Here is a 144,179-nt window from a genome sequence, read left to right as displayed (position 1 = left end):
CAACACGTTGTTTTTTTCACCAAAATCCAGCTTTTTAATATGAACAATTATAACATCTTTGGAAACTTGGATCGTCACCAGCGCTTTAGATAAAGTTCTTTATGTTTGAATAATGTCTGACTTTGTGACAAATGAACCCCGACCTGTGCTTATTAGATTTACTATTTGAATTTTGACAGCGTACTTCAGGTGTGTTTTGATCTGTACTGGGTTCAGTCTTCACATATTAAACATTGTTTGAAAGCTTGAAGTTTCCTGATTCAATCTGCATGAAGCCTTTTAGGATTCCTCAAATCACTGCAGCAGCTGTTGTCAGACTCGTGGCTCCAAAGTGTTTTCCACACAAAGGATCCTGCTGCAGGCCTTATATTCCCTTTTGAATGAAAAAAAATATTACTGACATTTCTACTGTGTTTGTTCCTCTGTAACGTGCCGTTTCTCTGATACTCATTCTGACTTTTTGGTGATTAAATTTAAAGCAGCATAATGTCCACTTACAGTGACTACAGCATTATGAGTTTACTCTGAGGATTACAAACAGGGAGCTGGAACCCCTGTGATCAGGACGCCGTGACCTTCAGCCCCGGGACGACGGCGAGGTCGGCGTTGGCAGGCGGTCGCCAGGAGAAGAACAACAACTGTGAAAACAGCGTGATTACACTGTACACCCACCCTGTCCTCCACCCTGACCCCGCCTTTCTATACAACAACTGAAAATGCAGTAAAGGAGACTGAAGATGAGACAATGGGATCAACTTTCAGAGGCATCACACACACACACACACTCCCAGGAGTCTGTGCTGCTGTCTGTCATCAGTCAAACTGAAACTCCACCTCACACAAGTGTTGTTCTTGTGACACAAATCACACTCACAAAATCCAACACACGCACTGTAACACTACGTTAACAGTGACATATTTCCACTCATGTTTTATCACATAAAGGACACATACACACTCTGTCACCTGTTGAACTCCCTCACACACACACACACACACACACACACACACCTCCCAGCCTCAGCCAGACAAACGCTGAGAGTGTGTCAGGCCACCGAGGGCCAGGCGCTGCTGAGGCAACAGGACGCAGAGTGAACGCTGCTGCTGCAACAAGTCAATATCCTGACATGACAGAACGCCAGCACTCTGTATTTGATCACCATACCTCCATCAACACATCCTGACATTTTACTGTGATGTATGACTGTGAGGTGAGGCACAACAACGCAGGGTCTTCTCTCATCTATCTGCACGACCATCATCATGGACCAGTTTGATGGGATTTTGTTTGTTTGTTTGTTTTGTTCTGTTTGTTTTAACCACTCCTAGCTCTAAAGACATTAATACATTCTAACTGCAGGACTTAAACCTCTGCAGGGTCAAGTTCTTCTTCTCATTCTTTCATTTTTGTGGGGAAGGAAAGTTCATTTGCAGTTTGGAGACGCGCTCCTCCTCCTGAACAGGTGGTGTTCATCAAGTTGAAACAATTTAGGATGAGAAAGAAGGATATTCTTGCATGTGGCCCATTGTCTAACTGTGGAACAGATACTACCTCAGAGCTAAAAAGCTGCTATGATCTAATCTCAAAATAATTACATGTATCAGTGGTGACAATAATCGGTTTTACAACAACAAAAAGCTCCACAAAGCCATCAGATGTTACAGCAGGTGTTAACCAGAAGCCACAGAGCCACAGGGTGTTTATGTCACCTAACTGTCCTCTTCATATCTATATGAAACAACCTTGTTGTGGCAGCAGGATATGAAGACTGTCAGTGTGAGAAATTTGTTTACACACACCCTAAAACATGATTACACATTACGTCTGAGCAGAAACACACACACACACACATCTTCTCTCCTGTCACTTCAAACTCTGCAAAAGCCATTTCCTTCCACAAACCTTCTTTTTCTGAGGAGATAATTACACGTCCCGTCAGATAAGACAGGCGAGGAATCAAAATAAACACTCTTCTTTTCTTCCCACCGTCAATCAAGCGAGCAGAGCCACTGGTTGGTGGCAGAGCCAGGGTGACGGCGATTATGCAACAAAAAGGAAACAAAGCCAAAACAACAGCGAGACGATGTAACGGATAGGCAGGAAGAGAGGGAGAGGAGGAGGAGGAGAGGAAGGAGGGATGAGACACGGATAGGAGGAGAGATGAGGAGATTAGAAATGAGGAGGTGACATGTGAGTAAGGAGGCGAGAGGAGAGAGATCGAGGTGATAAACACAAGAGGGAAAGACAGAGGGAAGAGAAAATGAGGGCAGGTAGATGAAAGAGAAGTGGAGGAGAAACAGAAACTAGAGAAAGAGAAACATAAAAGGAAGACAGAGGGTGAAGGGAAGAATAGATATTCAGAGAAAGGGGAAAAGAAAGACAGAGGAAAAAGGTAAAGAAAATGAGGAAGAGAAAACAGACTTGTTTCTTTGAGTTTGCATGAGACTGTGCCACCTCGAAAATGTTCAGGAGGAGAGAGACGAAGGAATGAAAAATACAAGGATGGAAAAAGAGGGATATAGGAGAGACAACGGAGGACAGAGGAGGAGGTGAGACATGAAGAGAGAGAGATGGAAAAAAGTCAGAGAGGAGTGTGGAGAGGAGAGAGTGTGATGAAGAGATATACGAAGAAGTGAGCAGCAGAAGAAAAAAGCGATGGATGAGGTAGAGAATGAGAAGTAAGAAAAGGTGGAGGAGGGAGGGAGGACAGCCATTGTCACCCCACCTGTCTGTGATGGCAGGATTTCCGGCGCTGGCGGTGTGGTTTTCTCCCCTTTATGTGGTTCACAGCCCCCAGGATACGGGGAAGTGTCAGGATATCTTTACACACTTCCTGTTCACCACAAAGCCGCCCGGTGTTACGCTGCAGATCACAAGATAAATTTCCAAACGCTCAGAGTGTGTGTTCAAGACAGACCCAGAAACACGAGACGATTCCTATCACGCCTTTTAACATGTCACAAACAACATCACTTTCAATCAAAGCTCCTTCACAGAGCTTTAGAGTGAGTTTCAGCTCATCGTTTATCTGTCCACAACTTCACCTTTTTGTTTCACTCTCGTGGCTCTCATATTGTCATTTTTGGCTACAACAGGCAGCTGTTACACTGCCTGCTCAGCAGCAAACAGCAGACAGACACAGTTAGAGAGCAGCTGGTGAATAAAGCAGAACATTTAGCTGTTGAAGAGCCTGATATTTCCCTCAGGAGCTGGTAGAGACCAAAAACAGAGCTAAAAGAGAGGGAATACTGGACTGGATTTTCCAGGCGGCCAGAGGCACGACAGATAAGAAAGTAAAAGGTGCAGAAGGGAAAAGAAGAAAACTATAAGAACTCATCCTACAACACACAGTCCTTTTAGATAAGTTTAGTAAAAACTAGCTGACCTTTAGTTCCTCTCCTCAGTGAGTGAGTAACTGTAACTAGTATAGAGATAAGAAGTCTTTCCACCAGCCCGACTCTCCACCCAATAACACAGCCAATTGTTCTTTTTTTTTTTTCTTCCTTTTTTTTGGAACACATTACCGAGCCAGGGGTCCTGCTACCAGGAACCAAACCCTTGGAAACAAACCCCAGGGACCAGCCCACTTTTTTTTACAATGAGATTTTCTTGAGACTTCCAAGAGCTTGATAAAGCAAAGGTCATGCTTCTTGAAATTACATTATAAAGTAGGTCCCAAGACCGCAGTGCAGCGGCCCAGCTGTCCGTGAGAAACTGTACCTTATTGAGAATGTTACGTAAAGTGCAGTTACAGCAACCTTTTCTCCATTTTGGTGATTTTAGTGGCCACCAGAGAGACATGCAATGATTACAACAGTCTAATTTGATTAAACATCTTGGTTGCCAACATTACAAGCAACCAGCATACAGGAATGTGAGGGTGAAAACCCTGAACACTCCCCATTCTTCTGATACAGACGTGTACGACAACACCCCGTGTCTACTGGCAGGAAACCTGCCTTGCGGGCCTCTTCAGCTACCACAGGAGAACATCACTTCACTCAACCTACAGAGATTTCTCAACCCACCACTGTCTAAGCCGACTGATGCATTTGTGGAGGTGAATAACGGCACTTGTTGGCAGCACAAAGGCAGCTGGTTGCTATTGTTGCCAAAAATGACAAGCAGAATCGCCTTACTCCGGCCCAGACAATGGAGGGCTGCGTTGATATGGTATTGTGTGTCAGCATTATCTGTGGCTGCGCTCTGTTTTTTTAGGTCTCTGTGAAGAGGTGCTCTGCCATCACACAAGATTTAATTTCTTGTGAAGCCCCCAAACAACAAAGAAGCTGAAAAAGCAGCTCTTTTCTGCTGGAAGTTGGGAGGATGAACGTGAACAAAGTGCTCGGGATCATAGAGTTACAGTTGTTTGTGAAGCCTTAAGAGGCTTTAAGGGAAAATCCAACTTAAAACACGAGTCACCTACGTTCCTCCTGTGATCTACAGCCATAATGATGATCTTCCTGCCTGTGATCTGGGAATTCTGAAACATGGAACAACTCCTTCAAAAAGCAGCAAACAACAGAGCGGGGACTGTCTCTGGTGACGTCATTCAGAGACAAATCCTGCAGCTGCTCCACTGAAAACAAACACACTGATTGTACTCACAGTAACCTTACACACTGCTGTACACTACAGTTTCCTCTTTTAACTACACTATGTGCAGTTTTTAGCTTCTGTAGAAATAAAGCATGTAAACTGAACTGAAGGCTTATATTCAACCAGTTAGAGAGTTTTGCTATAGACAAAGGAATAAAAACAGCATATGTAGTCTTGTGAAACAATAGTATTCTGCATGTTTTCTATGGATGGGTTTGGTGTGTCAGACTGGTACTTGCACTTTAACTGGGGCTAGCTGGTTAGCATGCTAACTTCAGTAGAAGAGAAAAGGTGACAGCTCTTGGCGAGTAAAGAAATGAAGTTAAAGGCAGCATTTCATCCACAAAAGCAAAAACATACACTTCCTCTAAGACTGTGTGATGCTCATTGTGTTTACTTTCTTGTATTTAATTGATGGAGTTGGGAGGCAATTTTAGTGTTAGGTTGATTGATGATGAAATATTAGAATAATAAAAATAAAATAATTTAATCTGTGGGTTTGTCACTACAAGCAAAACTTTTCACAGTGAACAGAGTCTTTTTTTTAGTGAGTGTGTTTCCACTCTCTTGTTTTTTTAAGTCATTTTTGGAGTGGAAATGCCAGAAATGTGAAAAAGCTGAATTATTACAAAGACGTTGCTATGCTTGGCTGAGGCGGAGGGGCTGGTGCACCAATAAAAACACACTGTGACTGGAAATGCTCATTAATTAGCATTTTCTTCTGCAGATATTCCAGAAATTTTGTTAAAATTTGAGTTACTTTTTGGAGGGAAGCATGACTCTTGTTAAATAACTGAACCGGTGCAGCTTTAAATTAATACTTTTCACTTATTTTTCTACTCTGCCTGCAGCCAGAAAAAACACCTTACATGTAAGACAGCGAAGCCACAGTCACTGAAACACACACACACACACACACACACACAGCAAATAGGGAGGGTCAGCTGATGTTGACCCATAAAGATAAACCCCTGACGAAGGTTTGATTTGCGTCACTGAGTCGTCTCTCACTCTTTCACACACTTACTTCTAGCTTTAAGTTTAAGTCTAATCTTAACCCTAAAAACTCAAAAAGCCATTTGAAGAAATCAGGAAAGAACCAAAAGTCTCCAGAAATGTCCTCAATTTAGAAGAACATACACACAGACCAACTGCAGACCTGTCTACAGCCGGCGACCCACACTCCAGGAGAAAATCAATAACATCTACAGTTCCCCAACACACACACACACACACACACACCTCTGCACCCACAGACCCCCCTCCCTGTGACCAAAGAACAGGTGATCAGCTGCAAATGGGCGAAGTGAGAGACGGAGGAAGGGAGGGGGGAGGGAGACAAGCCATTCATCACCCCAGGGTCCACACACACACACACACACACACACCACACACACACACTGAAGCAGACATCTCCATTTAAGAGAGCACTTGAGCGGCAGCTAAACAAACTCGGGCCCTCAGGTCGGCCACTCAGGGGCCACACAACTGGGTTTGAAGCTCGGCCGACACGTAACCTGGCCTCCTATTAGGGCGCGGTTCAAAGGAGATGCACACACACACACACACACACACATCTTCAATCACAGGCGACACAGCAGGGAGGGGTGAGGTGGGGTAGACAGATCAAACAGGACCAGTGTGCTGCTGAGCAAACAGGTCTGCACAGTCACTAGGTGGTAATTCATAACCAACAATCTGTGGTGTCAGATTTTTTTTTAGTTTACATCCAGACGTTTGTCCATTTCTGTTTATTGTAACATGTTGTTTACTTATTAATCAGTATTCCTAAACTATTTCTATTTATGTATATATGTATCATATATGACGTGCCAATTTATAGACGGAATAAAACCATAAATGATCCACGTTTTGTTATTAAATTTATTTTGTGAATATCTTCTCTCTGTTTGCCTCTGAACTCCAGATTCCAGTGTTTTCTTCCCATTTCACACTTTGTAAATCAGCTGGGAACAATAAGACGTGAACTGAGAGGTGAGACTGGCCGTCTGCCACTCGACGTCTCAGTCAGAGGCCAGTGACCTCCTGACCTCTGACCTCCATGTGAGACCACACTTACAGCTGCCCCCACAGTCAGTCCAGCTTCCTAACAAAGGTGTGACAACATAATCATTCCCACAGAAACAATCTAAAAACATGAAGAGAATAAAGGTAACAGTGACCTTTCTGCTTTTTATCAGGGATTCTTTATGAGAGTATGAACTTATTTTTCCACCTGGGGGCGCTACAGACAGCAACTTAATGGAGCTTGAAGCCTGGTGAACTTCAACTGTGCTGAGCTGATCTCTCTAATTACTGTACACTCGGGAAAATCTATACGGGGGCAAATCTGCGTCCAGGCTCAATCTCATAAGTGCAGGCTGGAGTAGCAGCAGGCTTAATGTCTGTTTATGCTTGTTCACGAGAGGTTATGATTACTGGTGACAGTGGCGTCACCGAGGGAAACGCAGTCAGCAGGTGCAGACAGAGAGCGGGTGACCAAAAACACATGTGTGGTAGATGTAACAAACATACAAATGTCCAGCTTTATCAAAAGAGATAAGCTCCACGGCTGCTGATAACAGTCATCTTTGATGCTGGTATCACCGCCCAGTTTAAACAAATTGTTTTGGACAGACTTTGAGACCGGTTATCAAACCTTTTAATCACAGCAGAAGCACCTCAAAATTGACGGATACACCTTTAAATTACTGTTATTGCCATTAACACCGGTCACCCCGCCTTGAAATCAGTCTGGCAGCAATTGCAACGTGCAGCTCTGTGTAGTTTGTACCTCCCATGTGACGTTTTCTTGTGAGGATTACCAAGATACTTAATTTTGGTAATCCCCAGTCAATCGAGCATTTTGTTTGCAACACTTGTAACCTGAGAGAGTGAAAGCAGGGCTGACAGGAGGCTGTAACACAGCGCTGAACGCTTGCTGTGCGGGCAGGCACAGGCAGTGCCAGTCGGTAAGCCCAAACTGCCCGGGGGCCACTTCAGCTGTGTGACACACCTCTGGAGCTCAGAGTTTTATGAAGCCGGGGCCTAAAACCTGGATTTACCAAACATCCCAGTCACAGCATGGTACTGTTGAGGGATTTCTACTGCTCTGTTCAGCCACTAATGTATTGATCCAACTTGGTTTACGTCCTGTGAAGCCCAGTGGGGAGGGCGATACCTCCACATTTGTAGGGTTAGGAAATATCGTACGTCTCTGATAAGAACTAAACACCAGGCTGGTTTTTTGGCCTGACTTTAAAATGGGGTATTACAGGATCCCCCATCGCCTCGTCACTGCTGGAGTGAAGCCAAATCATCTGAAAACTGATTGCTTCATGGAGCGTGGGATGAATGACCAAGATATGATGAAGCAGGTCCAAAGAAGTTGGTCTCTTAATATGAAATTCTGTGGGTAGTGTTTCCCCCCTGAGCTTCTGTAGAAAAAAAGTAACACAAGGAGGGAATGTGGCACTGAAATGATAGGACTGAAAAGCTGCAGCCTCATATTCACCTGATAAACTCGAAGTAAAGTAGCTGTGAGTACAGTTATCGCTGTATGTATGAAGAGAAACTGTGGTGGTAGTGAGCAGCACCATGGTATGAATCTGTGCGGTATGAGAATGAGGCAGGGTGTGCTAAAATATCTCCACTCAACAGGAGCATAAATTAGGCAGACCTGGTTGTCTGACTCATGCCAGACCAGCCATGAATGATGATCTAGAAATGGCCCAAGTGCAGCAGTTTTATTCCAGGTGTCGACATTGGCCAAAATCTAAAAATCCATCCAAACTGGCAGCGGTGTATTGGCCAAAGCGGCTCATATTTGAGTCGCCTGTGCCAAAACGCAGCCGACTGTGCCGACACTTTGCTGCAACGTCAGCCGCCGGGCAGAAAATTCACTTTGTGCATAAAAGGTGAAAACTGAAAAACAGATTTCACCATTTTGCTCTTTCTCCCCATCTTCTTCACTTCATACCTTTTTCCTCCTCTTTTTTCCTGCTCCTCCACTTACTTGCCTTATTTCTTCCCTTCCCTCTCGTATCCTTCCTTGCACCATTTCTATTTTCCCTCCTTCAATCCTTCCTTCCCTCTTTTCTTCTTTTCCTTCTTCAAATTATCTGGGAGAATAAAAATCTCCAGAACTGAAGCTACAAAGGTTCAAATAACTGATTATTAATGATTTATTTATTCAAATAAGTAAGATTTTAATTCATCTTCTTCTTACACTTCAGCTGTCAGTGATACAGATGTCATTCCCTGACCCTCCTATAGTCGAAGGCCACAGGGTCTACAGTGACTCTCCTGTGTGTCGTGCTGTACTGTAACACATCAGAGGGTGTGTGTGTGTGTGTGTGTGTGTGAGTGAGCGAGTCTGATGAAAAATGAAGACTTGATGTCACAGAAGCATCCGTGTAAACACGAAACATGCTAACATGATTTAAGGCGGCGTAACTTGACCCCACCTCTGCCTCCTCCTCCCTCCAGCCGTCCCTCTGTAAACCTACATGACGACTCACCGACAGTTATATAGCTGGACCTCTGCACAGTCTACCGCCACCACTGCTGCCGCCGTCACCGCCGCACTCCTCAACATGCGCATATGACTCACATTCCTCTGGATCCTTAGATCTGCAGCAGGGTCAGCGCACATGTCTGGGCATGTCCGCGGGCTACGTCCTACACGGTGGTGACTGCTGCACGGCCCATTGAGCACAGACCTGCTGTTACCACGACGCTTCTCACAAACTGGGTTTTATTTTTTCTCCTCTCATGGACTGACACAAAATTTGGTTCGCACACTCCTATTCATCGCCCTCAGGATGATTTGTAATAAATTTGACAATCCCCTGACTTTATACAGTCACCACATGCCTGCCTGTGATCTAACATCCACCTCTCACTCACCTTCACAACTATGACTCATGGAGTCTCACGGGAAAAAAAAAAAACAGAAAGGTGATAAAAATGATGTGAACAGCAGCCAGGTGAGTGCTATAAAGCACAGGACTGTGAGATACTGTTAGTGATGCAATAAAAATCAATAAAACATGGTTAGAAATGTCTAATGACACAATCTACACAACCCTGCGCTGTTCTGTGATCCTACCTTTCAGTTACAACAACAAAAAGAGATTCATAAATAATGACTGAAAGAACTATTCTCTGAAGTTTTAATCCACATGAAATAAATCTCCTGGATTTTATCACCTGTGACTCTTTCTCCAAAGTTTACTTTATCACAGAGAGAATGTCTGCAAGTGAAAGTAAAAACTCAAATCCCACTTTTTCTTTCTATTTTTAACCTACACTAAAGTTTGTGGATGGATGGAAATGGCCAACTTTGGTTGGTGCATCAGCAGCTACTGGACGTGCAATTAGCATTACATGCTAAACTAAGACGGTAAACACAGGAGAAAAAATCAAACCATAGCATCAGCTTACTGGACATGTTTTTCTTCTATTTTCTTCCTTTCCTCCCTCCTATATTCACTTTCTTTCTTTTCTTCAATCCCTGTTTGTTTTTTCTGTTCTGAAATGGAGGCAACGGATGAGACAAAGTGACTACAGCAGGTATTAGGAGGGATGAGAGTGACTGAACTTAAGAAAGAGAAAGAGAAAGGAGAAAAGCATCAGTCAAGCATGAACATTTAAACTAATCACAGTATCAGGTCGTGTCAAACCTCTCAACACTCTGATATGAAGATAAAAACATTAAGATCAGCTTAAGCATGTCTCTGATGTTCACTATGTAAATGTTTCCACTTTTGCTGGACGCAGGGAACGTCGCTCCAGAAATAATAAAAACACAGCACACGCCAACCCTCTGCTATTAATCACACAGGCTTTAACGGAGCAGCAAGTCAGAGAGGCCTTTATGTGGGTGGGATGGAAATAGGTTTTTCTCCTCCAATAATTAGCTTATCAGACCATTTACACGGCTAAGAATCATTAGCACCAGTTTAATGAGGTGGCTAAAAATAGAGGAAGCACATAAAGGATCAGAGGAACCTGCTGGAACCAGAACTTCACACTTCGACTGTGTGTGAGCATAAATTCACAACATTGCTGCTCATGTGTGGCTAAGCATTCGTCTCTGGCATCTGTGTATTCCTGAGTGTGTGTGTGTGTGTTGCCACATACATGTGGCTTGTTGTTTGTTGTCTGAGATGTACTTTTTGGACAATAAATTCATGTTTAAGTCAACAGTCAAGCAGCAGAAAAACATGGCCAGTCACAGGTTCTCAGAGCCCATAGTCTATGCATTGCTGGACAGATATTTCATCAATTGTCAGTATTGTTGTTTATCAGCTTTGTGTTGGCGACAAACTGTTTCCTGTCATCATCACCGTCTTCTTCTTAAAAGAGCTCATATCTTTATGGCTGTGCTTTAAATCTGTTCTTCACGTGTGTTTTATTGTTTCTAATTGTCATGTCTGTTGTGAAAATGCAGCTAAAACTTCTGTTGTTGTTTTTCTGTTTCTATCTTTAGTCCTAGTCGCTCGTTGCTGCTCTGTTTTTGCGCTCCCAAAGGCAACGCTCAAATGTAAATATTTGTTTGAAATAAACAGGATACATTTAGAAAAATGCAAGGATGGATTTTTCCTCAGGAAACAGCTGCTTCACACCAGGTTATTTAGAACAGAAACTACAAAAAGTTTTTAATTCAAAAAAACCTTCCATCGTAGCCACTCTCTGGATGCAGGCACCTGATCTTCCTCCAACAATTCAGTATCGTCAGTGTGTGTCTGTCTTAACAGAGTGAATCGTACTGATGGGGTTATCAAAGCTTTAAAAACATGTACACTCTTTTAGTTTAGTGTTTAAAAAGTATTAAATGTGTGTTTGTAGTAAAGTAGTAAAGAAAATGATACAGGGGGGCCAGAGTCATCTCTTGTGCACAAGGCTCCAGATTCCTAGTCACGGCCCTGATCCTGCCTCCTATTGAGAAAACTAGACTTCACCGTCATCCCATCTGTTCCTGCAGCCATTTTAACTCCACACAGACCACTGGAATTTGTACGTTTAGAAGAAAACCAGTGAGCCATTACCTGACGCAGGTACAGTAAATGTAATTAAGATGACAGGAAATAAACATTTAAACACCAGTTACTGCATAAAGCGAGCTTACAACATCTCCTGATACTTTTACATCTCCCAAAATACTTTGACTTTCTGCTGAGCTGAAAGAAAATCACCAAGTACAGATTAAAAACTGTGTGATAATGTCATGGGGTGGAGACATGCACAGATTCCACACCGGGTTCAAGGACAGCAGGACCTCACGAAGTCTGCAAAACGAGACGTCCAGACACTGGATACCTGGATTTATTTGCTAATATCATCTGATCAGCGAGTAGAGCTTTTACAGTCAGAGGAGTCTGGCTGCTCTCGCCTGCAGTGAAGTGACGTGAGCAACTGTTTGGGCTGAGGGGGTCAAGTAGGGTGTGTGTTTGTGTGTGTGTGTGTGTGGGCACGGACTGAGGGTAGAGTAAGTTACAGTCTGCAGCAGCTGGAGCAACACACACACACACACACACACACACACACTAAGCACTCACAGCCATACAGTATACAAACACACAGAGTCAAGCTTGTCAGCTTTGTGTACAAAACCGATCTGAATGATAAGAATAACTATTGACTATTAAAATACTGATCAATTGTTTCTGCTCTAAAATCAAATACTTCATCACAGTGAGCAGAGTAAGTGTGGGTGGTTGTGGGGGTAGAGGGGCAGTAAGATTACTCCTGCCAGCCTGTTGGTCTAATCCCCGTCCAGTTTGTAGCTGTTACTAAACTTCAAGCTGAATGTAGCAACTGCAGTCATAAGTCAGACTGACAGCAGCTCCTCTGTTACTCTGAGTGGCAGCCTCAGCCTTCAACACGACAAGAAACAACACAAACCTGGAGAATCTCACAAACTAACAAGCAAATCAAAATATTTTAACACCAGATTTGCTACTGCGTCTTCACAAACCAGAAACCCAGTCTGCATCCTGAGGTGTGGAGAAAACACTGCTCATTTAAAGTCTAATTTAATCACAACTGCAAGTAGAAACTGGTTGGAAACAGACTTTGTTCTCCAACCTATAGCAACATTAACTTGCCAAATTTCTTGATATTGATTATATTCTGAAAACAAAACTTCCACACTAGTTATGAGTAAAATGAAGGTAAATCGTCAACTCGTCCATGAAATTCAGTTTCAGCAAAAACTGAACATCATAAGTGTCGTGCAGTATGTTTTACTGCAGGACTGTACATGTTTAAGTTTGGTATATTGTTCCTAATAAACTGGAAACTGACTGTATACTTTTGTTTGATAACTTCTGCCATTTTACTGCATCTTTAGAATCCATTTACTTGAAGCCGTAACGACTCAATTTACCCATTTTATCCTGGGAGATTTGTGTTAATTGTAATATGCGAGGAAACAACCTCGTATTTCCTGGTGGAAGAAAAGGTGCTGATATTGTGTGTAAGTGGTGGTGATGATTTAGAGGAGCTGAGTGCTGGTGTGGGTGAGCTGTTAGCTGGGAGAGGCCGGGATGGGAAGTCTGGGAAAGTCTTAATGACAGACTAGTGGTGAGACGAGACACAGAGCCATAACCATGAATCACATAGTAATTAATGACCAGGTTCCCATGGTCGGGGCTTGTTTGATGGTAAAACAAAAGCTATCTGGACCACGCAAGCATTATTTACACACACATTAGACAGATTAAGATAGGGGGAGGCGGGGGAGAGACAGGGGGGCAAGGTTAAAGAGAGCCACTTACGTGGTGTTTGCGATAAGAGGAGGGCAGTAACATGACCAGCAGGTAGAGTGGAGCCGAGATGGACCGGAGCTAATGAGGGAGTGCGGGACCAGCTGGCTGCCTGACTGCAGAGTGAAGGGGAGGGCCAAAGGTCCTGCTAATGATAGTCCTCAGCCTCTCCAGAACTACACCGGGGTCACACAGAGGGGCAATAAAGCAGAGCCCGCCTGCATGAAGACGTTAGTGTCAAACGCACTGAAAATCATGCAGTCATGCACGCCTCATCTCTCACACACACCTTCACAACAATGAGTCATGCAGTCAGTTTCTCACAGGAAAAACGGGAGAGAAAGAGGTGATAAAAAAAATGACGACAGCAGCAACCAAAGTTCTGTGCAGTTAGTGTTGCAATAAAAAACAAACGAAGACACGGTTATGAATGTGTAATGACACAATCTGTTAAAAGCAGATTCTTTTCTGTCATGTCCTAATGTTATAGCACAGATAACAGTTTAAATGAAGTTAGAGGATGTTTAAATCCTCTTTTTAAGACTTTGAAGACTTCAGATCACTGCGAATCATTCTCCAGATCATATCACAGCTTCTACAAGTGAAAGCTTCTTTTCTCTGGTTTGAAATCTTTAGCAACACTAGCAGCAGTAATGTAATATTTTCTTTTTAATTATCAATACTTATTATCTTTGCACAATTTTCCAATTTTCTCATGTTTGACTTTTGACGATAAAAGAAGAGCACATGACATTTTGATGATGTTACAGTCTGATGTTACTGCAAGTATTTTTTATACTGGTGACATAGTGACTTTTTACAGAATTAAGATTTTCAAAGTGCGTTATGTGCAGAGCAAACCGTTTGATGAGATTATAGATTTACATGAACACTTATATAATATAAAAAGATTAGCTAGATAAATAATAGTTGTAATAATGTGTAGTTTTTACTGATTCAATTAAAGCAGGATTAAGTGCTGCATCACAAACTGAACACTTATCAAACATCAGAACTGACTGCACTCACAAACACGTCTGTAGTTAATTATACCTGCTACAGTGTCTTGGTTACCCACAGTCAAACTCTCCTTTGTTTTACTCACCACACTATATACAAACACATGCACCGCCTTTCACAACAAAAGCCACCGCCCAGACATACATAAAACACGCTTCAGAGGCTATAATGTAAAACAAGCTCTTGAAGACGCAGCCCAATTAAAGGGGTCGGTTCGATTAAAGGGGAGGAAGTGTACGTTGCAGTGACAGCGAGCGGGCGGCCTGTCAGCAACGCAGAGGGCGGGGCCGGCTGGGCGGGAACAGGAAGTCCTGACAGGCGTGAGAACAGGAAAATGAAAGGCTGAGGGGAGTTTGGATCATGGACGACGACACACACACACACACACACACACACACACACACAGACACTGAAGGACCATTCTCACGCTTTAGTATCAACGCTAGTAATACTGCTGCTAACTGCGACTGTTAAACTGAGTGGCGATGATGCACTGTGGTGTTCTGTGTTGTGCAGAGATGCTTCACACCCCCACAAGGTTTCATAATAGATGCATTCTGAAAATAAAAACACTCACAATCACAAGCTCATACATGATCACACACACACACACACACACACACACACACACACACAGAGCTGGAGCTGATAAAAAGGATAGTGAAGTTCACACCTTGTGTGTGTGTTTGGACTTCAGCATTTAACAGTGTGTGTAACTGCTGTTTCTTAAAGGGAAACTCCGCCCTAAATCATTACAATCATTGGTTAAAATGGTGAATGGGGATGACGTAGAATTGGCCAATCACAGTCAACCTGTTGTCACATGCATTTTCATCTGATGCCAGAAAATGTTTAAGTGAACTGAGACATCAACATTTAACATCAGGTCTTGGTGTCAGTTTCTTAAAATCCAAGACAAAATCAAGAATATTCTTAAAGTTGCAGTTTTAAACTATTTAATCTTCTAAATAATCTTCTTTTGCTAATAGATTTTAAAGCAATTAAACATTCAAGAAGAAGTATTTACAAGCTGCAAGTACTGTTTTCAATGCTTAGTTACAGAGCAGCTGTAACTTTACCCACGTACAGCAGCCTACAGCCGAGAGTGAGCTCCAAGTGAGTGAGCCTCAACACTTGATGATATCTAAGAGGATTAGTGGGTGGAATTTTCCTTTAAGAGAAGTTTCCACCCACGGCGGCGCTCTTGTCACATCCCACAGCCTCACGCTGTTTCTCTCCGGGCCACACAATCAGCTGTGAGAGCCCGGACACTTCACACACCGACGATGGAGCTATTTTCAGCCGGTGTCAGAGGGGAACTCTCTGGAAAATGTGTACAGTGTGTTAGGTGTGTGTGTGTGTGTGTCACAGTGTGTCTGCATGTGTACGTGCAGTATTTTTGCATACATAAACTCGTAAATGCAAGTGTGTGTGCTTTATGTGCACAGATGTGATTATGCTGTCAGTGTGCAGCAGCATAAACACTACTGTTTTTATACAGCAACAAAAAAGGTCTTTAAATTTGAGCCCTTTTTGTTGCTGTACAAAACACTTAGAAAGTGATGTATTGTGTGTTCAGCTATGCTCAATGATTTTACAACATGTGAGCTGTTTTCAGAGCCACAAACAAGAATTCATCGCACCATGTGAATAGCTTTTGGATGCGTTTGAAAATTGTTATATTGATTTATTATGTTTGAGGCAGCCACTGTTTTCCACTCACCTCACTATGGCACTGAAATCAACTTGTTAGAAACAGGCAAACCATAAATATGAAAGTACTGTCATCTTTAATTTGTTGTTACTAGAATGAGTTTAGTCTCAAACAGGGACAAATATCCTTACTGGTGCATTCAAGGACACCTGTGATTTTAGGCATCCGAACAGGAACCGTTTGTCTTCTGTGTGTGATTTTCCAACAACAAAATTTTTCAGTACAATGGTTTTGGGCAGCTGACAATCAGTTCTTGGATGACAGTGGGTCTTTGAAGGCATCGCCAAGGAAAGATCTGAAAGCAGTCCAAGCTCACTGCAGCACCACATCACAATAACAGTAGAAAACATAAAGAGAAAAACAGGCTGTCATGGCTCACCGATCCCAGGCACACTTCACCACTTTAAATTATATGGTATCAACCTGTGGAATACCAAAATGACTGGCAACAACGCAAAGTATTTACAGTTAATGTACTAAAACATGATGCCATCAGTGTGCTGCTTAAGGCTCTGGAAATGGGTCTGAAATTGTTCTATCTCATTTTCTAGTATTGACGAGTGACTCTTCCCTCTGAGTTTAACCTCGTATTTTTAGAGCAGTGAAGAGGTAAACATTTCCAATGGCACTATTTCACAGCAAAAAGCCAAAAGAGCAAAGTCAGAGGAGAAAATCAACTTACTTCTGTGTGAGAAATACACATTAATTATACTTTAATCAACTTGTGATCCCTCAAATTTACCAACACTGGCAGCTATTGTTGGATATTACTCGTTTCTTTTTAACCTCTGACACCACTGATTCGCTCATGTTTCAGCTATGAAAGAAAATACTGCGGGAAAAATGTGTTAAATAAATAAAAACCCCTGTACTCTTTCCAGGTTTGACTTGTTCCTGCTCCATTGTTGTACCCATATCTCTGCTGTCATAAAATAACATAGTGGCCATTGGTTCTGAGAAGTTATTTATATCTCAAGAGTTTGATTGTTAACCTCCACTTATGCGATTAAAAAAAACACACGGGTGAAAACTTTTTCAGGAAGGAAGAGGGAAAAAAATTATTCAGATGTGAGCTTTCTGCCATTGAGCCTGGATGAATAGCTAACATGTGAAGTCAGGTCAGCAAGTGCTAACATGCACACTGTAGCAGCTAACCTGCTAAAGGCCAGCCGAAACCAACCTGCCCTGCTATCATCAACAGCAGCCTGGAGGCCTGACAACCAGCGAGAAGGCAACAGAAGCAATGAACCGCGACCAAGAGAAACAGAGATGGTTACTATGACGCTGCCATACGTGCTATAAAAGTGTGTTTACGGGATGATGTGCCTCTGTGGCTGTATTTCCACCTGTGTACGTGGTTGTGTTCAGGTGTTGTTTAAAGGTTTGCCAGCATGCCGGGAATTGCTTGCATGCATGTGTGTACCTTTGTGTATTTGTGCATTACTTAGTGTTTAGCTCTGCACCGTCTGTAGCCAAACAAGCATTGAATCGCTGTCTTCATGCATTCAGTGGGGCGAAGGAACAAACATACATAAACAGCTGGTCCCACATGTCCTAATAAGAGAGTGGCTGACTGGCAGAACATCCTTTCCACCCAGCCACAGATTAGATTACACTCCTTCAAGGCTCCTGACTTTGCCTGGCATGGCCTCTTCGTCTGATTAGTCCGTCTGCCGCAGCAACTGCTGCTGTAAACTTCCTCAACAGTTAAGAGGAATAAACCCCTGTAAAATTTCACTAGTAAGAATCAAATCTGAAAATATTTGAAGAATTTGGACCGCAGCTTGCTCCTTTGTGGAGGCAGCAGCTGTTGTCAGCTTCACCAGTGCAATGGTCAAAACATAGAAACTTCTCAAATCACACCTACGGCATAATCCACTTCTCAGCCACTGTTACATACAGTATGTTCAGCATGTTCCAAACAACTGTCACTTTGCCAGTAAACTGCTAAATATACTACAGCTGGAAGATCTTCTGAACTATGAGGGACCGACAGCTTGACACTTCATTTTCCATTCATACTCTGATTTAAATGCTTGATTTGTAGCATTTGAAACGTTGGGAGGCAGATGCACCTTCATGCACAGTAGCATGGATATTAACTGCAGCTGCAACAATCAGTTGCTTTTACAGCATTAATTAATTAACTGAGAAAATAATCTGCAGATTAATCGATGATGAACACAGTTCTAATTCAAATATTCTAACCAGCATCCTGCATGGTCACTGATTTTACACTTTCATTTCTATTCTACTAGAAATACTAGAGAACATCTTGAGTAAACAAGTCTCTTTTAGAATGAAGTTTTATCATAGCATCTTATTATCTGAATAGTGCATTAACTGAACTCTGGAGAAACTATAGTGTTTGTACTGAACAAATGGATCAATGGGATTATGCTGCAGACGTGGTTTAAGGTTTCTGTGGACATGTTGATGTTCTTTTTGCCACGACTCTCGGCTGGAGACTATTGTACAAAATGACCCTACAGTTCGTCTGTACGAGCAGCTTATTATAACCCATAGATTTGTTTTATTGTTAGGTGACGTCTAGTAGCCGTAGTGATTACGAAGGAGAATGTAGAGTGAAAAGAACATGAGGAGGAGGTTGGGGTTTATGAAACACTTTCACACAGGAGAACACGGTTTGTTCTTCAGGTCCTCTATGCTTAACAAAGAACTTACTGTAACCCAAACCGCAATGTTTTTCTAGACCTAACCAAGTAGTTTGTGCTTAATCCACAAACCTTAAACATGTGTTTATTAATGTAACCATGACATTGTAGGATTTGTACACCTGTTGCTGGTTGTATTATCATTGTCATGACAAAACAGGCTCAGTATGGCGGCCACTGGTTTCTCCTATGGGTTGGATCCAGCCAATATGGTCATTCAGGTTGGAGGACTTGTTGCTGGCTTTTGTTTGTTGCTATTGGAATCCACTGCAACTGCTATGAATCCAAGCTGTACTCTTTCACAGTGAGGCAAGATACAAACTTTAGAGTAGTGTGAGTAAAGATTAAAGGAAAAACCTAACATAAAGCCTCTCAGTAAGGTTCTGGGCCACCATGAGCCACCAGAACAACTTCAATGCTCCACCAACACCATTTTTCCAAGAGATATTCACTCATTTGTCCAAAATTGAGTTGAGATCTGGCGACTGTAAAGGTCACAGCATGCGATTCACATAATTTTCCTACTCATCGAACCATTAAGCGACCCTTCCTTCTCCCTTCTTTAATCTTGTTTCTAGGAGAAACAGCTCTAAACAAATACTGAGGAGCCTTTAAAACAAGGCACTGAACCTTTAGAGACTGCCAGCAGCTGCCAGGTGTGAGTGGGCGTAATGGCACGTTCATACCAAACATGTCTGACACAGTTTCTATGAAGTCTGGGCTGTTAACTCCTGTAATTCAGCTGGACAGGTGAGAAAAGTGGAGTCAAAACAAGGAAGCACCAATCTATCTATCCACAACGTCTGAGGATCATCGGAGCCTAAATCCTCCTCCAAACTCGGTGACAATGGATGCTGACTGCACAGCAGCAGTGGACAGCTGTTTTCTCTTGTGTGCAATCTATTATGAAGTATTCCAATTACTTGGGAGATTTAAAATTAAGACAACACAGAGGACGGATGTTTATTTTTAAGACATTACTCACAGCAGTCATGTTCGTTCAGCAGGATATCTCTGTGGTTGGCTTCCAATGTTAATCCTCTTCTCATGCTCGTTTCTTTTTTGTGGGGTTCCCAAGGGTCTATTCTTGATCCCCTTTTTATTTACCCCTTCTGGCTCTAAGAACTAGTGTTAATAACAGTCTCTCTAGCCTGAGTGATTTATCTCTTAGTGTTAAAAAAGAGGTCCATAACCTTGGTGTCATTTTTGACTCTTCTTTTCATTCTTTTCATTTGCAGATGACCAGCAATCTAGTTATTATTATTACTTCTCAACTGTATTGGTTGCTGATTTCTCACTCTGCCTTTGCTTCTTCCAGACCACACCTGTTGCCTAAATTTAGATTTTCTGTCATCAGAACCTGACAAAAAAGCAATGGCGGCAAACCCACATTTCAGGGACAAATCGGTGACATTAAAAACACTACAACCACATTAATCTACTGTATGTTTCTGACACTATCCATATCATCCTGAGCCATAACTCCAGCAGCAAACACAACCTAAACTCTTGGCAGTTCAAAAGGGCAGGAAATGGAGATGATCTGAGCCAAGGTTTCATTTGTTCGTCTCCATGCTCACAGATTCCTAGAGTGATGGGCACAATGAAAGCATGAAGACAGATATCAGAGCAGATACACCTGACTTCCTAAGAATAACAGTGAATGATTCCTCAAATAAAAGAAGCCTGCATATTACAGATCAACATAAACATACAGAGAATTATTTATGTGTTAGTTATTACTGCTGCCAAGGAAACTGGGCAATCCCAGTACTTGTTTGAGATTTATTTTGTTGGTCTCAAGCGGCACTGAGGCAACTGTAAGGTCATAAATTAGCCTGTATTCCAGTATTTTGTTATTTTTCAATGTGTATTACTTTGTGCATACTGAGCTCATGAACATGGATATGTAAGCAGAGGACAATGTGTTGTTGAATGCACAATCTGAACAATACAGAGGACACCTGTTCGTTCATATGGTGTCTGGGGGGTTGTAAGGATCTAATGTTATTTATGTCATGTACTGTAAATCTGTCAGTCCCTGCTTTCAAATCTATTTATAACCGCCATGTTGTTGTGCCAGAGACAAAGTCCCATATGTTGTCAGTGTAATGGGCAATAAAGTTGTCAGGTTTGTAGAATGGATGAGTAAATGTTGGAGAAGATGGACGGGAGTTGGATTGGAGATCCAGTCAGTCACATGTGAGAGACATGAATCAGCTTCCAAAATACATTTTTTTTGAAAGAGAGGTTCTTCTTCTTGTTTGAGGTCAGACTAATGAATATGGGTTTAAAGTTATTTTATGTTACGATTCTGCAAAAGTGAAGGTTCAAGATCAGTTGTACAAAAGTAAGAAAGAAAATCAGCATGGGCACACAATAATTTACTAGCACAGAGTTTATAGCTTCTGCTAGTAACCAGAAAGCAGTCAGAAATCAATATTTGAAAATGCTAACTTTTCTTTTCTGCACCTCTATTTAAACATAGTGATAGTCAGTGATGGTAATGCTCAACAGTTCCCAACATAACAAAGTTAAAGAAGATACAAAACAAAGCTGAAAGTTAGAAAATCTGTTCTGTTGATGTCATTTTTAGCTGTGGTTGCATTTGCAAGGAGAACACAGTGATCTCATTCACATTTGCTGCCATTTTTCTGTCACTATGCACACAGCTGGGTAGCTAGTTATCCAGGTAAGATGACCACAACCCCATTCTTGATTGTGCCTACAACAAATCAGAGATATGGGCAGTGCGAGGTCTGGAACCAGGTTAGTTTACCACTTGAAACCCATCAGCTTTTTGTATGAGCATGTGGGTGTGGTTTGATTAGATCTGACTGACAGCTGCATCTTCCTGGCAACAGAAACAACAGCTTCTGTCATCAGGCTCCATCATAATGATTATTATTATTAAGTTATGTCTGCTCTATGGGAATACCTGAGATCCTGGCACTGCACATGGAGACAGCTTTACATACTGATCTGGCAAAGCCAACTGCTGAGTTGTGCCAAAAAGGCATCAAACCTTCAGCTACATTCCACCGCTGCTTCATTTAATCCTGAAACTGTGCATTCAAGTCTGATAGCATGACATAAACACAATTAGTCAACAGCTTTCAATTACTAAGGAGTCTGAATCACCTGTAATTAGCATCATTAAGGATCCAGTGTCTTCATGACAGACTTACAAAGGATTTAAATCATCAAAGATCTTATTAAAAAGCATGGGAAGAATCCAGCTAATGATAATCCTGAGTTAGAAAGTGTTTTAATGATTCTGGTCTCCACCCCTCCATAACCACAGACTCTTGCTCAAGAGCACTTCAGCAGAGTGGGAACATGTTGTACCCACTAGCATGGTGCAACAGCTACTACCCAGGTCTGGAGGACAGTGGATGTGTGTCACCTCTCTGGAGGGTGATTTTGGAAGGGTGGGGTTTGGGGGTTTGCTGATGTGCTGCTGACAGTGTGCTCAGGACAGAGGCAGCTGGGAATGCAGAGCCAGCGCTCCTCTGTGTCTCGCTAATCAGGCCTGTCCTGTTGTTAGCTGCTACCAGCCACAACCACTTCGCCTTTCTCACACAGCTGTAGTGTGGAGAAGAAACATAACATAAATCAAAGAAATAATGATCTTCTGCTTGAGAGCTTTTACATCTTTCAGTCTTAGCTGTAGGTTTCTTAGGTCTAACAGAGTTTTGCACTCTTGAATTTCTTCAAATTTAGTACGAACATTCACTTGGACTCAAGGTTCAACTAGATGAAGCAGATTTTGGTCAAAGGTCAACGTCTACATCAAGAATCTAACGACCATGATATATCAGGACAGCCCTGAGGAATATGTCCAGAAACTTAACTCTCTGTTTTTCTTTCAAGCTTGGTGACAATTCACGATTGTGCAATAAGACTGATACATGACTGAACTATAATTGACTTCAGGCATGCATGAGCAAAACAGCAGGAATGATGAAATAGTTGCAACATTAGCAAAACTGTCACTATTTGGCTGGCATATTCTAAAAATATGGGTTATCCTATTTCCCATACAAGTATGGACTGTCAGTACCAGCTACGAGCCCAGACAGGACAGAAACAGAAAGCCACCTCACAAATTCACTGCTTCTTGACAATATTCTAAACAAACCAGAAGCCACAAGCTGGTTACTTCACTCCCATGGCTTCACTTCCATAAACCATCGATGATCTCGCACCCAGAAACAAAAGTAGATGTAACCACTAGATTCACAGACCAATAGACAGAGTTACTGTGTCTGGTTTACAGGAATGTCGGGACTCAAAACAGCTAATGTAGCCAACTGTAGTTTATTATGTATAGTAAAGGTCTTAGATTTCTTACATACTAGATATTTACTAGATTGTTTTTCAGAAGTACCAAGGTATAAGGGATCAAACCAGCATGAAAAAGGTTTGTTGTTTATGATTTTTGCCAAAAGCTAAACATGCACCCCCCACAGGTTCAGTACAGTACAGATCAGCTCCTCCACTGGAGGTCTTTCATGGTCAATTAATCTGGCTTACAGAAGATCTTAGCTAATGTTTCAGGCAGACACTGCAGCGATTGTTGTACTGAAAAGGCACAACACAACACAGGTGAATAAACAGGGCTCAACCTCTCCAGAGCACCTTAAGTGCAAGGATTTTTTTTTTCGTTCTAAGCCGCCGTCAAACATGATCTCGGTGCTTGGAGACCAAACCAAACACAGCAGATTTAGAGAGGAGCTCTCACACACAGGTCCATTTGTCTTCATTAATGCATTATATAGTTTAAAGATTATTTAACTTGGCAGATTGAGAAACAAACATACTCTCACTTACAGAAATGTCCTCTAGGAGGAAACTTTATTGCTCCCTGTGGAGAAAAAGCAGGTCAATGCAGTGACCAAAAAATAAGAATAGATAAAATGCAGCAATAAAGAAAAATGTAATAAATATAAACAAATAAAGTGCATCTAGGAACAGTCGAGATATTTCTATATGGACCAAAGTAGTGGACTGACTGACTAACTAATATTGTCACTGACCTTGTAAACACAACCCTCCTGGTTCAGGTCTGTCCAAAGGCCTTAGTTGCACATTATTTTTCGTGTCTCAGCTACGATATAAAAAGACAACTCTGGTCAGTGAAACTGTATTATCATCGTTGTTTGAGGGTTTGAGTGATGGTGGGTCTCACGAACATGAACATTTCTGACACTCATTTTCTTTTCTGGTCTCATCGTTAGCAAAGAAAAAAACATTTGGTCACTGAAAATGTCCTTTGAAACGATTTCTTAAAAAGATGTGTGGGGAACAGAATGAAATATGGAGTTTAACAATAGTCTATGCATCAAAGCCACAATTGGAGTTAACAAGTACACACTTCAAGTTCGCCCACGTGTTGACATGGAACTGTGATTCAATAGAAAATAGAATAAGTGGCACTGGGAGGGAACCTCCTTCTGATGTGTATTTCCTGGTTTATATAAGGGTCCTCCATGTCTCATAAATCTATTAATACTCGGCTACCAATATGAATGCAATAGGGCCTTCAAATGCACCATTCTCCCCCGCGATGCAACACAACACAGCCCGTGGTGCACGTACACACACGAGGGCTTTGTGCGGTTGTTTGTTATCAGCAGGAACCCAGGTCTACATGAGGGAGGAAATGTTACTGGTTCCCACCATAACTCAGCACAGGCCTAATCAGTAATGGTAGCTTGATGAATGGAAGGCTACAGTACACACAGGCCCTTGTCGCGAGCCGTAAACAATGAGTCAGACTGGTATATCTGACAATTATAACCACCCTTCAAGGACTTCTTAACATATCCAAATGCGGTCTTAACCCCCCTCCCCTCTGCACACACATCCCCCTCCTCCTCCCCTTTTTAGCGCCAGTCATGTGGTTTTGTGAAATGACAGGCTCCACGTTCTCACACACAGTAAATCAGATACACACACAACAGTATATCACTGTTGGCGTTTACACTGTTTGACCTCCACCGGGCTGTTCGCAAATGTCAGAATATAGAAGGGAGCAACGCAAAAAAACTACCAAGCAGCAGTTTTATAAATGATAACCTCTGTGTTCTCACGCTTTGTAAGTCACACACAGAACATTAAACATCTGTCAGGCCTGTTTGACCTCCACAGTGTCGCAGTCAAATCTCACAGAGATACTGGAACCAGTGCAGGTCACAGACCTTATACAGATACAGCAGGCTTCAGCTGCTCAGGGAGGCAAACGCTGTCTCATCGGCTAATTAAGTTATTACATTTTAAGCTAATTAACTCACATTTAGCTTAGCTCACAAACAACTGTCCGAGAGCTCCAGCTCTCAGAACTTGCTAGCTAAGATGGTTAGTTAGCAAAAGGCTTGAACATTAAGGTCAGCAGGAGGAAGCGCTTTTAGCTGCACTAGTGGCTACAACAATCAGTCCAAGTTGAAGGAAATTAGTTGCTTCACATCATCTCCAATGTACTCCAATACAGCTCAGGGCCCAAATTTAGTAGTGTCATTATGTGCCTGAACACAATACAACTCTCCCAGGAAATCAGCCCTCAGGATGATGATTTTGATGAAAGAAATTCAGCTGTTTCATTGCCAATGGAAACTCAGTGGAAACCTCTGGGGTTTTAATAATTAGTAATTAGAACACACCTTAAATCAAATCATGTAAACAAAAGTCCTTTGACTTCAGCACAATGACAGCCCTGCCACAAATCAGACTCTGACATTTTCACATAAACTATGACTCCAGTGAAAAGTCTGGGCGTCGTTCTGCTGATCAAATGGAAATGTGTTTTAATCCCACTCACCATAAAATAAACCTTTTCATTGTAACATGTATGTACTTACAAAAAACAGATATTTTTAGCTCACAGTTGCTTTTCTTTCATGATGTACATGGAAGCATTTAACCAGTAGCACCTGTGCAGGAATCAAAACTGTTGAAAATATGCAAAATATGAAACTTCTAATTTCACAGCTGTGAAAGTGAGAATGTCTTGTTTGACTTCTCAGAAGATCCATCACCCTCTTAAATAACATAAGCAAGTTGTCCAGTATTATGACTGACAGTTTTGTATTAAGATATTTCTCCAAATTTTCATGTTACAATTTGATGAATCTATCCATCGATAGATCCAAATTATAGCAGACAGCCTGAATTTCATCAGGTGAAAAAGCTGTTTTTCATATAAAGCTGAGGTCCTGTTCCACATCTTATATTGGCGTCTGTTTCATAAGCTCCAGCCAGAAATGTTCCTCCTACAGTCTTATGAAAAAGCTGATAATTTTGTCCTTGATCCAAGTTAACCAAAATAAATCAATGATTATTTTCATAGCATTAAACAGCATCACCTCCAATGAAGTATTGATACTAAATGGACCCTTGGATTGCTTCATCAGCAACATTAATAAGGACTCCATCTATTAACAAATACAGCTTTGCATTAACATTATTACATAAATGTGATTGTGCAGCATTTTAATAGTTTTCTCCCTTTTTGACGTAGTGAGGCATCGAGATTTATCCCAGCATGCACTGGGCAAAACATCTTTGACATGTCAACAGTCCATTTAATGGCTGACTTGGGGACAACTACATAAAATGAGCTTTCCACTCTCTGGTTTAACAGTACTCTGAACATTAGCTCTCTTGATGTGTCCACTTTATTTCCATTAACTCTCAGAATCATCGTGCACATGTGCAGAGTGATGACGGAAAGTTTCAACCAAAATACTGAACTGCAAAATATCACTTTGGGTGTAATTTCTTTGTTTGGAAAGGAAGTGGGACTAAACTGAAACTCAAGTACATGAGCCTTAAACATTACTTACTGTAAGTGCACCACTTAAATCAGAATTATTTTCCTGGCAGGGCAGAGACAATAATATGGTTTGACTGTTGTGTGGATTTGGACACTGAACTCCCTCTTTTTTTTTAGTACTTTCTCTTTCAAATATTTGATTTAGATGATTTGGTGAGACACGTAGGGTTAGGTGTTGTTGTTTTGATAAAATAAGTCTGTTGCATGTCCTGCTAGTCCCTGTTATGCTGTTTAAGTGTTGAAGCTACAAAGATTTTAGGAGAACAAACAGAAATGAAAACTACAAACCACCAAAAAATGAAAAAGTACTGCAGCCACTGCATAAAAGTCAAAATGTAACTTATGATAATAACTTGCAGGGTGGAGTCAGTTAAGGGGTTAGACTCTGCTGAGGTCGGGACAGACAGAGCGGACGTACGTGGTAGTTATTGTATTAGGCTCAGATAGTAATGAGGGTGCTCTGCTTTGGTCTTCTTTTACCTGGAGTTTGGTGCCAGAGAGCATTGATAATGAGAGGGAGGAAAGGGTGCGTGTCAGTGGGCGCTCTAATGACAGTGAGGTGTGTGTATACATGTGTGTTTGTGTCTGCATGCGAGGCAGTGATGTAGTGTGGTGCAGACTGATACATGTGTCAGGGTTCATGTGTACATGTACACCTGTGTATACATAAGGTGTGTGTGGATGTGTGTGAGGAATGGGAATTTCAGGGTCTAGCATTAGGAGCCAGTCTTCAGTCTGCCACTCCCACAGACAGTCTGGAGCTGTTCAGCTCTCCAGTTCAGTTCTTGGCAGGCTGTAAAAAAAAATCATCTTACAAAGGGTGAACAGTTTTTTACAGGTTTTTACTGCCCCACAGTTTATCTGCAGGGCATAGCAGGAACGTTGTTCAAGTACTAATGACTTTGTTTTGGAATAAAACCTAACCGCCTTTTGGAATTTAAACACCACACCAAAGCTCCCCTCATACCTGTATTGATGTAGTGATGGAGTTTGGTGCTGCCAACAATGCAACCTGCATCACAAGACACAGCCTCACTGGTCCACAACACAGCACTGTGATAACTCAACTCGATAGTCTGGTCAGTTCTTTGTCATATGTACTCTAATGAGCTGTCTTGTGAGTGGCGGGGCTGCTGTGCCAACTGGGTGCTCACTTCAAAACCACAATTCATATTTCTATTCCATATATACTGTATGTATCAGCTGGTCAGCACGGTTTGTCTCAAGACTCCTTACAACGGTTTCCTTTTGTAGACCTACAGTAGTATCCTGACATCCACCCCATTTAATGTTGTCACCAGATATAGACTGAAACATCTACACACATTATGACAGAGAAATGAATATTAGAAGGATAAATTTATCATTACTGGTCAATTAGTTCCATTTTGTGTTGACATGACGTGTCACAACTTGTAACTCATGTATGTCTTTTAGTTTAGTCCCTTTTAGTTGATGTTCAACTTGTGTGTTTCTGACGCTCAGTTCAACTCTTCGACTCTCTATGAAGAAAGTTAATAAGCATTTCTGATTCAGGTCATTGAAAAGTACAAGTCAGGTGAAAGTTAGGTGAAAAGGCAGTGGTCTATAGTCTGAGGAGCCAAAGCAGATGAATAGTGTTGAGTGTTAAACAAGTTCAAATCCACATTTGGCAAATGACTGCACCGAGGCCGATGTTGCAATTTTCAATTACCCAAAACAGAAAAACCACAGAAGTGATTAACATAACAACTTAAAAGAGCTGTTTAATTCATCTCCATCTGACTAGGCCACAAACCTATCAATCTTATGTTGTTCACAGCTAATTTATAGGAAGTGACAGTAATTATTGGCTAATGCTGAGCTTTTACGTTTCCATTATGGCCTGTGAACAGTAACTTTAAGTGCAGTAACTATTTACAACTACTGAACACACACACTTATCGTAACTGTGTTTGTATGAATTTCTCCAGTTCACCTTGAGATTCCTCAAACACTCACACACTCACACTCAAACACTCTTGTACGTCAGTGCCATAATGGTAAGGACCCTCACTGACATAGTATGTTCCCCTAACCCCAAACCTTAACCTTAACCTAAACATAATTCTAACCTTAACTCAGTCTGAACCCTCAGACAGCCATTTGAAAAGAAGAGGACAAAATATCCCCACTCCAAAAATGTCTTCACTTTCCAGTGTCCATGAAAATGTCACTTTTACAAATTGTCTCTATTTTCCAAAAATGTCTTCACTTCCAAAAGAAATTTCCACATTTCTCAAAAATGTCACAATATTTTCATATTTTAAAAAATTATCCTCACTTCCCAAAATTATAGACGTTCCAGAATTATTTTCACTTTCTAAAATGTCTTCACTCTTCTTGGAATTGGTCCTCACAAAGACAGAAGAACAGGAACAAACACACTCATACACTGAGTCATTTAGGGCCTTTCCAAGCAGAGCTACTGTATAATAATCTGAATGACATAAAAACAACCTCTACTCTAACCTTTCCACACTTTTGCTGACATGCACATGCACGTGCACATACACACTGTGCACAAACATGTTAACACACAGACTCAGAGCTGCTGAAACATACTGTTCATATGGATAACAGAGCACACAGGACTGCTGACATGTTATGACACACACAGACCCACACACAAACGTCTTGCTTTCACTCGCTGTGGCTCTGCGCCCGCTCCCCATCTTGACTAGATTTGAAACTGACAGAGAGTTTGAACAAATGATGCAGTAAGTGGTTTTCAAACACGACGCTTAGCAAATCATCAGAAACTGAGAGGTGATGATTACCAAACCACCGGAAAAAGCAGACACGCTGCTTTCCACTTTATGTTGAAGGAAGTGCCCATTCATTTTCTGGGCCAAACCGAAGTTAACATGTGAGAACAAGAGTGGAAGAGGCCATTACGGAGCAGCCGAGCCAGAGCGAGGCCTGTGAATCCTGACAGCACAAAGGTGGGAACTTTTTCCACCGAACCACACGTCGGACTCAGAAACAATCCTCTTCCTCTGGGAACCTCAGCTTTGGACTGAATGACAAGGAGACCAGAGACAATAGTGGTACTGAAAGTGTGACATTTGGCATTTCAACAGCAATGCATCGCTACCAAATTTACTGTGAAAGTATAATTAAACTAACAAAACCCTTTCTAGCCTCTATACCACAGTTTAAACTCTATGGTTTTGGACTGGATCTTGTGGGAAATCTGCTCGATTGCTTGACTGCAGAAGCCCCAGAGAGAGGGCGCTGTTTTGTCAGCATGAACAGACAAACGATAAAAAAGCTTTTTTAAAATCTCTCTCACTGGCAGAATCAGAATCAGAATCAGAATCAGACTTTATTGCCAAGTAAGTTTGCACATACAAGGAATTTGTCTTGGTATATTGGTGCTAAAGGACAGTTATAATAAGTGTTGTGGTGTGCGCAGTGGTGGTAAAGACAATCTCAATTACTCAATCTCCAAAAAGGAGGCAACAACAGGGTTTGTAAGGAATGCATTCTTAATGCTGAGAAATCACTGAATACAACAGGTATGAGATAGAGGCTACTGGCCAGCTTCACTGTGGTTTTATTTATTTATGATAATTACACCAGGGTAATATAATTAGTTTGATTTATTGACAAGTCTGCACGTCCCACCTTTCACAAGTATCTGCAACACTCTATGATCATCTTAGGCTGGAATTTAATCTTTTATTTATGTGGCAGGGTCTGCCAGCTAAGAGAGAGCGTTAGATGCAGGGCCTCACTGTTGTTTTAGGAATTTTCTTATGACAAGAAGCATATAGCAGTTTTGCAGTTACAATGTCAGCGTCTCTTGTTTTCAATGTGTGAATTTTTGTTTGCAATTCTGACACAAACCACTGGCTGATGAGTTTTTAGGTGACAGTGCCGCAGAAGTTGTTCGTTCCTTGTTGCATCAAGAGTAAATTTCGACTTTGGCGAAGCAGCAGCACTGTGCATTCACTGCTATCTACTAACTTCACTGGATTCCTACAAGAACTGCAAGTACTGATTGAATATGTCACATACATACGTGTCGGCCAAAACCAAGACTTGCACTTGATGCACGGAGAAACATCTGGGGCACTGAGCTGTCTCAAAAACTCATTAGCCAATGGGGACGCGCCCCTGGTTTGTGTCAGAACAACAGCAACAGTCACAGTAAATGAAAAAGACGGGTCAACAGGAAATCATCTCCCTTTTTTCTGTCGCCTTTATCTTATCTCTACCATCATTTTATCTTGGGACTTTTCACACGACAACATCTTGAAAGGGGGAAAATGCCACTGGTTTCAATTGAACATCCTCAAATTCTATAGGCATCTGTAGAATTCTTTGACGTCCTTCATCATCTAGAGAGATAACATCTTCAGAATGAATTACAGGATTATATGACCTCGTATGCCTTTTATACAGCTCAAACTTATGTCAAGGCGAACGAAAGGTCAAAGCATTTAAAGCACTGTTCTTTTCTTCTCTTCCGTGGCGCTTCTATTCTTGCAGGATCTTTGCAGGAAGTTGCCAGCGAAGCCCTCAGATAGGGGTGTGCCGCCAGTAGCCTCTCCTTTGCATTAAAGACAGAGAGAAAAAGCCAAATCGCCCACTCATGCAGGTTCTCTTGTTGAGTCACTCAAACAGTGCATGGGCCCCCGCGGCTATGTGTAAAAGATGTTTATTCTGTGCCAGAGTATTTCACCCATCGCTGAAACACTCTCGGTCTGAATGCACTCGCCTGCTGTTTGCCCAGACAAGCACAGGTAGGCACAGTGAAGGCGGCGTGTTTAGGCAGGGAAGAGGGTTTAGCTCACTGACAGTAATGTTCAAAAGATGAACAAAGCAGCACACCTCAGAGTATTAATCACTCATAAGTCTCTGTCACACTGAGCCGTCCTTCTCTTTCATCGAGGATCAGCGACCAAGAGAAAAAGTGGTTTTGATTTGAGACAGTGCTGGAACCCATTGGATGCAGCGGTTTGCGTTGGCAGGTTTTCATGGGAGTAATCACCAGATTAATACAGACTCCATTGAAATATCAAAATATGCTGCATCTCCCACACGTGCTTCAGTTGTTGACATTCTGGTGTATGGACGCTGACAGAAAATATGTGGCTGGTAGATTTCCAAACTACTTATGGCCCACTGACAACTGTTTTTTCTCTCAAACTAGCACTTACTGTTCATTTTCTTTGCTTGGAATCACACTGAAAAAGTTGTCCTCATTGCATTTCTGTATTTAGTTTATTTAGCTTCAGTCACAATTCTTCTGACCAACAGCACATGCACCTACAAGTCTCTACATTTTTCAGTAGATTTGTTAACCTGTCTTCACATCAGGTTAGTCTGAATGCAATTATAATCCTTCCAACTATTGATAGTACAGTTAACATAATGTACTTAAAACACAAAAAGAAAGCGTGAGCATGAATATTAGCAAAGATTCATATAGTTCTGCTCTGTGTCATTGCTAGCTTTGATTAGCCTCACCGATACAAATGTTTTTTGATTTATACTTGCCGTGCTTTCATTTGATTTACATGGACTTCATGTTTATACCTGACTGAATTGAAATGAATGAAGTACGCCACGTAGACATTTCAAATGAACTTCAGTTTGAGCTAATATGGAGAGCAGAGGGTCCTTCTGGTTTGTTGATGGAACATGAAACTAATGACGCATTTCTTAAGAGTCAAATGATAATGTTTTGGTGAGAAACATAATTGCTGCCTGGATTACGTTCACATGCAACATTTTTTCGTAGGTGGTGCTACATTCTTGCTCTGCACGGAAGTCGTAGGGAGGCGGTTGGGAAGAATGGTGGATGTTAAATGCAGGACTTTTATACCAGCGGGCTGACGCCACTGTGGTTTGTGTGCTACATGTGTTTGGTTAAGGTCAGGGAAAGACTGTTTTAGTTACAGGTTAATAAAATAAACTGATCCTGCCTCAAGTCACGTTTACTTTTTTAGTATTAAACCATAACCACAGTCTTTCTCTAACCTTAACTAAGCACCTAAACAGAACTATAAAAACAATCTTTTATCATGATTTAGTTGCTATGAGTGGTTTCTGTAGAAAAAGTTTTGTCAGTCATCGTTTTGCAGATACTGCCATGAGCAATATTTTGCATCTTGCTGGATAAATTAACCAACATTTCCTTATTTGCAGAAAACCTAATCCAGGATTGTGTTTCCTCCAAAAGTTATTTGCTATTGCTAAGAAGGATATAAACATAATTTTGAGGGAGAGGTTGACTGTGCAGTTCCTGCACTGGTCATTTTCGAGTTTCTTCATATCTCTCAACACTGAGCCCAGACATTATTTAAAAAAAACATTTATGAGTATCTGCTTTGTAGCAGGGAGAGCTAGGTGAAGACCAGCACATAGCACAGTCTCACTGCTGACAAACTGAAACATGACAAACAAAGGTTCCTGTCTCTTACGACAGGATGTTTTTCTCTCATTCCTCCAGAGGATCAGTGATGAATTACACCAAACTCTCAGGTTTGTGTTGGCAGTCCACCAGCCTGTGAAAGGATAATTATTAGATCAAGAACCAGAATCCAAGATAAAATATAAAAATACATCTCCCACGCTCTGGATAATCTCTTCCCTTCGACTTGTTGATGTTCCGGTCTGAGGCCATTTGTGAAGACAGAATAATTGGTAGACATGAGGAGCCATTTGGAGTCACCTAGCTCTTGTTCTCTTGTCTGTAGATTAAAAGATAAATAATCCAGTTTTATCTCCTCAACAATCAAGAAGGGTGATTATTGGTTTTGGTGAATGTCTTGAGAAAGTTTGTCATGGTTTCACCAGATTCACCACAGCAAACATCAAATTACTGTTGTGTGGAAAAAACTGTTGGTTCCCACACAGTACATCGCCAAACTGAACCCAGGACACTGATGTTTGTTCATCATGATGCCGATTTGTTAAGACAAGACTGATCAGTGATAAGTAGATTTGTAAATGAGGACTTGTCAGAGCAATGACTGGATTATCTACAAAGGAAACTTATTTCCCATAAAAATCTGTAATTTCACAATACAAATTATTGTCCGGTGCTTTTGTAAACAGTGAATCCCAGATCTTCTGGTTTGTAACCTCTTAATATGAATCAGTGTCTGCTGGCAGCCCCTTATTATGAGTTGCATGTGCCTGTGAGTGATTTTCTCTTAGACTGGTACGGGCATGAGAAGGTAAAGCTGTTTTATATTTCTTGAGAAAATGCATAAAACTAGAAAAAGTCAGAAATAAATGAACAGAATTTTGTGTACTGTTAGTCACCCTGTATCAGAATTATTTCTGGAAGGGTTCTGACCTGTTGGTTGGAAATCACTGTTTAAACCTAAACACGTAAAAATGGATAACTAATTACATTATTAATTAAACTAATGAATATGAAACAATACAGACAGAAATATGAACAGACTGTATTTACTTTATGAAAGTCTTGTTAAAGCCACTATATGCAGATTTCAAAATTTCAGACTCTGATGCCCCCGGTGGTGAGTATGAAAAAGACACTGTGACAGATAGCAGTGTGGCACAGAAACTACACATATGGGCTTTAAATCTTGTTATTCTTTTTGTGCACAATAAATTCTAATGTAAATTTAACAAAAAAACTATAATGATTGTTTTATACTTGCAAACCACATCAGGACGGTTTTGAAACACGCTGAGGACACAAAGTTGCTCACTGTTATTTTTCTGGTAGCAGTCATGTAGGCGTGAGTGCGTCTGATTCATTTACCAACACCTCAGTTAAACAGCTCTGTAAATATGATTGGCAGATTTGGAGAGTCAGTGGAAATCAGCTCTGTCGTGTTGTTTCCAGGTAACAGATCCAAACAGAACCGACTAATCCGTTCTCTGGGAAGCGTGACGTGAGATGGGATTAGAGGTGATGCAGTGTCTTGGGTAGCCGTTTTGGTTTACTGTTTGGTGTGCAAAGGTCACAACACCAAGATAACACCATTGCCTGAAGCAATGCTGATTTACTACACACAGTTTCTAGCACTTTAATTGTGTGCAGACTTTTTTCTGTAAGAACCAAATTCAGAAAATCATCTTTTAAAAATGATAAATGTGTTTTTACTTAATGTTTGTCCTCTGGGTTTGATTTTGGCCATGCACATGCTTTTAGGCAGTTGACTAAATTCCCAACATTTGGTTGTCCTTGAATGCACCACTGGATGATAGAGTAACAATGACAAAAATATATCAAATGTGACGACGAGTGTTCACTTTAAATCTTACAGCACTCAGAGATATTACACACAATGTGTTTCTTTGCATTCACCTGAGGTGTGTGTAATGATCAGATGAGTTGTGTCTAGTCAGGGTGTGTGAGTCAGGTCAGATGTTCAATACGACAAGGTCTTCATGATTACTTTGTTCTGAGACACAGACATACACATGCATAGACAAAAAGAACAGCTGCTGCAGACCTCAAGCTCAGCCACTGTCTTAACAGCATGAATAATCAGGCATGGTATGTCTTCAACACACACGCACACACTTACTGTCTGTTCTTTGTGTGAGACTGGTATTCATATGAGTGTCTCAGCTTTGCATTTTTGAAATTCTCACACACACACATGGCCATGAAAATTCAAATAAAAACACTTGTAGAAAGAAAGACATACATACAATTTGAAGATAACTGTATGTGTTAGTTGGAGTTTGGTTCTGGTTGTGGATCAGTTATATTCATCCATTCATCATCCATTTTCTCTACCAGCTTATCCTGTGCAGGATCATGCAGGACCAGAGCTGACCCCTGAATTCAGACAAAAGCCACTTCTCAAATGCTTTTTGGGAAATATGCTTAGTAGCTTTCTTGCAGAGATTTCAATGACAAAACTGAAAGTACTCTCATAACTGTATGGAATGAAGCAGCAGCCAGAAGCTGGTAGTTTAGAATAAAGACTGAAAGGGGAGAACAGTTAGCCTCGCTGTATCCAGTGGTTACAAAATCTGCCTACCACTCTACAGCTCAATATTAACAGGTTACATCTTGTTTGTTTGTAGCAGACTATTTCATGGCTGGTTGCAGAGCAGAGACTCCAGGAAGTCACTGCTCCACACCAAGAAATAGTGTAACGTCACTAAATCAAGAGCACAACGGTGCCACTAATATTAGCCATAAGATGAGACCATCCAAGAGGAGGAAGAAACCAGAGTGTCCAGAATAAACCCACCCAGACATGGCTTCACTTAACAAGCACAACGTTACGCTACTTTAAATTCTTCCCAACATTTCTTGGAAAGAAATATTGCACTTTTTACTCAATATAATGAGTACCTTTACATTTGCTACTTAACATCTTGTTGTTGATACTTACACTTTTTCTTAAATAACATTAGAAACACTGTAAATCTGTTAAATCAGCTGTTGAGGTTCACTGCTGTAAAAAACGCAGGGGTAATGTGAGTGGAGCTGAACAATCAGCTCCGAGAGCTCAGAGGTCAAAGGTCAACACATTAAATGACGTAAAAAGGAAAAGACAGATGATGACACTCGATGCTAACGCTCGGCCTCCAGCTGTTACGGCAGTCGGCATCAGAGGAGGTATGCGGCCATCACGGCTTGTAATGTTTTCACTCCTCACCACATGGATCTGGTAGCTATTTCCTGTTTGACAGGATTCACACATGGAACAATAAAAGACGGTGAGTTTAAATCTGGATGTCATTGAGATCAGAGCTATCTTAGTTCTTGATAAGTTTGTACTTGAACCAAATCCAAGCTAAGATCTAAGTTCATTAAGAATCAGTCTTGATCACCCAGAGGATGAATCCTAATGTTTTGGGATATCCCACCAATTATTTTCTATATTTTCCTTATTGTCAACAAATGAAAAAAAAAAAAAAATCAACAGTATCCTACTAAAAAGTAGTGTGTGTGTGTGTGTGTGTATCCAAAGCCTGATTTTGACTCAGTCCCACACACTTATGTTAAAGACTACAGTGATCACACACCATGTTGGTTTTGTTTCTTTGATGGGGTTCATTGACAACAACAAAAATATAGAAGTCGGCTGAATGTTTGAGATTTTAAGATGCTATTGTCCAGAGCATTTCTGTACATACAGGGCAGGATTAAGAGTCTATTATCACACATAGAAGGTAACTGTGTTAGCTACTGGTGACTGTGAATCATGGACTATAATTCTCATCTGGAACATGCAGAGATTCAAGTTCTTTTTGTTTAAAAAGAACCATAAACAGACATTTGCTGAGCAAGGAGCAAAGCCTTCATCCACAATGTGCACAACAACCTCCCAAACCGCCGACATAAGAATCTCATCGGTTTCTGAGCATTATCATCATGAGAATTTGCCATTTGCCAACCAAATACTAACATTTTTGGAGCATTCGGTCATCTGCATCTTTGAAGTATTGACTGATGAATTCCTGAAAACAGATCAGGCTTTGAAATAAAAGCCTTCATTTTTCCTCATGAGTGGATCCAGCCTTCCTCTGTTGTGGACGTTTCTCTGGGAGGATGAGCAAACCGACCTGTCAGTGATCACGGCTGATGCAGCATGTGTGTGTGAATCAGAAGCAGGTGTGTGCGTTAGCCTGGTAAAAATACTGCAGAGCTTGTGTCCAGCTGTATCTGGAAGGTGACAGTGTGGAAACCTGAGCTGCAGCCGAACAATGTGCTCATATCAGATGGTGCTCAACAGGTTTTCTCGGTTGCCAGAGATGTGAGTGAAACTAGGCTAAGCAGCATTATAAAGGCGCTAATCACCCAGAGTATTGATGACAATCCTTCAGCCCAAGAACTGGAGGCAGCTGTTTATATTGGCCATGAAATTGAAGCCGTTTTTTCCTGACTCTGTTTATCATTATCAACAATGGTTTTAAAGCTATGTGATGGCGCTTTTTTTTTGTCTGTTCAATAAAATCAAAAAGACAAGTTGTGGAGAAAACAACACCTCCTAAACTGATTTTTGTGTGTGTGTGTGTTTTTAAGTCTGTCTGAGTCAAGGCGGTTTAACTTATCACCTCATTATTACTTTCAGGGACAGAAGACTTTAAGACTTAAAGTACATTTTACTCAAAAGTTCAACGTTTTACGGTCTAAACATGTGAAGACGTGAGATGAGTGGTTCTATATAACAAAGGTGCATCACTACATTAGGTATTTAAAAACAAGCGCATGACTGGACCTCCAGACCACAAACACCCCTGCAATTACAAAAATACAAGGGGCTGCGTTGGTGGGGGCGTGTTGTTTCAGGTTCCGCAGGGATGGTGAATACAATGAAGGAGGACAGTTTGCATAACAGATCCAGGAGTCTGAAAACTTATCAGATGCCAAAACACCACACAGCGGTTTCTAATACTATGAGGAAGGATTTATGCGCCCTGGAAAGTTATCATGGCGGCAATCAGTTTATCCTCTGCCACAACAATCACCATATAAACAGTAGAAATACAGCTTTCATGTTACACAGTAATCTACCAGGAATGCATGCTTGCACAAATCTGAATGGCTGTTAGCCTTTTCAGATGAGTATGGGTTGCATTTTGGCAAAAGTTGAACCTGGGCTCAGAGTTCCTGCGTTTTATTGTCGGAGCCCTCTGCACTGGGACCCCTGCTGCACTGGTGGTAAATGACAAATTTGTAAGTGTGTAGCGAGTTTCACTTAAACCAGTCAGCAGTAAATTTGTGATTTGCCCGATATGTGTCAAATTCCCAAGGAGGTCCAACAGTGCCAGAGCAGCTGTCATTACATAAGACATGCATGTATAACTCTGGTGTATCTTGATCATCATTAAACATCTGATTTCTACTCAACGGTTTAGTTTCACTTTTGAAAATCACAAAATTGGTGCTCACCAAGATGATTCGGTTACAATCACCACTGTAAATATTACTGCTGTGATTACCTGTAAGTTAATATCCAAGGTCCTGTTTTCAGAGAAGTGATTAAACTGTTGACTAAACAAGAATCTTTATGGCTGCAGAAATATTCAGCTCATAAATTAGACTTAACAAAGTGAAACCTGGGTACATTTGGCTTTGGAAACAGTGATAAAATGTTCAATGTTGAGGCCAAATTTCCCATCTGCATACCTCTGCAGTGAGTGTTTCCTTCTCATGTTGCGAGCCCTACACGTCGACCATGACATTAAAATAGGAGTTGTGTTTCACTGAGGTGAGAAGAGTGTCTAGCAGCTTGGAGACACAGGGGCAATAACCAGGACCTGTGAACTGTCTGTCCCTCTGTTTTTCAGCATGTCATGTATTCAGATCCATCTCCTGGCACTCTGGTGAACTTCCACTAGAAGCATCTGGGACTCTCTCTCTCCCTCTTTCTGTCAGACTTAGGTTAAAAGCAAAGTTGAGGCTTTGAAGCGTGGGCCAACACACCAACCTGCCTGCACTGGCCAGGCTGAGGTGTAGGATGGCTGCAGGGGGGTTGGGATCACAGAGGAAGTACAGAAATATTCTCTGATTTAAATACACCGCTGGGTTTTTTTCCTCTCTCTTTTTGCCCATGTTCTGCAACACAGACTCCTCAGCACAGTGAAAACTGTCATGCTCAGGTTCCATATGTTTCCATGTCGAAGCAGCGAGGTATGATGATTTATGTCACATGGATCCATTTACAGGGGGCATTAAAATTCCTCTGCAGTTAGAAGATGCATCAGAGTTATTTATGTGTAGAAGCAGCACTGAACCATGTCGAAACACAGATGTAAATACAGGGTGAGATCTGAATCTGAATGTTTCACCCACCAACACACAGAGAGGAACTTAACAAAAAGAGTTCTTTGATGCTGTGAAATCCACACCTCAGCATGAATGGCTTTACTTTTCATTGACATTGTACTTTGAGCGTTTAAGCCTGGGCACAAAGTGCCTAATAAACAATACAATAGTACAATAACTGGAATTTTAATAGTAACTGATACTAAAGAGGGTAGAACACACTGCAACACTGTTTTAACTTAAAATAACAGCTTCAAAATCACTGTGATGTTCAGTGACTTGTAACTTTGGTTCTTCAGGTTGGATCTCCCTCTGACTGAGTGACAGTCAGCAGCTTAAACTGCTAGAATCAGACCCAGAGAGTTCAGAGTGATGCTGTGTGATGAACTGTAGATCAGTTCAGCATACTTACTCATCTTGTTCATCTCTGATACTCAGCCAGGAGACTGACAGAAATATCAAGAATTATAAACAGAGTTTGGTCTGTTTGTTACAGAGACAGCACTTCCTGCTGCAGAAGGCAGGGATCATGGGTAATATACATTCTTGATCTTGAGCTTGATATGCTTTGTTTTCTGTACAAGAAAACCACTTAACTTTATCCATTGTTTGGTTGGGTCTGAGGCCCCAGGTGTGGCTAACGATGCCATCAGCCAATCAGAGGCTGCTGATGACTTTTGGAAAAGTCTAAAGAAGCCTAAAAAAGTGTCTGCGCTTCATTGATATACAGTGGCTCTAATCGGTCGTTAAAATAGGAAAAACATTTCTTTTCAATATGCTATTACAGTGTGTGCTGCAAATGCACTAAAAGGTAAGTCTTCAGGATGAAGTAACCCCCCTCCCTCTCTGAGCTGAGAGTGGTCGGGTGGTATCTGTGTCACAGAGCTGATGTCTATCTTGAGATCTGACCTGGAAACTCAAGGGTGAAGTGGCCCATTAACCTCCGTCCAGACTTCTGAAGGCCTCTTCACAGGAGCCACTTAGCATTGCTGCTGATGTCTCAGCTCAGCTGCCTCTGAAGAGCAGCGAGCCTCTCTTTTCAAGAGAAGTCATCCATCCCACTCTCCTTCCATCCATCCATCCAGGACTAGCTGTAGCGCAGAGGACATTAAGAGGTGTTAAGTTCAAAGGCTTTTTCTAAGTTGAGACATCAGCACAAAAGAGTCTTCGTCCACCTCCCAAAGTTCGCGGAGGTCTTTGGTTTCACTTGCAGGGTGGAAAAACACAGGTCGGTTCTTGTTGTTGGACATCAAAGCCGAGGCCGTGAGAGGAAAAGATTTATATGCTGGTCGTGTTCCCCTGTCAGGTTTATACACGGCTCTTCCTCTACTTTGACAGCTGCTGTGGCCAGAGTTATAGTTTATACAATAGTCTGGCAAACTACAGTAAAGGTGAGGATGACATGTCCGAGAATCCCAGACTAAAAACAACAAATCAAGTCAAACCACACCTTAACCATGTCGAGTTGGCACAAACAATCCAGTGAATCACTGATTATACAAGACTATGATGAAACAAACTTCTACCTTTTCTCTCTCACACTTAACCACAGCAGTGACACATTCATACCAAAGCTGAGTAAAATCAAAGTGTTTGTCAAATTGATCACCCATGACACCACATTCATACCTGCGGGTCTGTAAATCATTAGGCATGATTCAGCAAAGATTTGATCATAAGTTATGATTCATAAGAACGTATTCACTGCGCTGCACGGTCTCAAAGATTTCACTGCACAAAGTGAAGGTGCAAAGGTAAAGATTCACACTAATCGAATCTGAATTAAAAACTGATGTCAGTTATGATTAGTTATGTTTCTATAAGAACTGGCGAATGAAAACTTCAGAGTGAAAAACAAACTTGTTCCTATAATAGCAGCAGACAGCACACTACATGATTTTCGAGGTAATGCAGGTCATATTTTCCAAACACGGCCATCTAACTGTCATTCTGAGCTGCCAACGTGCACAGTTCAAAGCCTTGGAGTCCCAAAGGTTTTGCATCTTAACGGCCTTCTGCTTCTGTAATTTGATGCATTTCCTTTTCAAATGGAAAGTTGCAGCAGAGCAAAAGTTGGACCAGAGCAGAAGAGTAAAAGAGAGGCATTGAAATATAGCAAATGAAGCTGGTGAATAAAATAAGTTATTTCAAGTTACTGGGACACAATCAAGGTGTTTTCATAACTTCACCATGTTAACACTCACAGCCTTAGGAAATGTAGGATTTATATTGCATGGTAAGAAAAAAATATTATTCAGAAATTTTGGATGAATGTAATTTTTATGTCTGCCTTATATTCCATGACAATAATAATTAAAATAACAAAATGTAACTTTAACTTATGTTTGGGTTTCATTACATATCAACAGAGAGCTTTATGCTTCTTGAACTACTGCATAACTGAAGTTCATGTTTTGATCCAGAGCCAAACTAACATGTTTTGTCAGGTTGTACCTGATCATAGAAGCTTGTTGCAGCATGTTTTTCAATCAGGTTTTGGCTTCAGGTTTGCCACAGATACACAAGGCCTACTGGTTTCAAACCTAAACCAGTTTCAGTCCTGGTTCAGTCCCAAAAGTCGCTAGCAGCTTTACATCTGCGCCTGCTGTTTCTGAATAAAATGCTCGGCTCTCGCAGGTCAGTATGGTGGCCACATGGGACAGCAGGGTATATGCATATGCAACCTGTGACAATTTGAGACTATAAATGTGGTGGAATTCAAACAGAGAGAACTCAACCTAATCGATTTCAAAGCTTTTGTTGACCTTAGTGTCTTGAGTACATCCTGAGCCTACACTGGACAATTTGTAGTACTACACTGTAAGTACCGGTGTAGTACAGTTTGTACTTGTGAGCTGGCAGATCTGTTTTCATGTTTGTGGCGTGTCACAGATGGATACCAGAGGGATACAGATGGCATCTCACATGTTAAACATCAGAAACCTCATGTTTATCATAACTCTGAGTGTTTGTGTATCTGTTGTATGTGTGCAGAAAAGTCACATCATGCATGAATATGGATTTGGACCTCGTTACGCCGCTCCGAGGCTTTAATCCAACAGGATCAGGGAACAAATCTAAATCTAAAAACATGTGCTGGTGATCAGACAAGGTCTCTCAAGATGCATTTGTCTGTTGTGTAACTATGTCCTGCCTGTGGATGAATCTACAATACCTATATCTGCATTTCATATTCAGTCAGGCAGTCTAAATTTAGAACAAGTGTTGCCCTGCTGTTGGGTCTGTCTTTGCAGAGGCAAGATTTCTGTAGCAGTTTTGTGCTGATAACCATAAATCTGCAAAATTTAGCTCTTTCCATGTAAAAAGCTCCATTAGCCCCAAGCCCCTTAAACTTCCTCCACCTAAAGAACTATTAATCCTTCAATTCAAGCAGAAACATGCTAAAAAATCTAAATTGTAGTTAGTGTTCTCATCTGACAGCAGCCATAAGGTAACTTTTCTGTCTAGCATAGCCTCTTTCATTTCTCTCTGTGCACTGAAACAGGCAGATCTCAACATGTTTGATTTAAAATGCCAATTCAGCTCCTCTAAAATCCTGAGGGTAGTGGAGGGAGGTTTCTAGTGATTAGCCCAGTCTAAAAAAATAATGTGTGTGAGTGTGGTTTATCATTCCATCAGCCTTTAATCATATCATACTATCACACTGTAACTACTGCCTGTGGTGTAGCCTTGATGGACAAGTAGCACAAAGTGGCATGAGTGAAATGTGGCCAAGGAGGCGAGGGCAGAGACATACAGTCCAAAACAATGCTTCCCTTCACTGAGGATGGGGTGTAATGAGAGAAAGGAGGAAGATTTAACACAGAGGGGTTGGCTGGCACAAACCATATCTGAGATGGAAGGTTGGAGTCTGATGAAAGAGTGAGCAAGGCAAGAAAGAGCATGGAGACTAGGAGAGAGTGAAAGTGTTAGACACATCATAGAAGACTGGTGCTGTGTCAGTGAAATGTGCCTAAAGAAGCAGTAAAAGACAAAAAAGTATGTTGTGTCAGTTCAGGGAGGTTTGGAACATGATGAATATCAGGGAAGAAAAAGCACCTGCATAAGCTGTATTCAAGACCATTAGGAGTGTCTCCCTACGGCAAAACTAATCCCATACACCGCCCAGTGCACCACACTGCCAACAGATCAGAGTGTACTAATTTTAACTGACTGACTAATGATGGGCTGATTTTGTCCTTTCATTAAATGTTGGACAGAGGGACAGGTTATATGGGCGAAATCATTTTCATAATTAAGATATTGTCAGATATTGTATGTGAATGTACAGAAAACCTACAAAATGTTCAAACTCACTAACAACCTAACTGATGATGATTTACACACATGATAATTTACATCTCTTTCTTGTGTTTTCTGTTTGTCATTTTGCATTTAGTGTTTTTTTGTAGCTGTTTTATGCCTCTTTGTGGTCATTGTGCGTCTCTTTGTAATTGTTTTGAATCTGTTTGTGGTCAGTTTGTGTCTCTTTCTAGCATTTTCTGATATTTGTAGACTTTTGAAACTCTTTGTAGTGGTTTTATCTGTAGTTGTTTTTTACGCCTTTTTGTAGTCATTGTGTGCAGTCTTTTGCATCTCTGTGTAGTTGTTTTGCATCTTTTTGTAGTCAATTGTGTCTCTGTGGTCTTTGCTGTTTATTTGTCATCATTCTGAATCTCTTTATATCTTCGTGATATGATTCTGTTCTAAGTCATTGATGCTGAGTTATCGTCTCGTCTAACTTGGACATCCTACATACACATCTATGTAAACACTGAGGGTTGATTCTTTTCATTTCAGACTGGCACATTTGCACTGTGTGTTTTTAGTGTGAGTGAAGGATTCTGGGATGGTGGTTACTTCAGCCTCAGGCCAGGTGTATCAGACGGTTCATCAAGTGGAGTGACAGGCGCTGGAGCACCAACAACTTAAAGGCACCAACAACAAAAAGATGCTGACTCATGTTGAAAGGTCGCGTGTTGCAGCTTTAAATAAAGTATCAGAAGACAGACGCCACGTAATGATGACAAAGTCAAAGATGCAAAGAGACTAAAACAGCAGAAACTCGTGGAGCCACAGTATGAGTTCGGGGGGGTGGTGGGGGGGGTGGTGGAGGGGGATTCAGGGCAGATTTGGATGCAGGGTTCAGTATCCTGAAAGGGAGCCACGCTGCACTCACAGTTGACGTGCTCACCCATAATGAGAGCTGATTTGGGACTTAATCGTGCATTAAGCCTTATTGTTGCACCTCCGGCCAACTGATGACACAGTGGTCCATCCATCGCGCTGTCTCAACCCAAACGCCCCGGGGCTCGACCTCACAGCGTGCAAATGACATGACGTAAGGTCCGGCTCGCCCGGTGTCATGTCTGTGTGTGTGTGTGTGTGTGTGTGTGTGTTACTGAAAGTGAGAGTGACTGTGTGTGTGTGTGAGTTGTATAGGCTACAAGAGAGGGTAGTGAAAGGTCAAAGTCTGTCTCCATGCTGTATTTATAAAGCAGTCAAATATGCATAATATTACAGATATATTTCTTTTCATTAGAATCCTTATAAGAATATAGTGTATATTTTCTTTAATTTATATTATTCAAAGAAGTGTTTTATACTGTAAATATAGTGGACATACATTGTACTTACATTTAGTTTAAAAATTTCTAGTTGTTTCTAAATGTATTTAATGTTTTAGGAAGTTCTATTTAAATAACAGCATTAACTTAAAATATATCAACACAATTATTAAACATGTATGTTCATGTATGTATGTATGTTCATTAAATATGTATGTAATGTAATTTCCCCGAGGGAGTCATCCTAAAGGGATCAATAAAGTCTGTCTAAGTCTAAGTCTTCCACATTTTTATATTTGTATATTTTTGTACTTTAAATACACTAATATCTAAACAAGTTTCATGTATTTTGAATTTTGGAATTAGCAGTGTTTGCGTGTATTTTGATGCATTTTCTACACACAGATGACTCACATGCATAATTTATACAAATTTTAGTTGCAGAAATATTCACATTTTTATTTCAATTGAAAATGATTACATTTTGATTAAAACAGTTATGTCTGAATAATAGTATTTACTGAAGATACATATACTGCATACATGTATGTATTTAAAATAATAATTAGACTTATCTAAAATAAAAATATTAATATTACAAGAAATTATGTAACTGTTTTAATTATTTCAAATAAATCTATCATAAATAACAGTATAGACTCAAAATATATTCTTCAATAATGTGCACATTTGTATATTTTTATACACAGCTACTTTTAAATATACTACATATATACTGTATATTTTAATATTTGTTATTACTTCAATGTGTTTTCTTTATATTCTAAATATTGTGACATACATACATGCACCTATGTTTTACTAAATCTTAGGTGAAAAAATATTTTGCAATGCATTTCACTTGAATTAATAATGTCAGTTTATTATATATATATGTGCATTTATACTCTAATTGTACTAGTTGTAAAAAATATTTCACTTTTGCTTTCATTTCTGTTTCAAATAGTTTTATCTAAATTCTTGTATTTCTTTATAATTTGCTGCCGATATTGAAATCTGTATCTGAGTTTTATGACCTTCAACTGCAGCTGAACTTTTCCTTTCACCTTCAGGCTGTTTCAGTTTGTTACCAACTCACGTCACTTGACAAATTAACACAGTGCAGCACGCCCATCTATGTAAGCATATCAAGATAATGTGCTTTACAGTAACACAATAAGATCCACTTTGCCCTCCCTGTGAAAGCATCTCCTCAGCTTTCATTTTGTGTGTGTGCATATGAAACAGATCCAGTCCATTTGTCATGATGAATAGGTGGGTGATATTGGGAGTTACGGCGTTCCTCTCTGAGTCGAGGCTTGTCTATAAAATGCGTAGCCTTGGGTGGTAGGCATGTAAGCCAGGCGTGTCGCATCAAACTCTTCAGATTTCAAAAGGCATTGAGATGAGTCCATCTGTTCCACTATATCCTGACTGAACACCTTGTGCGTTTTAATTTATTAGTTTTTCTCTGCTGTTCTGAGCCTACTGTTTCAATGTTTTGTTAAAAAACAGAATCATTTAATCAAGTAAAGAGCAGTGGTGTATTGAGACACTTGGATTAACTAAATTACTTACTCATTTTCCATTTAGTATTTCCGTTCTATGCTACTTAATACGTACACATTTCTGAGGGAGATTCAGTACTTTTTTAGGTCGAGTCCAGAGTTACTTTGGTTATTGAGATTTTATGATCAGTTTGTAAAATACTGAGCAAACGTTATAGATGAAACTCCTAACAGTATGTAGGGTTAAGCACAAGGTTCATTTTTGATATCAGAAAGAGCAGGTTTCAAAACAGTAACAACTCAAGGTCCACTTACTACTTTTGTGCTTTCAGCTTCATCGCGCAGTCTTCATCAGTGGATGGAGTTTGCTCAGTTGTCATGGAGATGGATTTGTTGACATAATGGCTCAGTAGCTGCTTTGATTTCCTCAGTGGCTCTTTAGGACTTCTCGTCCATGTTGACTAAAACCTAAGCATGAAATAAAAAAGACAGAATTCTATCAGTGGTGGAAAGAATTGAAGTACATTCAAATAATTACTGTGCTTAAATAAACTATTTTTAAGGACTTGTTCAGTGAGTATTTCTATTTTATGCTTCTTTATACTGCACTACATTTATTTGACTGTTGCCTAGTTACAGATTTTCACACAAAAAATATAATCTGATAAAATCTGAAGGACTGTTGATCTGTTGGATGAAATGTCCAACACTACACATACAGTGCTTAAAACTTGCTCCAGCTCAACTTTCATGTTAAGGCTTCTACGCTGTGTAAAATTCTGAAATAAGGATTTTTCTTTTCCGTTTTTAAATTGTGCTATTGCTTCTTTTGCTATAAAACAGTCAGATGCCTGTATTATTATAAATACTGAGGCAGGTTTGGCTTGCTGTAGATCTTTCCTGCTGTTCATACTGGCCATTCAGAGATCCCTTTCTAATGCAGCTCCAATGTCAGTGATAGGGGACAAAACCTGCAGTCGTGAATCTGAATCAGTTTATCCGAGGCCAATGAGACTTTGTGACATTCATGCTGAAGTGCATTTTGAACAGTGAGCCGACTGCTTAGCTTTGGAAAAAAGTGTGACTATGGGCACCTGATTATTTACTTAGGACAGACTTGAAAAAATATGAACCTATCCTTTAACTAAAGAATCCAAATATCTTTTCCAACACTGTAAAGAACAAACTCTCGTGCCAGCATGCAGCCAAAATGAACAAGACGCCCAAGAGCAAACTAATCATTAATCAATTAAAATCAGCTCCATGTCAAGCAGCTGACAGTGAAAATAATACTTACACATACTGTATATATAGCACTGAAAAGTTACTTTAGAAGTATACGTTGTTGGCAATAAAATCTGCAAGCACAAGTTAGAGTTTGAGGTGTTTTCCATACAGTGGAGGTATTGCAGCGTTTACTTGAAGGTCTGAATACTTCTAACACAACTGTCATACTGTGAAGCAGATGTTGCCACGAACAGGGACTCCGACTCTCCTCTGCATACATATCTGTACAGTATGGATGACCTTATTGGGAAATGGATGCGGGCGTGACTTCAAAGTATGTGTTGGCCTAGTCTTTGCTCTCTGAATACAAACCCACAGGACATAGGCATTAATGTCAGCTATTCTGATGAGGGGCCCAACCCACTTCTTACCCTCCTAAATCATTGATTTTTCTCTCCTCTCTCTGCACACACACACATATACAAAACTTTCACCCCTCTCCAGAAGTGCTCATTGTTTTGAGTCCTCCTCCACACTTTGATGTGAAGGGGTCAAGCGGAGGCTCCCTCCTCGTCCCCGGGGAGAGGCGAAGAGCAGAATATTCAGTGTGTCAGGAACATCTGGGAGAGTGCGCTAAGCAGGGCTTACTTGGCAGGCGGTTGGTATTGGCATAGACAACCTTCCTACCGGGGGCCTTTCATCTCCGTTTGAACATGTGGACTCGGCCCTAACCCTGGGAGGAGTCGGAGGGCTCACCGCCAGCAGAGAGGCCGAGGCGTGGTTGCTCCAAGGAGGAATCCGGCTCTCCTGCTGTACTCAGGAGCTCCACCGAGCATTCCTGCTTCCCTCCCTGTCTCCTTATCCATGTGCAAGCTTCCCTCGCCTCCTCCTAACATGCTGTCGAATCCTGAGCTTGTATCTGCCTCGAACACATCCGACGGGTACATTAGGGTTCAACTGATATGGGGTATTAAAAGCCCAGAAGCTGATGTTAATCCCAACATTTTACTCCTGTCAGAGTCACAATTCATCTTGCAACTTCAAACTCCAGTCATACCAAAACAGACTGAATTCTTTTAGGGTTAGCAGCTCCTTAAGGCGGAGTGACTCACCATGACTTCCTCTAAATCATTATTATTATTAGATGTGATATGAGCTGTGTGGAGCCCAGCAGGTATCAGGTGTAAACTGTCTGATACTACATGTGTGAGCAAAGCAGTAATCTAAAACCTTATGTGCACACATAAACAGGACTGAAATAATCAGTTATGGTATAAATTGTCATTTCTCAGACTGCACTAATCCAAAGCGGTTAATTAAGATTGTCCAGTGTTTACTTGGCATTGCACTGCAGCAGAGGCTGCAGCTAGCAGCCAAAATGTTAACAGGAAGGAGTTGAAACATGTTATGAAGTGGTACTAAAATTATCTGAGAAAATGTTAAGTGTGGGAAAAGAGGAATAATTGAGATGTCAATATTAATGAGTGAATAGTTTCAGTAATGTCTGAGCACTAGTAAAATGTAGCTGCTAATCTACTAACTGACCAGACAAGCTACAACATGTAACTTCAGTTCCTTCTGTTACAGGATCTTAAAGCTCATGCAAGGGAGCAAATAAAGCACAAATTAAGGTTCAGAACTACTTCTCAATGCACTGGAAAATTGTCCAGACACTAGCCAGGGCTTGCAAGGGAATTGTGGATACTGTACATACTTGACTGTAATTTCTGCACAGTTTTCAGCACTTCAGTGATGTAAATAATGTGCTGTGAAATGGGGTCGTATTTATGAGTGAGGGTAAAATGGAGCATGGCAGGAGGCCCTGTGGTAGACCCAGAACATGCTGGAGAGACCACGTATCTCATCTGGCCTGGGAACACCTCAGGGTCCCCAGGAGAAACTGGGAAGCATTGCTCAGGAGAGGGACACCTGGACTACCTTGCTTTACCTGCTGCCACCGTGACCCAACTCAGAATTAGTGGTAGAAAACAGATGGAGGGATGGATGATAAGAAATACAGATATGTTTTTCATCCTTGTTGGATATTATTCCCCCATAACAAACAAAGTGGATCAGAAAAGACAAATTACATTACACTGTGCTCAACTGGCAGCAAAGCGACTTAGAATAAGTGCATTCAAACCTCATAAGAACTAGATTTCATCCAAAATTGGGAGTGTATTCTTTTAAAAGTAATAACTAAAATCATATCCAGTGCTACACTGCAAGTTTTTGGAGTTTCTTAAGGAAATAAATACTAAAATACCACAAATGCCTTTTCAGGTGGGAAGCAGCAATGAAATGCCATGATGTGTCAGAGCTACTGGCATTCAGTCAGTTATGTAATCCTGTCGAGTCCTTAAAAAATCTCTCTTTAATATTGTGATGGAAACATTGCTAATAGCAGAGAGATAAGTGCTTATTAAAGTCATACTGTAACACAAGCAGCCTGTGAGTTTATTATTAGGTGATGTGGTCTGAGCAGCTTTTGGACGTGAGCTGGATACTGACACACAGACTCACAGGGACCTGGTCCAACAGCAGCGGTTGTGGCAGTATTTCATCATCACTGTGAGTGTGTGAGACTGAAGCACGCCGCTGGTGATCTGGTGAAAACAGGTGTGTGAGGTTTGAGTGAGGACTGAGGTTTGAGTGTGTGTGGAGACAGGGTGTGTGTGAGAAGCAGGAGGAGGCTGGGGAGAGTCACTGAGCCTGTCGGCTTCATTATATCTGGGTCATTGTGTTTAAAAGCTGAGTGGCGCCAGAGCAGCAGGTCAGGGAATACCTTGGATTTGACTGTGATACTCCAACAAGGCTGGATAATGTTCACTCTGCCTCACCCACTCCACACATTTCAACATGATTCCTTAGGTCCAGTTGTGGTCAGATTTATCTTGTTAACATCTAACCATAACTAAGATTTTAGTGAAACTAAGATCACAAGTAGATTCTGCATTTTGAGATTAACTATTCCTCCCTTACATGCATTTAATGAAATCACCTTACAGTGAAAAGCCTGCTCACCAAGGTGAACCAGCTTTGGGATACAGGTCTATAAACTATGACCATAAATAGCAACATTTCTTCAGATTTTATGGCAGGAACCAGAATGTTGACCTTTGTTACTTGGAGTGGAACCACTGTGATTAGGTCTCTACACTCCTCTTTCCTCTGGTGAACCAGCTGACTTACCAGAATCACAGTTGATCCACCATCACTGAATGCCTGGTGATTGCCGTATGGCAGCCATCCATCCCCTCAGCAGATGAACTGTCTGTCTGGACGCAGAAGAGGTGAGACACTGAGTTAAACATCAAGCAAAGCCTTCATGACATCACTGTGGAGACTGCTTTGTGTTGGTCGTTTAAATGATCCAGGAGGACAAGCATCAAATGGAGTGTGAAACCATGTTGTTCTCTCCTTTATCTGTTAGTGTCATCCATGCATGTAGTTGGATTTAGGATGGATGGGTGAGCCATCCAGGCGACAAGAAACTTAATTGGACAGATCCTAATGCTTAACATTTGTCTCTCTTGTTACTCTCTCTCATTCACTGGTCCTTTCTAAGTAGAACTGTAACAACATCAAATCACAGGTACATGTAGATGCTGCTTTGACTTATTTAATGCATCTTTTGGATGAAATTGGTGGATTTAACTATGTCGAGCAAGATTACAAGTAATTCTGACTCACTGTATCTCAGCAGTCAATCGTTGCCAACAAAATAATGACGACATTGGGTGAAAGCAGTGAGAGAAATGTAGTAACTAGACCTGGACTTACCATAAGACTTTTATGGTCAGAAAGCAAGAATGAAAATGTTCAAGTTTAGTCAACAACACTGACACTTAGGTGGTGTCAAGTAACCACTCATTCTCTAAAACAAAAAGTGCTGCTTGAAAACTTGCATTACTTACATTCCTCACAGAGGATCAGGGAACTTCAAAGATTTGACCACAACAAATCATTTATCTGAGGGAACAAAACCTGCAGTCTATTCTAACTGTGATGTCTACTGGAGGGCTCATGTATGTCCCACGCTTGTTTTAAAATATTGCTAAATAAACCAGTTCCAATAGTATTTTCATGCCTGCTGCCATTTTGTTCATTGGGAAAGAGTTCTGTTCATTGGCTGACTGATGCCATGTGGCCAAAGGATAACCAATAAATGACCACCTAGGAGTGAGTGACAACTACGACAGCCAATGAATGACATGGCAAACACGAGCCAAATGCTGCCTTCACATGTATCTCATGAGGTTGTGTTTTTGGGCAACTTTTCAAAGTTTTAGTTAGAAACTGTTGGTAAAGGACAGACAACACAACAATATGTTCTTCCCAAGATGCCAAAGATGGATAATTATTTGAATATCGTTATCATATGTAGGAATTTATTTAAAAAAAAAAAAAAGGAACACAAATACTATATTAGTGGGTTATTCAGATAGGCTCTTCAAAGGAACCTTGTAAACAAGATATCAACTGCAGCACCAGAAGGCCACTATTTGTGACCAGTGAATTTCACAGTAAGTTACACAAGTTATTTTCATTGTTTTGACAGTATTAGCTCCACCTGCACACTGCTGCTGCTTTACCTCTAACCAGGAGAAGGTTCTGTTTGTGCAGTTCTATTTCAAGGATCAGAATTTTCTGAAGACCATAAACCGTTTGTCTGGTATTCTGACACAAATGCCAGTTTAGGGAAATGGTTCATTCAGTAGCTGCTGGAGTTCACTCAGATGTCATAAAGTTGCAGATCCCCCAACATGGACAATTAGTCCTTAAAGCACTCGTAAAACATGGATGTTTGAAAACTCAAAATTCAGTGACAACTAGACTCCATCTGCTGATGAAGTCCACATGATCCAATCATAAACCCCTGAACAGCCACTAAATGTACCTTGTGGTGTTATTGTTTTGTAAACTTAGGTAAACAAAGGTCAAGCATGATCTTTACAGCTCAAATCCTGAAATCCATAAACAAGTAACCTGTTTACTGTGGAACCAATAGTCTTCACTCCTGTACGATCCTAAAGCCACCACTGTCCTTCCTCCTCTTACTACACCATCATCTCTCCTTCTCCTTCATTGTACTTCTCTCCAACTAGGTCAGCAAGCGTGCCCTGTACATACATGTGACCTGAGCGCCGCGCCATCCAGGATTCCAGACACGTTTCCCATTCTTCCCAAAACAACTGCCGGGTTAATGAACCACACAGCACGGCACATAACGTCCCACCAAGCATTATGGATATCCAACACAGCTGCTGGGAGGCTTTCATGCAGAGCGGGCTAATGTTAATCATTTCCCACACTGTCATTAAAGGGACAGATGGAGGCACGCGAAGGGCTCACTTCATTGGCCTGGCGCTAATGAAGCGGGAGGAAGAGAGACGGCTGATTGGCTACTTGAGAACCTTAAAACAGAATTTTCTAATTTTTAAAAACCAAGCTAAAAACAACAACAGGATTTAAGACTAGAAAAAGGCTGGAAATCTCTTGAATAAAACTTTACACAAAAACAGATTTAAGTAACTAATTAACCTGGAACATACTCCTAGAACACTTCAATTTAGTTTTAATGAAGCTGCTGACCTTATACCAAGCTTCCTACAGACAAAATGGCGTTGCTGTTCCAATCATAATTAGCAACTATAACAAAGTACAGCAGGTCTGTCACGTTTGAATGTGTCCACTGGTCAAACTGGTGTTCACAGAGGAGTCTTTATATCATCTTTTCAAAACCAGAAATACAAGGGAAGAGTGTGTTCTTGTTTTTCTGCTTCAACACAAACTGCTATGTTAGCATGTCCCACTACTTAGCTTACTGCCTACAGTGGTAACCTGACGTTAGCGATACTTAGAAGGTCAAGAACTAGCATACTGTTGGCTAAGTATCACGACGTGGGTCACAGGTCGTATTTGAATAAAGAGTGTTCATGGCTGACACACAAAGCGGAATAACACTCACCCATGATGCCGCTGTATCAGACTGCAGGCTGGCGTTAGCTCCCTGGTCCCAGTTTTCAGCAAACTCATGGCGTTGATAGCTAGCTAGCTAGCTAGCTACAAGGCATTTCAGCTGGTAAAATTGACGGTTGCAAACTAAAAAAGAGAAGCTGCTTTTCCCTACTTCTGTCTGAAATCATGAATTCATTGTTTCAATATTATCTCATATTTAAAGCGAATAACCTGCAAACGTTAACACTGTAAATATGTAACTTTCTAGAGCGGGGAGGGTGAACGGACTTAACGACGGTATCTAAGGAGGGCGGGGCTTAGTGAAGGGGTCAGTCACGAGGACAATGGCAACAGCCAATAAGAGACCTTTATCCCAAATATCGTAACATGGAAAAAAGACAAAACAAAATTAACTTTGGTATAAAATACTTTAATAAATAATAGGATTGTTCTAAGAACAAACAAAAAAATTCCACTAACAAACCAAGACTTTTACCAAATTTTGTACAAAATAATTACAATGTTCTGCACATTCAGCCCCAGTCTCTGAGGCTAACACAATGTAAAATTTACTGACAGAATATGAATTTGGATTTTCCATGATTTGCATCAGCATCATTAACAAAAACATAAAATATTGAAAACATAATGTTCATCCACAGATAGTGACAATATTTGATTTATTTTTTCACTACTGCTGTGGAGGTAATGCTAAACGTTTCTCTCTTCCTGTGTGTTCTTAGTGCAGAAACAGACTCTTTACAAACACTGGACAACAACCACAACAGTCAGCAACATCAACAACAATACAACTTGTTCCCTTCATTAGACCAGGATAGATACACAAGGAGAGGCAGGGCTAAAACAGGGATAAAAAAATAGGATACAAACTCATCCACTGCAAGTAGATTCCCATTTACACCACACACCCTTTGTCTACAATGGGGATTCTGTGTCTTGCTAAAGGGCACTTCAGCAAGGGTGGCTGACTGCCATCATGAAAGTGCCTCTGCAGCACAAGAAGGGTTTTCATGCTCACTAAACACCCTGCTGCCCTGTGTGGCATCTCTGCTGTCAACAGATTGTAAAATGATGGATTTATAACTGAAGTACAAGGAGGCTAAGGAGAAACTGGTAGCAGTGCTTTTAAGTTGCTTGGACCCTGTGACCCGTAAGTGTGTACTGGAAATAGCAATCAGAGGCATCAGTGCTGGTTCAGACCCTGCACCACAGCACAAGGCAAATGTCCTTTGTGCCATTTGGAGTCCCTAATTAGGAGCCCAAACCTGGCATTTTTACCCCACTGGACTTTCTAACTAAACTGAAATTAAAGGAATAAAACAATGTTGTGCAATAACATTAAAATGCACCATAGTTATATCCCGCCATTTGTGTGTGTGCTTGAGTGTGTCAGCCACATATAAAAATTCCTGAAATGAAATCTGTTGTCACCTAAGCATGTACAGTATACCACCTTTCTCCTTAACGCTCCACAATGCTTCACCTGTGCTTGCTTTGCATTAGGATCTAACATGTTGATGGTGTAACTGTAAGAAGCATCAGTATATGACTGTATAAAAAGTACGAGGGAGTGAATGAGGGAGTGCTGTCGGACACAGCTGAAGTCATTTTCAGGGATGTTATTAAGCAAAAATTGAAGACAGAAAAATGGATCTGGAACCAGTGGCACAATTTCAAAAGGGAAAAAATGAGCACTGATTGATGAGAAGAGATCAGTGGGACACGAACAGTTCAGGCATGTGCTAAAATATACAACTACTGGCTCACTTCTCTGGACTTTTGGGATGAAGACTTTGACTTGCTGCCTCCTCCTTTTACAAATATCTTGCACAAAAGGAAACCACAATCGTCCCAGCTGGAGGCCCTGCTGCCAGGTCGCCCAGTGACACCAGCCTGTGTACTGATACTCTGCTGCTTTTGAACAGGATGCTAACAGGGTGTTTTTAATATTTACATACATACATACATACAGCCTGTGGGATGTGTAAGACAAACAACAAAAGCAGAAAAGATCTACAGTAACTGTCAGCAGACTGAGCTAAAACATAATTTAGAACCTGTTGAAATCAGTGACATTAGATTGTATTTTGGAGGGTTGGCCCACGTGATCTGACTTTGTGGACATAGAAGGGCTTTTAAAATCATCTGAACTCTACCTAGATACCTAAAATTCAAACAGCGGTTACAGAAAGGTGAATCTTGCAGGTGGGTGGCACTCAGAATCTGTTTCTACGTGGATCAAAAGTCCCTTAAACACATAGAATTTCACTCAGTCAGTCTCTAATGAAATGAATGGGACTGTTGGAAAGAAGTTTCCTGTAGTCGTAGTACTGACAACTGAGCTGCATGAGACCTGACTCACTGCGGCTCATGTCCTGACGTCCTCTCACAATGATTGGCAGACCTAACAAACAGCTCTCCAGACTCGGTGTTTGTCTTCTTAACAGCTGTAACAAATAATCACAACACATCAAGACAAACAATCGTCATCTGTTTTCTTTTTAAACCAATGCTCATGACTCAGTGAGACCCTGGACACAGTCCGAAAATCTGTATAAAACCTGTCATAGTGTCAATAGACACTAATAAACGGAATGACATCATTAAAAAAAAAAAACAACCACAAAACAATCTTATTCTTTAGAATAACTATGATACAAAGCATCACTTAAGTTACTAAACTCAAATATACACAGCCATTTGTTCATATTTACATATATACATCACAAAGAAAATAACCTTTACTGTGGTATGAAGAGTTGTTACTAGGACATCTTTCCCTTTATATGTATTTAAAATCTGCATAAAGTCTATAGGAGGAGAGAGAGGAGAAAATAAGGGCTGAAGGCACTTTTCTACCAAAGCAAATACTGAAAATCATCATGTAGACTCGCAGGAAGTAGTGACAATTATTTTGAAAGGGTATACTGTATGTAAGAACCTTTAAGCCTTAACACAAAATGGAAAAAGATGTTATGAATGTAAACAAAAAACTTCTCATGCCAGGTATCATACAGCTGATTCTCTGTGCCAGCGTCCAAAGATCTCAAATGTGTAGAAAATCTTTTTTTTTTTTTTTAGTATTTTTTTAAATAAAAAAGACACGATATCAAGACAGTGTAGAAAAGGCCCGCAGGTTTGGGCTAAGGCAGACAGGAACCTAATGCACCAAACAGTAGAAACGACATTAACAGCTGCCAGCCAATGTCGTCCAGTTGAATCTCCACGGTTCAAAAGACAGAATTAGTCGTCATGAAGCAAAACAGAAACAGTCTGTAAACAGAAAAATAAAAAAGATCAGGAACAGTGAAAAGAAAATTCTTCTTGATTCCAACAGAGTGACGATTAAACTGAAATCCAGAAATCCAGAAGCTGTGATGTTTTTTTTTTTTGGTTGTTTTTCTTTTATTTTTTTTGTTGGTTTTTGGTAAAATAAGCCTCCGTGCTGCAGACGGCCAAGTTAAATAAGATGTAACAAACAAAAATAAAAAATTAAAGCATCTGTAATCTTCACTTTTGGTGCTTTTAAGAGTTGAAAAGTCAGTGACGTTGAAGACATCGCAGTTTTTCTCTCTGATTCAGGAAGGTCCCTCCTCCTCTGACGTGTTCACACATAATGGTCTTTAATGTCCTCGCTGAGCTTGGCGGCGTTCAGGTTTTTACACCGGTTGTCCTTGGGGCTGTACGCTGTCCGGTGTGGTGCCTTCACTGGGCCGCTGCGCATCGTGCAGACGACCCCTCCCTTTCCCATCATCCCCCTGTCCTGTGCCCCTGCTATGGAGCACTTCTGAGGTGGACACTTGTCCCCCATGCCCAGTGCCCTCTCCTCATCCTCCTCCTGCTCCCCCTCCTGCTCCCCTTCCTCCTCGCCCTCGGCCCCATCACACGTCCTGTCGGAGGGACCCATCAGTTTCTTGCATTCGTACTGAATGTCTTTGTCGCGGTTGTCCTTGAGGGCGTTGCTCCGCAGTGGCTCCAGCTTGTTGTTGACCGTCCTGTCCTGGGATCGGGCCGCTCTCTCGCGCTCTTTCTTCCTCTTGCGGGTCCACCAAACGCAAACAACGATGCAGAAGATCCACAGGACGCTGAAGACGACGCACAGCACCGGGACCAGGTACCCTGAGGGAGAAAGTCAGGGGAGATGTTAGGAGATCATGCTGTCACTACATCAAGCTACTGTGGCGTCAATATCTTGTTGCCACCAAGTTTTAACTCACCAGCAGGAGTGGGCTTCATCAGTGTCTCCACCTTGACCTCCACCACAGCCAGCATGATGGTGCTGTTGTGGCGTTTGGACAGAGCACTGATGATGGCGCTGGCTGCCTTCTGGATCTGTCCACGATCACTGTCCTTCGCCCGCCCGTCCTGCTCAAAGGACTGCAGAGACAAAGAGAGGGAGAGAGGAGGTCATTCGATCTGTATTCACACTGCATTTCACATGTTGAAGATGAAGAGTACTTTATGAAACGCTGACTTGTAGTTAATGGGTTTAGTGAAGAAACTGACTGGCTCAGTACAGTCCCATTCACCAAATGCTCAGAGTCTTGCTTGAGGCTACGCAAGACAACAAAAAAAGAGAAGAAAGAACACACATTCATGTGTCAGATTAAAGGAGATTCTCATCCTAACATCTGGCAGGCTGCGGACCCCCTTCTCCCCCCCGCTGAGACCACAGAAGGAGGAGTTAATTGCCTAATAAGGTGCTGAGGGTGAGAGCAGGGAGGCGGTGGGGGACAGAGGGGGATTAGCTGTGTGCTGTGCAGTTCAATTAGGACAACAATAGAGAACAGCCCAGCTGTGCTCCCTGCTCGGCTGGGGACAAACACTCCTCTTCTCCTCTCCTGAGGAAATCAGCAGCTCATTCACACACCTCTAAACCCGCCTCCCAGGCTGACGGACACATCACATCAGAGAGAAACTGACTGAGCCCGACTCTGACACTGAGAATCCAAAGTAATCGTTGCATATTCACTTACACTCTCTCTCTCTTTCTAAGATCATTTTTGGGCATTTCTCCTGAGTTGATGGTTGATAGTCAAGAGAAAGGGAGGAAACATGAGGAGAGAGAGAGGAGTGAGCGGGAAATAACATGCACCAAAGAGCTTCAGGAAGAATGAATCAGGGTGTTGCAGTTATGTGGTGAGTTCCTTAAGGCTCCAGACAAAGTGCTTGTCTGGATGGTTGAACAGCATCATCATCAGCAGTAAAGAGATGCAGAATATCAGCAGATTTAGATTAATGAGACATCACATTATTCATCCTGTATCAGGCCTTGTTCTGTTTACAGGACACTGTGATTAAATCTAACTCAGCTCTCCTGGCTTTACAAACAGAATATCTCAAAGTCTCGTCCAAATATTTTTCTGAAACTACTTGAGCATCTCTTCGTTTTCCCTCCAACACACTTGACGCAGCCTCAACATGTCAAGTTAAAGAAGGGACGACTCTCTCTCCTAATGTAGACAAAGCGAGCGCTCCTCGCTCTTTCCCACACACATCCTCAAACATATTGAACCACTTGTTTCTCACTCAGGTTGGAGGCCTCGCAGCAGAGTGGCCCGCTGATCAGTTCAGGGGTTTACAAACACACCCAGAGCTTTTGGATGAGAATAAATCGACACTCCTCGGGGGCTGAGAACCGGCTGCACTCCGCGGAGCTCGCTGAGATTATAAAGATTTCACCCACACTTGGAAATGAGCGCTGACATTTCTCTGCAACACGAGTCGGCAGCAAGTGGGAGTGAGGTTTCTTATGAAAGCCTTGTTGTGGGGTTTGGGTGGATGTCAGGCTCGCCACTCCTCTTCCTGTATCTGCCGCTCAAAACAAGCCTGCAAACATCAGAGGAACAAGAACTAATCCCCTCCATTAAGAGCTTAAAGCCCTGAGGTGACTGATTTCCCCTGAGTCTGGGTGGCCGAGAGTGAAAGACAGAGGGAAGAGAGAGAAGAAGACAGAAAACAGCAGAGATGGGGGAGAGGGGTGGGAGAGACAGCAACAAAGAAAAGGGTAAGGGAGAAAGAGAAAGAGAAAAGAAAGCAAATAAAAGCAGGAAAGGTAAAAGAGACAGGATGAGAAAGAAGGAGGAGGAGGTGGAGGAAAAGAAGTAAAGGAAGAAGCGAAAGAAGAAGAAGAAGAAGAGGGAGAGAGTAGACAGAGATCATCAAGGTGTTCCAACAGAAAAGCTAAATCTCATCCAGATGTTAAAGGCTTCAAACGCCTCTCCCTCTTTCTTTCTTTCCCTTTTCTCCTCCTTGTTTCTTTTTTAAAGCAAAGAGGGAAGAAACAGAAAATAGAAAAAGGTTCAGATTTTTACTGGACTCCTCTGGAAACAATTTGCAGTGATGAATTAAGTGCGATTTAATAAAGCGGGAGGAGAAAAGAGGGAGAGCGGAGGGGAGAGTGGGTGAGAGGGAGAGAAGGCAGCAGCTCCTAAATCTGTAGGTGTGTGAGTGTGTGTGTCGATTTACCTGCATTAACTGTTCTGCTGTCTCCTGGTCTATGTCAAAATCAGATGTGCTAGCTTTGATTTTCTGTCTGAATGAAGTGGTTAATCTGTTGCTTGTTTACAGGCCGTCTGATCGGCTGTCACTCAGATTTCTTGACATGTTGCAGCAGGTCTCAGTCATTGACTTGTCTGTTCTTCAGCAGATACACAGAGTGATGTGGTGTATCTAGATACAGCCTCAGATGCGAGACCACCCAAAAGAAGAGTCCTATATTTGGGCCAGCGCGAGCCGTCAATGCGTGTGTGGGCAGGTGTGTGTGTGTGTGTGTGTAATAATCACCATGGCAACCTCCACGGCGTCACTGTTGGAGTAGGACAGGTCAGCAGAGGATGAGCAGCGCTCGCTCCTCGGCCAGCGTCTGAGTCACGGGGAGGTACCTCAGCTCCGAGCAGATGTTCTCTACAGTGGTGCCCTGTGACACACACACACACACACACACACACACACACACACACACACACAGATAGAACAGATTAGTATCTGCAGTGCTGCTGAGGAACAATCACTTTCTAACTCCTCAGCCCAGCGGAGGGGTGGAGGGGGGCATTAGTATCTTGAAAGTTTCAGAATTCACATTCATAAAACTTTACTGAGACCTGCCCCATGACGCCACTTAAGGTTTCATGATATAGTAGCAAGCAACAAAATCAGCATCTGGACGAACAACAGAGACACAGAGAGCGAAGCTTCAGGTGTAGGAGTAACGTGGCCATTAAACTACAGAGGAAGTCCAACTAAGAGTCAGAGCATCTCCTCTTTTTAAGAGCTTTGCCGCTCTCACACGTTTCCTATTTTTCTACGACAAAGAGGAAAAAATGTTTCTACTGTCTGAAAGTCACAGTCTTAATGAAGACGTTACATGGTACAGATACATCACACACTGTGCAGGCCAGCGAAACACTCTCATCTGTGTACATCAAAGACATGGTGTGTGTGTTTGCGGTTGAAGATTCAGGCAGCAGGACGTCTGAAATCATTTTCCTCCCCGGATTGTTAACATTCAATAATTCAAGCGATTATCAAACGTTAACAATGCAGGGTGGGAATAAAATGATTTCAAATGTTCTGTTATGACATGACACATCAACAAGGAAGAAAAATGACTTGATGACTTTTCAAACTGTCTCTCCGGCCGTACTTTCAAACTTCTCTCCCTCTGAGGATTTGCAGGATATCAGAGCTGGTAAAATGTCTGTCCCATGATTTATAACAGCGCTACACCCTCTGAATAAGTCTCGCTTTGATATAGAAAGCTCAAACCACAAAACTTCATAATGCCATATTTGAAAAATTCTCCCATTAAACAGAACTTTTCGAGCAGAGTGTGCCACCCATCATTTTTTACTTGCTGGAGCCATTTTAGCTATTTTTTTCCTCTTTTAAATTTCCTTCATTTTCTTTTTTATTGCCCGTGGAGAAGGAAGAATTAGACGTGGTCAAAAACTCACTGCTGAGTCAAACCACAGATTTTCACTCTGGACAATGGAGAAGCTTAAACAGAACATTCCAGGTTGAAGTGCCTTGCTCAAAGTTGTTGAGGCTTACTTCATGTATAAACAGAAAATCCCTCACCTGTGGCACTTTGTCCTTTTTGAAGATGAGTGTGATGCGAGCGCAGTTGTTGTCAAGGTAACCACTGTTGGGCTCACACTGGGTGTGCAGAGGCGTGGGGGGGTCTGGCGTCGAACACACACCCCACTGGTGGCAGGGTGGCGAGAAGCAGGTGAGGAACTGATGCTCCACACACTCGTGACCTCCGGGGCAGGACGGAGGGTTTGTGTCCGGAGGAGGAAGAGCCTTCGGGAGGAGACATGGCCGACGACCACACCTCACCTGGAAGAACACGGATTCAATGATCTGCTGCTTTCTCTTCTTGTACCACAGGAAGACAGGTGATAGATTATCATCATCATTATCGATATGTTGGTAAAATGCGAGGCTGACCTTAGAACAGTGAACATATCCGTTGACACACTGGCAGGTGTTACACTCCTCCTCCCACCGGCTGCCATGAGGAAACTGCAGGCCGGCATGACGACACGACTTCCCAAGTCCGATGACTAGAGAGAAGAAAAGTTTAGAACAAAAGGAAGCGGTGAAGTCGTCTGCTAGAGTGAAGTCATTTCTGAAGAGCCTCGGCAGTTATATAAAAAAAAAATCAATTTTCCATTAAGCGACTTTAACACAACAGATGGCTAACATGGCAGCAACACTGTTGTGACTGAGCTTTATTGTACTCACACTCTTGGCAGCGAGGTCCAGCGTGTCCTGGAGGACAAACACAGCGGTAGCCGTTGATTTCATCCATGCAGGTCGAACCTTCAGCACAAGGAGATGACTGACACTCATCTATGTCTGAAAAAGACAACAACATAACTGCTTTAAACACATGCAGCATATAGGGGAAATTATTAAGTGTCCTTTTCAGCAGCAGAGGATTCTCTTTTCATCTTAACTTATTTATTTTACATTTCACTCGCACTCGCTCCTTCGAGTCTTTCTCTCTCCAAAGCTTAACTTCAGCGGAGAAAAACCTGAGCTTTAAGCGATTTGAATGTTATATTTAAATATCTTCAATGAGTGATGGAATTCAGATAATCACTTTGTGCACAATGGGTTTATACCAGTTTGGTCTGAAACACTTCAAATGGATAACACTGTGGTTGTGAAAAGGCTTTTTCTGAGGAGCTTTCTCTGAGGAGGCCGCGGGAGAGCGCACCGACCCGTCTGTCGAACCTCGGCTCTGACCTCGGCTCAGCTCAGAGGGGAGAGGTTAAGACCGTCTTCCTAAAAGGCTTCCTAATCTGTCGCCCTGAGACAATAGGCTCACACTCCCCCGCCGCGGCCTTTCACCTTTGACCCCCCGCCCACCTGACCCCTCCACACGCCCCCCTCCGGTTCCCAGGGACTCACTGATGCGGCAGTCCGGTCCGGCGAATCCTGGGGCGCATTCGCAGCGAAACCAGTTCACGCCGTCAACGCAGATTCCACCATTGTAGCTGCAGAGAAAACACAGGAAGAAACACATGGATGAAGAGTTTCTGAAAAACATTTCATTTTAGCATTTCAGTTTAGTTTATTTAGTAACACACAGTCGACTGTAAATTTCTATGTATTCCTTAAAAGACGCTCATAGTGAACTGGTAATTCCCCGGAAGGTTTCACAGGAAGACCAGTGTCACAAACTCACCAACATAACTTCCCTTTTCTGCGAAATTTACAACATTTTCTGGGGAACTTAATTATATAAGGAGATAAAAAAAAGATGGTATTTCTCATCCATGCTGGCTGCACTCTCTCACAATTTAACCACAACATGACGTGGTCCTCTTCTGAGGAAATGGCTGGTTAGATAAACATCTTTGTAGGAAGTTATTAGGAAAATAAAGAAATCAGAAGCTAAAATATTACCACTAGTTCTTCGCTGGTGACTATAGAAGGTCCTGGTTTAGTTCTATTAAAAACAGAATCTGATTTTTAAATATATTTAACGTGCATGTGTCCAAAGTAACCTTTAAATCTTTAAGGTGATGTTTTTGTTGTTTTCTGTCCCTTGGTAACTCACTACAGACACTGTACATCAACATCTACTAAACAAGCATCTGTGAGGCATGGCGGTTTAACCCACTGAAGAGTTTGTTCCATGCTCTGCCTCCCTCTGAGTTTTCTTTTCCTGCAGAGTTTGCAGAGGCTCTGAGCGGCAGCAGCCTGACGCTGATCCCTGATCAATGTCCAGACTTCATATGTAAATCTCTCCTGACCACATACTGAGCCTCCACTCCACACCCCCAACACCTCCACTCTTCTCAGCTACCCCCAGGTCGAGGCCAGTGAATGGCGAGAGGGGCGTCTCTTCACACTCTCATGCCCCCCTACCCCCAAAAACCAGAACCACCACTAATCCACCTGTCAGTCATTGTAGGGCGGGGGGGAGAAGCTTTATTAGCCCTTAGCACCTCATTAGCACCGATTTTAAAAAAACTGCATACCTTCTTCTCTGAGTCAAAACCAGAACATTTGTGGAACCATAATTAAAGCTGAATCTGTTCCTAGTCTGTAAATAAAGGAAGTGAAAACCAGAATAAAAAGAGCCAGGGCCAGGACAACTGGGCCAAATTCATCCACTTATGAAGCAGATGTGATTCTAAACTCTGTGGTTCTCAAGTGAAAACAAAAAAACAAACAAAAAATAATAATAAAAAAGAAAATAAATAAATCTTCCTGCATTTATCGCTGTATTTAGTAGTAGTTAGGTGTTGTTAAATGTTGGACCTTCAGATATAGAAGTACAGCTGTTCTCACTTCATACACCTTTATCATTCATTTTACTTAATAAACTCAAATGTATATGATTTCCTGTAACTTTCTGGCCTCTTAAACTAGGCTTCCACAGTGTGCATGTTTCACACATTTGGATTAAAAAACATTTCATATCTTGAGTCAAACTAAACATCTGTGGTAGCAGCCAACTCAAATATAAACGATTTAAAAGTGTCAGTCCATGGGAAACCCTGGAGACTCCTCCAACAATGCTCTTTCATATTCTCTCAGGCTGGAGTTTATGCAGAGTGGCTCAGGAAAGATGCAAATGTCAACTGAGCTGATGTGTCTAAATGAATAAGGTGAGGATCAAAGATGCCGCACCCAGCAGCGATAAATAGTTGATATAATTCATGGCTGCGGTCCTAGACCACCAGGGTTGAATTAATATCCAAAGTCAAGTTTAACTTACAATAAGATGAAATTAAGTCATATTTAGTGGCCCAAAAGGTGCGAACATTGTACTGTTGTGAAGAGTTATCGGCAGGATAAGAAAGAAATCTGTCTTACCAGGGATGTGGATTGCAGTCATCAACATCTGCAAGAGAAAGAAGGCAGACTGATCAATGTCAGATCCTTTCCCTGTATTTAATCCACTACTGTTCTTACAAGTTTTCAACCTCTGAACAGCACTCATGTCAACATTAATTATGACAGAAAAGTAAGATCTACCTTGGCACAAAATAAGGAGATGAAGTCAGCCAAGGTCCTTTGTTCAAGGTGATTATACTTCAATTTAACAGCTATAGTGCTCACACAACCAACTCTATGATGACAACTGTCATGACTTGTCCAATGACATGAAACATCTCAGGGTGTAAATACTTGGCTGTTTCCCATCATTATCATCCATCACATTATGATGTGAACATGGCACAAGCTCTAACAGTGACGTACTCTGTGCACAGGTGGCTCCTTCCCAGCCGTCCTTACAGATGCAGGTGAAGGTGTCTCCTCCGCCGACACATGTCCCTCCATTCTCGCATGGACCCGAGTCACATGTGCTGTTCTTGGCTACAACCACAAAAAAAAAAAAATAAAAAATCCCTTACATGAAAATGTTTTTACTCTGACCAGCCCACAGTGGGAGATCTGCTCCTTGGCTAGTGATCACACGGTCTGACAGGTCGTAACAGGGTAATATCACATCATATTATTAGTGTTACCACTGCCATAACAGTGTAATTAGAGAGCAGTGGGTGCCTGACCTGTGTTGCAGGTGCTGCCACCCCAGCCTGAGGGGCAGCTGCACAGGAAGGAGTCTCCATGATCGTAACACGTCCCTCCATTACTGCAGGTAGTGGAGTCGCACTGGCTCTCACCTGGACCGAGACAGCATGGGAAAAAGATTTCAAACATTTGACTCAGCGCCAGTGTTAAGTAACGATTACTTCAGCTCCAAAGCAGAGTTCAGAAACGCCGTCAGAGGGGAAAACAAGCCTGCACAGAAGCCGGTGAGGACATCATGCCTCAGAAAGGAGATTAAGAGGCTGAGGTAGTTAAAAAATATAAGACCTGACATGTTGAAGAACATGGAAAGTGAAGACAAAGACGCCACTTATGAGAGATTTGTGGGCTCTGCTTTGTTTTGTGCTTGCTTTGACTTATCTGCTCATTGATACCAATCAAAATAATCTTTGTAACTACTGCATCATATCACCCTCTTTGCGCATGATGCCCTAAGAGACTGTTGCTCTTCCTGTTTGACACTTAGATACAATATAAACACATGTAGCAAAAAAGGATCAAACCTACTTTAATTCTCAGGTGTACATTTTAAGGATTGAATGTGTATATTTCACTTCTTTCACACAGATGTAAATATACAGTCACATACACCTTTACAGTCTTTACTTACGTGAGTGGCAGGTCTTTCCTTTCCAGTTGTCTACACAGTTGCAGTAGAAGTCGTTGAGCAGGTCAACACACTGGCCTCCGTTCTGACAGGGGTTCTTATTGCACTCGTTCACATCTGGAACAAGGTCAGATAACGAGTCAACACAGTCGCAGGGTATTTTAGCTCTCGGTGCTATGTTTGATTTCATCACCTCGTAACACAGAGCTGTGTCTAGAAGAAGAAAAATTACACCTCCTTTGTACTGATGTTCCTGCTGCAGTCATGTAGCCATGCTACCATATACCTGTAGTATAAGTGACAGTGTCATCTGCAAATGTGCACACTGGCCAATGTACATAACTGCTGGCATGCACTTGTTCCAAAACAGATTTAGAACCAGTCAGCTGATGAAGTTACCACATTTTTCCGCTTGCCTTTATCTTCCAAACAAACCCTCCATTGTTTTGTCTTCCATAAGATTCTCAGACTGCTGATGATTCCCACGGTGCCCCTCTCTCAGGACATGTGACTCATAGGCAGCATTACATGACAACGCTCTTCCCTAAACCTTGTATACCTGTGCTGTTGCTCACACTGACCCCAGAAACCCTCTTCCCTCCCACACACACACTCACCAACATCACACAGACTGCCCTCCCAGCCGTCTGGGCAGAAACACTGGAAGGAGTTGATCCCATCGATGCAAGTGCCTCCGTTCTTACAGGGGGACGATGCACAGTCATTAATGTCTGCAGAGAAAGTGAGGACAGATATTTACATTTACTGAGTAATAAATATATTTCTTGGGAACAAGTTATTCAATCCTAAATACTCCAAATTTGCCTGGCTAAAATGTGAAAACACATGTTGCAGAACTATTTTTTGTCTGCACTTACGAGTCTTTGAGAATTAGAATAAGTGTTTGATTTGGAGAGCAAAAAATTTGAAAGGCATCCTGTGAAAGTACAAAACCAAAAACCACAAAGTAATCGAATGTGAACACATTTTTATGCAGAGACAATAAACTCTCTGACTAAGACCGTGATGATTAGTGAAACAGGAGTCTGAATTACCGTAAGAATCATGTGGTTCCCAGTGATGGTAACTGATGATAAATATAGTTTGTGTGTGTGTCGAGAGCTAATAATGACTCACTCTCGTGGCAGTAGGTGCCAGTGAATCCCGGCTCACAGGAGCAGCTGAAGTTCCCTGCAGGCAGGCTGATGCAGCGACCGTGGGGTCCGCACACATTGGACGAGATGTGCCACACCCGCTTTTGGGTGTCATTGGTTGCAACTGCAACTGTGCAACTGTCAATCACTTTGGAGGGGGAAAAAAAAAAGTTGATCAGCAACTGGTAGGTTTCCGTCTTCCAACTAGTTAATTTAAAGATGATCTTATCATAGATGAAATGCTCCAGGTGCTGTGTTACCTTCACACTGGTTAGTCTTGCAGTGGTCCTTCAGCTCTGAACAGGTTTTTCCCTCGTAGTCGTCTGGGCAGCTGCAGTAGAAGTCTCCCATCAGGCTGTGGCACTGAGCCTTGTTGTGACATGGGTTTGGGCTGCACGGGTCATTCTGCACCTTCAGATGGAAAACAGAAAGAAAAGACATGTTCTCACCAAAAGTCAAATACACCTGCAATGCAAGCAAAACACTGTCTTTGTACAGCGTTCTTTAAAAGCTGGATTGGATCCTCACCTCACAGGTTGTACCAGCGAAGCCCTGAGGGCATTCACACATGAATCCGTCCAGCAGGGCGTGGCAGCGGCCCCCGTTCCTACACGGACTGCTGGCACAGCGGTTCCTCTGAACCTCACAGTGTCGGCCCACGAATCCCGGCTGGCAAACACACTGGTAGCCTCTGGGCACCTCCTGGCACAAAGACAAGGAGTTAGCAAAAACTCTGATTAAAGTGGCAGAGCTTCCAATATATTCTTTTAGGTGTCAAAGTGAGTGAGCGCGACAAAGTATTATCAAGTATTAAGGAAGTACTTTATGGAAGTTCAAGCTTCATCCAAAAACTGTTCAAATTTCTATCTGCCAGCTGTTAAACATAGTTGATCAACAAAAAATGTATCAACAAAAATGCTGACAATCGATTAATCATTCAAGCTATTTGTTGTTGTTCAAGCTATTAGTTTCACATAAACATAAAACAAGTCCTAAATATTTTGCACACAGATAAAAGAAGCTGTATAAGGAATTTCTAATGTATTCACTATTATTAGAAAAGGGAAAAAACCTTTCAGGGAGCACAGGTTAGTAACCAGTGTTTCAAAATCATAATACCCTTGAGCATATTCTTTTATGTTCTGACAGGCACTTTGATGATGAGCAATAATCTTGTTCCATTACTCCATTACTGTGTAATGTTACGTTAAATAAACATAAAAATTAAACAAAGACCTCTGTGTTTTTAAAATCTGTCTCCAGATTTGATCATTTCAGAATCTCACCTTGCAGGTCCCTCCATTTTGACACTGTCCGTGGCAGCTGTTCACATCTGAGGAGAAATCAAAGAAATCGTCAGGTTTTAGTTCGATAAAACTGGGAAGTGGAAAATGCATTTGTGCTGTAACATGCAGCTACTACAGGAGAAAGTGGCTGGTAAAACCAAAGCAAATGAACCATGCCTAGAAGAAATGCCAGAAGCAGATTCAGAGGTGCAGACGAGCTGTGAGAACATGCAATGAAACCAAACTGCAGAAGTACCCCTCAACGTTTTACACAGAAGTTAAACAGTAAAAAGGTTTTAGTCTCAGAGCCTAGAAGAGTCAGTCAGGGTGTGGCAGGTAAAAACAGTCAAAGGTACGAAAGAGGAGCGTGAATGGAGGTCTGAAGCTCAGCCTCCATGACCACCTAGCTTTTCTTCCACTAGCATCTGTAACAATATATTTTCCAAAAGATGGTTCCTTTATCAGCTCTTTTATGTAAAGCTAAAACATTTTCCTGGTGTTTTATGTCTATGGTGACATAAATGAGCATCTGGTGCTGGACTGGACTGTAGAACTTGACAAATGTGTGAGTTCAACCGAGAAAAGGCGCACAATTTTGTTGCTAGTGTTCAACAATATAAATTCCACCACTCCAAACAATGGGACCTTTAAAATAAATTACTATTTACTGCTATACTAGATAGCAAAATTTAAACAACTTGCTTTTTTAAGGAAGAAAAAGCTAGGGTTATTTTACCCTTTAACCACGACACATCTCTTGAGTGTTAGCCATTAGCACACAGTCATAGCCTCACAGGTGCAGTGGTAAAACATGTAAGATAAATTAATATTTTTTACTTTACTAGATGGTAAAATCTGAACAACTGGTCATGTTAAACTAGAAAAAGCTAAGATTATTTTGCTAGCTTTGCCAATAATAGTATATCCCATGGGTCTTAGCTGTTAGCATGCGGTCAAAGCTTGGTGAAAGCTGTGACTGTTCAGTGCTAACTGTGAGTACAATAGTATATACTAAGAATATAGACATAAAACACCATGAATATGTTGTATCTTTCCAGAAAGACCAAAGTCAGAAACCTACAATAAGAAAATACACTGAGCTACAGAAGCTAGTGAACAGAAGCTAGCCAGCAAAGAAGACAGGGCTAACATTGCCACAGGTCAGTGGAAAGAGGCTGAAGACTAATAATTTACTGGATTGATACTAACTGATGTCACAGTTCTTGCCCACCCATCCACGAAAGCAGGCACAGTGATATCCACCAATCAAGTTTTTGCAAGAGTAAGCATTGAGGCAAGGCTTGATCCCCGAACACTCAAAAACGTCTGCAAAACGGAGACGAGAGACATAGAGAGAATGAATGAGAGAGCCGAGAACCTGCTGAGAGAAGCCCCGTCACCAAGCACAGCTTCATGTCGAACAACACGCTGAAATTATGGCCAAAGACTGTGGACCTTCTCTGAACTTTGACTCTTTCTAAGGGGGAGCTACTGAGGATGACTAAAGCCTCTTTCAGACAGTGAATCTGTAAAGTAATGCTGGATTCATCCTCCTTAAAAAATGCTTTTGGGCTTTCAAACACAGTTCAACAGCACACAAGCATAATTAAAACTGGTGGGGTGTTAGACTCTGGTTTTCATATTTTTGCCTTTTCATCTATTTTATTCTTCATTAAGAAAAACAAGATTCTAGACATATTTTTAAGAGGACTTCTACAGTGTTGAACATGTGTCTCTAATATACATGTTTAGCCTTGTGTGTGCTGTGGCCTGTCTGTAAATGTGACTGGATTCAGTTACATTACCAGATACCATCCAGCCAGACGGCTTTAATGACTTTTATGGGTAAACGACTCGGGGTCTTTTTCAAACATGTAAAATTGCCAGAACATTTACAGGGTGAAGTTCATGTCTGAAAGGGTTTTATTTCTTCCACAGCTTTCCATCGCCCCCTCCTCTATCCACACCCACCCACCCTCCCGCAGGGTTAATGTCTCTCTATTGCATTCCCTGAAGGCCAACCTGAGGCATTCCAAGTGGTCAGTTTCAGAGGCAGCGCTCGCCGCGCCCGCCGCGCTGCCTTGCTCACTATAAACCGACACAGTGCATTAATACTACTCCCAGGAGGTAAGCGGCACCTGTTGGCCTGCTGAAATTAAACACCCTGAACCCCTTCCCAAAAACCCATCCTCCCCCACTACCACGACCCCCTTCTCCTCGTCCCGCTCTCTCCCAGGTACCAGCCCACTCTCGGAAAAGGGGAAGCACTCTGAGAATAACAGAATCCGTAACACAAGCCACTGCATTTCGGTTGCTCCACGCACATGTTTACAGGTATTAAAGTGTTTCCTGGCTGAAGTCGAAGGGGGGTGAGGGCTCCGCTATGCTGGGGAGTCGCCTCACCGTAGTGTACATACTCCCCTGTCACGCCCAGTCTGGAGCCAAAGATAACCCCCCAGTGGAGTATATTTGGTCCCAAGGCTAGCAGTTGCCAGGCGGGAGGTTATTTTTAGCTTTACTCAAGTCACCTGGCTCGAGTTGCAGATGATACCCAGCGAGTATCTCTGCTGGGCATGTGTACACACACATACACACACACTCATTTGAAATCAGTGACCCTCCTGCAGTAATACTACTGGTTAAACGACACGGCAGGATAAACAAACAGCCAGATACGCTGTAACTCTGCAAGCAAATGGGATTCCTGGAATGAATTTGGACACATGGCATTCACTGTAGGTGCAACACACACGGAAACACACTGGCTTCATCACAGCAAAATGTCATCCAACATGCGACAGGATTTTAGAAATATATTTACATATGTGCATTAAGCTTCCCTCCAAAATCACAGCCAATAAATCTGCAGCTACTCAAATGAGTCTATTCAAAATAAAAGGCCTCTGGTATTACTGTCTTTCATTACATTACATTAAATAAAGGTTCAGTGATTAATTAGAGACGTACCTATCTGGCAGGTCTTTCCCGTCCACTGAGGAGGACAGAGGCATTTGAAGCCGTTCTCCATGTCGATGCAGGTCCCGCCCTGAGCACAGGGGCTGGAGGCACATTCATCTGTGTCTGATATATGAACAGCGTGTTTTCAGCCAAATCAAACAGATACACTTTCAGCCATGTCTCTCACTGACTCATCTCAGACTTCGGACTAGTTTCGAGCCCCTCACCTTTAGCACAGGTCGGCCCGGACCAGCCTGCTGGACAGTGACACTCAAAGCCTGATGGGACCTCATGGCACGTCCCTCCGTTGGCACAGGGGTTGGACACACAGGCGTGCTCCGCTAGAAACAACAATGAAAAAGAGGAATTTCTTCATAAATCTTCCATTAGAGTTACCCAGTTCCTCAGAACTTTGCCCTGAACATGTTGCGGCACGAAAACCTGGATTCTGGTTTATGGTGCCCCTGATTTACAGACTCACCGATCTCACAGTTCTTGCCAGAGTAGCCGTCTGGACAGGCGCAGTTGTATTCATCTGGCTCCGTGTTCATGCACGTCCCTCCATTCTTACAGGGCCGGTTGGTCCCACAGTAGTTCAGATCTGCACAGTTACAGACACAGTTCACAGACGCACAAAAACAAACCCGAATATCAGCTAAAAGCTTTTTTTTCTTATCATTCTGCAGCTCTGCGTTGTTCGACTTCTACGACACAACAGTCATACACAATGACTTGTTGTTACAGGCTTGATTTCATTGTTTTTTCCTTCCAAAAACATCTGATTGAGGGTTACACTGAACACAATGTAAGAATATATTTACAGCAAATGTAATTTCTACCTTAGGTCCCTGCATCTTGACCAATCACACTGTGTCCTCATGTGACTTATGTGGTGCAAGACAAATCAGGGACCATACCAGGGATTTTCCATTTTTACTGGAAATCACAAGTATTGCATAGCAGCTGTTGACTGTGAAAATCATACTGTAGTGTTTCTTGCTTTCAATTCATTTCCATACAGAAGAAAATCAGCAGCAGGCTCTTGAAGCTTGTTTGAGTTGTGAGATCGATCACAGCCTCATTAAAAGATGATCAGAACATCACATGATGGCACGGCCCTTTAAACACACAGGAGGAATCCATTAGTTGACGGTGTGGTTCTGACCTTTGTCACAGAGCAGACCTCCCCAGTTCTTCTCACAGGTGCACTGCCACGGCTCATTACAGGTACCGTGAACGCAGCCGGGGTACGGCAGACACTCGTCACAGAGCGGACCCTGCCAGCCGTAGTTACACCTGCAACACACAGCCAGGAGGAGTGTAAGTATTTGTAGTTTAACATGGATACGTACTGTTCACCTGGGAGGAACACTGCTTGTTCATTTCCGTCTTTATTCTTAGTTTACTCCTCTCTTCTATTTTTTTCTTTCCTTCCTTTCTTTCTCCCTTCTCCACTTCCTTCCTTCCGCCCTCTATTTTATTTTTCCTTACTTTGTTCCTTTCTTGAACTGATCTGAAAGAATGATAACTGTAACACAGAGGATAAATATTGCCCCCCCCCCCCAAGCAGAACAACTGATCAGTATTACAGTCGAACATTCACTTAATTAAAATCTGAATCCAGAACTTTTGGCTTATTTGTTTCTGATGTTTTATTGTTAATGTTACCTCAGTGCAGGATTTGGATGCTTGTAGCAGCGCTGATAAACAAATAACAGCACACAGAGAACAGAGTTCAGTGGGTGCAACAGTGGCTGAGTGGATTTTTCAGTAAAATAAATGCCTCTTATTTCACAAGCACACTGAGAATGTGTTCTTATTTACAGCCCCTGCCTGAGGGAATATCAGGAACACAGATGCACTTAATAGGTGGGTCATGAAAAACAGTGATAGTTACGTAGTGATAACAAACAAGTCATTTAATACTTTTACAATGTGTGAAAACACAGAGCAACGCCTGATGTTGGGCAACATGCCAGCTTCAACGTCCCCTGGCAGACGTGAAGAATGCTGCAGGTGCCGGAAAAAGAAAAGGAAACACTTTAACAATTTCAATCCCTCAGAAAAGAAGGAATCGGACACATGATGGGCAGAAAGGTTCAGAAAACGACTGAGCTGCAGCTGAACGTCACAACAGTAATTTGCCGGACAGAACGTCTTCATCAAGGTGAATGACACGTTTGCTGCAGCTCCTAATCTTAGGACAGACAGTGCCAGGACACATTCCTGTGCAGTGTGTGTGTGTGTGTGTCCTATCATGTTGCTTACAGCACATACAGTACGCATTCATGATGTTTTAGTATGTTTTTTAAACTGTTGCTGTGAGTCAAGTTGCAAAGAAATCTCTCTCTCACGGAGTCAATTCTGTTTTGGTTTTTTTATCTACCAGTTTGTTAAGATTTCAACCTGTTTTGATTTGAAACTGAAACAGGCTGAAATTTCCTCTGATGTTTAATAGTTTTTAACTTGTTTATGTGAAATGGGGTTTGCAGCTAAGCTGTAACAATAATTTTCATTCTTCTATTCTTCTATTTAAAATTTGTCAATGTTGAGAGTCAATGTCTTTAAACTCTGTTATCTGATCAATATTCCAAAAATCAAGATTTCATTTTAAAGTGGCATAAAGCACCAAATCCTTACATTTGAAAATGATATGTGTTTATCAACACAACTATAATCTTTGAGGGGTGAAGCGCAGACTAAACTGAGTTGAAAAGACGTTTTTTTTTTTCTGTTTTTTTTTGCAGTTGCATTTCTTCTCCTGTCATGTGTCGTCTGTGTCTTCTCCCAGCCCTCTTCCTGTGTCGTGAGCTCGGTCGAGGTCAACCTTGGAATGAGCGGCGGGTTTGTGGAACGAGGGTTAGTCGTCTCGAAGGGGAGGCCAGCGAAGGGTTAGCTAATCTGTTGGTTTATGGCAGCACTCTGTTATTCCAAGGCCAGTGGTAACCTTGCCCCACCTGTCCTGTCATTTCTCCGTCGGGGGCTATTTTAGGGAGCAACCCACTCCCCCCTCCTCCTCCACCACCACCCTCCCCCCACTCCGCCTCACAAACACTTCAAAATGGATGCCGACCAAACACGTCTCTGAGCAGCAGTGATATACTGCTCTGTAGTGAGCTGTAATGTGCTGTAGTACACTGGGTAGCTGTGGACAGTGGCAGACTGGAGGCACCACTCTGGTGGGGCTGGGCTCTGAACCTCGGTCCTTTTTTGGAATCGGTCGATATGTGTCTGTGGCACAGAGAACTGGAAACTGTCAAACACCAAAAGGTGACATTAAGTCTCTGATCAGACTGGTAATCTGCTTTACTTATTATCTGATCAGTTCCTGGTTTAAATCAAGATTTACCAAGTTTAGACTGTTTACATTCGCCATCTTGGTTTAGCCTGTTAGCATGCTAATGTTTGCAGCTGGGAGCAACTATGTCTGTCAAATGTTGCAACTAAAGTACAGGGCAAACTGAAACTGTGAAGTTGCCCCACACACTGAGTCTTTATGGTGCCAGAGGCTGCAGATGCAGATGACAGAAATTTCAAATTTTGATCTAGAATTTTTTAAACGGGACAATTCATCCAAATGACTGAGAACATACTTTCCCTGATGTCTGATGTTTTGGTTTTCTCAGTCCTCTCCTGTACAGTGGAGCTGAATGGACTCTTATTTGCTTTGAAAGCATTGAAAATAGCATTTAAAAAATCAACAGCAGCATCTCTTTCCAGAAACAGCACGGTTAATGCCACGGTGTTATCACAGGACAGTTTGTTTCAGGAAGAAATGTTCTGTAACTTGGGTGAACTGACCCTTTAACGTATGAAAGGCAGAGGAATGAATTTGTGCCTCAGATGCCAAGAGAGTCGCTCCTTTATTTATATTTTTATGGTTTGGCACCTTTAAATCACCTATTGTGTGCTTGGAATTTCTATATGGGTGGGGTTCTCATCACACAGTGATTATTGGAGATTCACATAATCAAAACGCAGCCAAGAGCGAGCTCTGGTTATGTGAAAACATGCACACGAAGTTATGCTTCATGCACAATTTGTAAACCGAAACGCCTTTAGCTGCACGCACGACTGCAACAACTTTAATTTGATCTCATTTAGTAAGTTAAGCCCAGTTATACAGTGTGTGTGAGTGTGTGTGTGTGTGTGTACGACAATGCTGTGTATTGTTTACTACAGTATGTGGTGCTGTCCGGCCCTGCGGTCGGCGTCGGTGCCCTGCACACTGTCAGCCGTGCAGCGGCGGCGGCAGCGTGGACAGTCTGTCTGGCTGCAGTGTGGGAGAGCAGGGAAATGGTTTCGGGCAGCCACAGGCCAAGGGTGGCATTACCCACAAACCCCGTCGCCGGGCTGCTGCCGTTCCATCAATGGAAGGGGCCGCGGGGGCCAGCCGGAGCTGAAAATATCCCGCCTTGCCCACAACCCCCGCCCCGCTGCGGCCCCTCAGACAAACCACACCCCAGAAGACGGGACGGTGGGCAGGGGTAGAGGTAGAGGGGGCAGTTAGTGTGTGTGTGTGTGTGTGTGTGTGTGTGTGTGTGTGTGTGTGTGTGTGTGTGTGTGTTGGGGGTGGGGTGGGGGGGTACCACTGAATTATTTACAGGCGAGCCTCGCGCCCAAATCCAGCGGACAGACTTAGCCCGCTGTTGCCTAGCTACATGTTTAGTAGTGTCACATGAGGGAGCGTAGGTTGTGAATGCGCTGTGTGTAAGAAACAAGATACCAAACACACATTTTTAGTTTTCCTCTGCCAGGCTGAGAGTCTTTTTTTCCTGTTTCTCTCTCTTTCTGTCTCTGAGTCTTTAACCCTTCAGTCTCCGGTTCTCTCTCTGTTTTTCCTCCAGTTTATTTCTCTTTTCTTTCACTTTTTTTTCTGGTTACCCGAAGCATAGCTCAGTGTTCTTACCTCCATCACTATTTTACATTAATCTGGACAGAAACAAGTCTGGTTGTTTGATAAAATCATCTTAGCTCAAAGGTCCACTTACTCACCTCTTCTGGAGCTTTCAGCTGATTCACATCTGACACCACAGACTGACCCAGGTGTTATAATCCTGCTTCATTACCTGTTGTCACGTGGCTGAAGTTTGTTACCTAGGTCACATATTTACAGCTCAGTCATCTCCATGGCAACTGAGCAAACCCCATCTACTGATGACGTCCATGAAATGCAGCTGAAAGCTCCAAAAAAGCCAGTAAGTGGAGCTTGAGTTTAAATCATTTTGTCAAACAACTGTTTCCAATGTTCAGAGTGAAATTTCATTTGCATAACTGGTGATAGTTACATAACCAGTAATCTATGGTTTTGCAGAAGTGATTCACTCTAATTCATTTTCCTTTTGCATCTTTAAAGGAAAATTCCACTTTATTAAAATTTGGGTCACAGTTTTGTTTCTGTTACCTCAAACACTTTAAAAAAGAAAACTGAGTAAAGAACACAAACCAGCCTGAGATCGATTACTTTGCTCTCTCGTCCTTGATGTTGTGTGATATGTTTTGACAGAGTGATTTTTCTGTTTCTTATTGTATGTCTGTTTTAGACGTGTCAGGATGATGGGTGTTAACAAGCTTTTAATGGCCGAACATTTAGACGGTGTCAGTTTTGATTTATGTGGACTGTCCCCTATAAATCAACCACAGAAAATCTTTTATTTTGTCTGCACACATCTCCATCAGCCTTCCTCTTTCTCAGCAGTGTGTGTGTGTATATATGTGTGTGTGTGTGTGTGTGTCTTCCTCATTGCTCAAAATCACATGTTGAGGCACATTCCAGGGTGTTCCTCTCTCTTCCAATCCTCCGGCCTTTTCAGATGAAAAATGTCAGCTTAATTTGTTAAAACTCGATCTTACCTAAATCAAACCTGCCTCAGCCTTTTCCTCCCCTAATCCACTGAGCAGCCATGTTACACTTCTGTATGTGACTACTGTGGAAGTACTCTCAGGGTGTAAACAGCCTGACAGCTAAGTCTAACTCCACTCATGAAGACACAGGAGTCAGGAAATGATGAACCAACAAGGCAACAATGACTTCGTTAGTCTTCAAAAAACTGCTGTGAACTCTCCGTGACACCAGAGAAGATTCATAAACACACAGCACAGTCCCCAGACTAAACTTGGCTTTGATTTTCCTGCATGGATTAATGTGGCCCTGATGATTCTGGATCACCAGAACTGGCCAGTGACCGACTTATCGGTCAGGTCATCTGAATAAAGTCTGGACCTACAGGTGTGAGAGTGCCCTTCAGACGAATCTGTCATGTTTTTTAATGTAAAGCACTTTGAACTGCATTGTGTATTAAATGAACAAAATAAATAAATTACAGTCCATGTGTTCGTTTGGGAGGGTCCCCCCCGCCGCCCCCCCAGTAGTGTCAGGAATCCACACTTCCCAACAGGCGAGTGCCAGCCATAACAAGGCCCAGGATAGGAAGAGGTGATGTGGGCTGCAGACATTAGAGGAGGGTGGATGGGAGGCGGGTGGGGGGGGTTTCTTTGCTGCTGGGGGAGGACGAAGGAGGAAACATAGCAGGCCTGGTGTGTGTGTGTGTGTGTGTGTGTGTGTGTGTGTGTGTGCGGGCCAGCTTCAGGACAGGAAGCAGAACAATGGCTTCTGGATCAGAGTGGAGCTGAGGGATGGAGGTGGAGGGATGGGGGGGGCACTTCACAGAACTAGCATGGGGGAGGCAGGGTGGCGTGGGGTCGGGCTGCTTGGTATGTTATCAACAACTCCACCCCTCCACCCCTCCCCCTCACCCCTCACCCTCGCATCACTCTGTCGTGTCACCACTGTTATCCTCATTAAGCTCTTACGCAGGGTTTCCATCCAAACAAGATCATATTTTACATCAGTTGGCAGCTGCACTGTGAGGTGAACAAAGTGGAACGACAAACACAAACAAAAGTGGAGGCGACTCACTTGCATTCCCCTGGCACCCTGCACGTCCCATGCAGCACGCTGCATCCTTGTTTGCAGATGGCTTTTGGGAAGGAAAAGGGAGAGAAAGTGTTTCAGAAAGTGTTTCATCGTTTCAGAAGCAGATTCAAAACTACACAAAACTGCCTCACTCATCATTAAAATCTCATTTCCTGTGTTTCCTTGTTTGTGAAACTCAGAGAATCTTTGCCAGGGTCATTGTCAGAGAGATGAAGTTGTCTCCAGCACTGATGAGAGTTTCCAAACATTCTTCAAATTCTTGCAAAGTGACACTTGACATGAACTTCGATGAACTTCCAGTTTTTTTCAGAAAAAGGCAGAAAACAAGTGCAAACTGAGAAATCCACTGTGTGTTCATGTGATCAGAGGAATTTTAAGTGATTATTTTTGGCTTTTTCTTTAAACCTAAATGAGATATAAGTCAGTAATATTGTACATATTTTTTTGTTTTCAAAGAGCATTATTATTCTTCTACTGCGTGTCTACCTCTTCCCTCACCTGTTTTGCAGTCGGGCCCTGTCCAGCCCTCCATGCAGCCTCGGTTTCCAAACTGATCACACACGTAGTGGCCAAAGTAGTCGTCGCGGGGACGGCAAACTTTGTTGCACTTGCTGCCATAGTAGTGTTCGTCGCAGCGCACGCGGATGGTGTACTCCAGGCTGGCGATCGAGCTTTTGTACTCCACCGACTGCTTCTCCTCCCCCGGGTTGATCATCCCTTTGTAGATGCTGCGCTCGATCAGCAGCTCGTCATCTGGACAAAAGAGAAACAGATCGACACAAACATGTCAGAAAAGGTCTCTACTGATACTAAACATCATGGCTGTTTGAGTCTGAAGGCTTTTACTGACGAACCCTTTAACCCCACAACATAAGGGGGTTAGCTAATGACGTGTTGCTAGTTAGTGGATATGCTAACCTCACATACACAGACAATCACTTAGGGTGAGAGGTTTAGCAAACCATCAAATCAAAAACATTCAACAGGTCAAGTATTTGGGTCAGTTAGATAGGAAAGAACAACAAAAATTCTGAATGACATTCCAGGGAGCAGGGCTGATTCCGGTTAAGGGATTTGACCCAACAACCCCGGTGTTCAGTGCGATTAGAGAATCCACGAGGCCTGTTGTTAACACAGATCAGAGAGAAGGTGTAACCTCCGGTCAAACGTCCCTCTGTTCCACCAAGAATGTGGCAGAAGGAAGAAAAAAAGTGGAGAAAAAAGGGGGAAAGAATAAGAAAATGAAGCGAGCACAAACAGAGGGTGTAGGAGCGAGGCCTGCGAAGGCTTGATAACCGAAATGCTTTTCAGTTTTCCTGCTTGGTGAAATGCTTTTCTGCCCCCCCACCAACTCCTCCTCTCAGGATATCCAGCCCCGACTCCATCGGAGCCAGGCCGGAAATAATAAGAGACGGGGAACAGACGAGGAAGGGCGACATAGGAAAGGCCCTTTAGCTTGTTCTCAAGGAATAGAAGCAAAGTGACCCAGCAGGCTGAGCGGCTGCTGCTGCTGCCAGAGCTGAGGACGACCCGGAGGAGACAGAGCTGGAAGGAAGGACTCATCCTCACTGCTCATGTTGTTGTTGTCTTCAGTGGGTGGAGGAAAGCACCACCACAGGCAGAGTTCACGGTTTAAATCCACTGAAAATCACACACCACTGCACATTTAGACAACCAGGTTGGACATGTAGTTTACACTTATCTTGCTTGGTTATTTAGCTTTTTGTAATTTGCAACTAGGTTAAAATTTCAACAAAGTTCCAGCACAGCATGACGTCTTAGTGAGAGGAGTGTGAACACACATTCCTCTGTGTATTTTAAAAGCGTTGTCATTCCTGCTGAAGTTTGACTCTGTAGAAAAAGCCACTAAAAATCCATTTTCATGCTGTCCTGATTTACTGAGTCTCACTGCGAGTTAACACACTGCCACAGATTTCAGTCCCACACCCACCACCTGAAACACCCAGGCACTCACTCACTGCTGTTCATCTCCAGCAATTAGATATAAAAATATAGACCAATCATGAGCTCTCTCTGTTCTGGAGGAGACACGCTAAGAGGGGCCGTTGTTACTAGGGAGAGCAGGAGAGACAGGGCCATATAAAACCGGCTTATATAAACAACGAGGGCCTTCAGATCCGAGCAGCTGATCATGTCAAGAGCAACATGATTGTCTGTGCTTCCAAAGAGAAGCTTTAAAAACAGAGAGTTTGTCTGACCAGACAGGAGATTTCAGGTGTCAGCCAACGTGCAACAAGCTGCATGTAACTGGAGTGTTTTGTTAGGGGGGACTGTGGCACTTTGACCTTTGACCTCTTTACAGCTTGTCGCTTGTAACAGCAGTGATCTTTGAACTGAAGTCGAGGCTGCGTTCACACCAGCAGTTGAAATGTATATGTTCTTTTTTTCCTTCCCACATTCACACCTTTATGTTTGACTAGAAATCTCATTTTTCATGTAACAAAGGAGGTCAGAGTTTTAAAATATTAAATATTGTACAAGAGCTTTGCCAAACTTCAGTAAATTTGGTACAAATGAACCAGACACTCGATGCCGGCTGTAAGTTCTCCACAGGTTTGGATGGAGACGATCTGAAACATTTGCATTGCATTCATGTTTATAAAGTTTGGGCCAAAAATAATACTAAAAGATTTTTTTTCTATTCAAAATTGTTAAAAATGATTTGACTTGTGGCTTTAGTGTAGGTGTGAGCTATGAGCAGTTAATTTTTCATTCACAGGTTGTTTAATTTGCAGGATATTTATGAGCCTGAGGAGGTGAAAGTATCCAGAGTTTCAGAAGAAAAAAGGAAAAAAAAACAGACTTTTTCTTCACTTCTTTTCCATTCAATCATGTTCTGACCACTCGGACTTATCTTAGTAGAGCTAATGGATGGATGGGCAACTGTAAAAGCACACCTGGAATGAAAACCGGTGCCAGAGCATCAGTCTCACCATAACAGTGATTCAGTGATGATGAGCTGGTTGTCAAGGTGTTCCTTTGTTTTGGGAGGCATCTTCCTCCAGGTGGAACATCAAGTCAGCATCATGAAAATTACATGGCACGAGAAACTGCACTGAATCAACTTTCAAATGCTGTCCTGTGATTGCCAAAACTTTTTCATTACCGACATCAATCATTATCATTATTTGAGCAGAGTACCACTTTACTTTTCCAATACTATAGATTTATACTGTTGGTCTGTGGCAACTGGACGTAAATCAGTATCTGACACATGGCTTGGCAGTTTTTGTGCAGTTTTCCTGCCAATACAGTACTAAGAGTTTCAATGCTGATAACAAAAAAAATGCTTTTTCAGATACCTTAGTTTTTATTCATTTAACAAAATACACCAAAGTGTCGATGCAGAAGTGATAAAAGATGAGTTTGGCAATGTTTTGTTTTTGTAGTTTCATTTCTAAAAGCAGCTCAGAAATTTCCTAGAACAGCTGGACACTGTAGTTGTTAGCAAACGTTACTCAAAGAGGAAGAAACTGCATTTGTCGGGGACTATTTTCCAGCAGCGGATTAATAAACATTTGGTGCTCTGGTGAGTGAGTTGGTGGTAAGCTCTCCAGTACAGATGTTACCTTGCTATTGGCCCAGTGTTGGTATTTCTCCACCCTCCACTGAAGATCCTCACCCGCCAACAATCCACCAGCAAACAGAATCTGCAACAGCTCTGTTCTCTGTTCTCCTGCCATTTCTGTTTTGTTTTTAAACAGGCGGGGGTTTCCTGAGGCATAAACAGCCTCCACAAAGCCTTCTTTTTCCTGAGGCCTCTCCAACCTGCTGCCCAGACCTGTTCACACAAGGCTGCAGCAGCACATACTGTAATGCAGGGCAGGAAACTCACTTCATGTCCTCTCAGAATATTCACCAGCTGCTCCGAGGAAGAATCCATAAGTTAATCTATCTTGTATTTTAACATCATTTTCTTTGTTTGTGCTCAGGTCAGTCACAAGTCTGAGCAAGAAGGTAAATTAGGGTCCAAAATCTAAAGATATAATCATTATAAAGATAAAATCTAAAGATAAATCTAAGATATAATGATGTAAACTAAGAAACCCAGCAGCCAATTATCTAATATGTGATTATTTTGCAATAAATTAGGTAACAGATCAATCATTTATGTCATTTTTAAGTAAATGTGCCAAAAATTTGCAGGTTCTTGTCAAACATGAATATTTTTTCTCAGTGTTTATGACAGTAAATTGAATATTTCTGGTTTTAATAGTTTTGGGTTTTAAGACACTGAGCTACTTGACTTGAATGATTAAATAACAAAACTGTCGACTGAATCGATTCCTTGGCATTAAGTAGCTGTGCCCTGTGGCTGTTTTTTCACGATGCATAAACATCCAGCTGTCCAACTCTAATTTACTGTGCGCCTACTTTAGATTAAACGTGTGCTGTGCAGCTGTATTATGTAGGAAGATACAGTAATGTGTAATCAGGACTTGTGTTGGCAGACAATCAGAGGACTCCGTTTGGGCTCTCGGGCAAAACAAAAGTTGATTGGGAAAACCCTGGATTCTTATTCCTGTGCAAACCTGGTGGTACACAGATGAACTCTCTCTCTCTTTATACTACAGCATCATTAATGCTTGCTTCACCTGCATGTAGCACCCACAGCTGGATACAACAGGTTGGTGCCTGCTCTCTGACGCGTATCGAAAGTCATTCCCAAAAACGTAGGAATTCCCACACTGAGACCAAAACAGACAGTGAAAGTAAACAACAACACTTAACCCGCAGACACGTCTGATAAACCCTCATGGAGGATTTTTGTTTATGATATAATCACATTTATATTTTTAGCTTGGCCAGTGTGACTTTGAAATAAGCGAGCAGGTAAGGTTTCACTTTGACAGGGCGCTTGGCCGCTGACAGACTCACTGACAGATCCAGGGATCAAACCTGTGATCACGCAATGAGAAAATACTCAGTCCAAGTCCTCGAGACGGGGGGCGGCGGTCGAGACGTCAGCACCTTCCATCTGTCTGCCTTTCACAGCCGCCCCTCCCCCTCCCCCTGTCCCTCTGGGGATTAATAAAACATCCATGCACCCATCACACTGCCAGGTCTACAGGTGGTCAAGCTAGCACAGACTTAAGTGTCCCACCACCAGTGCTGAGGCGCGGCGGTCTGGATGCCAGCCTGTCACAGTGTTTCAGGATAATGAAGTGGCGTGCGGTAGCCAGACAGCTGCCGGGATGCTAATTAGGAGAGAGACATTGGAGGGAAATGGTGGTGGGGGGGGGGGGGTCCATAATTAATGGCTTAACGAGGCAATGTGCACACAGGCTTAATATAGAGAACTGAAAACAGCCCGAGTGACCCTGAAGAGGGTGAGAGAGGGGGAGACGGAGGAGGCAGAGCATGAATAAGGGGAGAGTCCAAGGTGGTGTTCATGTGTTCATATCTGCTGCTACTATCTCCTTTTATTCTAGTCAACCAGTTCATATCATGAGCCGTCTTGACTGCTTGGCTTTCTTTCCACTGCGGTTTTCTTTCATTATTCTACACCCGCTTCCCCAGATCTGCTGCAGCTGTGAGGGCGTCAGTGCGTTCATACGACGTCTGAAGGCAGGGTGAGAAACCTGCCGGTACAGAGACGTGCAAGACTCAGGATGAAATGGAGATGGTTGTGCACGTGAGAAGTGAGGATGTTAGATGTGTGCAGGGAGGGGTTTTTTTTTTGCCTTTAAGGACGTGCTCAATGCTACTTTTAAGATACAACTTCTTCACTTCCAACTGAGTCCAGTAGCAGCTCTTTCTTTTTGCTGAATGTAAAATCTGTATACCTCACTGTGTGGAGTATAAACCCAGCTCTAGCAGCTGTATGAAGATGAACATCATCTACAGTGCAGGAAGATCAGATCACGAAGCACGACAGCATCATCAGATGTGTCTGATTCCCATCGATCCTGAACAAATATTCCAGTGAAAGGAAAAGAAACAGCCACAGACATGTTCTTATTAGAGGCACGTACTTCTCATCTGTAGGCGGGGAGATAGATAGTTGCAGTCACTAACTGATCCAGGCCTTAAATCAACTTGTCTGGAGAGCGAGCCAACACCTAGCGAAGCAGATCCCGTGTTGTCTTATCACACAGATTACATCCTTCAATTAACCCCTCTTCCTCCCAGCGGTGTGGGAGGACAAAGCCAAGCAGAACTGAGATGAAGAGCGTGTATAAACAGGATACAGCTGTATACCAGAGGAATCAGTGTGCAGGCACAAGGCAGGTTACAACCAAACCTATTGGCCTTGTAATGAGATCTCAGTTCATACGGTCAGCATGAGTGACTTCACAGAAATTGTTCTCATGGGGAGAGACTGACATCTTCAGATTTTTTTGAACAGGTTTTCACGCTAAGTGCATTCTGTGCTGCAACATCCGCTTCTTCTAGTTCAACCCTTTAGTGAGACGGACAGACAGCAGACAAATGGACGACCAACAGTCACCCAAGAGGTCGAGAGGATTCTTTTTCATCACTCCAACGCTACAGAGCAACATATCTGCACATTTATTCACCGGACTGACGTGAAATTCATTTCAAACATTCATGGTCGCCAGAGGAGGATGCCTGATTTCTCTTGGAATATTTCTGCTCCTTTGAGGATGAACCATTTTGATTTCACTGACACCACGACCTTCGCTGTGCAGCCTGTACGAGGGCTTTAGATAACCAGACGCTTTGAGACTCAGGACAAACAACTGAGCACTGATGGCCGGTCCTGTTAACGAGGTAACATTACTAAAGGCAGGATTATATTCATCACACCAACACACTCAGATATGGACTGAACTGGACTGTAAAGCCATAAATGTGAAGAAGCAGTGGAAGTAGAGGGGACACATGGTGTGTTTCAGGACAGAGGGGGGAGCCTTACCATTGCTGTGTGTGCCGTTGTCCCTGTCCCATGCCTCCACTATCACAGTGTATGCTCGCTGAAAAAGAGAGAGAGAGGAAAGGGGCAGAGGTTATCACAGTGCACACTAATACAGAAACACAGCTCACACTCACACACACACACACACACACACACACGCTCCTGCTGAAACTCAGATATGCCCACTTCAAGACGCAGACAAGACGTGAACATGATGTGGAGTTTACACAGAAACTCAGATATGAGACGCCGTCACTCATAAACAGACACACAAGCACTCTGAAACACACACACACACACACACACACACACACACACACACACACACACACACACACGCACACATTTGGCATAAAAGGTGAGTAACGGTGGGAAAATGAGTCCTGTTCCCACACTGCTGTCACTGATTAGCTTCCATCTGCTCGAGGCTAGTTAACAAGTGCAGCCAGTCACCTGGAAACCACCAACACACACTTTTCATATTTCACCCGACAGATTTACTTTATTTATCTGAGCCAAAAATTAAATCCGTTTTTTTTTTCTTTGTCATCTCTGGCTCAGGTAGATTCATTCGATCACCTTCTCTGTGACCCTGTATCGATTCCAGAGCGTTAACGTTTCATCCTTTCGTTTCCTCCGCTCCACAGGGAGGTCAGCACCCCTGGAACTGGCAGGGAATCGACATCTTGCTCAAGGGCTCTTAGTGTGGTAATGTATTGATTTCCAATGGGGAAATTCATTTTTCCTGCCTGCTCCACAGGGACCTGGCAGGGACACAGTGTGCCTTTTGAAGACAAGTGTCAAAGGGGACACTCGGGGTGATGGATTCAATACTGCTCAGAGTTTCTTGCAACACAGTGGTTGTACATGTCCTCAGAAATGATCTACACCAGATGAACATGTGTCAGGTTGTGAAATACTATGTATGAGGGTATGTGAAGTAGTATTGAATGTTTAGCTGCATTTATGTTGTGTCCAATCATCTACTACATCATATTTCGGCATCAGGGAAATCAAGAGCAGCATTCTGCAAAGTCTGTTCTCTGTTTTAACACTTTTCCTTCATTTAACAAACTATGCCAAAGTTCTCTATGCACCAATGATAAATAAAGGACTGACTAAATTAGTTATAGTCTAAAGTTAAAGTCAAAAACCAGGCTGACAGGCTGGACATGATGTTAATCATTATTTAGTGCTATGATGCAGTATTATGTGGATATTGTGTGTGAAGCGCAGCATGCCTGCACACTATGCCCTACATTCCCCAGCAGACGGACTCCGCCATCCCACAGCAACAAACTCAAACTCTGGATTGTTTCAGGTGCAGGCCTGTTTTTTTCCTTTTTTTTCACGGGCATCAGCAAACAAACCAAGATGGAGCTCGCTGTCTGTCAACTGCATGGGGCCGGACGAGCAGCTGTGAGTTCCCATGACCCAAGTCTGACTCAGAGTGACTGAGGGCTGCAGGGAAGATTACAGGGGAGGTTACAAAGTGGTGCTGGGAGAGATTAGAGGCCGAGAGAAGACAGAAACATGAAACAAAAAGGTGGAGAGCTAAAGTGCTTTATGGTGCTTTAAAGCTAATTTTATGGTACTCTAATAGTTCACAGCGTGGAAAGAGATGAGACCATGTTGTTACAAAGTGCTTGGCAGTTGCTTAATGTGCATTCACAGAAAGCAGGTCTGGAGCTGTTTATTCAAATTAGGCAGCATTTACTTCTTTAAATTTGCCTTTGCTCAGGTGAGAACAATGTGATTCAAAACATGAAATGACTGCACTGAGACGGACGCCTGAGAGAGTAGGAACAGACATCATCTAGAAGAAAACACTGCATGTTTTATCATCATCAGGACTGTGATTAATGGCTGTTTGCATTTTCACTTCAGTGTATAATCAAGGAAACGTCCATCACATCCTCTGAGATAAAGTGTCCAACTGCCCTGTCTGGTCAACGGCTCAAAACCCAAAGATATTCAACTTAGAATGATTGAAACAGTATAAAAAACTCTCATTTGAGAAGCTGGAACTAATGAATGTTTCACAGTTTTATTTGATAATAAGATAAATAATAAGAGTTAGAGTGAGAAAGTACTTAGAAATGAGTGTTTCAGTGATTTCAGGCTCCAATAACATTTAAATCAAGAGTCTGGACTGTTGATAATGTGGTATTGTTGTACATTGTTTTCTGTTCAATGGTCATTGTCCAATATGACATATATCACATTTGTAATGTGATATATGTCATATTGTGACTAATATTTCAACACTGACTAAAAACATATTGCTCAACCTCTTGGCAGCTCAGAGTTAAACTTTTTCACATAGAAACTGAGAGAAACTGATAAAAAAAAGAGTCAGTGCTGGTGCCACTAATGATCTCAGTGATTACACCAGCACCGTGTTTACTGGCTCCACTGTTATTTTCCCAAGTAATCTGCACACAAACATCTTGAGATTAAGATCTCATCTGAAGATGAGAAAAGATGCTGCTCACATTCCTGCTGTATGTCAGTTAATAGTCACTGACTGTAAAACTATAAACAGTCATGTTTTCCACCAATCTCAGGCACGCATAGTAAATTAGCAGTGAAATTAAATGTGGGAAAATGCATCAGTGTGTTTTTCCGACAGGTTTCGTGAGCCTGGAGGTGTGTACGTAACGCCGTGCAGCTCCCAGAGACACACAGATGTTTCCAGATCACAATCCACAGTTTTTACCATCCACTCCCCTGTGAGAGCGCGAGGACGTGTTACACCATCACCACCACCACCACCACCACCACCACGCGAGCGCCAACCATAGCAGTTCCATCAAGACGAGATAGGGTGACGTTATGGTGGCTGACAGTTACCAAACGTTCCTTCTCCTGCTCTGCAGCTTCAGCCTGATGCAGAAGCCTCTTTCTGTCTCGCTGCTCTGCTGTTGTTCCACTTTAGCAGTGCAGTGACAGAGCGATAATCAGCCAGGGTAGTTGTGCTAAATTAAAAAACTCATTTTCCACTCAATTAAGATCAGCTGGTTGTGACATAGTCTGAGACACCGCATTGCAGAGAGCACTTGTTTATGAAATGAATATCGCTGACGTCTCCTTCCCACAGGAACAGGGTCTTTTATTGTATGTGTGTCAAATACTGTGGTGAGATTTAGGGACTGTGAGGCTGAAGGAGACTATCAGCAAGTTTCCTCTTAACTTTGGACACAAAAGCAAATATCTGTCATTTGCATATCCATCATGCACTGCACGGGGACACTTTCAAACTATGATCACCTTTGACTAATAATCCAAATATTCGCTGACAGCACGAACGAACGAACGAATGAACGGACGCCTTCAGACTCCTGATCAGCCCGAGGCTCCTCACCGTCAGTGAGAGATGACACAGCAGTGATTTATGAGCCCAGCGAGGAGCCGTAACTCCGTAATGACTGAGGAGAAATGGACATTATCATAATCAATCTTCCCCTTCGCAGTCGATTTTAAATGTCACAGCCACTGGCTCCTAGAGAGACGGGCCTGAGAGGACCCTGACATGAGTGTGTGTGATTAAACTCTGTGTTTGTGTGCAGTGAAGGACAGGAGCAGATCAAAGTGTCACGTTGACAACCTTATGAGTCGACTCTGTGTGTGTGTGTGTGTGTGTGTGTGCTCTTTTAGTTGTGTGTAATGGGTGTGGGGGGGGCGTGTTGGGAGACACTTGACACCTCCGAACCAATTTACAGGAGTCAGAGGGATTTGAGTTTTCATTAGGCGAGGAGAAACCAGCCCACTCCTCAGCACCTTCACCTGTTCAATGAATAAATTACTGCTTCAGCCGCCAGCAACACACAACCCTGCTGAGAATATACTGTACAGTCAGGAGCTGCTGCACTCACTGTGAATTTAGTTTCTTATACATGCTAACAGGATTCATTCTGTAGTGCTGCTGCAGGTCTCTCCAGGAGGAGCTAAAGTCACTTTCACTTCTTTTAGACTTTGGTCTAGTTTTTGGTGTCAAACTGAAGAAATCGACTGATTACTCCGACTTTACATTCAGGTGGTTCTGTTTCTAACCACAGTGGGTGATGTTAGTGTGTTATAAATAACCCTCCATCACCATCTGTGGCAGCTAACTGGCAAACTAATCTATTCCCCGTTATATGGAGCACGTCTGGACACTTTTCACCGACTGATGTGGCAAATGAAACCACAATAAAAGTCAGGAGACGACACTGACACAAATCAGTCTCTATAATACAACTATAAATCAAGTACTACACAGTAGAAACAGATTGAAAGAGAAAGACAGTCGAGATAAAATATGTATATAAATATATGAATATTTCATTTCTCTAATACTTTACAGGGTTTGACATGATAAACTAAAGGTCTTGATTAGTCAGGACATATAATGGACATTCTCATATAACATGCTCACACGGTTTAACGTTGGAAAATAGATTCCTCTTCTTTCTAATAATATCACCCATCTCAAAGTCTTTGTTTAGTGGCAGCATCTTGATCTAATCGATGAACTTTTCTCAGTGCTGAACCTGACCTCTTCACGTGTCTTGTTCTGTCTTAGAAAACCAGAAAATGCTCATTTGAAAAACTGGAACCAGAGGATTTTGGCCATTTTGTCCATTCTGAAACATTTACAGAATAAAAAGCACCAATGCTTTAAACGTATGAGTTATACACGTGAAAATCAAGAGGAATGTTCCTTTAATTGAAAATTCACAGCAGCAGGGAATTGTTAATGGGGAGTTAAAAAAAAAAAAAATCCGGAGACCCAATTAACAACTTTTCTGGAGTTGTGATCAGAGGAAGAAAAAAAAAACAAGCAGCAACACCTGTCACGTCACACCTGTTAGTCTATTGACATGAATAAAACATGTCGCTCCCGGCAGAGAGGGATGCTGGGATGGTTAATTTAGCACGTTATTAACAGAACAAGCCCACCACCCCTCCTCCACCGCCACCTCTTTCTCTCTAAGGAGGCCTCGTTCAGACAGCAAATCTAATCAAAGCTAATCTAATCAGGTCTTTATACTGAGCTGCAGAATGGTGAAATGACCCAATTCACTTTTCCCACACCAAACGCGTGAAAATCTATTTCTGGCGCTCCAGGTTACGCCGACTCCTCCCGCCACGGAAAGGAATTCTATGAATTAAGTCTTTTATTGAAAATCGGTGGCGTGTATGTTCTGTTAAGGGAGCAGAGGGAGAAAATTCCACCTTAAATCCAACAGTTAGTCCTCTGATTCAGTGACATAATGAATGAATGGTTTTGGTTCTGAAGATAAAGTGAATATTTAGAGCTAAATTTGATTCGTATCTCATGCAGGGAGGATTTCTGTTGCCTTCACAGTTTCTTTTTGTTCTTTATCAAGTTAAGTTGCCGGAGACTTCAAACAAATCCAGATCTTTAAGTCACAGCACGTGCAACGATAAAATCAGAGCACAACACTGTGGTCGGATTTTTATTACCTCCTCTTCAAATCATCTGACTGAAGCTATGCTGCCACTGCTACACTCACACAGCCACCACACATATACTGTATCAGAACCACAAGTCAGGAGCAGAGATGTTGTCTTATCCTTTACTTTGTATCACAACCACAATCGCTTATCGCTCATCTCCTAACTTGTAATCTAAGACTCATGGGCGACGGGGAGGAGGAGGAGGAGGCTCTTTGTTTTATGAAAGCATTGTCTCCTTGAAGTTACATACGGTACAGCACAATGTGCTTTCATGCATTTGATTCTAGCATTTCTTCCGGTATAAGAAGGTGACAGGGTGACAGAGAGTTCACAAAGGAAAAGTACCAGTTTTACAGTCTTTATTGGTACAACAGGGACGTATGAGCATCAGTGAAATCCCCACATTCCCTCTGAGAAATGTCTCTAACAGTTGTCAAAATGTGGACTGTCTGACTGGGTTCCTACAAGCTAGTGTGCATGTGTAAAGCTCACAATGTGTCTGTTACCAGTTCAAATGCTTGGCAGAAGCTCCGGATTCGATAACAGGCTGTAAACAGTGTGAAGTGGAAGAAAAGACTCGAGAGAGAGAGAGAGAGAGAGAGAGGGAGACTGAGGAGAGAGAGGGAGAGCCAGAATCAGACCAGCCATGACCGTAAAAGTCCACAGTGAGTCACTGAGGAAATCCACTAGGTTTTCACAACCTGGTTGGGGCTGATTTCAAGACAGAGCCACTGTGGAACTGAAACAGAAATGTGTAAGTGTGGAGCAGCTGTGGAGGTAGAAGAGGCAGCAGGATGCCGGTCCATTCAAACGGAAACCCGCTACACAAGGAGGCACTGGCATCACAGCTGAAAGGATCGACGGCAGAAACATGAAGGGAGTTTCACCTGCGGCATGCACGAGGACAAAACTGTTCAAGCAGAGCTGAAGATTTAAATTACGTGCTGAGCACAAACATGCCCAAAACCCTGAGAGTCAAGAAACAGCCAACATCTTGAACTGTCTGTTTGTTTTACTGTGCTGAGAAGATTAGGCGACTGACAGAAAATTAATCAACACCATCATGAGTAATTTATCATTCTGAGTCATTTATCAAATAAAAATAGCAAATGTATGTCTCAGCTTCTGCAGCCTCTCATGTAATATCATTATCAACTGATTTTTCAACCATTTTTCAGACAAAACAAAAGACTAAAGACTAAAATAAACAAGACTAGGAATCATACCAAGCCTTTTATGATGGGAGTTTGGTGTTCAAAAAGGCTGATACTCAGCCCTGCTGATGTTTAAATGAACTGATAAGGAGAATAATTTGTTGGTCTGAATGACCTACTGGGACTGTCCCAACATTTTTGGTTTGTGACTCCTTAAAATGAAATAATGTCTGTCAACAGCTATGAACAGTCCAACCAATCATTGGGTGATTTATTCTGCTTGGAGCGTTTCATTTGGAGATTTAGACGTCTAAATGTCTAAAGAGAGAAAGAATCGAGGGTCCCAACAACCCAGATTGGGAACCAGTGTCCTAGGTTACCCAAAACTTTTCTGGGTTCATGAAACTTTGTGGATGGGAGACACTCAGAGTCCCAGCAGAGGAAGAAGGATGAAGAAGACTAGAATAACTTCCATGATGGATGTTAGTGATTCTAAAGACAAAGCAAAGACATGATAACAGTCCTCCTCTGGATGCAGCCATAAAATCAGAGCTCTGTGTCGAGTGAAAAGCCAACAAGCACGAATACCAAATCCAGCATGTTGCACTCCAGAGAGCAACACAAGAGCAGCCTTATGTAAACGCTCTCAAATCTCCATACTTCTCCGTTTCCCCCTCCCTCCGCTCGTCTTGATAACTCAATATCTTGGCACAAAAGCTGAGTCATAAAGTCATTGTTCCCGTTGAAAGGTGCAGTGACAAAGAGGTTAAGGCAGCCCTCGTTTCCACAGTGCTGCTGGGAAAGTGATAGTCACACCATGTGAAAAACCGACCGACCCACCTGAGCACAGATGTGATGAATGAACAGCCCACCTGCACCCGACAACAAACACAAATAAACTCTTTCATGACAAGACGACTTTGTTGCGTGCAACATAAGCTCCGATTGTTGTTTCAACCCAAACTCTTCGGTGGGAGGAGAAACTTCAAGTGGCGTGATACAGAACAGTAGAGTTGTCATGCAGTCAAACACACGTAGGCTTTATTTGAGTGTTAACACAAAAGAGAAAGAGATAGAGATACACAGGGTCAGAGACAATGACTGTAGTAAACTAAAACCAACAGTGTGTTTACGAAGACGTAAAAAGGAAAGGACAATTCACGAGGAGTTCATTTGTGTAGTTAAGATCTAAGAAGTCCTAAAAGTCCTCGAATAATGGGAAGTTTGTACCTGTAAAGATCCATGATACCTGAGCATCAGGTGATAAAGACCTTGTGTAAGTAAATGGACCTTGAGCTGTCTCAGTGAGCTGATTGTGGGCCAGAGCTTCTGCAAGTCGAAGGATGATAATGGTCAAGATCATCGAGGAACCAGATGATCCAAACCACTTTACCTGAGGGTAAACTAGAAGAGAGCGCACCTGAAATGTTGCTAATAATCCCTCATTGCACAGAAAAACTGTCAGCACAGAACTACAGTGAGTACAAGAGGTCAAAGCTGAGGCAGGAATTTGCTGGAAGCTGTGATGGATTTACCGTTTGGGTAATAATTTCACCGTTCACCTTCATTTTTAACATTAAGGTTTGTTTCCTTGATCGTCCCTGTACAGATGACTGATCCAACAGCCATAAATCAACACAGCAATTCCACTTACAACACATCCAATGAGCAGGGTGGCTGTCAATTTAGACACATTATGTATTCAGAAGTGTGTGAGAGTATTGCAGGGGTTTCTACATGAGGTGGAGGGTTGGGTAACTGAAGTTACTGACAGAAATTCTGGCCCCAGATGTGTTGAGAAACCCTGCTGAACCTTCACCCAATCCCTCTGGAGAGGACGGTTACATCAGGCTGCATGACATCCATGTTGCAGCAACATACAGAAACAGAAGAACGCTGCAGTAATACTCTGTCAGGGAGATTTTCCATCAGATTTTCCCTGTTCGACTTCTTCAGCATTCTTCTGGAGAGCCAAATGATGAGTCAGGGTGTGTTCATGCCGAGCGTGTTTGCAGTGGTTTACTTGAACTCTGGAGCATTTACTCCTTCAGTTTGGTTTATTTGTCCACAAAAAGAATGACAGTCATGTTCGTTTCCAGCTACTACTTCATGTGCTTTTTACTGGGATAAACACCAGAGAAGAAGAACTAGCAAGAATTCTGTCATCCCCTAAAATAAAATTTAAAACTACTGTATAAACTAGGCCATGGCTAACAAATTCTCTCACTTTGTGCATGACAGAGAATAAAAACTTCATGTACTGTAACTTTGGTTCATAGGCTGCTTCACAGTGGGAGCCTGAATGAGCCAAATACAAAAATACAACACAATGATCTTTCCCCACTCTGCTTCGGACCAAAGAAAGCAAACTGTAGGTGTGATCGCACCCTCAAAGCTAGCAAAACAAGCTAACAAAACTGGAACACAGGAGCCAAAAGATTCCTAACGCACCAAATATGTAGCTACAGGGTTTTCTCCTGGTAGGTACTCTGAGAGAGAGAGAGGGAAAGATGGACAAGATAAACAAGAGATAGAATGAGATATTAGGAGATAAACAAATATAGGAACAATGAAGGGTTTGGTCATCTACAACCTCCACCTCTCGTTTTTTATTTCCCATCCTGCCCTCCTCCTCTCTCGTTCTTTCTATCTGTCGCTCGGTGAGGTCCAGCTGAGCTCCATTAGCCCTGTGAACAACTACTGGAAGTCAAGTGGGAGATTAAGCTGCTCTGTGTGTGTGTGTGTGTGTGTCTCATGTGTGTAATAACATGCTTTAATCACCACTGCTCACCTCAGTGCTCAAACCGTATGCATTTCATTACCTCTGCCTCGCCTTAACACACACACACACACATTATGAATATGCACACAGAGACACAAGCCTGCTGGACTGAAACACAAGTAGAAATGCTGCACATAGATGTGCAAACAAACACACATGCACGAGCTTTCACGTGAGCACTAAATGGTGAATACTAGACAGATCTTCTTGTCCTTTGACATGTGGACAAGAAGAGCCAGGAATCAAACCACCAACCCTGTGATGAAAGAAATTATACGCAAAATGAACGGAAATATGACCAAGAAGATGTCCAACCAGCTGATCTCATAGAAGACTGAGAAAACCAGCAAATATTCTGCAACTGAGAAGCTGCACTTCAGCTTTAAAATGATCATCAAAATAACTGCCCAGTCATTGTCTGTGAATTGACTAATTGGCAGACATGGTGGTGTGGTATCCATCTTCTCATCTAACTCTGATCTAAGTGTGTTTGGCAGTTTAAAGTTCCTCTTCTTTTAACTGCTTCCAAACAAAAAGCATGATGTTGACATATTGGGAAGATGATGAATTTAACTTGTAACACATGCATGTACTGTGAGTCTCTCTTTGTTTATTACGACTTTGCATTGAGCATCTCAACCTGAACCACAAACCAAGTCTTAGGTAAACATTTGGTTTACCTTCGTGGACTGATTTTTGTCGCCCCTATGCAACTGTGTGAACAGATGTATGTCCCCACAGCGTGATTAACACGAGTACAAAGAGCCAGCCGTACAGACGCATCAGTCACACATAAAACCAAACCCACCAGCAGCATCAACAATCAATCAGCCAGTCAGACGGAGCAGCTAATCACACATTTACACGCCTCCGACCAGAACCAGGTCAGCTGACATGGAACCAGCGGCAGCGTGGGAAAGATGAGCAGACCCGTCCTGACCACAGTTAACCCGAGCAGAGAGCTTTCAACGGCCTCGGCTGGCCAGCACACACCACGTAACAGAGCCCTGCTGTGGTCATCCTGCAGGCTTTTAGGCTTATTAAAGACACACAGAACAGAGGGGGGTGAGGGGGAGCGGCCTGCATGTTTTGGGACTAAATTTGTTGTTTTCCAAAGAACAACATGTCTCAGATTATCCCATCTGCTCCATGAGAATCATTTTTGCAGTTTTGATGTTCAAAGGTTAAAAAATGTTCAAAACTTTCTGTCCATGTCCTGCCGTTTAATCCCACTTCTCCGGGTATCAGCTTACTACCTTTCAGTTACAATAGAGTCTGTTCAAACTAGAGCTGCTGCACACAAAGTTATGTAACACTGATAAATAACCAATTACCACCGGTTGACATTTTCATTCTGCTATTTACACGCAGGAGCGTCGTGAGATCGCATCACAAGCACGGAAAGCTGTGTGACTCAAAAGTAATGATAATATATGGGATCATACTAACATCTATAACAACAGACGTGGCTGGGCAATATGAATCAAAATGCCCGGCGTGTAAACTGTCTGCAAACTACAGGAAGTCATGTAAAGAAGCAGCCACACATAGATTACTGAGCAGGTTTTATTAAAGTGGATATCCTTGTTTTACTTGGAGCATCTGGTGCTGACAGTCCATGACAACGACGGTCCTTTCAAGTTGTGCATATCTTTTATTTTTGTTGCACAAGTGTTTCGCACATGTGACAAAATATGGCGTTTTAGTCTTTCTACATGTTGTCAGCTCGTCCCCCGGACTCCAAACACGCCACATCTCTTCTCTCACTCAGCCTCTCTAACAAACACCAAACCACACCAACTCTTCACCTCCACCCACGTGGACATCACACCCTCCTCCTCCCTCTCCTCTCCTTCCCAAAACTAATCAACCATAAAAGCATCACCAAACTGAGAGGAGCTCCTGATGGAAGAGCAGGCGAGCGCGCCAAAGACGCACTCGGAAAATGAGCCAAACGAGCCAACCGGCCGGCAGTGACGGCATCGAGAAAACAACCGAAGACGACGACGACTCGCAACATTGCACTTTTGATCGCTCACTGATACTCCTCCGAGTGAGGTGATCTTACACTCGGCGTGCTGTAATCATAGCCTGTTTTCCTAATGCTATTTTACTAAAACATTTATTCTAGGAGCAGGAGGCGGAGGAGGTCTCTAAACAACAGCTGTTCCACCTCTGTCCTCTCAGCTCTGCCAGGCTGAGGAGGAAATTCTGGCAAGAGTGGGGGCCGAAGAAAAAAAAAAATCAGGCTATGAAACTGAAGGAGTACGCACCCTTGATCCTTGATTTACTCACAGAGGGGTGAGGGGAGGACAGCAGCTCTAAAAATACCCCATAAGGAGAGAAGGAGAGGCAGATGAAGAGTCAGGAGAGGGTTTGGGGGAGGAGGGGGGCAGCAGAGGAGGAAGAGGAGAAGAAGTAAATGCTTGTTTTGTTCTAGTCACTAGTGTAAAAAAAAAAAGGCGGCATCTTAAGAGTCTGCATCCTAAAAATACACCACCCTCGTGACAGAAAACTCACAAGGAAGCTGAGCTGTTTTTTGTTTTTTTAAGGGGGCTGCTTCCTCCCTCTTTCCTGTCTTCCCCATCATCCCTCCTTCCCTCGCTCCATTGGTCAATCCCACTCCTTCCTCCCCCTTATTCCCTTTCATGAAAAAGATGTCACTGAAGACCCAAACAGCCAGAGGGGGTTAGCATGAAGGGGAAATGATCAGCAGAGGAGAGGGCAGAACAATGTCCTTCTTTTTTATTTTTGCAGCTAATTCATGTCAGGACCAGTGGCCCAGATACTGGGGCCGACTGAAGGAGTCCACTATAGCAGCACCAGAGGCTACAGGCCACGGCCTCGTACAAAACACACTCTGTTAGTGCTGTTTGCTGGCCGACAGCACGACACAGTGCAAACTACAATGTGTGGTGGGAGGAGATGGAGGTTCAATTCATGAAGCAAGTGCGACATGTCATTTTAAATTTTAGTCTTAAAAGATGATTTCTAAACTAATAATTAAACAAAAGTGGATAAAAGTTCTGATGACATGATGACGGAGCGAAGATGTGGAGGTAATGGCTGAAGAAATGTCCATTTTATTTCCCCACAAAATACAATTATATTGAGTTCATTCTTGATCTTGGAAACAGTTTCTTTACAAAAGTTCACTGTCTCCACGACCGCTGAGAAAGCTGAGGAAGGCTGTGAGTTGCAGTTAGAGCCAGTAAGTCGACTTTGAGTTATCAAACAGCATTTCTGTTGCTTTAGAAACAGTTTTCACAATTGCATAAACGGAGAAGGAAAAAGGGCGAACACACACTCGACGAACCAAAACTCACTGATGAAACGAGCACAAAAGAAAATACTGAACTCCTGACGTTTACTCCTCTGATGGAATCGTTTCTGTCACTAAAACCATCCAACATGAAGCGAACACCAAGTTCTCCTACTGCAAGAGCAAGTAAGTGAAGCTGCTAATGTTGGAGGACGTTCATCGTCATGGTTACCATGATAAAAACACGGTTAAGGTTGTGGTTTTCTCAGTTTTATATTACCATGAGAAGCTGTAATGGACACTGCTCACTGTTTTAAACAAGTCATTAATCAACAAATAATAATCAACAGATCACGAGGTGTGAGTCACAGCAGGTCTTACGTGTTCAGTGCGGAGGTGTTGGTCTTTGAGAGTTTCACAGCGCAGGTGATAAACAACCGATTCAAACAAGCAAGTAAAACTTTATGAGCACTGATTAAAAAACAAGAGGTGAGCAGACATTTTTAAAAAGCCTTCAACTGTTTCGACCTTGACAGCCTCATCGAAAGAAGCTGCTGAACACTGATACCTTCCTTCATTTATGTCCCCCTCACACACACACACACACACACACACACACACACACACACACCCGTCCACCCCCTCCCGGGCAGATAGTGGAAAATACTGACCCCACACACGCCGAGTGAGACAATGACCCAATAACGGGCAGAGCGTGAACCTGAGAGGCGGCGAGGTAAAGGCATCCCCCGGCCCAGATTGACCGGGGATCTTCACTTGTTTGAGTAGTTGGTGACACTGATACCCACCGCCTGTGTCACACACAACTTAGTGGTAACCGTATCCGCCCGCAGGGCCCCAACTTACTACTTCCATCTTCCCCTCTGCTGACAGCTGACCATGGGGAGTGATGAATGGAGAGGTCACGTAGCCAGCCGCGCACACAAAGCACCCGATATGTACGATATGTACGTTCTGACATGAACACACGGACAGAGTTTCTGTTCTTTCACTGCAAATATGGCTGGAATGAGTATTAATAGCTGAACGGACTGATTTAGTATTTCAGCATCTTATTTCTGTCTTGCCTTCTGTTTTCAAATGCAGAGTTTTCTAAAAGCAATAACATGTTTCTGCTGTTGCATGTATGCAGAAATTAGAGCTGCAGCTGCTGATTATGTTTCATGTTTTTGTTTTTTTTTTGATGGATAATCACATGTTTAGTCTGTAAAATGTCTAAACTTGGAGACAAAATGTCCATCACACACTCCAGAATATGAGTCTTCAAACTGCTTCACCTGAGCAACCATTAAAAAATCCCCAAAATATTCAACTACTGCAACATGAAGCAGAGAAAAAGAACCAGCATCTGGAAGCAGCGGCATGTTAAACCAGATTGTTGTACTGGAATCAGGAAAAATTGACACCTAATTGTGGAAAATTCATCAAGCAACTTGGTTTTAATCTGAAAAATGTGAGGATCTCACTCGAATTAAGAAACTTTTACGACTCAGTAAAAGCTGAGATGGAAATTCTTGCACTGTTACCGACTTAACTAAATAATTGATCATCTTAAAAGTCATCAATTACTTCACTGGATTGGCTAGTTGGTGAAAGGATGAATCACTCCAGCACACGATAATGTTCTGTGGTTATGGACCCTTACTCCTTCTCCACTTTGACTCACGATGACTGAGGACTCTTATTTTGACAGCTCATTCAGCTGATGTGGGAATCATACTTGTGACAGGACGTCACTCTCCCCATCAGGACCTCCCTGATACAGATCTCTGGGTGTAACAGCGGCTCCTTTGACCAAACAGCAGTTTTCATGCAGCTCTGATAGCCAGCACTGTTCCTGTTTCCCACGCTGGTTCTCCAAATAAGGAGCCGGAGCAGGTTTTGATTGGCTCTGCTGCTCTGTTTAGATTAGATAATAAGTTACCTGCCACTTCTTAATCAACACTTGCTTGGAAATCCTTATTTTCTTCCCCTTCAAACACTGGCACCACACACCCCCTCCTCTCCTCCCCTCTCCTCAGACTGTAACTGAAGCCACACAAACAGCAGCTTGTTTGGTAACTCATCAAACCCAGACACAACTGCACCGCCGCTCTGCGTCTAAGTCATGCGTCATGCGCGCTCGCGGCTTTGGCCTGATCAGAAACGCGCGGATATTGAGTCAAAAAGCTCCGGGGGAGGAATGCGATGTCCTTCACGAGATGTTTTGTGATGTAGGGAAGCCGAAAGTTACCGAATGGACACGCGGAGAAAGAAGGAGTGGCACGCAGAGAGTCAGAAAGCAAGTGTGCCAAAGTGTGCCAAAGTGTGCCAGATTACGCTTTGTACGAGCTGCGGTCACAGCTGCTGTTAACATCCAAACTCCCTTTTATTACTGTTCGTTTTTAGACACAACATTTGCGTAAAAGTAAAAGCTCTCTGACACCTAACTTTCAAAAACCATAAACCATAAATCTGAACTGTTTCCACCTCCACAAAGAGACTCAATGACCTACTTACCGGCCATGCGAACTGGAAGGGGATGATGATCTTCCCGGCGTCGTTGTTCCGGTTCTGTCCGGTTTTCTGCCCCCCCTTGAACTGAAAAGTATTCCCACCGATAACCTTAGTAGTTTCCGAGCCGTAGATGCACGGTCCATTGGTCGTGACCTCCGTTTGGTATTCCTTTAAACACACTCTGAAGTAGGTGTCGCACTCGTCCGCGCCGCAGTGGCCCTCCGCCGCGCTCTTCTCCGCGTCGCAGCAGTCGCCGTTCAGAAGCTGACCTTTGGGGTTATCCACCGAGATCAGCTGCAGCTCGAAGTAACCGGTGGACTGAGACACCTGAGGAGAACACGAGAGCGTGTAAGAGGCTGAAAAGACTCACAGGAGGCGGCAACACTGCAGACATGAAAAAACGCACCTTCATTAATCAAATTACTGCAAAAAATGAAGCTTTTCGTTCGGAATCATCTCTCTGAGCAGATTTAAGAGGAAAGACGACTGATCCTTTGCAGTGTGCAGTCACTCTGCAGCACACACTACTGTACATGTTGGCACAGTTGAACTCAAGAGCTGGATAACGCGACCTAGTACTCCAATTTAGCTCACTCTGCATATCAGGCTGCAGCTGTACACTGGAAAAAATCCACCTTAACAAGACCTGCACTGGGTTTCAACAGTTTCAAATTCTGACCCATGACCCACAGTGTTGAAGATCTGACTTCTGCGACTTGTTTTTTTCCCCAAGCAGGTGAAGCTGCACGGGAAACGTGAAGATATTTCAGCCAATTCTTTTGCTTTTAACCATCAGCGTCAAACACTAATTTACGCACCGAACATTGGCACCGATCCTCTGGTGACGGAACTTCATGGAAAAATACAAACTTTCCCCAAATGGTAATTGTTAGGTTTCTATCGCTAAAAAGCAGCTGGATGGTCACACAGACCTACAGCTCATGACACAGCAGACGGTTTCATTTTTATTTCTGTAAACTTATCTCATGTCCCTCAGGAAGCGCAAATTTACTAAATTCCGAGATCACATGATTCAACTGTAGAGCAGGCAATTCAATTAAGGCTGGAATTTAACCCCCTCCAAAACCGCAACTTCCAGTCGATTGATAAGTTAAACCACCATCAGAATCATCATCTTCCTTCTAAGACCAATCAAATAAACTTCTCACCTCAGCCCACAGCGTCAGGAGGAGACACACTAGAGAGAAGCGGTGCAGTTTCCCCAGATTATTCCACATGTCTCCTGCTGCTCGGTGTTGGTTACCATTAGTGAAATGCAAAATATGTATGTCTCAATCAGTCAAAATACTAATGAAGATTTTTTCTTCCAAATAAAAAAAAGACAGTATCCTCCTCCTCCCCGGTGTCCGAGGCATACACGGCGTGGCTGCTCCCCGGGATGCCTGCGGCTCTGGAGGAGGAAAAGCGCACCGCTGCTGCTGTTTGGTCCACGGACGCACAACAAGACGCGCAAACTCCACTTCCCTCCGCCGCTCGACGCACTAAACGGCACAGGAGGAGAGCAGCGGTGCGTCTCTGCTGCCCAAAGACAGAGCCCGGCGCTGCCCGGGAATGGACAGCTCGGCGGACCAATCAGAGGCCTGCTGGGTGGAACGTTTGACGGCTGAGAGCCAATCAGAGGGAAAGGGGCGGGAGGAGGACGGCTGATGGATTTATTATTGAAGTTTGATTACACAGGAGCTTTTATTTGTATTTTCACTACAGTCACATCATCAAATGGTATTTTAATGAATATTTCTGTCTATATTCTATATTGGAATTAGAGATTTTTCCTGATAACTGCGAGACAGAATGTGTTTTGTTGAAAGTTTCACGCTGAACGTTGCATCAGAGTAAATGATTCATTTTAAGACATCAAAACAAAAAGTTCAGGTTGTAAATCTGACCCATCAATAATCAGTGAGAGCATATAGGAGGCTACATGTTGAGTGTAGTGAAAGGACATCTGAACTGCTCCTCACTGACCCGCAGGCAGAGGAAACATGGCTCTTAGCGCCCTCTACTGACCCAGATACAGTACAGTGATGTGAATATGATCAGAGGCAGATGCCCACTTCTACTACTTAATCAAATACTGGAGTTTTTCAGATAAACTTGTGTGCCTCTGTTTTAAAAAGACTTCCCCTTTCAAATTATCTCAAAGGATGAAGATATAATTTCCAATCTACTCTGATCCAAGCCCTCTCCATACGTCAGAATACAGAAACTTTTCTGTGACTTTTTTCTGTGCAACTTGTTTATGCAGTTCTTATGAAATCTAAATTATGGCAGTTTCTCTGCAACTGACAGAAATTTGGAAATAACGTTTGAGTCCAGGTGTAAAACGCTCAGCACAATGGTGCTCTGTGTGTCCAGAGAACAGAGCCTTACTCTTACTTTGGGGCGATGTAGTCATACACGCCTACATGTTATTCTACTGTCACAATCCCAAACAAGTGAAGTCATTTTTTCCAGCTGAGGAATTGTTTTCATATAATTTACATACAAGGGCAACTCTCAGTATCAATACATAAAGGTTTCTGTTGTAACGTGTGGGGAAAAATGACGGGCATCGGCGAACAATCAACGTCGATGCCCGAGAAGCCAAACTGAGCTTTGGCTCGACCCAACAACCAAATGACAACAGTATTTTCCCTACACATAAAGGACTGGTCCACTATTCTATCAAACACCTGCAGGATTGAAATGTGGCTGTGACAGATTTCTATCTTATTCCTTTAAGGAGGACAACAGCTGCACTCAGCTTAGGTCTAATTTCAATGGAGACCCATTTTACAGTGAATTAAAAGTATCAGAACTTGTGCTGACCGTTCACTGCTGCATCTCTGGTTGTTGCATGTCCTTCCCCATGACTTTCTCCCCACTGCGCTAAAGGCATAATATGTCGACTGTAATTACCATCCCTCCAGCGACAAGGCTGGATGGGAAAAGATCCAGTTTTAAATAACAAGAAGTTAAAATTCTGACTTGATCAATAATGATCACCAAAGTTATCCTGAGGGTAGCAAGAACGTCTGAACTAAACTTCACAGCAATCAATCCAATAGCTGCTGAACCATTTCACTCAAAAGCATGTATGTGAACCGCATGGTGGCACATGAGGAAAAGTCAGGGGATTAGCAAAGTCAGTAGGAATCATCCCCTGGGGACCACGAATGTCTGTAAAACATTTGGTGCCACTGCATCAGGTAATGTTGAGATATTTCAGTCTGAACCAGTATCCAGTATCTACTTCTTGTCAGATGAGTAGTGGCATGTTTCAGACCTCAGATTAGAAAGTTGTGTTTAAGAACAACAAGCCTTCCAAGCGAGCATGAAAACCCTGTCAATCTGTTACTTCCAGCATGCAGAGAAGATTTCCTGTTGCTTCCATACTTGACACACCAGCTTTCATTTGGGCAAACGGGCCGAATCCACACTGTCTCAGATGACAGGCCTTGGGACGGTCTAATAAGACAGCTGTGTCTCTTCATACAGATTGTCCTGCTGCAGCCTGAGCTCGTGCAGACAGTAGATCAGTTCTGCGGGCTGGTCAGTCGGTGGCTAGCAGGACGGAGTCCGACAGGTGGCCTCTGACACCCTGCAGCAGATGTTTCCTCCCGGGGAAGCAGGTGCAGGCACACACATGCACACACATTTTGTCATTTGCACATACATATGACTCATTCACATGCCTGCACACAGACACAAACGTCTTATGTTCATCTCTTTACGACGGCTCTTATCAGCAGTGATAAGGAAGAATGCGAAACGCAGCTCAGAGAGATAAACTGGGGAAGTATTGAGGTTAATTAGCTGCATAACAGTTACTGGATTTATTTCAGCAGAGGACTGAAGGACACTTCTCAACGTAGCCGTTCAGTTAGCCCAGCTATGACAATTATTCTAATGTATGAGCACTGTGTGGTTTTTCATTTCAGACGGAGGTGTTGTAATAGATGGTTGACAACTGTGGTGACTTTTCAAAACAAACACTGCATTTGCAGAGGCTAATATTTTAAATTAGACATGAGATAAGCTCATAAAATAACAAAACATAATAGCATCACTCTTTCTGTCTTTCCTTTTCTTGCCATTTCTTTGTTCCATTCATTCTTTCCCTGAAAGACACAGTTTGTCCATTGAGACATCAGTGTTGGGTAATCAGCCATGTTGCCAAATTTGCATTTACATAGAAAGTTGAAGATGACAGAAAGTTGGCTTCAGTCTGCCACACAGTTCAGTTTAATAGTGTTTGACAAAAACTCAAGTTTCCCACGTCCACAGGAGAGATTGGAATCTCTGTGGTGGATTGGAACTTACAGTGCACCTCCCCAGTACCAGTAAGCACCTGACCAACTGATTCCAGTCTGACTGACCAACACCAGCAAACCAAAGTACATGAACCAGATTTCAGGGCCAATCCATCCGATAGTTGCTGAGTTATTTCACTAAAAACAAAAAATATCAACACCATGGTGCCACGAGAGAGAAAGTCAGGTGATCCCTTAAGTCAGTAGAATTCATCCTTCAAGAACCACAAACATCTGTACAAAACTTCATGCCAATGTTGAGATACTGGAGTCTGGACCACTGGTGGACCTTCCCTGACGCCAGGCTGTTTGCACGGCTAAAACCTCAAACCTAAAACCAGTCGCACATAAAATCAAGAAAGACTCTTTATGATGTAGTTGAAATGAAAAAATATTACTGCCTTTAGACGAGGATTATCATGTTTTGCAGGGTGTGTGGAGACCTGTGCATGTTGACTCTTGGTTTGGAAATGGAAGAGTACAACTCAAAAAAACATGTTTTCAAATTCAGGAGATAAAGTCCCATCTCACATTGCTGGGGCCTCTAATGCGCAACAAAGACTAAACAAGAGCCCTGCTGCAGTCTACACACACTGATCTGATATGTGCTGCAGTGCAGATATAACGCTGCTGTTTACGAGCGCCGCACCACGTCACGTTTTACTCTACAGCTGCCGTCCTCAAGGAATTAACTCAGGTTTATTCGTTAAGATGAAAACTGTACACACATCCTAATTTTGTTCTGAAATCTTGGTTTCTCTTTTGAAATGTCTATGTACATGTACTGTTCACTCTCTGTTGGTTTCTATATTCTACTACAATGTCTTCCATTGCGTGTATGCAGAGCACTACTGTACAAGCTCAGGTCTGCCTCAGCACCGATCCCACCAATGCAAATTCCTTCACATTAATCACACCTGGTGATTAAAGTAATTGTTCCTCTGATGACTGTATTTTACGGTGTGAGTGGACATGAAATATTCAGACTTATCCCTCTGTCATTGTGAGAAGTCCTGAGTCAGCTCTTCAGGCGAGTACAGCCCGGCGTGTGCCTACCTGCACAAGAGCAGTCAGGGATTTTTCACTCCCTTTTACTTTTTATTGCTCCATTTTGTTAATCTGATGACTTCACTTGGCAGCAATGTCTCCTGAAAATTATATTTGAATATTGCTAATTTGCAATGACCCTCAGGGATAAGCGGTATAGATAATTAATTATGGAAGTTGATTTTTAGTAATAGTGATATGTTGTTAAGGAAGACTTTTGTGCTAAAATGTCGTAACAGGACGTAATAAAACATGAGAACTATCTTGTTATGATGTGAAAATAAAAAAACATCTCATTAAGCGACAGTGACGCTCTCTAAACACGTTCTTAGCATCAATGGAAAAATGAACTTTTTGAACTTTTGAGCACAAGAGATGAATGAAATTGACTCCCTTTACTCACGCTCTAGATCTGTTTCATTTCCTCATATTTATCTGCCAATATTACAAAATCTGTGCTCACTCTAAAAGCAGAGCTGTGCTGATGACTCACTCATACCAGTAAAATTATATCACTTTATTATATTTGTTTACTGTTTGGATCTTCAGTTTTCACATTTTTGCTTCTCTGTCTGTGTGAACTTTTCTCTTTCTTCCTCTTTGTATATGACTCACGAGCTTCTGTTTTTCAAGGATTTAGCTGAAAATCAAAGGCCGATGTGTTTTCAGAGAGGAATATGCCCACAAACACAATCACCTTCACCTTCACTCCACAGCTTCTGCACACAACGCTAAGTGCTACAGCACACAAACAGGCTGAGGGCTGAGAGAGCTGCCATAGAAACGTTTACAAGTCCCGTCCTGAGGAATGCAAACAGAACTGAGTAGAGCTCTTATCTGACAAAAGAGTAAACTTTAGACAGTCTTGTTGCGGCTTGCCTGTGTGGTCTTTCAACTACAATACGCCGCACTGGAGGATCATTTTCTCCGAATGGATGATTGTCTTCGTTCTTCAATCCTTCTATAACCCAGCAACTTGCATTTGTGTTTACAGGAATAGCTCAGGCGGGGGTAGTTTCTGGAGGATAACACACATTCACACACTCGATGCCTTGCTCAGGGGCACATGAAGTCGATGATGTGCTTTAGGGAGTGGAGAGAGTTACTCATTCACACTTGAGTTCCCAGCAGGGATTCAAATTTGTGATGCTCAATTCCCAAATCAGCGAACTGGCCCCATGACAGATCACTGTTGCTCATCACAGGGTGGGGTGAACGTCTGGGCCACAGAGGAGCTGCGAGTTGCTTGGAGAGGCAGACAGGTGGGGTTCAACCTGGGGATCTCAGGTTGTGTAAGGCCAGTTATCAGGCAGCGTGAGACGAACGCATCATGCTCAGATGTGGATCAGCGCCTGGATGCAAAGCTCCAGTAATCATGAATGCTGTCGGACGTGGAGGAAAATAAACTTTGCACGAGAGTCATGCCTACAGTCTGCACTGTCTTCAGTCCCTGCCCACATCAGGAAACTGGAGTGGGGGGGGGGGGTCGGACTCTGTCCTGCTAGCACCGACTGACCAGCCGCAGAACTGATCTACTGTCTGCACGAGCTCAGGCTGCAGCAGGACAATCTGTATGAAGAGAAGTGTTCTGGGGAAGAAGTGTTCTGGATTTATAAGGTTTGGGAACTACTGCTGTTGCACATTCCACAGCCACCATACATACAGAGGAATTAGTCAAGGTACAGCAGTTGGGATGTACAGATCAGGGAAGTGAATGTCATAAATACTGTTCACATGCCTGGACCCTGAGAGACAGGATGGCAGTGTATCGTAACGCGCATCATGGGGCCACAAGTATGAGGCTTTACAGAGGTTAGGTTAACTATATTTGTACAAAACTGTCTAAAGAAAATACTGATTAATGTGGGATTCTAGCTGCTACTGCTGCACAAATATTAAGAGCTCATCAACAGTTGATAGCTCAGATTCTCCATGGGTTGCCATTAAAGCTTTGAGGAAGAGGAGGAAACAACCAGATGATGTAATTAAAAGCTTCAGTCAGACTTCAACAGTACGACATGATGGAAACATGGTTGTTCCATGTATTTTTTTGCAATATCTTAATCCACATTTCCACTCATGTCATGTCCAAATTGTAAATGTGCATAAAAACAACTGGATGGAAACAAGCAATGGTTTTGTCACACGTTGTACTTTGCTGGTGTGTGTTGCCTTTAAAGTTGCCGACACGTGACGAGCATTTGACGGGAAATTTGTTTTCTCTGTGTTTGAGATCTGTAAAGAGGCAAATATTTTAATACAGAGCAGAAATCAAAGTTAAAGCTGAAGGTAGAGCAGCTGTGAGGTCAATGCCATTTCTGCCTTACAGCTCAGCAGCTCATGCTGTCAGTATTCTCTGCAGTCACGGCCTAGAGGTAATATTTTATGCCAGCTGGAGTGTTACAAGCCGATTAGAACGTCCTGAGAGGACGGGGTTCAAGCTTCCACCTGCCTGAAGTACGAGCAGGAAACCCTGCTGACCTCCTGCAGGAAGACGAGGTCAAGAAAGCTGAAACGGTGTTTGACATCAGTCTGCTCCTCCTCTCACCTCTGAGCTTTAAAGCTCACACCTTCACAGGAAATGCTGTTTAATCACCTGACAGCTCGCTGACAGGCTGAAGCCCACTCTCCACCTCCGCACATACCAACCGTGAAACACACACACCAACACACTTATCTCGACCTCATGAGTGAACTGTTGGAACAGGCATTCCAGATGGAGCATTATTCACCACTTTAAACCTCCCTCACACACCACACACATATTTTTGCTGTTTACGTAGTGTCTTTAGAAACATTTCTTATCATGCAATAAATGGGATGATGTGTCACTTTTTGATTGGTTGTCATATTTAACAGGAATTTAGTTATATAATGACAGCATGAACAATAAAAATCATACTGACAAAACCTGCCTGTTTAAATGCGAAAGATGTTGTGGTGTAGAGAAAGTCAGAGCATCGTTAAGAGCCATAAGGTTCGGTTCACCAAACTTAAAGACCTTGGATCACAGTCCGGGCCAATGGATCCAACCAAAAGAGGTGGTCGAACGTGTGTCCGAATCAAACTGAACCACAGTTTGGTTACAGCGTGAAAACACTTTTTTGGATGGCTCAGAGTTTCAGATCAATTACAGGAAGTTGAGGAAGGCTCGTCACCCATTAAAGAAAAGAAGAAGAACCAGAGAAGTAAAAAATGAGCAGTGGCAGGAGGAGACGAAATATTTGATTCAATGACGAACTCCGAAGTCAACTTGAAAACCAATAAAAAGTTATTTCCTGTGAGGATGAGTTGAAGTGACGTCACACACACACACCGCCCGTCTATAAACCAATCAATGTCAAGACTAAGAAGACGCAGCACATGTAGGTGAAAACGACAGGATGTAAGTTCTTTAGTCCAAAAACATGAAGCTTGGTTCGGACGTTCAGGTGTGAAAACACTCTACAAAGACACAGTGTAAATGCTCTGTGATATGCCACACTGGCCTCGTTAAAAAACATAATGAGAATGGCCTAAAAGAAATTTACAAATCTAAAAAAATAAAGGAGAACGGAGCACAATGGTTTGGCAGTGCTATCATAGCATCTGTGTTGTTAATAGTGTTGACAGCGAGTTCTGAAGAGGCAAATCATGTAGTGTCTACTTCACTACAACTCAGAGGAATGAACTAAATAAAACAACTCCTGGGTTTGATCAGCTCTGATGGATATAACGAGTATTTCCAGCATCAATTTTGAGATGTTTGTCTGTGAAAGTGACCGTTTTAGAATCAAACTCTGATGATTTTGCAGTTGCTAGGCTAAACAGCTTCATGATTGGTTGATGGTGGCCAATGAGAGAAAGAAAAATTTAGCCATGGTAACAAGAGGCATTGATTTATCAGCCAAGCTCCGCTGATGGAATAGACAGGAATTGAACAGACTATGAACAGAATTATCGTGTTGCTGAGGCATGGTTTGTTTCTTTGTGTTGTGCTTTTGAGACACACATAGTAAAATAAAGAACATTTCCTCCAATAAGTCTGTTATATTATTAGAACCTACAAGTGTATCACTCCACTTACATCATCGGCACCACAGGCCAAAAGAGAAGCTGTGATCACCATCTGTTCTTAAAACATGTTTCTAGTTACTTCAACCACAAATCAGAAATACAGCTGCTACGATATTTAAAATGATTAATCTGTATTATGATGTGATAAAACTAAACCAGGTGTGAGGAAACCTATCAGCCAATCAGAATGTGTTCCCATCCACATGGTATGTTTCTGATACATTCACAGAGACTGTTTTTCACAGCGATGGTTCAACTAACAGCAGAATTTACGACCTTACACCCATCACTGATGTGGTTTGAGATACTGGATATTATAAATGTAATGAATGTATACAGATCTGTGTGGCACAGGGAATGTGTCTGTGGTTTTTCCGATAGCGCCTGCAAATCACACACACACACACACATCCTCCACACCCTGACATACCTTTACACAAACACACAAATCTGACGCCACCACTCCCACCAGCACCACCTACACTCACACGCCTGCACACACGCAGACGCCCACGCAGGGGCAGGTGGCAGGTGAGCAGGTGTTTGCCGGCGGTTGGACTCAGCTCCTCTGAGCTGAGGTCAGTGTGTGAGCAGCAGCAGCAGCAGCAGCAGCAGGTGCAGCCGCCCTAATCCAAAGGTGTGTGTCTGATAACACTGGAGCCATGATGGTTTACTGCCTTTATCACCTGCAAAGAGCAGCAGGACAGAGACTGGAACCTTTACACCTGCCTGCCTGCCTTGGGGCAGCCTGGACCAGTGGACCAAGAAAACTAAAAAGAAAGCTGAACCATCAAAACTTTCCTGATTGTTTTCAAACTGTGAAGAAAAGAAAAGATTTCCAGCCTTAGTAAAGGGTTACGAGGGGAACCTGCGTCTGTAAAATTCCTTAAAAACCCAAATAAAAAGACGAGTGTGTGACTGTCACCTTGAGGAAACTTGGTGTAGGCCTGCGTGATGAAAGCCAAGTTGAAATCCATCACATGGGGTTTAGGTGGATTTTCATAAAGACAGATCTTTTCTTCCATTATGTTTTAACACTGACTGATAACAGATCTGCTGCAGAGTGTTGTGTGGAGGACAAAGGCTCTGATTTCAGCACTAAAACCTCTTAACAAGGCCAAAAACACAAAGCAGGTCCCTGTCATCTTACACGGCAGCATATGGGCCCCCGGTTCCCACACCCAGCTCCATGTAAACATCTCATTAAGCTCTGCAGGGCGGGGAGCCCTCAGCCATAAAAGGAAGGAACAAAAAAGTAGAACCCCCCCACACACACACACACAGACAGTGTCAATTAAGCCTCTGTCTGAGATTGCTGGCTGCCTGGCTGGAGGTGCTGCAGGTCCTGTGAAGCTACAGGTAATCATTGCAAATTAATACCTGCACAAGCTCAAGGGGTTTTCTGTGAAGTCAGAAGGAAAGAAGCTTTTAAAAAAGGTGAGTATGAGGCTGCATCCTGCATCCTGCTCACCTGAGAGTCACTGAGGACGTGGATGTGGGTCAAATGTTCTGCAAATCTGCCACATCATTTTATAAAGAAATAGGAAATGCAGGTATGGGTGTCTGGATAGGTCAAAGGGTCAACGGGGGGAGGACAGATCAGGACTTCGGACCAAACACTGAACACAAAGGTCCGGAGGTTTGAGAGAGGGAGTCTGGAGTTCGAAGGTGTCAAAGCTCCACCTTTACCACCTGAACAAAATCACCCCCCCACCCAAAAAAAAAAAAAAAAGTCCAGAACAAAAAGAGAACGTAAAGAACACATTCCTCGGCTGCATCACTTTGTGAACAACGTCATTTTGGGAATCAAACTGGCTCCCAGTGGGTGGCACGATCATCCCTATCTCACTTATATCTGAGGTGTCGTTTATCTACACATGGTCTTTGTGTTGATCATCTGATGGCCCACTGCTGTGGCAGCAGATAGTGGTAGAAGAAACCACCACTTTCCCTGTGTTATCCACTATGTGGTGTTGAGTGTGAATGAACACATTACATTCTTTGATGTGTAGATGAAGATACAGACATGACTGTGAGTGACCACAAAAATGGAGAAGAGGGTCTTTGTGGATTGTATTTAAACTAAAACTAACTTTTACTTGGGCTCAAAATTTACAGCCTATTATTTTCAACCTTTATTGAGTTTTTTTTTTTTTTACACAAAAATATGCAGAGAATTAAAGTATGTTTAAACTGGTTTTCATGTGGATTGTATGTTCCCACAACTTCACTCAAGTTTACAGTAAATAAGGTCATTGTAATGAGGAAGAGTGAGGCTGTAAAAAATGTATAGAGCACATAAGTGGGCTCTTTATTGCAATGCTGATTTGATGTTTGACTGATTTTTCAAAAGTTAAATATTCAAGGCCAGAATGGTCCTTTTACAGAGATATAAACATTTCTAAAATTAGAAATGATGATCAGTCAGTTCTCCAATCTCTGTCCAGATCTAAAACTTTTTAGACTATAAAGACACAACAAGACAACACTGCACTTTACTCTCCTCTGAACTGACTGCTGTCATGCAACAGCAGAAGCACCAACATGTCAGAGCCTAATAAAGGCAGACTTCCTGACCTGAAGAATGTCATTCGGTCCAAACATGTTAAGTTTTTCTGACAAAGGTTTCCACTGGTCTATATTTTGCTTTGATTTCTTTTTTTCTCTTTTGCACAACATCCTCGGTGGGAGGTGATCTGGGATGCGGGAGAGGCTTCACTCTCACCACCATCACCACCAACAACCAGGAGCGACAAGTGTGTGCTTGACTGCATATTTGTGGAGGTGGGCATGTTTGCCTTGGCTCACACGAATATATCTGGCTAAGTACAGTAGGTGATACCCCACACTGGTGGAATTTACAGGAAATACACCAGGTTCTTTTGTAACAATCATCTCCCTGAGAGAAGATTTACATCTTGTCTTGGGAATATAAATTGTCTGCGTTATCTTTGAGAGGATCTCTCTCCCTTCTTTCTTTTTCTCTGTCTTCAACAGAAATGGGCAGGGTTTAGAAACTTGGCTCCCTGTTACTTGATGGGGAACACTGTAGTTAACTGTATTGTATATATGGCATGCTCATATCTAAATTATGATTCATTACGTCGACTGGCTCAGGCTGCATTCAAGTGACAGCACAAGAGGGAAAATACATATTGTCTCAGAGCAGCAGCGCTGTATACGTCTGCGTTTACAGCCTAGTGGTAAATGATTGAGGTGTCCTTTCAAGGCGAAACACACCATTGTTTCCCTAACAATCCACAATCTGACACAGGAAGTGATACACAGGACACAAATACAATGACCAGCGCGGCTGCGGCTTCGTGACAACAGAACGACGGCTCCATGGAGCAGTGGGAAAATGTTCCTGTGTGCTCTCTGGAGCACTCGAGCACACACAAACACACAAACACACACAACGCAGATGTAGACAAGAGTTACATGTAAGTCCACAGACACAGATAATGTACATAAAGACATCTCATATCAAGCCTTTATAATAATAAATATAGATAAAAACAAATGCACTCACAAAATTTCATTTTGGAGTCATGGCTTTTCGTGCTGCTCCTGAACCAGTAACCCACACAGCTAATCAGAGAAATGCTCTAACAAGACGTCAGTGCCAAGATGATTTAAGACTCCAGTGATAAACATCATCGGTTCTGTAGGAAAACTAAAGACCTGAAGCTCTGGATCTGATCCAAGCAGGGGCCACTTGATGTTCCCCTCTGTCCAACCTTCCTCCTGCACTTGGACCTGATCCGGCTCTTGTCTTATAGAAAGAGAAACACTTTTCCTGCCTGTTTTTTATTTCTTTATATAGCTTCTCTCTATTATTAATAAAGAACATGGGAACAATTAAGTGGCAGTCTGGGAATTGCACTGCTTACTAGAAGTTATGAGGAATAATCTTGTCAAATCTAATTATGGATGGAGGAACAGTTACTGTACGGTTGTTTGAGGTGTAAATTAGTATTAAATAGTACAAAAGTATATAAAATTATAGCTTAAATATTCCATAATCTGATCTGCTTAAAGGACAATTCTGGTACTTATGAACCTGGGCCATATTCCCCCATGTTTTTGGGTATAAATGCAGTATTGAGTAATCCAGATCAAAGTACATACATTAAAGCGCTCGTTTCTGCCGCTAATTGTTTTAAGTATGTGACAACATTAAGCACAGGATTCCTGCAGATATCAACCTTTTTATGAAAGTCTGTTTAACCAGAGACGTTTTTTTTTTTTCCATAAATTTCTGTGCGTTTTCTTCCTCAGTCATTGCAGATTCTACATTATGAGTAATTTTACTAATGATACTAAAAGAGTAGTTTAAATTGTGGTATCACTGCTGAAGTAAGGCTTCTGAGCACTTTGTCCACCACTGCTGAGGACTGATGGATGGGTGGATGGTTGAATGATCAGAGAACAGTGACAGGTAGGTCGACTGGGCTTTGAGGCTTTCGAGTCAAACCAAGCATCACCAGGTTAAACACATCGATCTGACCAGCGGCATCAGACTGACCTTCCACCGCTGTTCCTCACTTACCACACACTCTCTATTCTCTGCTTACTGTCAACACAGATAAAAAGCCTTTTCAAGCTCTGATTTTGTTTATTTATCTTTCTTCTCTTCTCTCCTTTGGATAACAGAATCTCCAGTGAAGAAGCTGCAGTATTTGTGGGCACTTTGTTGGAGGACTCTGGGTCTAACCGCTCTGAAACTCGATGCAGCAGCTCTTCTCACGGCTGCATGCTTTTCTCAAGATACTTTAAGTGGGGAACAAATATTCTTGTTTCCTCTATGGAGCCTGTTCTTAAGACCTTCAAGTTTTTCATTACTGCTCCCAAGCCTGCGGCACTACTTCAACCGAGTAATTCAATTTTAAATCAATTAAAGAAATTGTTCCACCAGGATAAGATCGGTTTCCTCTTTTTTTTAATTCAAACTGGTTCAAGAATTCTCTCAGATGAAACATCATCTTCACATTTGCTGTTTCAAGATTTCATTATTGCTACAAAAACATTCTTATAAGAGAAAACTCTTGTTTTCCAATCACTTATTTAGATGCACAGAGCACAGAGCTCTGACATGGCCTTGACACCACAGAGCTGCACTGATTATGCTGAAAGAAGAAAGAAAAGAGCGAGGAAAGCAATCTGATAGGAATGCCACTGGAATTCCCCGGAATCTCCCCCCTTCCCTCCATCACTGTTCACGAATCCATAAGGAGTTTTAACATGCAGCACAATGGACAAGGGGAGCTATTCTGCGACCATAATGCAAGGAAACGTTACCTCAGTGCAAAAAATGTCAGGACTAGAGAGGCCCCCGGTCCTGGAAACAATCAGTGAGGAAGCTGAGGCAGGTGCCCACCTCCTGTGAAAATATCCTACTGCGACGTGCAGAGGGAAGGGCTGGGCTCGTCGCTGTCGACAGCAGCAGCAGGGCAGAGGAGCAATTAAACCATAAAGTCATAACTGCACCAGGCCACAAATCACTGTACTGAATACCACACTGTGCATCATGAAGCACATGCACAGAAACACACACCTACGCACAAGACTACCGTTTACACGGGTTCATCACAGTAAATTATTACATTACATTCTGGGTCTGGGATAGTTACGGTCATGTACTGTATATGGAAATGCAGCAGACATCAGCAGTGGGAAAAATTCCTTTACTGACAGTTGCATTGCCGCAGTGGAAAATAGTACAAGTCCCTGCATGCAGATGTTTAATTATTATAGTCAAAGAGTAGCCCTGATCCTGGACCAGTACGCTGTGCATTACAGCTGAGGAGAGTTAAAGGGGTATTTGTGAGTTTTCAGGTGGTGGTGATGGTCACTTGCCAAGAGCATCAGTCATCGTTGCGTTTACAGGAGGTGGGAGTACGCCTCCTGAAGCAGCTACGTCTTCAGGGCAGTTCAAATGGAAAACCGTGTTTTATTGCAATTTGGATTTCAACACAACATGTGGTAATACGTGAATCAGATGAAATCAAACTTCCAGATTAGGAAAACTTCTTTAAAAGAGAAAACAAAAAGTAAAATTATCACCTAAACTGTTCATCACAGTTTACACAGTTTTTAAGCAACATTAGAGATGTGCTCACACAGGTTCACACCATAGATTGAACTTTCTGAGCAGCACTGAGTACAAATATTGATACATATACAAAGGAAAAAAATAAATTAACCTCTTCTCATTAGAACTTGACAATTAAAAATCTCTTATTTATGTAATAAAGAAGAAAAACACACTGCAAAAAGTTAATGTGTATTCAGATGAAGGCTGTTCATTGTATGGATAAACAGCTACAAGGTGCAGTCACCAGCATGTGGAGGCCTGCAGTCCTCTCTGATTTACAGTCTTGTCAAATTAGCTGGATGCAGGTGTTGGCAATTATGATAAGATACTGTACGTGCAGAGCAGGTGATGATGGATGTCAGCCCACAGGTATGGAGCTGTTTACGACAGCAGTTAACCCTAATTAGAGAGGCTTCATTTGAAGACATTAAAAGGTCAACCCACACAAATTACAAAAATCCATATTTCAGGGAGAGGCATCTCTCTGCAGACACAACGTCCTGAGGCCTTGACCAATCTGTGTCTGGACTTGTTCATGTGGACTTCAGGTCTCGGCTCAAGTACTGTCCAAGTTCACAGTCCACATTTAGTCCAATATGATCTAAATACCAAAAAGTGTGTTTTATCCAGGAAGCTCTGGCAGCTAACTTGTATTAATCTGACTACAAAAGTGTCGCACAGAGAATATGAGCCAGACTGTTTTACAAGATCAAGGTTTGAGGATTTTTGGGTCTTCGAGTTTAAAGCCAACATTTCTTGCAAAAATGACTGAAAGTAAAGTTAATGTTTTTATTGGTGAGCTAACTTACAATAGCACTGACTGGGCTCATTGTACAGTATCTGTAAAAATGAATGAACAATGTTAAAGTAAATATATACAACAGTGAGAATAAGGGCCTGTGTTCACAGGCAGCTGTTTTTGTGCTGGAAGTGCCCATGACCTCCTTTTCAGAGCGTTTCTCTCCAGCATTTATTGTTCAAAATTCATAGGATTTGTATAGAAAATAGACGCTGCCGGCAGAAAAACAGCTGCCTGTGGACATACAGGCGTATCTGTTGACCACAACTCAAGGCCCACACTGAAAAAACCACTGAAATTTTACCCTTAGATACAATTTATTCTTACAAAATCTGGGTGTATCACCTGAGCACTTCACACTTCCTTCAAACTAACACTTGTTTCCACTTATTTAGGTGAAACGTTACTGTAGAACAAGCAGGGAACCTTGTATAGTTAAGACTGCAAGCAGCTGATAATAATTAGTTTAGCTTGTAGAAGATGAACTAATTGTTAAGTCGCTTGCATTGCAGATGGGTTTGGTGAATTTCCAGTGCTGTAAATGGGATCAAAACAAGCTGAAAATGGCACCATTATTTTCCTTACTGATTTCTCTAAAGCTCTGCTCTCTTTGAAGGCAATAATCTACTCAACCACACATCAAAAGCAAAGTGCTACACACAGACACACACCCACTACACTTCCTGTCTGAGACATGATACTTGATGACGATCAAGACTCCAAACATTGTGTATCGTTCGATAAATTACAGGGACATTAGAGGCACTGAATACTGTATTTTCTTTTTTCTTTTTTTTTGTCCTGGTTTTTTTATCCGACATAATGAACAGCTTTGCGTCCCACGAGAGACGACAGGGATCAAAACTCCTGCCTCCCCAAGGACTTCCTTTAATGTCTTTGTGTGCACGTGGATTTGATACCCTCCCTCCTTTAAATTAGATCCCACTACATCCATTAGCCACAGAGGCCTGTTAATATGTCTCTTCAGAGGGAGGAGACCCCCACAAAAAGATCTATACCAACCTATTGTGACTCTGAGTCCCCCTTAGGTTGTGATATAGACAGCAGGCCTGCTCCCAGTCTGGGCACGGCCACGTGAAATTAAAAAAAAAAAAAAAACTAAGATGACCTTGAGTTTGATTGTTCATGTGTGAAGCACTGTATTTGTTTTCGGACCGCAGCATTGGTGCAGTTTGGAGGGTGTCAAGTTGCTGCTGAGACGTTCAGGAAGAAATCTGCTGCCATATTTGATTTCCCCTGACGACGACATAAAATATGACAATTCTGCAAAAAGCAGAGTTTTGTTTCACTGCTGGGTAAAACTTTATAATGAAATGAAATGAAGGGGAAAAGATATGTATTCTGATAAAAGTTGTATCTATGCACTACAACCCATGTCTGTAACAAATTACTGCAGGTCAATATAGAGGCAAAACAGCTCACCAGACTGCACACCAAGCTGCAAATATCTGTGAAGAAGCCAACAGCAAGGCAGACTTTCAAAGAACAACTCCACCCCTGAATGTTTTCTGGTCCAACAGCAGCCTAAACCGAGCACAGCAAGATGAATAACATCAGTCATCAAGTAGATCGGTCGGGTTGCAGGTACAGACACTGATCCAAAGTCAGCCTTCTAATATCTCAAGTGCAATTTGCTCCAAATTCACATCCTAAACACATCACCAAATCCAGAAGCCATAGTATATATAGGCCATAACCAGCTCACACTGAGTCTGCTGCAGGTTCCTCCTCAGGTTCCTCTTGTAAATGTAATTTGCATTTAAAATCTACCTTGTTCTTTTTGTTTAGTTCCACCTGCACTGCCTCAAGTTATTTTGCTTCATCATTTCCCCCCTGACTTTCCCCCCTTTTCCCAACAGGAAGCCCAAGAAAAGACACAAGGTGAAAGTATTTTTCTCTTAAAACTACAACTCAACACACACAGTCAGGATTTAAGAACAATCTGTGGGAGCAGAAGGTCAAAAAGCCAGAGTTGTGTGACTACATGTGTTCATGGGTGTGTGCATGTGTGTTAATCGCTGGTCAAGATCTCATGAGGGAGCAGCAGCATTGTTAATACACGGTCATTTTGTGCTGCACTGAGTGACAGACGTGCTGGAAATGTACGTTCCCGCCTTTCTTAAGAAGGTGGCAGCGGGCAGCGCTCGGGTGGGTTTAGCTTAAGGAAATGACACTTTCTCCCGCAAGATCTCAATCTGATGGAGCGCGCTGCCAGGCACAACAATGCCGTGTTGAAAATGGGAGTGGGCCTCGTTGTCCTCCCTGGGCCAGGCCCGGTTCTGAGCCGAAGGAGTGGCCCGGCTGGTGGACCTGATAAGCACCTGCCACGAGGCTGTGACGAGAAGAAGGGAGCGCAGCGGAACGAGCTGTTCTGATCAACACCCTGAATAACCCGGCATGATGTCACCTACCACCAAATCCTCCAGAGAGCTAAGGACCTACAGTCAAAAAAGGGACCTGCTTAGAGTAAAGAGGTGACTCATTTAAGGTGCGGCGCATGAGCAGCTACCACGAAAAGACAGCTCACCTGAGGATTAGTGGGAAAACAGGGAGGAATGGTAGATAAGAGATGGAGGAGGAGACAAGCTATCACCCTTAGTGCGTCTTTTCAAATAGATGAACGCATTAAAAAGTCAGATAACTGACATTTTTTCAGAACTAAAAAGTTTTCTGTCTCATCTGCAGCTGCTACCTTAAGTTGTCCAAATCTGTCCCTCCCTACTCTCCATTTATGTCACACACTGTCCTCAAAACCAAACCTGGACACTACACTACCACTTGATCCTGATGTTCGTACTATCGCTTATTGTGCAACTGGACTCCATCAGCATCTGGAGGCAACTTTATCCGCCTCATGTCAGAGTGGCGCTGCGAGTGTTGGACGGTCGGGCAGCAGGGCCATTACCCTCTCAGATCCTAATTACAGAGGCCAACTGTGGGACACAGAGAGAGGGAGACATGTCTGGACATGTGGAGCTAGTCCAACACTTGGGGCCCCTGAGAGACAGACACACCTGTAACTGGGCCATGGTCACTGCAGTTAGTCACTCTGTCTGTGAGTATGAATAGTATTCTGGTTTATTTGAGCCTTTTGAATTACACGGGTGTGGTTTACCACATTAGAAAATACAATGAGCAGTGAAGTGTTCAATCACAGGAAAAACCAAAGTTGTTCAGTTTACCTTCCTGTGAGTGACAACTGGCCTTACATATTGTGAATTCCCACCCATCTGGTCCTAAACTTCTTGCTGTGACTAACAGTAAGAATTATCCCCAGCTGCTCTGAGCGTCGGTCACTTGCAGTTAATTCAGCTTGACAGAACTTTTAATGAGGCACGATGAGGTTTTATTTTTGTGTGAAACTGCTCAGAACCTGTGGGGTGACAGACTGTACTCGATGTAAAGGATGTAAAGTTGCAAGGACATCTCAGTGTCACGTGGCCCTAAGGATTTCAGACAGTGGTGGTACACTGAATCTTCTTTGACTGGGATTAGCACTCATGTATTGTATTGATGCTTCTAGTGTGATTAATAAAAATAACAGACTAACTGATCAAACTGAACAAAAATAATCTTTAAGTGCAAACCTACTCTTGATCCAGATTGGACTGGGGAATGAATCCTGTTAGTATACCACTATAAAGTATTACTCGGCATGCATTCACGTGTTTGTTTGTGTTTGTCCTCCTGCCTAAGTGTGTGTGTGTGTGTGTGTTTGAGGATGTGTATGTCCCGTTGCCTTCGTGCCTCACATGAGCCGTGGAGGCCGGACACAGACGAGCGGCTTCTGACAGGCATTTCAAACCCCTCCTGCCCTCTCCACCGTGTGGCCTCGCCGATAATGGGAACCTGATCGGACGGAGAGCAGAGCAGGCAGCGGAGGGTGTGTGTGTGTGTGTGTGTGTGAGGGTGGTGGGGGGGGGTGTGTGTGGTCCGTCTTTTGTGAAAAACTCTTCAAAGCGCTGGCCCTCCTATTTGTCCACTGGAGCTCTTTGTAACGGTATCCTCCACTGTCATTTTGCCCCTTTTATTTTTAGGCAGGGCTATTATTGCTCCCATACCCCTCACATACCCCAAGGCTTTGTGTGCAGGGACAGGGTCAGGTTTTAACTTCTTTTTCACCTGTTCAGAATGGTCTTTTCTCCCTCTCCTCCACATGTTGTACGTTCAGAGTAATGGATCACACCAGTCAACACTCTGCTAATTTCAGGTCTCACTGGGACCAGAAGGGGGCGTCTGGTCGGTGAAAGGCCCGGCTCGTTGTTGGACCAAAGTCCCGAGTCCCTGACTGGACTCCAGCATCACTTGCAGCCTCAGAAATCACACATAAAAATATTTCAACAGCAAAAAAGAGATCCTGAGGACAGTCAGCACCAAGATATCCAGGACCTTAAGACGATGATCGCTCACCACATGATCAGGGCTGATCACGAGTCAGATCCCATCCATCTGTGTGTGAGATACACTGACACACACCTGGGATATGCTGTAATAAACCAGTACACTGATTATAACCTAAAACTTGCCGGACTCTGAGCCTGAATCAAGCTGGGAAGGACAAACTGTACCTGTTCTGCTACATTAAAGTTTTGGCTGCAGAGGCTTTAGGGATTAGAGTTCAAAGTGACATTTACAGTGACTCTTAAAGAGAGCCTGAGAGCAACAAAAGGGAAACAGGTGGGACGTTTGAAGAAGAGGGACGACCGTGTTTTTTGGGGACACTGTGACAGATGCATCGTGAGGGACAGAGCCCTACAGTCCCTGCCTGGCTGCCTGTTTTGTCTGTCTGGTTGCCAGCCTGTTTGTGTACACTTCCTGACCCGCGGTGCAGCAGTGCATTCCACCCCTACTCCCCACATCAACCTGTTCCCCTGTAATATCTGACATGAGTAGATGAATAATAGATCAGAGGCTTTAGCTGCCCTGTAACTCTACCCAAGTCCCAGGACAGGAGGCAGGCCAGCAGCTTAAGCCAACAGAGGACACGTGACCACGGCAGAATAGCCATTCAGTGTGACCGTTGATGAGTAAAAGCTGTATTATTACCGCCAGTGAAACACCATATGGTTGATATGAACTCTTAACTGGCTGGTGCCTACAACTGTAGCCTCAGTGTGCATCCAGCTGCTCTGCTGCACACAGCTGTGGAGGGAGGGCGATGTGTGTGATCTACAACCTGCTCACAGTCTTTGGACTGTATATGTGAGGTCCTGGTGTCATTTAACTTCCTGTTTCAATGAATTTCTGTGACTTTACTCTGAAACATCCTCCTGCATTATATTAGGCAGTAAAATATTTTAAAATATGTTTTAATATCATGCAGTCGGCTGGGTTGAAACTAACGCAGAAGAAGGCCGAGGCTGAGAAACGTGGTCCTGCAGCAGAGCAGCCGATTTTAATGCAGGCACATAAAAGAAGGCGATGAAGGAGGATGCAAAGAATGCAAAAGAGCGGATATGATTCACTGGAGAAGGATGCTATTACGCTTCAACCTACAACAGGACAGAGGAAGCAAATGTCTTTCATCTGGAGGGAGAGGGTTGTTCCACTGTTGGGGATCAAACAATAAAAGAGGTTTCAATGAGATATAAAGTAAAAGGTGCAGCGGGGCTCTGATGAATGAGGAAAACAATAAACACAATGAGTCAACCTGCAGATGCTGGAAAAGAACATTCATTTTCACTTTTTTCCCAACAGGATATAGCCTGTAGCCTGTTGGCTATATCCGGTTAACAAGAGGAAAGTTAAGCTGAGTAACATTTGCTCTGGATTCCTGTTTTGTTTGTTTTTTGTGTGTTTTCTGATTAAACCCATTGTACTTTAAGACTCCTTTTGTTTGTTTAGAAGCTTCCCTCTTCTTTATATTTCTTCAAACTTTTGGACAGACAACACAAGACAACTTAACTACTGTCAAGCAAGTTATTAAGGTGAACATGTCAACAAACCCCTGCAGGTCACAAAGCAATATAATCACTCAGCATTCACTCACCAACCTGATTTGCACGTCCATAAGTACAGATGTCAACACATCTGGCTGAGAACCAATCACGTGCCCTGCAGATGAGGTCCGCTATAATACCACTCTGTTTCAGAATTCTGCATCTACACCTTTTATTAAAACACTTCATCCAAACAAGAACAGAGACGGCAGCTAAATACTTGGTGGATAAAACACTGAGCTACAGGATGAGGAGTTCTGCAGAGCTGATGATAATTCCCTGTGGGTTCATTAAAACTAAATACTGCAGCTTTCACAGCATATAGTCCTGTTACTGACGGTTGATAAAAATATTGATTAACTGAGCTTTTAAAGAAAGAAAAAATCAAGGTGACGAGCAGAGCTGTTTCTCTGAGGCAGGGCCCTGAGGAGAAATACTAGCCGGCCTTCAGTTGAATAAAGAGCCGATTACAACAGAGCCCAATCAACACAGTGTATCTGATTCACACACTGACCAGAGAATAATGCAGCACGCTTGGATACTCACACAACAAATGCACGGAGGGAGCGCACACACAAATACACAAACACAAAAACACACACACACACACGCCATCCTCTCCGGAGAGGATCAGGTTTCCTTCTGTGTCCAGTGGCTTATTAAACATTAAGCTCAACAGCTTCCCTACAGGAGGGAAGAAAGGCCTCCCCCACCTCCCCCCTCCCCGCCCTTCCCTCTCTCATTACAGCTGTTGAGGTATGAGACAACAGAAGCGCGGCCACAACAATGGAGCCAGAGGCCGACAGCCAATCAGTACGTTCGCTGTAGTGTTCGCCCGGCGACAGCAGGTAGGCCTGAGTTTATGAGATTAACTCTGCTGTCCTTTTTCAAACGAAAGGAAATTTAGCTTTTCATGTGGTGCCAAACAGCAGTAAGGTGAATAATATACAGCATACACTGTAATTTATACCAATATGAAATCATACTCTCATGCACCTGTGCATAGACTGCACACACAGACACACACACGCACAGATTAAGATGGAATTTCAAAATAAAGCACAGTCAACTAAAGGAAACTACAACCACAAATAAATTAATTAGACACTTAAATAATTACATTAGTCGACTAACTTAAATGCTTCATATGCAAAAAGCCAACTCAGTCTCTGTGCATCATCCATGTTTCTATTTCATTACACTAAACAACATATTGCATGGAATAACAACAGAAAACTAACCACCAACACTAGGACTGAAAGTACTAATCAACTGGTCGATCAACAGGAAATTATTTGAAAATGATTCTGATAATCTGATCATCACTTAAACCATTCTTTCAGCAAAAATTTACTGGTTCCAGACTATAAATATGAATATTTGAACTACAGACAAAAAGAACAATGCAAGGGCTAGTAAACTGGGTAGTAAACATAGTTTGACTCTCAAAAAGTGAATTAAGCTAACAACCGAATCATGTAAAAATAAATCACATCTAAGAGGGTTGCTTCAAAAATGTGTTATGTAAAAAATAATCTCATCAAAAATGTTTTGGTTCTATTCCTCTGTGATATAGTGACAAATTTCTCTTATCATTATTATTACTGGGATGGTGTTTTAAAAAGAGCAAAGCTTATTATTGTCAGTGCAGCAGTATGTCTCCTGTTCTCCTCTCTGAGCTCTGAGGGGGTTTCTCAGCTTCTCAGGTGTTGTGGCGACACTCCCTCAAATGTGTGTGTGGTTGGTAGTTTGACACCTGATACCTGACAACAAGCAAGCAGTGTGTGTCCAATGGCTGGACTCACACAGGTTGAATAAAGTAAATCACTTATCAGCTAAAAACCTTTGCCTTGACAACAGTGCCACCTGCTGGCAGCACAGATATAATTACTACTATATATTAATTAGATTAATAGTACTTCTCTATTTTACTTCCTCATCTACTTTACTGATTTTTATCCATACAAATTTTAGCATTTCACTCTTCTAGTTCTGGTGTCCAGCAGTCTCAGATTGTAACTCTGAATTCAGCGACAAAAAGTGCTAAACAGATACAGTGTGTAAGAACAGCGTTTCTCCTGCCAACCTTGACCTCTAATTTACGTGTTTTACTGGCTGAATAAATCTTACCAACCTGAATCTTGCTAGCCTGAAACTACTTTGTCCCAACAGGAATCTGATTCATTTCACTTCAGTTCCCGTTCTTTCCATTTACAGATTTGAGAATAACTAATAGAGTAAAAAGGCAATGATGATTTTTCTTTTAATACATTCCTTTCCTTCTTCTTTCGTGCAAATCAATTCTGCACCAATCACTGAGCTGTATCAATAATATTAAAAAATAATGTCAATAACACCTGTGATTTCAGGTTAAAAATAAGCATTATGGCTATTAACCTGTTTAAGCCAAACATTGTTCAACCCCATGTATGAATAAAGTTATACACAATAAATCTACCATAGTTCCATTTGATTTCATGAGTTTGACTATTTCACACACTGCAAACACGAAACTTTGAGTTGGAACAAGCTGATAAGAGAATATGCCATATATGATATGACCAGAGGATGATCTGACCTAATTCAAGTCCAAATCACCTACCAATCAAGTCTGAACTTAAACTTAGTGTATGAGAAAGAGCATGCACATTCAGCCAAAAACTGAAAGCAAAACTCCTTCTTACATTATTTTAAAAAAGGAAAAAAAACAGATGATAGATCACAAAAGCTAACAACAGATCCCTGAATCAGCTCTCAACATCAAACCATAAATCTTTCCTCAGCAGCAATATCGCCAACACTTCAGAGCTCACTCTAAAACTGCTGCACACCCCCATCTTCACTTCAAAACTCTCAGCCACCATGTGACTCTTCATCCTCACAACATCTAATTCCAGGAGACACCATTTTTCTTCTTCCTCCCCCTCCTCTGCAGCTCCTGACTCGCCTCAAAGACACCCATCATCTCTCCCATTTCCTGTCTCGTCTCAGAGGCTCTCCTTCGTCCTAACAGTCAAAGCAGGTATTAATGCATTAGTTTGCCACAGACAGGGTGGTAGACACTCGAATGATCTAATTAGCAGTCATATTGGATTAGTCTGACTCAGAGGGGGAGAAGGGATGAGACAAGCCTCCTTCAGGGCCCCTCAATGCCCTCTTGAATCACAGCCTGAGCACTGGCAGCATCCTCAAGGGGATATTCAAGATTAACTGACCGCTTTCTGTGTTTTCTAAGAGAAATTAAGGTGATGAATAAGAAACAAACAGCACCAAAATCTACACTCATAAGTAGTAGTTCCGGCCAAGGGCGGTTAACCAACAGGGCAAACTGTTTAACTGCCCCAGATCCCAAGACCCTCAGGGCACCAAAACACACCAAACTGTCTGTGTTACAATTACTCTGTGGTAATTTAATTCATTACAAACTGATTTGGAAACAGGAAATTACAAAAGCACGACAAAAACAGAAATGGTGAGACACAATCTTAAGGCCTGTTTTCAGTTTTTCTTTCCTTTGTCTTGCGTGATAGCTAATCTGAATATCTATCTGAATATCTTAAGGTTTTGGACAATTGGTTGAACAATACAAGCAAGACTTACACACTCTTGTCTATCTGCTTGATGTACAGAAAATAGCCTACTACCATGTCTGCAGCAGGTTTACCTTAAAAATTAAGACGACCACCAATGGAGCTTACACTTACTCTGTGAAACTTACTATATGAAGTATTTGCCACAAAAAAAAGTTATGGAGGAACGTTTAACATCAGGAAAAGAAACCAGTGAGAAACAGATACAGAGAAAACATATATTTAACTTACATTATTTTGTTGAAAGCCCATTCTTCTCCATCCACACCACCTCATGTTCAGTGCACTTGTTGCTGTGAGGGTCACAGTTTGTTTGGTGATAGCTCTTCTCTCCTCTCCGTCTGCTGCTAGCTTACAAGTCCAGAAAAACACAGTTAGCTAGCTTCATTAGCAAGACTGGAAACAAGCTAACTCTGTCATTTGTGTCAAATTCAAATGTTGTTTTTAATTTTCTATCGTTTGTGAAGAGGCGAGAGTTGGACTAGCTTCACGTTTCACCTCAGACTTTCTTTTTCAAACACCTGTTAATTCTCATAGTCACTGCAGCTTGACGGTTACCGGCTTTTACGTACTATTTTTTTTAAATGAAACAATGACCTGTGTTTTCTTCGGTTGATTCAAACATGTTTTCCAACTTTTTGTTGTTTGCTGTGAGGCCAAAGTTACGTTTCTCCTCGTTATTAGCCACAGTCGCAGCAGTTTGATAACGACCGGTGTTTACGTACTATTTTATTAACCAAACGTTGCTTCCGCTTTGCTTTCTTCGGTTGACTTCGGTAAGGGTGCAATGCCACGTTTGACCGCATACAGTGGATGACACTTATCAGCCGTTACAACCCAGAGGGGCGCTGTTTCACTCATTTGAGGAAACTCAATAAAAAGTGTAGAAGAAACATCTACTTCTTTCTTTTTGTTATCATTGTTTTGATGTCTTGTTTTTGAGTAAAGGCACATACTCACAAAATATGATAATGATAATAATAGGCAAAATAAATGTCTTACAATATCTTTATTTCAATATCACACAGAATCAAGTTTTCCTTATTGGTGTGGTACTTCCGCACAGAGAGGCACAATACTCATACTTTTTCCTCCCTTCACATTCACATTGATTGAAATTCTGTAAACATTTAAGAGGTTAAATTCACTGACTCTTCTCTTTAAAAAATAAACATAAATGTGATCATCCTCTTTATCTCTGACTGCTCTGTTCTACTGTCACAGAGACCTTCACTGGTAAGATCTTCACTGGGAGTTCATCTCCACTTATAGTAAAGGGGAACAGTTTCTCAGTGAAAGTGTGTATGAAGGTGTATATGTGTGTGTTAGTATCAGGATCAGAGAACGACAACTTTCCTCTGTTCCAGTTCAGATTCACTCTGATCCTCTGGAGATTCTTCTGCAGTGGGAGAACAGTGTTTGAGGCTGATGATGAGAGTACGATGCAGGTACCTTTATGTAATCCTATTCCCTGTAATCCAGACCATATGTCTCCCTTTCTCTGGACAGACTCTGCTAACACACCCAGAAACCAAAATGTACTGTCTCCAAACTCGACATCCCAGCTGTGAGTCCCAGAGTTAAAACCCTCAGAGCCCAGGACAATGCAGTAATTATCACATCTCTCTGGATTGTCAGGAAGCTGCTGTTTCTCTCCTAGTCTCACTCTGGTCAGATCTTCAGACAGGATGAGTCTTGGATGAGCAGTGTTTGGGTCCAGAACCACAGGACTGTAGGAGACCATGTCCTTCATCTTGTTCCAGATGTTGAAGGTCAGGTTGCCCAGGTGTTTGGCCTGGTCTATCAGAGCTCCTGAGAGCAGCTGGTGATCCTCCAGCAGGGGGCGCTGCTGGACTCTTTCCACTGCAGCCTTGTAGTTGTTGAGGAATGAGACGTCTTCAGCTCTCAGCTCGTCCTCTGTGGCTCTGACTGTGTGTGAAAGAGCTGCTATCTCTCTGCTCAGAGCCTCCATCTTCTCCTTCATCATCTGACTCTTCTGCTCCTCTTCCTCCCTCAGTGCAGCCATCCTGGCCTCCTCTTCCTCTTCTAGAAACTGGTGAAGCTTCTTAAACTGCTCCTTAATCTGCCTCTCTGTGTGTCGGGCCTGGACCTTAATGTGTTCTGCTGTTTGATCAAACTTCACTTTAACTTTTTCTAAACTCTTTAACTTCTCCTTTAAGGGCTCCAGAGTTTCCTGAAGTTCCTTCTTGTGTTGTTGTGCAGCTTCATCGATGGGACTGAAGCTGTGGTTTTTGTGTGTTACTGAATGTAGACAGACGACACACACTGGCTGCTGATGGTCCAGACAGAAGAGTTTGAGTTTCTCAGAGTGCAGACTGCAGAGAGCCTCTGAAGATCTCTGATCTCTCTCCTGTAAGAAGGCCTCACACAGGTTCTTTAACACCAGACTAACAGGTGGATCTTCTCTTGAAGATCTTCTCTTACAAACTGGACACTCTTGTGTTTGTTTCTCTCTCCACCATCTCTTCAGACAGTCTTTACAGAAGCTGTGGCTACATGCCAGAAGAACAGGATCTCTAAAGACCTCCTGACAGACCGGACAGCAGAGATCCTCCTCTGATCTGGAAGCCATTTAGTCTGAGTGAAGCTGAAAACACAGCAGACAGGAAGTACAGTCAGTCATGGCTCCCCTCCCTCCTCTACTAACTTCACTGAGATTCACTTTCACTTTGAGTGGTGGTTTTAGTCAAACTCACCTTCAGTGTGTGGAGAGTCAGCAGGTTGAAGCAGCAGTGTTGTAGTTTTCCTCTTTTCTCTCCTGTAGCTGTTAGTTTGGTCTGAAGGTGAATCTGATCGAATGTTTTTCAGTCTGTGTGTCTCTCTTTAGTGACGAGGAACAAACTGTTTCCTGGTTTGCCTGAAGTGAGTCACATGAGGGGCAGGGCTTTGTCTGAACTCCTCTGCTAAATGCTGTTGCTTCAAAAGTTTGATTCACTACTGGAAATGCTGCAGAGCTGTTGCAGCAGGATGTTCTTTAAGTTCAAATGTGGCTGCGGGTTGATCATAGTAAACCAGTTTCACTATAACAAACAGCCACCATGGAATGGGGGCTGCACAGTTACTGCAGTAAATATATTTAATATGAAGTCTATAGAATCTGAATTGTCTCTTCTTTAATTGTTTTTAATAGAACATAAAGCCAGTAAAAAGAAAGATTTAAGGCGTGATCTGTACCTCTCTCCATCAGGATTCTATAAAGAATTATTATTATCAGTATTATCATTATTATTGCTGATACCAGTAGTTGTCAACCCAGTCAGTCATTATGCAAGATTTTGTTTCCTTTGAATAGAGACAGACTAGCTGTTTTTAGACTTTATGCTAAGCTAAGCTAAGTATTGGCTCCAGCTACATACTTATTTAACAGACTTGAGAGCAGGTATTTTGATCTTCTCATCTAACTCTCTGCACAAAAGTGTATCAACCTGTTTATCATTGTTTGCTAATTATTAGACCACAGTGCAGTACAATCATTAAAACACAAGTACAGTATAAAACATCATGACAAACAGCAACTGTGCCACTAACAACTTATTTAAAAAGCTAAGGGTTAGCGTCCTGAAAAAAACAAACTCTTTGATTGGCACAAACATAAAAGTCAAATGAGTTCACTATCCATAATTACAGTAATACACCATCTTAAATAAAGGACAGTAATTCTCCTTTTCATTTCAAATACTTACTGAAAATTCACAGCATTAAACACAGAGATGTACACAGACAGCTGTGGAGAGACATTTAACCGTCAGGAAAATAAACCACTGACCAAAGAAACAGATACAGACACGGTCAAAACATGTATTTAATTCACATTATTTTGTTCATACGTGAGGCATCCACCTCATGTAGCGCATTTGTTGCTGTGATGGCCATTCAGTTTGCTTGCTCCTTTCCTCCTCTCTCTGCTGCTAGCTTACAAGTCCGTTAGCTAACTGAATTAGCAAGACTGGAAACAAGCTAGCTCTGTGATTTGTGTCATTTAAATCTTTTTCCAACTTTCTGTCGTTTGTTGTAAGGCTAAGGTGTGATTAGCTTTACGTTTCAACTCTTTCTTTCTATTAACGTACTATTAAAATAATTTTATTAATTCGTCTGTTTTCTTCGGTTGACTTCAGTAAGGGTGCAATGCCACGTTTGACCGCATACACTGTGTGTCGCTTTTCAGCCGTTACAACCCAGAGGGGCGCTGTTTCACTCATTTGAGAAAACTCAAAAAGTGGTAAAGAAGTTGTTTACGCCTTTTTTGTTGTTATCAGTGTTTTGATGTCATGTTTTTGTTTGATTAAAGGAAAGCGTGTGCACACACACTGAAAAAAAACAAGTCATAGATAATCTGATTTTATTTCAGCCATCACACAGTGTCAACAGAAGTTCACCTTTACCTTTACCAACTCATCTACACACTACATAAGAGATGTTGCAGAGATGTTTCTGTCAGTAATTATTCACTTTCAAACTGATTTAAATTTTATTAACACAAACCTTTTTTTAACGTTGCATACCCACTTTGGAGGACACAAACCAACATTAGAAAATGAAGATGAAAATTTGTTTAATTAATTAAATAATATGTACCAGTCACCGTCAAGCTGCTGTAACTGTGAATTTACAGGTGTTATAAAAAAAGAAACCCAGACGTGAGACGTGAAGCTAGTCATACTTAAAGCCTCACAACAAACTACTTGGAAATGACAGAGTTAGCTTGTTTCCAGTCTGGCTAACTAAGCTAACTGTAGGAAAGCAACCAGGTTTGCAAAACCCTTTTATTAACCTCTTAAGTTGATATTTCCTCCTCCACCACTTAACAAGAGCTAACACACACACTTGAGGGCCTTCAGGATAGTACAAAGAGCTAAAACACAGGCAGAGCAAAGACGCCTACAGAAGGAAAGACTACAGACAAACAACATCAGGAGTGGTATGAGGGAGATCACAGGCTTCCAGAGGAGAGGTGGGGTTGCTGCTGAGGGGAATATACAACAAGAAAATGAGTTGAACCAGTTCTCCAGCAGGTTTGACTCCAGCTCCCCCTCTCCCAGTAGCCCCCTCACTGTTTATGGGACATCCTCACGTGCCCCACCGCCCCTCACCAATGTGTGCAACAGGATGCTCCACATGTTCAGTCTGTTGTTGAGAGCACCATCCTCTTTGCTGTGGTGTGCTGGGGCGCTGGCATCAAAGCAAAGGACGCCCACAGACTGAACAAACTGATCAGGAAAGGCTGAGTCTGTTGTTGGTGCTAAGCTTAGCAATTATGGACAATCCCTCCCACGCCCTCCACAAGACAACGGACAATCTCAAATCAAAAAGAAAGACAGAAAGAAAGAAGTGTCAAAAAAGCTGAAGATCTTACCTCTCTCTGTTGAAGAAAGAGAGATTACACACATTGTGTAATATATTATTTTCCTTTGCAGCAATGGCTGTCACCACCATCTAAATTCAGAGAAAAAAATTAGGGGTGCAGTGTTGTCCTTCTACCACTGAGTGGCGCTGACTGACCATTGAACTGCAGGCTGGTCCAGGTCGTCCTGCAAGCACACAGGACTCACCGTTCATAAATAATGGCTATATGTCTGACTATTTTATAACTTTTTATATCTGAATGTGGTACAATTAGATTGTTTTCCTTCCTCTGAAATTTAAAGATAAACCCTGTGAAGTGAGCTATTTATCACTGTTTGCAGTGCTATCATTAAAACATAAATACAGTATATAAATACCATGATATCACAGCCACTGTGCCTCCTGGAATCTACGTTTCCATAGTAACAAAACATAATGCCTGTTAATGTTTGGACTGGGCTGAAAATTTAATTACAGCTCTACATTATCATTAAATGGCATCAGTGTAGAACTGACTCTTGGCCTGTTGGAGGGCACTCAGTCAGGGACACCCCGGCTTCTTAATGATGAAATAAGTGACTCTTTCCTCCATTGTTGTCGTCTCAAAGAGGATAGATTGATCCTGTGGAATACAAAAAACCCCTTAATGTAGCCTTTCACACTCCTCCTCCTCCTCCTCTCTACATCTTCAACATAACACCTCACTCTCATGTTCCAGGTTAACTCAATTACACAGAATAATCGGCTGCTCCCTGGCACATGTGAGCAGCCCAGGCCTCTTCAATAATCATATAAAACATCTGATGCTGGAGGCCACCGTCTGTAACCTGTTCTGTTTTACTTTAGCTGAAGGTTCAAACAGCCCTTAAAGCCTTTATATTAATTTAGCTAAGATGACTAAAGGTCTCCTCCATCAGTTTGGAAAAGAAGAAACACCAGATCCATAGTGTAAAGGCACCTTTAGGGGAAACTTTTCATACAGCGTTTACTCTCTAAAACCATCATGAGCATGATGAGAGAGCAGAGCGTCCTGTCTTATGTTAGCATAATAAAACACGTGAGTGATGACTGGGTCTGCACACGACACGCACGTGACTAACGAGGTAGCCCCGCTTCCTCCTTCTCCCCAACGCTGCGCCGCTGAGAGCGCTGTGAAGTGGCAGATGAAATATTAATCTTCTTGAATTTATGATGGAAGCCAGCAGGTGGGGGGGAAGAGAAAGAGGTGAGAGAGTGGCTGGTGAATAGGATATTTAACCAAGATATCACGACAGAGGTGGAAGAGGAGTAGAAAGACAGATAGGTACGGTTCTCCTTTGCCTCCTTTACAGCCTTTCGCTGCAAAAATCTCCATCTTATCAAGTCATGTTTGTACATTATTGACTCCTAAAAATCTATCCTAAAATCAACATCAGTTTTCATGTTGATTTGTATAAAATTCACATCTGAATGTTTGGTCCAACAGACTATCCTACCCATGAGCCTCAGCTGCTAATGCAAAAGAGAAAACAGATTCAGAATCCTTAAACACTGGAAACAGGGACAAAATACAGGGTCATAGTCTTTTTGAACTTCTCTGAAACTGACCTAGAATCTGACAGTGAACTGATTTAAACTGCTGAATGTTTCATCGTGTTTCTAGAATGTGTCGTCTTTAGCTTTAAGCTTGGTGATTGGATGTTTCTCATCAAAAAGCCCTTTTAGAATCGCGACATAGTGAACTTCTCTGTGTGAGTTTCATGTCCAACTGAGAAGTGCGTCACCCTCATCCCTAAACCTTCCTTACTTTCTTCCACAGGACTTGTTCTGAGTCTGATCCCCCAGGAGGAGCTGGAAAATGGGCTGGGCTACCGCGACCCAACCACAGGTAAGTGGCAGAAAATGGATGATTGGATGGATTGAACTATAGAAGTGAACTTGTGAATTTTGTTTGTACTGATTTAAAACACTCTGTTCATCATTTGTCAGATTCCTGCTGCAGTTTTTATTCTGCAAGAAATATTCAGTGGTGAATTCTGTTTCATTTACTGACCTTGGAAAATGAAGCGAGTCTGATGAAGCGGCTCGTGTCCATATCGTAGCCATGTGGGGAACAGGCAGGGCGGAGTCCTGGTCATGAGGCAAAGGGGAGGACAAAGAGAGACGGAGAACAGCACCTGAAGCCCATTAATCGTCTCCCACAGTGTAGATTTCTCTTGGTTTGTGCCAGTGAGAGCAGCAGAGTGGAGGAGAGGACAGAGCGAGGAAGAGTTTGAATCCATGTTTTGACAGTGTCCAGAGCTAACAAAGGAACACAGGACGGACTCTGTATGTTTAAAAATAAGCTGTGATGTAAAGATGCTCTTAAATTTGATGTCTTTAACAGCCTCCACAGAAGCTTCCTCCATCGCTCTTAGTGACAAACCCACAGAGAATCACCACCAACACTGTAGCTGCACTTATCTCTGCAGAGCACCCAAGTTTTCTGGCCAGTGTTTTTGGTTTTCGGTGCCATTTTGGTTTAGTTTCACTATCCTATAGCCACGGAGGGAAAATAGTTTTCCATGAAGCATTTAGCAGCTGAAGATATTTCCCTGAGGAGTTGGAGTCAGAGACCAAAAACAGAGCTAAAAGAGAGCGAATGTTAGACTTCCATCCATCCAGTGGACACAAACACAACACCAATGAATGATAATGCTGCCCTGTTTCTGCTGAGTGTGTAAATAGGCAACTGCATTCTAACATGTAAGCCTCATAAACCTGAAGACTTTTATACTGTTGCTGCTCATTACAGTCATTCATACACAAACACCTACATCTGGGATCTGCCCAGTACAGTCAAAGTCGTGTACTGTTGACCACTGAGCAGATGCACTGCAGCAGTGGGGGGCTAAGCACCTTGCTCAAGGGCACCTTGACTGTAGTTAATGAAGGGGGGAGGAGGTAAACGCCTCTCCTTCCCTTCCTTTCCTGATGCAGCCTGTGTGCATATTCAGACAGCAAACAGACCAGATAAAATCCTAGTTGACAAACATGAATTTGTTTGGTGATTTTTGTGCTGTTCTGTGGCGATGGCAATCAAACACATGCAAACACAGATTGTATGTGTAGCTTGAAGCCTGAACTTTACACAAGTAGCAAGACAAGAGTTTTATTTCCACCATAAATCTAGAGTTACTCAGGTAAGACACTGTCAGATGTTGCATCCTGTCCATCTGATTATCTTCAAACTGGAGCCCTTGGTTCATATTTTATGACCGCACCTGTACCTGTTCTGAAAAGGTTTCTGAGGCTGTAGAACTTTCTCAGTCAAATTAAAATTCACAGAAGTCGGACTAATGAAAAACTAAAACTGGTTCAGCTAAAATGCAAAGTACACATTTAAAAAGGACTTTAGATCATTTGTCCATACTTACCAAAAACAACGTTCTTAAGTTTTCTGACGTGCCACCTCTGATGCTTGGTGTCGTTTGATTGTAGTCAACTGAAAACAGAAGGTTAAAGCTGGAGACAGATCGACTTCAATGGTTAAAAGAAACCAAGGAACAGGAACCTCAGTAACAAAGAGCATGGTGTACAGCGAGCCGGCTGCTGCAGCCTCCCTCCTCAGAGGTTTGGCAGCGATTTAACAACATGCAGCTTCGGCCTTTGGAGACCTATGTAGGTCATTGTCAGCATCTGAACAAATGACCAGTGCTGTCACTTCTCTGGTGGGGACACAAAGGATCATGCACACACAGTGGTTTAGGAGCAGTGGATAATAACAGGTGAAGGATTCAGGATTGATCCAAAGAGAGAGAAAATGAAAACGTTTTTACTCTGTGGTTCATTTTGTGTGTTGTTTCTGTGACTCAAACAGACCCTGACCCCTCCACCCCCCCGTTCAATCAATAAAAACAATAAATGTTAAAAATGTAAATCACACTATAATGCAGGTGCTGCTCCCTGCCCTCCCCCCTGCACACTCCCACTCGCCTCGCCTTCTGGGTCACCAGAAATTCATTTGCTGCGTATCCCTGCCACGTTAATCACCCATTCATCACTTCACTTCACATGGTGAGGGCTGGCGTCTGGTGAAAATCAATTCATCAACGAAAAAAGACCATTCTCTCTAATACACACACGTCTTGGTTTATAGTCGAGTCCTGTTGTCTGGCTGCATGTGAGGCTGTTTTCAAAGCTATTGTTGGGCTATAAGCTCGCTTACACATCGACCATCAGGCTGTCAGAGACGATCATGAGGGACGGCGGTGGATGAGGGCTGGCGTAGTTGTGTGGCTGAAGGCGGGTGGTGTTTTGACAGTTACAGCCAGAACTGAAGTCCTGAAAATGACAGCATTCATCTGCGCACTCAACACCATGATGCTCCTCTGCCAGGGAATTTCATGCTGTGATTAAGTGATGAAAACCTGAATTTCGTCCTGTTTTCAGAGTGACTTGGACTGGTTATAAAAAGCTTTGTTATTGATTTGAGTTTGTAGAATAAAGTCATAATAATGTGATGAACCATGACACTGATGATAGTTGACATTTAATGCTATCTTAATTAGATGCCTAAATGTTTGTCACTCAGGGGAATCCAAACCTAAACGGAGCCATATGCAGCACCAGAGACAACAACACAAACATTCCCACAGACATGAACTATTACCTCATCAGCTGTCCATTCAGATTTGGGACAAACAATGATGTTCTTATAAAGGCTGTGTGTGTTTCCACCCTGAGCTGATTCAATTAACGAGGTGGAGGGGTGAGGCCGGTGGGGCTGCCAGCGTGGGAGTGGGGGGGCTAAACAGGGCGAACACAAAAGAATTCCTGGTGCCATTCCTCTGATGCCGATGTGGTCATTCCAATGAAGTGGAGGCATCTGGGCTCTGGGTGGAGACAAAGGAGCAGACTGTTGGGCCACCGGGGGCTTATCTGAACCACAGACACGCTTGTTACCCCTAAAGCCTTTTTTAAAAAGGACATGGGAGAGGGAAAAGAGAGAAGGAAAGATGGGATAAAGTAGACAGAGGAAGGAATAATGAGGTTTTGTGGTGGTGGTGATGGGGGGGTGGAGCTGGTTGAGAAGAAAGGGACAGATTGGGCAAAGCCAATGAATATTTAAGCAACACTAATCAATACTTTTACACCAACAATGGATCAGCTGATTGTGTAATGTGACTGGGGTTTCTTATTGTGACAAACCTGCAGAGAATTAGAACGAATGCTGCAGCTCTGCAAAGCCTTTCAGCCTCTTTTAGCTCGTCGTTTTGGATTTTCTCTTTCACCGATTCCACTTTAAAACTGCATCGACATTAGCTCTGCATCATAAACAGCTCTGCCTCCGGGAAAAAGTCATATATATAACGTGAGTTTACAAGGCAAAAACAGCAGAGGAATGGTGGCGATAACAGAAGGCAAAAACTGATGGGGGTCAAGTGAAAACAGATGAAGGTATGGAGCTGAAGAGGCAGCAGAGTCAGACAGAAGAGGGACGTGAGACGTGAGAAAATGAGCAATTATTCCAGCCGAGAGAACCAGAACAGAACCAAACAGCTGAGGGCAAACACGCCGGCACCTCTGTTCTTTAACCGTCTGTTGAAAACAAACTTTATAAACTTTATAAAACACACAAACATCCAGACACATGCACACAACAGCCAACACTGGAGGGGGTGCGAGAGACAACAGCTGTCCTTTTTTTGAGAGGAACCACAATGGAGGAACTCTGCAGGGAGGAGGAAGGGGGGGCAGCACCTGCCTCTGCTTCTCCCTCCCTCCCCCCTCCATCCTCACCCACAGGACATGACTGAGAGATGAAGGCGAGAGGCGAGGAGGGCGAAGGCGTGCGTGCCTCCAGTCGGGAGTCGTCTATTCACCCCATTCAGCTGCCTCATCTGCATACTGTTTGACTTGCTGCTTCTAATTTGGGCGCCTTCCCCTTTGAAGGCAGATGTATGTAAACAATGTCTCTTTTCATCTCGATGAGGATTAGAAGATGACGGATTCTAGGTCATTAACCCCCAGAGGACTGACAGGCTAACAAAGGCAAACCTTCTGCAGGTTCGAAACACGGCCCAATAATCACCCACAGCGGTTGAGGCTGGTTGTAGCGCCAAATCACAGCAGAAGTCATCTCGAGGAACTTTACATACAGACCTAACAGTTCCCACCATGAGCGGCACGAGGCGACAGGGGAGAGGAAAAAGTTCCTTTTAAGAAGCAGACTCAGGGTGGGCGGTCATCTGCCTCGACCGGTCGGGTTTAGAGAGAAGGAAGGAATAGTACTTGCTCAGGTGTCATCCAACGAGTCTTCCAACCTAAACAGTCGCTTGTTCCTCCTGTGTTAACAAGAAGATGTAACTCTGGGCTGTAATAAGCTGCTGCACAGGTGATGCATGTGGTCGTTACAGGAAAACACTCTCATCATGTGACTTAAATATGAAACTTTGCTCGCATGATTTGTTGGACGATCCAACTAAAACACTTTGTAGTGTAGAATATACCAGGAACTGAGATCCTGGCGTTTCCCAGCTACTCTCACCAAAATCTACTCCCTGTTCTCAAGAGAAATACCTTCGAAAACTTGTGTTGGAAAGGAGCCAAAAATATACTGTAAACTTTTATTTGTGAGCCAGCAGGCTCCAGCTGACTCTCACAAATGAATGATTCATAACAATTCATAGTTTATCTTCCATTAAACAGCAAACTGATCTACATGGTTTCTGTCGTTTCAAGAGAATAAAACACTGATGATTCTACCACAGTGTGTTCTGTTTTTAATGGTACAGGTTGTTTGCCTTGTAGCGATCCCACAAGATCAAAGGTCATAGTTCACCTGATGAGTACAGCAACACACACACACACACACTCATATCTATCTCACACTGCACCATGACCCTGCGTATTCCCTGCAGCGATGCTCTGCATATTCATAGCAACATGTGTACGTGGGTTTTTCTGATGTAGTATTTATGAGTACTCTCCTGTGTGAGATGAGTATCTCTTTAAAGGTGTGTGTGTGTGTGTGTGTGTGTGTTAGAGAGAGAGAATCAGAGGGACTGAGAATATAAAATGTGCATGCTATATGTACAGAGCACAGCATGTTATGTGTGGTGTGTAGGTGTAAAGGAAGAAGATCCTCTCTGCACATGTGAAGTGTTTGATTGCAAAACGAGATGTTCAAATGTTCATCTGAGGAAAGAAATTACCTTCATGTTTAGAGCAACAAATTTCACTCATACTAATCTCTGTTTTCCTTCTTTCTATTGCCAGACACAGCTCATGTCAGATCTGTGCCCTGTTACAGTTACAGTTCATCCTGAGGAGAACATGAACGTCTGAGCCACACTTCAAGTGAATCCATCCAGTTGGACTGAATTAGTGGGCTGACTGAGCAACAAACCTAAGGAAAAACATGCTGTTGTAACTATATTATAAATGTATGTTCAGGTGTGAAGGTTGGAACAGAAAGGCTGGAGTTTAGGATTTAATTTTGACATAAAATTTAGCAGCTAAACTCACTCTGACAGCGTTAATTTCAATCAAAAAAGAGAGTGTGCATGCTCAATTAGCCAAATGGCAAATGAGGTCTAAAAATAAATGACTCAAACAACTAAGACAAAAGAGTTGAACCTTCAGTCAGAGTTCTGTTGGGACCCAGTGACCCAGACAGGAAGCTGGAGAACCCAGAGATATTGCAGCTTTATGGGGCGGTCGGCTTTTGTCTGAGCGTGTGAGTGAGGTTATTTGAGGTTACGGGAGGCGAAAGTGTGTGTGTGTTTGTAGGGTGTGTGATGGGGTCAGGGGGTAACACACACACATGCTCACACACACATATTCACCAGACAAACAGGCATTTGCAGCCTGAACTCTCTTTCTCTCAGAGGTCACCTCAGAGTGTGTGTGTGTGTGTGTGTGTGTGTGTGTGTGTGTGCACCAAGTGTGCCGTCATGAATTAGACCTAAGGAGGCGACACACAACAAAAACACACACACAGGAGTATCCACCCAACAAGCTTAAATATGTCTGACTCTTCAGTTGCCATGGAGGCGGATCAAATGTGCGACGCCTCCACTGAGCGCGTGCAGACAGGTCAGATCCACAGCTGCCTGTCACAGCCTTCAGTCAAACTTTATTTGTGCAGCAGGTCTTGTGTACAAAGGGTCTGCCTCACAACACACACACACACACAAACACACAACCCCCCTCTATCCCCAAGAAACAGACAGAAGTGATCCCGTCTGATCAGGCGTTAAAGCTGCAGACAGAACACACAACGTAAAGACCAAACACCTGCTCCTCTCATGAAACACACTGACCAGGGGAATCCCACTGAAAGCTGTCATCCCTGATTGATTTCAGAGCGAAGGTTACCAAAGCTATGAGCTTCACAACACAACAACACTGAGCTTAAAGCTGAACTGGAAAGAAAACAAGAGAGGAGGCAACACAAGCTGCACAGGTTTCAGAAATCCTTTTTACTCCTGACTTGGCTCCGTCTCTCCATAAATCCAGGGATCAGACTTCACAGCGTTTGTGTCTTTACAGACGGTTACTCTGTCAGATCAGGTAATCATGGACCTGCCGCCACAGAGGAGCGCTACACTCACTATTTTGAGTGTGTAAGTGCGTCCATGTGGTGCACAATAAGTACAACGGTCGCCATCTTGGCTACGTAGCGGAAGGAGAGGGTGGAGATGGTGCAGATAAAACAGGGGACACACACATGACGATAAAATCATTTTGAGGCAAGCGTGCAAACGAGGTGGTAGACATTTTGGTAGATGACAATCATGGTCACACTGTTTGATTTGAGACAACACAGCTGTAAAACACACACACACTATGGCAGTGAACATACAGTGTGTTACATATAAGGCTGATCTGAGACACAGCGGTTGACTCCACAGTGGCACATGACCTGAGGATAAGACAACAAATTGTCATGCTTAATGTTCACTCTGTTGGATTGTGAGGCAGATATATTCTAACGTGAGACTGAAATTAGAGCATCAGTAGTAGCTGACAGCTCAGAAGACTCTGTGTTTTCAATATGTCTTGTGTTCACACCACAGCTGAACACGATCAACAGCAAACAGCAAGAATCCGTCTAACATCTCTACGTCCAGAGCGATACAGAGGACTGTAACTGACATGTGACTAACGCTGACAATCAGTGAGCTTTGCAGTTTTTCTTAAGTGCTTAAGTTGAAGGCAACTGGACTTCAGGGAGTTGTCAACCCACCCTGACATCATGTGACTCGTTAGGAGGTTAAATCTCCTGGGTAAGGATCTCAGGATTACGTTGTGTGAAATGCACTGGGAAGTCCAGTTGCCTTCAACTTGAGCACTTAAGACTTTTGTTTTTTTTTTAAATTGGTCAGAAAAATAACAACTGACAGAAGACGGTCATTCAGACAGACGAGTTTAGAGTTTGGGGAGAGACTAATCAATCACAAGTCAAAGGCAAATATCGAAAAATTATGAAAAAAGTTCCTAAAAACCTGGTATCCTAAAACAGAAAATGAGTGAGAGGAAAGTCATATTTTTCTCACCTGTGCTCATGGCAGTCCCTGTGAGATCTTGCACAGATCTTTAATCATTATTGTGACCTGATTCTTCAGAAACTATTTCTGGCACTTTGCTTTCAATTGCAGTAACATTTAAAAATTTGAAGGCTGAGGAAAAATTGCAGTTACATTGTGGAACTTTTTGGTTGACTGGTCACAGTGTGGGAGTAAGAAGCTGGATAAGAACGACTGAGGTTGTTGATTTGTTGTCGTGAACTCTAACTGTATGACTTGATGCATTATTTTATTGTTGAATTAGCAGAAGTATTACAGGGTCAAGTTGTTGCTCTTGTAGTTGGTTTAATTATGTATAAACTCGTGCAAACACAAGATGGTAAATCGCTGTAGTGCAGTTAGCAGAAGGATGTGGAGTTGTCTTTTTACCTGGCAGTGAGTTTTTACCAGCAGGTTGTAACACACACTGAAATTCATGCTGTAGCCTCCATAAATAACACATAATGAACTAATGTGACCAGTCCTCAGTGTGTGTGAAGCCAGAAAAAGAAAACAACAACATTTCTGCCCCCACTGTCAGAGCCTTTTTAACCAGCGTCAGTCTAAATGATGTCTAAAGTGTAGTTGTGTGGGTAGTCAACGTGACTTCTTCATCACTGAGTAAATATGTTATTGAACAAAGCTCCCGAAGGCCTCCATAACAAGCATCTCCTGTTCCCAAAGGCCCCAAATCTATGAGGTACTTGGCCAATTCCTGTGAGGCGTCCCACCAGCCTGGAGGAGACAGCTGGGAGGTGATGAATAAAAAATACACTGGTGGGAGTAGAAAACACTTTAGAGCCACATTTCCATTTTAAGCGCTTGGCGGACGTCGTTCTAACCAACCTAAGCAGGTAAGGGATTCAGAGTGTAGCTCCAGGGTCTTTATGAGGGTAAAGAGAGCTGCTGATGGACATGAACGAGCAGTTTGAGAGGATCCTCATAATCACAAGTCCTGGTTTTCACACAGGACACTGTTTCTATTCTTGGTTTTCTTTGTCTTGTTTGAGCACAGCTACTGAAAATGTCAGGATGATAACATGCTGAGGTTTAGCTGGTAATGTTTAGCATGCTAAAATTAACACCAAACCATGACGTGATATGAGTGAACAGTGTGTTTGTTTCCTGACAGGCTTTGTCAGGCCCGCACCACGATACAGGTTTTGACGTTAGCGTGGTAACGTCCGGTCTAGCTCTGGGTTTTGCGACGGTGGTTCACTTCTTAGCAGCGTAAATCACCATGGTAACTTACGCTGAATGACTAAACGTCTCCTGGGCGGGTCAGAGGATCGAATCAAAACCTGGCGACATTTCAACTACTGACCAATCAGATCACTGGAAAACTAGCGTCATCATTCCTACAGGATCCCGACGTGGACAATAAAGAGACAAATAACGACTTAACGAGTTGCTAACCAGCGTAGCTTAGCGAGGCTGCGGTTGTTAGGTTTAGTGAAGCCAGATAACAGAAAGAGATCCTGGGTATGATGAACTTGCGTCGTAGCAAAAATTCCTTAGTCTTTCTTAAAGCCTTATTATTTCACACCACACCAACTCTCCGTGTAACCTCTGATATCCAACCTTCTCTGCAGCGAAGGTCAGTCTTAGAGCAACACCAGCACTGGACAGGCAGATGAGTCTCTGTGGAACCTCTGAAGTCCGGATCAGAGTTCCTTCAGAGTTTCCTTTTAAAAAATTAATCCTATTTCATTTTTCATACTCTGTCCATATTTAAATCAGTTAACTGGAGCCTGTTTTAGTCTGTGGAGTCATGTTTGCAGGTGGTGAGATGGTGATATTGACTCTAATGTGAAATCCTTTCAGACTTTCCAGACCTGCGTGTGAATCCAGTGAGGATAAAGCCGCGAGGTGATGTTTCCTCAGCTGCTTCTTTATGTGTCAGCTTCGATTTTCTCTCATTGTCGTGTTCCCGATTCTTCCCCCGTTCACTTTACACCGTGGCCATTTAGCCGACACATTCACCTGAGAATACCTGGTGCTCTGTGGGAAAGCAGCAACTGATGAAGAGTTCAAGGGTCAAAGTTACCAAGCAGTAAAGATATGTGAAGCTGAAGATCTTTTGGTTTTTAAAACAACAATGTTACGTTCAGGCTGTTTGGGAGGCTTCGTTGTCGTACCAGCGCAAATCTGTGGAAACGGTTCAGACTCTGACCTTTGCCAGATCCATGATCCAGAATAAAACATTTCCCCACACTGACGCAATGTTCTGTGGTTTCATTAAGACTGTGATCTGAATATAGAAAAAGCACGAGGAAATGGGTGTGTTTTCAATATCTCTGAGGCCCTTTGGACTCCGCTCTCCCAATTCCACTTTAGGTCGACATGCATTATTAAGAGCTGCATCTCTGAGAAAGTACCAGCGCTGTGTCGAATGAATAAATTGTGATGGCAAATAGGATGTGAGTGAGAACTGGGTCAGAACGACTCGGTACAATATGACTCAGCATTATCTCTCATCTCTCCACCCCCCCCCCACCACTCCTCTCCTCGCTAAGCTCCCTCTCACACACAAACACACTCACTCCATTAAAACTTCCAAAGCTTCCATTTCCTACATTTAGATGCTCGGCATGTACCGGCCTCGCGCTCACCCCTCTGCAGCATGCTAATTGAACCACGGTTGTGATATTCTCTCGCTATAAATCAGGCTTTTCTTTGTTCCT

General features: G+C 42.6%; 2 protein-coding genes and 1 long non-coding RNA gene across 5 annotated transcripts in view; all 3 read right to left on the bottom strand.

The window, feature by feature from the left end:
* Positions 1 to 46,469: 46,469 nt before the first annotated feature.
* LOC127143582 (uncharacterized) lies at positions 46,470 to 53,954 on the bottom strand. The gene is made up of 3 exons (XR_007815142.1): positions 53,633 to 53,954; positions 50,854 to 50,939; positions 46,470 to 46,902 (listed from the first exon to the last, which is right to left on the bottom strand). It is a non-coding gene; the product is annotated as an uncharacterized LOC127143582 (long non-coding RNA).
* Positions 53,955 to 54,036: 82 nt separating this feature from the next.
* Positions 54,037 to 102,266, bottom strand: LOC108891407 (protein jagged-2-like). The gene is given in 27 exon segments (XM_018688536.2): positions 54,037 to 57,762; positions 57,861 to 58,020; positions 60,430 to 60,471; positions 60,473 to 60,562; positions 61,723 to 61,983; positions 62,095 to 62,210; positions 62,392 to 62,505; positions 63,064 to 63,149; positions 64,981 to 65,008; positions 65,368 to 65,484; positions 65,679 to 65,792; positions 66,329 to 66,442; positions 66,943 to 67,056; positions 67,463 to 67,627; positions 67,740 to 67,890; positions 68,008 to 68,181; positions 68,766 to 68,812; positions 69,975 to 70,091; positions 71,733 to 71,846; positions 71,951 to 72,064; positions 72,205 to 72,324; positions 72,889 to 73,019; positions 78,643 to 78,703; positions 79,159 to 79,413; positions 85,562 to 85,619; positions 100,743 to 101,066; positions 101,909 to 102,266. Coding segments are annotated over 27 exon segments (3,768 nt in total). The 5' UTR covers positions 101,978 to 102,266; the 3' UTR covers positions 54,037 to 57,250.
* Positions 102,267 to 127,595: 25,329 nt separating this feature from the next.
* Positions 127,596 to 144,179, bottom strand: part of LOC108891404 (nuclear factor 7, brain) — a 247,963-nt gene continuing 231,379 nt past the window's right edge. For 2 of the 3 annotated variants that reach the window (XM_051078038.1, XM_051078039.1), the window contains exon 2: positions 127,596 to 129,209. In XM_051078038.1, the coding sequence (XP_050933995.1) occupies positions 127,794 to 129,194 (1,401 nt within the window). In that variant the 5' untranslated portion in view covers positions 129,195 to 129,209 and the 3' untranslated portion in view covers positions 127,596 to 127,793. Of the gene's footprint in view, positions 129,210 to 129,318; positions 129,486 to 144,179 lie in introns of those variants that run through there. The other variant, XM_018688532.2, reaches the window with a different exon arrangement.

The sequence above is a fragment of the Lates calcarifer genome, linkage group LG19 (assembly GCF_001640805.2).
Source record: "Lates calcarifer isolate ASB-BC8 linkage group LG19, TLL_Latcal_v3, whole genome shotgun sequence".
Taxonomy (NCBI): Eukaryota; Metazoa; Chordata; class Actinopteri; family Centropomidae; genus Lates; species Lates calcarifer.
The sequence above is the reverse complement of the archived record's forward strand: the minus strand, read 5'-3'. Positions and strand labels throughout refer to the sequence as shown.